We start from the raw sequence: 144,179 nt of genomic DNA, 5'->3' as shown, positions 1-144,179 counted from the left end.
GCCTCTCTTATATTCTAGCTATTCTTATAAACTGTGACTTTTGTGTGTGTGTGTGTGTGTGTGTGTGTGTGTGCCCAAGGACAGAGGAATCTGTTCACTACTTTCCTTCTCCACTGCCTTCACAGTTTGGGGAGTGGGGGTTCCCTTTGTTACCATGTCTCCATCTTTCTTGTTATTCTCTTCTTGTTCTATTTTTGGTTATTCAGAAGCTGTTCAGTCAGCCCTCTGTTCTTCTTTGGGAGGACTTGTTCTATAAATATGTGTAATTTACAGTGTTCCATCAAAAAGTTGAGTCTTCACATGGTCTTCCTATGTGACCATCTTGGATGAGAACCAAGATGTATCTAACCTTTTCATTCCTACCGCTGCCATATATCAGGCCTTTATTTTCTCACATTTAAATTGCTTAACTGGCCTATCAGCCAATATCCCAATACTTGTCCCCTTTCTTCCTAACATTCCTGTTACCATAGTTTATCTTCCTTATTCACTGCTTTTATCGAGTCAATTTTCCTCCATGAAAACCTCAAGGACTCCTTGTGGTCCACAACATAAAATGCTAAGACTTCAGAATCCTTTCACTTGCATGACCCCACTCATAAATTGCTTAAACACTATCCTGGAGTCCAGACAGCCTGAACTATTTATTCTCACTCAACATCCATCCATTTCTTCTTCTTTTTTTTAATGAGCCTTTAGTCGATGCCTGTCTTGTGCAAATTACCCAAGGAATGTTAAGACAAATAAAACCTGCAAATGTTCACAACAAAGTTGGAAAGTCTTAGAAGTAATCAGACAAGTCCCTCAGAATTCACTGAGAACTGTGATGAACCTAAGATGAGATAGTGGAGGAGGTTCCCACAGGTGGTAATGCTTGAGCTGAATTCTGAATGCTAAAGAGAACCAATCCCAAAATGGAGAAAATGTACGAAAAAACTGGGAGCTCTGAAAGGGTGATGGTGAGAGATGAGGCTGGAGTGAACACACGGACATATGTATAGATCCATGCCAAGAAACAAAGTGTGAAGTTTCCTTCAAACTAACTGACCTGGATGCATGGATGATATAATATGCAGGGTGGGAAGGTAGCAGGAATAAAATCATTTTGATTAGGATGACCCCTAGTTTCCTGACATAGATCATAGGGTGGATACTGGATTTGTAGTCAAGGAACTAGAGGAGAAACAGGTTTGAGGGGGGAGAGTAGATTCATTTGGTACATAGTGAGTTTGCACTGCCTGAGGGAAATACAAATTCAAAAGTTCAGTTGGCTTTTCTCTTCTCTGTCCTTACCCACATTAGTCCCTCCAACTATCGTGCCCACCTTCTCTCTCCAACTCATCAAATCCTACCCAATATACAACCTGCATCCCAGCCAATTGTCATAAAATCTTTGTCTCTCTGAAGTCACCTGAAACATTTACCTAAAAACTATTTAAATGCTGCTTGTCCAAATATGTGAGTCTTGTCTTTCAAAAAAGTTGTTCTGCCTCATTGTATGGTCTCACCTGAGAGGGGTCGGTACATTGTACAGGCAGTTCTTTTGTCCATTTTGATTTCAATTCCATAGCAACTAGTAGGACTTATTGGGGAGATAAAAGCAAGTTGGGTGCTGATTTGAGGAAAGAATTATGCTTTGGGGGAAATATACACTTGGTACTGTAAATTATTTAGCCCAGCGATAGTGACAAATGGCAGAGATGCAATACAGAAGTGGCTTCCCAGTAAAGGGTCACAGGTTGTGTTCCATTTTGTGCAGAGGGTATGCCAGAGCCGTATTGTATCTTAATAGACAGAGGCCTGGGCTGTGACCATTGTCATGTTTAAATTATTAGCTTTGTGTGTGTGTAAGAAAAGAGTGCCTATCTAGAGATTAATAGATATTGAAATCCATAGGTCTTGAGTTTGAATAATACTAACACTCCCTTCCTCCTCTGCCTTCCAACATACTGAAGCTTTAACATAAATTAATTAGGTTTTCAGAAAACTCAGCAAAAGAGAAAGATACATATGTAATGCTAAAATTCAGGGTGTACATTAATGGCCCAGGAGTGCACTGTGCTTGTAGCTGATGAATTGCAAGCATTGGATACTATTTTATTTTCTATGTATGACAAAAACATGTACCTAAAATTTTGATGACACTTATGTATCAACTGTCCTTGCCTAATAAAATGAAACAGATTTGAAACCCAGATAACAAAGATATATATCCTCTTCCTAAATCAAATGACACTTTTTCAGAGACAATTCTTAGCAATAAAAAATAAGTATGAATAAACAGATTTTCTATACACTTAGGACAGTGAGAGAAAAATTGTGTTGCCTGTCTAATTTTTATGATTCTTTGAATTAAAAATCACTGTGGGGTTCAGTTTAAAAGGAGCTCAGTTCACAGTAGTATGGGTTAGCAATTCAAAAATTACTATCCGAGGGTATTAGAAAGAAGTCTATGAGCAAATCTATCAGTAGTGATGAAACCATATTTCTACTGTTGGTCCAAGGAGTTAGAAATACGAAAACCAGAAGTTTTATGAAAAAAATATGAAAAAAGAAGACCAGAATAAACTCTGTTATAATCAATTAAAATTGGAGGTAGTAGTATGAATGTATAGTTTTTAATATAGAGATATAGAAAAGAAATTATAGCTAGAGATAGGAAGATACAGATATATGTATATTTTGTAGCTCTTCCAACTGAAAGGGCCTAGAAATACAGCTACCCCTATAGCAATGAGCAAGCCTAACTCTCAGATACTGGTTTCTGTATACTATACCTGACTAACAAAAGCTGGGGCTCCTTAGAAAAATGACTGAGTCCAGGGCTATGGCAGAGAAAGTAAAAGATGAGTTTGGGGCATCTTGTTGTAACATAAAGCAAGGACTGGCTGAATAAAATAATGGGAATATATCAGAAGGACAACGAAGCCAGCTTAAAATGGCTCTCACTGGACAGTTTAGGACAGTTTCATAAAAATGTATAGGAATAACAGAACATTCATGACATAAAATAAGAATTCGTATGAGCCCATACTAATACACATAAGTAAACAAATATATAAATGGAAAAGAATAATGAAGTTAGAAAGTCAAATAACCATCATTTGCAACTATCATAGAAATTACTCATTTAGCCACAAATATATAATGGGTAAAACTGGTGAGAAAAGTTTGGTGAGGATATTTATTATTGCAAAGTACTCTTCTATGAATTAGTTATTACTCAAAAAGGAAATATAGTAATTTTACAGTCGATGAATCTCACAAATATAGTCAAGTAATCAATCAACATCACCAATAATGGCACAAACCAATACTAGAAACCTCCTGACAGAATATACTAGAAAAGACACAGCATCGCTTCCATGGCCTTGACATCCAAAAATATATAATCTGAATTAAACCATAGTGAAACATCAGACAAACCCAAATTAAGGGACTTTCTAAATAGAGAGTATGATGATTATGTTTTTATTAAAAAAATTTTTAAAGTGTTTATTTATTTATTTTGAGAGAGAGAGAGAGAGAGAGAGCACGCAAAAAGGGAAGGGGCCAAGAGAGAAGGGAGAGAGAATCCCACACAGGCTCCATGCTGTCAGTGCAGAGCCTGATTTGGGGCTCAGTCCCCTGAACCATGAGATCATGACCTGAGCTGAAATCAAGAGTGGGGAATTTAACTGACTGAGCCACCCAGGCACCCCATGATTGTTTCTTAATGGTACCTAACATCCTACTCACATTCAATCAAATGGTCACGGAAATAAGTTCAGATAGCAGAAGTGATATGGAACAATGAATTCAGTATTAAAATATGAAATCATGGAACAGAAATGAAAATTCTGATCTTTCCCTTGTAAGTGGGTCACTCTTACCCAAAACGTCTCCAGTATTGACAAGATCAAGATGAACAAGATTGTACGTTTTGTTATTTGAATGAATGTTGGCCATGTTCTCCAAATGTCTAAAGGGGAAGATATATTAATTTATGATAACTTTATAGTACAACATAACTTTATAGTACAACATGATAATGCAGGGAAAGGAAAATCAATGGTAGAAGCAAAATACACGTAAATTTCAGGAAATCTATTCTTAAAAAATATACTTCAAACTGGCATTTTAAAATTGAATGAATCCTTACAAAGTCTCTAATAAATAATCTGAATTCATCATTTACAAATAAACTTAATCCAGATAGAATGACTTATCTAAGTTCTTCTGGCTAATTAGATAATAACTATGAGATCTCAGTCATGTAGTTTAATGAATTTGAAATTTTTGATTTGCCTTTTTTATTTGTTTAAAAATTAAAATAACTGTTTAACATTTGTAGCTTTCCAGTAAAGAAGCAAATAATTGTATCCAAACTCTGTGGTAGCTAAAACCAAGGTATGACTATGTACTCAATATTAGCAAATGTTCACAGAATGGTTTCTTAATTATGCTCTAAAACTGGTATTTCACTAGTTTCTAAGATAGGAAACAATCTCCTTTGTGATTTTTGACTAGCTGATTGACTTTCAGGTACAGAATGATTGTAAAACTTTTAATCATTGTTCAAATGTGTGACATGAGTATTTCACATATGCATGGGGAAAATTATACTAGCTTTTAATTCTTATCCAGTGTATCTAAGAATGATCCTTCTATCATAAAATGTATAAGAACATGTAAAATAGAGGGGAAACAATGGATAACCATACTCAAATTTATCATTCTTACTAACAGCTTCTGAATATTAGGTATTCCATTTAGGAAAGTACTACAGTGAGTGACAGCTGCAGGCATTTGAGGACTAATGGTCATGTCATTAACCAGAGAGACCTTTCTAATGTAAAATCATGGAAGGTTAAACAAAATCCTTAGCATCATGGTGAAAATGGCTTTCTTAAATCTTAGCAATTATTGTTACAAATGTGTTTGAAAGAAAGCAAAGATTTTCTCTTTTTTCAGCTTTGTTGAGGTATATTGACAAATAAAATTATATGACCTTAAAGTGCATATCATGGTGATTTGATATACATATACATTAGGATTCCACCATGTGGGTAATTAATATGTCCATCACATATTTTTTTTTATTTCCAAGATTTTATTTAAATTCAAGTTAGTTAACATATAGCGTAGTATTGGATTCAGGAGTAGAATTTAGTGATTCATCCCTTATCTACAACACTCAATGCTCCTCATAACAAATGCCCTCCTTAATGCCCATCACCCATTTAGTGCCCCCACTGCCTTCCCCTCCAGCAAACCTCAGTTTGTTCTCTACAGTTAAACGTCTCTTATGGTTTGCATACCTCTCTGTTTTCCTCTTATTTTGTTTTCCTTCCCTACCGTAAGTTCATCTGTTTTGTTTCCCAAATTCCACATATGAGTGAAATCATATGGTATTTATCATTCTCTGACTTACTTTGCTTACCATAGTACTCTCTAGTTCCATCCATGTCATTGCAAATGGGAAGATTTCATTCTTTTTGATGGCTGAGTAATATGCTATATTATAAATATATATTAGCACACACACATATCTATCTATCAATCTATCTATCATCTACTATGTCACATATTATATATTCATTCATCAGCCGATGGACATTTGGGCTCTTTCCATAATTGGGCTATTGGTGATACTGCTCCTATAAACATTGGACTGCATGTGTCCCTTCAAGTCAGTATTTTTGTATCCTGGGAGTAAGTACCTAGTAATGCATTTGCTGGGTCATGGGGTGGTTCTATCTTTAACTTTCTGAGGAACCTCCGCACTGTATTCCAGAGTGGCTGCACCAGTTTGCGTTCCCATCAACTTGTAAGAGGGTTCCCCTTTCTCTGAATCCTCACCAACATCTGTTGTTTCCTGAGTTGTTAATTTTAGTCATTCTGACATGTGTGAGGTGTTATCTCATTGTGGTTTTATTTATTTAACGTTTATTTATTTTTGAGACAGAGAGACAGAGCATGAACGGGGAAGGGGCAGAGAGAGAGGGAGACACAGAATCTGAAACAGGCTCCAGGCTCTGAGCAGTCAGCACAGAGCCCGACGTGGGGCTCGAACTCATGGACCGCGAGATCGTGACCTGAGCCGAAGTCGGACGCTTAACCAACTAAGCCACCCAGACACCCCTCATTGTGGTTGTAATTTGTATTTCCCTGATGATGAGTGATGCTGAGCATTTTTTTCATGTGTCTGGTAGCCATTTGTATGTCTTCTTTGGAGAGGTGTCTGTTCATGTCTTCTGCCCATTTCTTAGCAGGATTATTTGCTTTTTGGGTGCTGAGTTTGATAAGTTCTTTATAGATTTTGGATACTAGCCCCTTATCCAATATGTTATTTGCAAATATCTTCTCCCATTCCATAGTTTGCCTTTTACTTTTGTTGATTGTTTTCTTCACGATGCAGAAGATTTTATCCTTATGAAATCCCAATAGTTCATGTTTGCTTCTATTTATCTTGCCTCCGGAGACGTGTCTAGTAAGAAGTTACTATGGCCAAGGTCAAAGAAGTTGCTGCCTGTGTTCTTCTCTAGGATTTTGGTGTTTTCCTGTCTCATATTTAGGACTTTCATCCATCTTGAATTTATGTTTGTGTATGGTGTAAGAAAGTGGTCCAGTTTCATTCTGCATGTCATTGTCCAATTTTTGCAAGACCATTTGTTGAACAGACTGTCTTTTTCCATCACGTATTCTTTCCTGCTTTGTCAAAGGTTAGTTGACTATCTAGTTGTGGGTCCATTTTTGGGTTCTCTATGCTGTTCCGTTTATCTATGTGTCTGTTTTTGTGCTAGTACCATACTGTCTTGATGATTACAGCTTTGCAGTCATCATTGCAAATGACGATGATTGTGATGCCTTTACTTTGGTTTTCCTTTGCAACATTCCTTTGGCTATTTGGGGACTTTTCTGGTTCCATACATATTTTATAATAGTTTTTTCTAGCTCTGTGAAAAATGCTTGTGGTATTTTGATAGAGACTGCTTTGGGTAGATTGCTTTGGGTAGTATTGCTTTGGGTAGTATTGACATTTTAACAATATTTTTTCTTCCAATCCATGAGCATGGGATGTTTTCCCATTTCTTTGTGTCTTTTTCAATTACTTTCATAAGCTTTTTATAGTTTTCAGCATGCAGATGTTTTACATCTTTGGTTAGGTTTATTCCTAGCTATCTTATGGTATCTCATGATTTCTTTACGGCAATTGTAAATGGGATCAATTCCTTGATTTCTCTTTCTGATGCTTCATTATTGGTGTATAGAAATGCAACAGATTTCTGTATATTGATTTTATATCCCATGAGTTTGAGTGAAAGTTTGACTTCTTCCTTGCTGATTTGGATGCCTTTATTTTTGTTGTTGTTGTTGTTGTTGTCTGATTGATGAAGCTAGGACTTCCAGTACTATGCTGAATGACAGTGGTGAGGGTGGACAATCCCTGTTGTGCTCCTGAACTTGGGGGAAAAGCTCGCAGTTTTTCCCCATTGAGGATGAAATTAGCTATGAGCCTTTCATATATGGCCTTTATGATGTTGAACTTTCTTGAGGGTTTTTATTAACAAAGAATGCTATCTTTTGTCAAATGCTTTTTCTGCATCTATTGAGAGGACAATATGGTTCTTATCGTTTCTTTTATTAATGTGGTATATCATATTGACTGATTTGTAGATACTGAACCACATTTGCAGCCCAGGAATATTCCATTTGGTCATGTTGAATAATTCTTTTAATGTACTTTTGGATTTGATTTGCTAGTATCTTTTTGAGAATTTTTACATCCATGTTCACCAGGGATATTGGTCTATAATTCTCCTTTTTAGTGGGGTCTTTTTCTGGTTTTGGAATCAAGATAATGTTGATTTCATAGAATGAGTTTGGAACCTTTCCTTCCATTTCTATTTTTTTGAAATAGCTTGAGAAGAATGGGTATTAACTCTTCTTTAAATGTCTGGTAGATTTCTCCTGGAAAGCCATCTGGCCCAGGACTCTTTTTTATGGGAGACTTTTGATAACTGATTCAATTTCTTAGCTGGCTATAGGTCTGTTCAAATTTTCTATTTCTTCCTGGTTCAGTTTTGGTAGTTTGTATGTTTCTAGTAATTTGTTCATTTCTTCCAGATTTCCCAGTTTGTGGCATATAGTTTTTCATAGTATTCTGTTATAATTATTTGTCTTCCTGTGGTATTGGTTCTGATCTCTCCTCTTTCATTCATTATTCTATTTATTTGGGTCCTTTCTCTTTTCTAGGCTAGGCATTTATCAACTCTGTTTATTCCTTCACAGAACCAGCTCTTAGTTTCATTGATCTGTTGTACTGGACTTTTTTTGTCTCTAGCTACTTTCAGAATTATCTTTTTATCTTCATAGTTTACAAGTTTCACTATGATATCTTGGTGTTGACCTGTTCTTATTGATTTTGAGGGGAGTTTTCTGTGTGTCTTGCATTTGAATGCCTGTTCCCTTCCCAAGATTAGGGAAGTTCTCAGCTATAATTTGTTCCAATTTGTTCTGTCCCTTTTTCCTGTTCTTCTTCTTCTGGGACTCCTATGATACAGATATTATTGTTCTTTATAGAAACACTGATTTCTCTAAGTGTATATTTGTGATCTGCTAATTTTCTTTCCCTCTCCTTTTCAGTTTCATTATTTTCCATAATTTTGTCTTCTGTATCACCAATTCGATCCTCTGTTCCCACCATTTTCATTGTAATTACATCTGGTTGGTTTTGCAGCTCAGTTATAGCAGTTTTTATTTTGGCCTGAGCAGTTTTAACATCTTGTATCTCTGTAGCAAGGGTTTGTCTGTAGTCTTCTATGCTTTTTGCAAGCCCAGGTAGTATTCTTATTACTGTGCTAAATTCTTGCTCAAATATCTTACTTATATCTGTTTTGAGCAAATCTCTTGATGTGGTTTCTTCTTGAACTTTCTTTGGGGGACAACTCCTCTGTGTTGTCATTTTGTCTAGGTTGCTGTCTTTTTCGTGTTATGAAAGCTTGTTATGTTTCCTGCTCCTGAGTGTATTGCTGCATTAAGAAGGGGTTATATACTTTCCAGAGCCTGGTGCTTCTAGAAGTGTTTCTGGTGTATGCTCTGTGTGCCCTGCTGTTGTGATTTGGCCGCTCTCTCCCCCGTATCAGCCCTTTGCAGAGTTCCTCCTTGCTTGCAGTGGGGAATGTTCGGGCCTTTGATTAGGTGTGCTTTAATTTGTTTGTGAAAATAAGCATGACTTAAAAAACACAAAGGCCTTGTCCAAGAAAAGAAAAGGCAGAGGAACAACACCAACAACAAAAACCCAAACGCAGAGACAAACAAACTACTATAAACCTGATTCCAAGGAAAAAGGAAGCAAAAAAGAAGAAAGGAGAGAAAAAGAAGCCTGTACCAAAAAAAGAGAAAAGGAAATTAACAATCAAACAAACGAACAAAAACACTGTAAGCCTGATCAAAAAAAAAAAAAAAAAAAAAAAAAAAAAAAAAAGCAAGCCTGGTCCTGTTTCCACCAGAGCTGAAGCTGACACTTTGGAGCACTCTATGATCAGCAGACTTGGTGCATGAGGGGCCTGTGTTGGTCCTCTGGGGGGGAGGTCTGCTGTGCTGCTCACAATCAGACCTGCCCTAGTAAAGATGCACCTGCAGGGGGGAGGAGGACCTGGTTTGATGTAGGCAGCGCCAGCACCCACTGCGGACTGTGTTGCTGGCGACACAAGGTGAAATCCCACCTTGCTGGTGGGCAGGAGAAGATGGCATCAGCCTGCCCTCTTGTCCCTGGATGGGAGAGCTGGCACCCACTGCTATTCAGGTAGCCATCACAGACAAGTGAACAGCCCCCTCCCCCCGGGGGGGCTACCCACATGCTGGGCACCACAGCTCTCCTGTGTTTTATCTCTCACACGTCTGGGATTCAAAATTTCAAACCTTTTTTTTAAATTTTTTAAATATTTTATTTATTTTTGAGAGAGAGAGAGAGAGAGAGAGCATGAGTGGGGGAGTAGAGAGAGAGGGAGACACAGAATCCAAAGCAGGCTCCAGGCTCTAAGTTGTCAGCACAGAGCCCGACGCGGGGCTCGAACCCACGAACGGGGAGATCATGACCTGAGCTGAAGTTGGTCGCTTACCGACTGAGCCACCCAGTAGCCCCTCAAAATTGCAAATCTTAAAGGACCAGCAAGGCCTGGACCCACACCCCTCCCTTCCTGAGGAGAGCATCACAGTGTTGCACCTGGCGCCACTCTGCCTCAGAGCAAGCAATCCCATAGCCACGCAGGTGTCTAGAGTTTATGGTGAAGCACAGGGAAAATCTGTGACCACTTTATCCACCCTTTATAAGTGCCTCCAACCCCTGCTGTTGCATAGCCACTCAAAGGTACCGGCTGGGTCTTTTGACCTTGGAGAGGTAATATACCCATTTCCAAATGCTCTCTGGGAAGGGGAACTTTCCCAGTGTGACCCAGCAGATCCCCACATCTTGCTGTCTCCTCCAGGGCTTCCGCTCCTTCTCCCCGGGAGCACTGCTGCCTGCCTGGGGCTACTCCAGCAAATGGTATAGACTTCCAAACCTCAGCATTTCAGTTTGCAAAAATTTGTGATATTCAGTTCCTCACGATTCTCCAGTCAGTGGTTTTGGGGGAGTGCTTTTCTTGAGTGAGCCCAGTGCACTGCTCTCTCTCCCCTTCTCTTTCTCCTGCAAAAAGGCCTCCCACCCCTCTGTAGCACTTCAGCTTTTCTCCCTCCCAAATCCCCACTTCCTATCCTGTACCTACCATGTTCTCTTCCTCAAATTATGCAGATTGTTCTCTTAGTACTTGGACTGATTTCCTAGGTGTTCAAAATCATTTGATGTTGACGTGGCTGTGTCTGAGGGATGAGACTAGCCCAGTGGCCTCCCGCTATAATGCCATGTTAACTCCTCCACATATTTATCATTTGTTAAATTTTTTGGTAGTACTTAAGTTCCACTTTCTTAGCAAATTTCAATTGTATGTTACAATGTTATCAACTATAGTCCCTATGTTTCCCATTAGTTCCTCAGACCTGATTTACTATAATTAAAAAGGTGTACCCTTGACCAACCTCTCCAAATTTCCCCTAATCCCCAGACCTTTGCAGCTACTTTGCTTTCTGTTTCTAAGAATTGGACTCTTTTTTTTTTTCCTTTTAGGTTCCACATAAAAGTGATCTGGTCTTGTCTTTCTCTGTTAGACTCATTGTGCTTAGTATAATAGTGTCAAGGTCATCCAAGTGGTTGCAAATGGTAGGAATTCTTTCTCATGGCTGAATAATATTCTATTGTATATACAAACCACATCTTTATCTCATTTGTTGATAGGTTTTTCCATATTGTGACTATTGTGAATACTACTGCAAAAAAAAAAAAACAAACATAGAAATGCAGATAGCTCTTCGACACACCAGTTTCATTTTCTTTGAATATATATCACGAAGTGAGATTGCTGGGTAATATGGTAGTTCTATTTTAATTTCTAGAGGAAATTTCGTATTGTTTCCCATACTTGCTGGCTACATCAATTTACATTCATACAAATGGTACGTAAGAGTTTCCTTTTCTCCGCATCGTTATCAACACTTCTGTCTTTCTGATGATGGTCATTCTACCAGGTGTGAGGTGATATCTCATTGTAGTTTGGATTTGCCCTTTTTTTCTAATCACAGTGTTGTTTTTGTTTTGTTTTTACTATTGAGTTGCATGAACTCTTTATACATATTAAGTATTAACACCTTATCAGATACATGGTTTGCAAAATTTTCTCCCCTCCAATAGGTTGCCTTTACATCAACATTTTGTTAATTGTTTCCTTTGCTGTGCAAAAGCATTTTAGTTTGATGTAGTCCCATTTTCTGATTTTTTTGCTCTTATTGCCTTTCTTTTTGGTGTCAAATAAAAAAAATGCCAAGACTGATGTCAAAAAGGGTACTTATTATGTTCTTCTGGTTTCAGGGTCTCATGTTCCAGTCTTGATGTTTGCATGTGGTGTAAGACAGTAATCTAGTTCCATTTTTTTTCCTTAGAGTTTTTCTAGTCTCATTTGTTGGAAAGACTATCCTTTACTCATTGTATATGCTTGGCTTCTTTGTCATAAATTAAATGAATGTGTGTGTGTGTGTGTGTGTGTGTGTGTGTGTGTATTTCTGAACTCTCTACTCTGTTGCATTGACCTATGTGTCTTTTTATGCCAATAGTATATTGTTTTGATTGCTATAGCTTTGTAATATAGTTCGAAATCAGGAGGTGTAATGCCTCTAGTTTTGTTCTTCTTGCTCAAGGTTGCTTTGATGATTCAGGGTCTTTTTTGTAGTTCCACACAAATCTGAGGATTGCTTTTTGTATTTCTGTGAAAAATGCCATTGAAATTGTGATAGAAATTGTGTTGAATCTGTAGGTCACTTCAGGTAGTATGGACATTTTAAGAATATTAATTTTTCTCATCTATGAACATTGAATATTTGTCTGTTTGTGTTTTCTTCAGTTTCTTTCATCAATGTCTTATTTTTTTCAGTACAGGTCAGTTTTCAGTGTACCGGTCTTTCACCTCCTTGGTTAAAGTTACTCTTACACATTCTTTTTTGATGCAGCGTAACTGGGATTATTTTTCTAATATTAATGTAGATACATAACTGATTTTGAATATTGATTTTGTATCCTGAAACTTTACTGAATTCACTTATTCTAACAGCTTTTTTGGTGGAGTCTTTAAGGCTTTCTCTACATAATAATATGCCATCTGCAAATAGGGACAGTCTTATTTCTTCCTGTCTGATCTGGATGCTTTGTCTGTTTTTCTTACCTACTTGCTCTGGCTAAGACATCCAGTACCAAGTTGAAAAAAAGTGGTGAGAGTGGACATCTTGGCTTATTCCTGATCTTAGAGAAAAACTTTCAGGTTTTCATCTTTGAGTATGAAAATAGCTGTGGACTTGCTATATATATAATCTTTATTATTCCTTCTATGTCTAGCTTGTTCAGAGTTTTTATCTTGAATGAACTTGAATTTTCCCAAATGCTTTTTCTGTGTCTACTGAGATGGTCCTATGAGTTTTATCCTTCACTTTGTTAATGTGGTATATCATATTGATTGATATGCAGATGTTGAACCATCCTTGCATCTCTGGAATAAATCCCACTTGATCATGGTGTATGATCCTTTGGATATATTGTTGAATTTGGTGTGCTAATATTTTGTTGGGGATATTTGCATCTATGTTCATCGGGGATTTGGGCCTGTAATTTTCTTTTCATGGAGTGTCCTTGTCTGGTTTGAATATCTGGATAATGCTGGCCTTGTAAAATGAGTTTAGATCTCTTCCTCCCTCTTCTTTTCTGTTTTATTGGAAGAGTTGAAAAGCATTGGTATTAATTCTTCTTTAAATGTTTGGTATTATTTACCAGTGAAACCGTCTGTTCCCGGACTGTTCTTTGTTGAGAAGTTTGTTATTATTTTAATCTCTATACTAGTAATTGGCCTTTTAGATTTTCTGTTTCTTCATGATACAGTCTTGGTAGGTTGTATGTTTCTAGGAATTTATCTGTTTCTTTTTTTTTTTTTTAATGTTTATTTATTTTTGAGACAGAGAGAGACAGAGCATGAACAGGGGAGGGTCAGAGAGAGAGGGAGACACAGATTCCGAAACAGGCTCCAGGCTCTGAGCCGTCAGCACAGAGCCCGATGTGGGGCTTGAACTCACGAACCGTGAGATCATGACCTGAGCCGAAGTCGGACGCTTAACCGGCTGAGCCACCCAGGCGCCCTGGAATTTATCCGTTTCTTATAGGTTATCCAGTTTGGTGGCATTTAATTTTTCATTATCGTGTTATTTTCTGTGATATCAGTTGTAGTGCCTTCTCTCTGATTTCTGATTCTGATGCTGTTTATTTGAGTTGTGTCTCTTTTCTTCTTTATAAGTGTAGCTAAGGGCTTGTATTTTTTTTAAGTTTTTTTAATGTTTATTTATTTTTGAGAGAAAGACAGAGTGCAATTGGGGGAGGAGGAGAGAGAGAGAGAGACACACAGAATCTGAGGCAGGCTCCAGGCTCTGAGCGGTCAGCAAAGAGCCTGACGCCAGGCTTGAACCGACAAACCATGAGATCGTGACGTGAGCTGAAGTCCGATGCTTAATAAACTGAGCCACTCAGGTACCCCAAGGATTTGTATTTTATGTTTTCAAAAAAAACCCTTGTTCTTAATTCAATTAGTCTCTGTCTTTTTATTTTCCATTTTATTTATTTCTGCTCTGATTGTTATGTCCTTCCTTCCACTACATTCAGTTTTTTTCTTTTTCTGGTTCATTGAGGTAAAAATGTAGGTTGTTTAATAGGAAATCTTTCTTTTTTCTTAATTTAAGCATTTATTTGCTATAACTTGCTTCTTAGTGGCTATTTTCTACTTAGTCATTACAAAATAAGCATTACCTTATGTCCTATCATAAGAAAGTTCAAAATGTAGCCAGAATTCATTTGTACATTTATATTGTATTCTGTTCTTTTTTTTATTTTTTTGAACTTTATTCAGTTTTGAGAGACAGAGAGAAAGACAGAGCATGAGTGGGAAAGGGGCAGAGAGAGAGGGTGACACAGAATCTGAAGCAGGCTCCAGGCTCTGAGCTGTCAGCACAGAGCCCGATGCGGGGCTTGAACTCACAAACTGTGAGATCATGACCTGAGCCAAAGTCAAATGCTCAACCGACTGAGCCACCCAGGCGCCCCTGGTATTCTGTTTTTAATACTAAATTTCAAGAAGATTTTAAGATTTTATTAATACTTGTTATTCCTTGTGTATTTTTACAAATAAAAATTTAACTTCTAAAAACTCAACGAGGGCATAAGAATATTCACTTATCAAAGAATATATATAAATGGCAAATAAGCACATGAAAAGATGCTAAACATCATTAGTAATTAAGGAAATGCAAATCAAAAGCATCATGCGATATCATTACACATACAGTGAAATGGCTAAAATTAAAAAGATGAGCAAAAACAGGTTTTGACAAACGTATGGAGTAACTGAAATTCTCCATAGATGAGATTGAAAAACACTAAAGCCACTTTTAAAACAGCTTGGAAATTTCTAAAAAAGTAAACATATATCTGCCATGTGACCAAGCAATCACCATCTTAGATATTTGTTCAAGAGAGATAAAAACATTCATCACAAAGACTTATATTCAGATTTTCCCAGAAGCTTTGTTTATAATCTCAAAAGATTTTAACAATTCTGCCACTTGCAACAGCATGGATGAACCTTGAAAACAGTATGCCAAGTTAAATAAGTCAGTCACAAAAGGACAAATATGGCATGGTTCCACTTACGAAGAATCCAAAATAGTCAAATCTTAGAAACAGAGTAGAATGGTGGCTGCCAGGAGCTTGGGAGAGAGGGAAATAGGGAGTTGCTGTTCGATGGGTATAAAGTTTTAGTGTTATGCAAGATGAATAAGGTCTATAAACCTGCCATCTACAATATTGTAACAATACCCTATTGTATGTACATTTAAAAATGTTTTCAGGGGCTAGATTTCATGTTAAATGTTTTATCACAATAATAATAAATACTGGAACAACTTAAATCCCATCAACTGGTAAATAGATAAACTGTAGTACATGCATAACTATAGAATCTTACCCAGCCATAAAAAGGAACAAACTGGTGAGATACTGTAAATCATGGATATATCTCAAAAGCATCTTTCTAAATGAAATAAGCCAAATGTAAAACAAGATACCAAAAAATTTCATTTCTATAAAATTCCTTAAAAATGCCAAACTCTAGTGACAGAAACTATAGGACTGGTTTTCAGTGGCTGGGGGTCTAGGAAGGAGATGGGCTGCAAACTGACACATTGGAACTTTTTTAGATGACAGAAATGTACAATATTACCATCATGGTGGGAATTAGGTGACTGTGTACGTTTGTCAAAACTTGTCAGATTAAACCCCGTTTAACCTCACCTAAAAAGTAGCTAAAATATCATAGAAATAATTTAAGTATTTCTGCAATGATGCATGAAATTTCTTCATTTACTCAAAAAAGATAGATATATTTTGTATCTCGCCGGCTGTACGCCAAAATCCATTCTTTCCTCCTAACAGAGTAATAGAGTTCCAACTGGGACATGATTGCTCAGCCACGGACTGCTTTTCTTAACCTCATTCTGCCCACTGTGGCCTAGTGATGAAGTTCTATCAATAGCAAAGGAATGGAAAGAATATCAGCGATCAAGAGTTTTGACCCTTGGCTTTCAATCTTTGTCCTCTACTCTCTAAAATGGAAATGATGAGGACGGTCTTGGAGGTCATATATATAACATGGCACTGTTAGTTACTACCAGGCTCTGGGGCACAGAGCCATGAATTCACTAACATCACCTACTTTGGACTGTTCTTGAATGAGAAATTACATTTGTCGTTAAGTAGCCTATCCTACTCTAACTAAAACACTTCCCTTACTACAATTTCTCTTTCCTCTCAGAATATTCCCATTATATATTGTTACATGAATCAAGCAATTTACAGGACAATGTGTACTGTTGACTACCATCTGTTTCAAACTACTGCTAATATTTGGGGGACAATTAAATGACTAGGAGACAGGGACAGAGGGAAGAATTTCATTATATGCCATTGTGGAATGGCATTCACGGAAAACACTAGGATTTTTATTTTTGTACTGTGTGAATGTGCACTCCATAAATGATAGAGCTTAAATTAGGAAATAATAAAATGCAAAAAATAAATTATCTTGACATTGTTTCTAGCATATTTAATTGCAGAGACTCTGTGGATGCTCTGCACACACCAAGAGATATTATGAACTCAGAAGGACTGTAGAACCAATGTATATAAATGACTTTGCAGAATGCTTGACACATAATAGGATATTAAATGTTTCCTCCTCTTCATATTTGCATGGCACTTCACAATCGTGTCAGTAGCATCTTTCTAGACCACTCTTGAAGTGTGGGCATGCACATTTAAATGGAATGCAAGATGATTTGAGGTTGCGCAGGCAGTGTTTATATGTAGTACAAGGAAAAAAATTATAGAGCATTCACTCAGCAGGATTCTCTTTTCAGTCTTTCTGATATCAAATTTGACCATAACTTTTTAGGTTATTTGAAACACAATGTTCCATCAGTTTCAGATGTTCAACATAGTGATTCAACACGTTTATAGATTATGCTCTGCTCCCCACAAGGGTGGTTACCATCTGTCACCATACAGTGCTATTGTAACACCATTGACTAATTCCTTACACTATGCCTTCTATTCCTGTGACCATCATTCCATAAGTGGAAGCCTCTATCTCTCACTGCCCTTCACCCATGTTGCTGATCTTTCCATCATCCCTTGTCCTCTGCCAACCATAAGTTCTCTGTATTCATTGGTCTGTTTCTTCATTTTGTTTATTGATTCTTTTTTTTTTTTTAGTCCACATACAAGTGAAATCATATGGTATTTGATTTTCTCAGGCTGACTTATTTCATTTAGCATAGTACACTCTAGGTCCATACATGTCACAAATAGGAAGCGCTCATCCTCTTTTTATGGCTGCATAATATTCTATCTAGTATGCATATATTTATGTATGTATGTATACAGATATATGTGTGATTACACATATACATACATACACACATCACATCTTATTCATTTGTCTTTTGATGGACATTTTGGTTGCTTCCATATCTTGGCTATTGTAAATAACACTGCAATAGACAAAGGGGTACATGTTTCTTTTTGAATTAGTGTTTTTATTTTCCTTGGGTAAATACTTAGTGGAATTATTGGGTCATGTCATATTTATATTTTTAATTTTTTAAAAAAAATCTACAAACACTTCTACAGTGGTTGTATCAATGGACATTCCTACCAACAGTGCACAAGAGGTTGTTTTTTTCCACACACTTACCACCCCTTATTCCTTTTTTTTTTTAATCTAGTGATTTTTGTAGATGTCAGGTAATATCTTACTGATTAGTGATGTTAAACATCTTTTCATGTGTCTTTTGACCATCTGTATATCTTCTTTGAAAAAATATCTATTCTGTCTGCCCATTTTTTAATTGGACTTTTTGATGTTCAGTTGTATAAGTTCTTTATGTATTTTGGATATTAACCCTTATTGGATATTTCATTTGCAAACATCTCCTCTCAATCAGTAGGTGGCCTTGTCGTTTTGTTGATGATTTCTTTCACTGTGCAAAAGCTTTCTATTGTAATGTATTCCCAATTGTTTATTTTTTGCCTTTGTTTCCCTTACCTTAGGAGATATATGTAGAAAAATGTTGCTATGGCTAATGTCAGAGAATTTACTGCTTGTGTTCTCTTCTAGAATTTTTATGGTTTCAGGTCTCACATATAGGTCTGTAATCCATTTTGAGTTTATTTTTGTTTATAGTGTTAGAAAGTGGTCCAGTTTTTCTTTTACATATAGCTGTCCAGATTTCCCAGAACCATTTGTTGAAGAGATTCTCTCCCCATTGTATATTTTTGCCTTATTTGTCTTGGATTAATTGACCATATAAATGTAGGTTTATTTCTGGACTGTCTATTCTACTGATCTATATGTCTGTTTTTGTGCCAGTACCATACTGTTTCTATTACTACAGCTTTGTAATATATCTTGAAATCTGGAATATTGATACCAGCAGCTTTTTCTACTTTCTCAATTGCTTTGGCTATTTGGGGTCTTCTGTGGTTCCATTCAAATTTTAGGATTGTTTGTTCCACTTCTGTGAAAAATGCTGCTGGTATTTTGATATGGATTTGCATTAAATCTATAGATTTCTTTGAGTACTGTGAACATTTTAACATCTATCCAATACTTGCTAATCTACCACAAGGTTTGGACCTTTGAAGTAAAGAGTCTGGCTAGAACTTAATAGATACATACTGTTTACTATGTGTGTCTGTTTTATTCTTACCCCATATTAAAATAATTGTTACCAGTGCTCTAGTCCTAGAACTGATTTTTATATATGTGTAGTTAAGTAAAAATTCGGATCAATTAAATATAAAATTCTACGTACTTATTAGCACAAGTTATTCTGTGATGGGACAAAGAATAATCACAGAAGGGCACATGAAGTTTTATGTAAAATGCCATTCTTGAAAAATTTTACTTCTCCCATGAAAGCTTTCTAAACCACTCTTGCAGGAAATTATCTCTCCTTCTGAACTGTTAAATTGTCTGCCTATATTTCTCATTTATTTAATCAATTCTATCTTTTCTTTTTTCCCAAGTTTTATTGAGAAGTAATTGACTTATATCACTGTTTAAGTTTAAGGCAAATGTATGATGATTTTACTTACATATATTATGAAATGATAGCCCCAGTAGGTTCAGCTAACATCCATCTTCTCATATAGCTACAGTAAAAAGAAAAGAAATAAAAAATAAAATACTTTCTCCTTGTGATGAGACCTTGTAGAATTTACTGTGTTAACTGTTCTGTATATCATACTATAGTATTTGCTATAGTGATCATGTTGTACATTATATCCCTAGTACTTATTTATCTTTTAACTGGAAGTTTGAACCTTTTGATCACCTTCCTCCCAATATCCTCTCCCCACCCTCTCTCTCTAGTAACTGCAAGCCTTATCTCTATTTCTATGAGTTATTTACTTTATTTTATTTTTTGGATTCCACATATAAGTGGGATTATAAAGTGCCTTTCTCTGTTTGACTTAATTAAGCAGAATGTCTTCAGGGTCCATTTATGTTGTCACAAGTGGTAGAACTTCTCATTTTTTTTATTACTGATTAATATTCAGTTGTATATGCAAACATCTTTTTTGTTCCTTCATCTGTTGATGGACCCTTAGGTTGTTTCTATGCCTTAGCTATTGTAAATAATGCTCCTTTCAACAAGGGGTGCAGATATTTTGAATCCGTTTTTGATTCCCAGAAGTGAAATTGCTAGATTATGTAGTAGTTGCATTTTTTAACTCTTTGAAGGTCCTTCATCTTGCTTTCCATGGGGGCTATACCAATCTGCAATCTTACCAACAGTTCACAGCGGTTCCCTTTCCCCGCATTCACACCAGCATTTGTTATCCCTTGTCTTTTTGTTGATAGTCATTTTAATAGGCATGAGGCTCTATCTCAGTGTGGTTTTAATTTTCATATCCCAATGACTAATGGTACTGAGTATCTTTTCCCATTGGCCTTTGTATATCTTCTTTGAAGATATGTCTAATCAGGTCCTTTAACCATTTTTAAGTTGTGTTTCTTTTCTTTTTGCTATTGAGTTCTTTTGGATATTAACCCTTTGTCAGATAATTGGTTTGCAAATATTTTTTTTTGCACTCTGTAACTTGTCTTTTCACTTTGTCGATAATTTTTTTTGCTATGCAGATTTTTTTTCAAATTTTTATTTACTTTCTAGTTAGTTAACATATAGTGTAATATTGGTTTCAGGAGTAGAATGTTATGATTCATAACTTACATATAACACTCAGTTGCTGTGCAGATTTTAGTTTGATATAGTCCCACTTATTATTTTTTTTTAAATTTTGTTTCTTGTGTTTTGAGTAATATGTCCAAAAAGTCATTACCAATACCCATATCAATTCTTTCACATTCCATTCTTATTCGTACATATATTCTTCTTTATGTGAATATCTAATTAAGCACCATTTATTGAAATGGAGGTTTTTCTCCATTGGGTATATTGGCTACCTTGTCATATATTAGTTGAATATGCTTAGGTTTATTTCTGGGCTCTCAATTCTGTTCCATCAGTTTGTCTGTTTTTATGCCAGTACCATAAAGTTTTGATAATCCTAGCTTTATAGTATAGTTTGAAATCAAGATATGATCAAGATATGTGATGCTTCCTGCTTTGTTCTTTCTTGGCATTTCTTTGACTATTTAGGGTATTTTGTAGTTCCATGAAATTGTAGGAGTGTGGTTTTTTTTTTCTCCCTCTGTAAAAAATGACATTGGAGTCTTGTTAGGGATTGCACTGAGTACACAGATGGCATTTGGTAGTATTGACATTTTAACAATATTCCTCCAATCTATGAACACATGGTACCTTTCTATTTATTTGTGTTCTACCATATCTTTCATAGATGTTTTATAATTTTGAAGATAGAAATATTTCACTTCCTTAGTTAAATTTGTTTGAAGTATTTTATTGTTTTTGATGCTATTACAAATGGGATTAATTTCTTTTCCAGAAAATTTATTGTTAATGTATAGAAATACTATTAACTTTTGTATGTTAATTGTGTACCTTGCAACTTTACTGAACTTATTGATTAAATCTAATAGTGTTTTGGTTGAGTCTTTACGATTTTACACATATAAAGTTATGTTGTCTGCAAAATAGAGTGAATTTTACTTTTCTTTCCAATTTTGATACATTTTTTTCCTTGCCTGATGGCTCTAGCTAGGATTTTAATACTATGTTGAATAGGAGTAGTGAGTGTGGGTGCTCTGGTTTTGTTCCTGATCTGAGGGGAAAAGCTTTCAACTTTCACCATTGAGTATGATATTATCTGTGACTTATCATATATAGACCATTATTACGTTGAGATACATTCCTTCTGTGCCTAATTTGTTCAGCATTTTTGTCATGAATGAAAGGTGAATTTTGTCAAATGCCTTTTTCTGCATCTATTGAGATGATTATATGATTCTTTCATCCTATTAGTGTGATATATCATTGTTTGATTTGCAAATATTGAACTATCCTTGCATCCCTGGAATAACTCCCACTTGATCATGGTGAATGATTTTGTTTTTCAATGTACTGGTGAATTCTAACTGCTTGTATTTTATTGAAAATTTTTATTTTTTATTTATCTAAATTTTTTTAAATGTTTATTTATTTTTGAGAGAAAGAGTGCGAATGGGAGAGGGACAGAGAGGGAAACAGAATCTGAAACAGGCTCCCGGCTCTGAGCTGTCAGCACAGAGCCTGAAGCAGGGCTCAAACTCATGAACTGCAAGATCATGACCTGAGCCGAAGTCGGACACTTAAACAACTGAGCCATCCAGGTACCCCTTATTGAGAATTTTAAAATTTTTGTGCATCAGTGGTATTGGCCTGTAGATTTCTTTTTTAGTGGTGTCTTTTTCTGGTTTGGGTATCAAAATAATGCTGGCCTCATAAACTGAGTTTGGAAGTATTTCATCCTCTTTGATTTTTTGAGGGGGGTGTGATTTGAGACAGATTGGTGTTATTTCTTTAAATGTTTGGTAAAATTCATAAGTGAAGCCATGTGGTACTGTGCTTTTCTTCATTGGGAGATTTTTAAAATTTTTTTTAACGTTTATTTATTTTTGAGACATAGACAGAGCATGAGTGGGGGAGGGTCAGAGAGAGAGGGAGACACAGAATCTGAAGTAGGCTCCAGGATCTGAGCTATCAGCATACAGCCCGATGTGGGGCTCGAACTCACGGAGCGTAAGATCATGACCTGAGCTGAAGTTGGACACTTAGCCGTCTGAGCCACCCAGGCACCCCTTCATTGGGAGATTTTTGATTACTGACTCAATCTCCTTATTGGTAATTGGTCTACTTGAATTTCCTTTCTTCCTGTTCAGTCTTGGAAAGTCGTATATTCCTAGGAATTTATGTATTTCTTCCAGGTTATCCAATTCATTGACATGTAATGGTTCATTGTAGTCTCTTCTGATCTTCTGCATTTCTGTGATGTCAGTTGTGTGCTTCATTTCTAATTTAATTCTTTGGGTACTTTCTCTAGGTTTGTCTAAGCATTTGTCCATTTTATTTATCATTTCAAACATCAAACTCTTAGATTGACTAATCTTTTTCAATTGTTTTTTTGTTCTCAATTTCATTTCTTTCTGCTCTGTTCTTTATTATTTCCTTTCTTCTTCTAAGTTTGTGCTCAGTTTGTTCTTTTAGTTGCATAAGCCATAAAGTTAGGGTGTTTATTTGGGATCTTTCTTGTTTCTTAATGTAGGTATCCATTGCTATCAACTTTATTCTTAGTAACATTTTTTTGCTGCATCCCACAAATTCTGGCCTTTTGTGTTTACATTTTTATTTGTTTCAAGAAACTTTATTTCCATTTTATTTGATCCATTGGTTGTTCAGAAGAGCATCGTTTAATTTCCATGTGTTTGTGAATTTTCTATTTTTCCTCTTGTTATTTACTTTGAGATTTGTGTGATTGTATCAGAAAAGATATTTGCTATGATTTCAAACTTCTTGAATTTGCTAAGACTTGTTTCATGGCTTAATACTAGTCTATCATAGAAAATGTTCCATGTGCACTTAAGAAAAATGTATATTCTGTTGGGCAGAATGTTCTATATTTGTCATTATTAGGTCTATTTTATCTATTGTGTTGTTCAAATCCACTGTTTCCTTATTGATTCTTTCTGGATGATCTAACAATTAAGAGTGGATTATTAAACCCTCTAACTCCTGTTGTATTACTGTTTATCTTTTTGTCTCTGTTAGTTTTTGCTTTATATATTTAAGTGCTCCAATGTTGGGTGCATAAATATTTATAGTTGTTATATCTTCTTGATGTATTGACCTCTTCATCATTATATGATAGGTTTACTTGTCTCTTTTGTTCCCTTTTTAGTTTAAAGCCTATTTTGTCTAATAACTAGCCCTGCTTATGTTTTGTTTATTGCTATTTGATTGAAATGTCTTTTCCATCGCTTCACTCTCTATGTGGGTCTTTAAGACTAAAGTGTATATTTTATAGGCACAATATTATTGAATCTTGTTTTTTATCCATTCAGCCATTCTATGACTGTTAACTGGAAATTTTAAAGTAATTATTGATATATAAGAAATTCCTATTCGCATGTTGCTCATTGTTTTCTGTTTGTTTTATAGACCTCTTGTTGCTTATCTTTTATCCTGCTGTCTTTTTTTATGTGTTTTGATGTCTTTTGTAATCAATATTTTTGATTTCTTTATCATGTTCTTTTATGTAATTATCACACAATTTTCATGAGTGATTGCCATGAGGCTTATATACAATATCTTAAACTGATAATACTCTATCTTAAACTGAAAACTTCGGTAGAATTTATAAACTTTACACTTTTACTTCTTCTCACCATCATATTTTAAGCTATCACTATTAGAATTTATATGTTTTTATAATATTGTGTCACTATCAACAGATTATTTTATTTATGGTTATTTTTTCTACACTTATTTGTTTTAACTTTTAAACTATTTTTAAGTGAGTTATGCACCACTATTACCATAATTGCAGAATCTAACTGTGACTACGTGTGATTACCATCACCAGTGAGACCTATGCTACCTTATGTTTTTATGATGTTAATTAGCGTCTTTTATTTCCATTCAAATAATACTCTTGAATATTTCTTGAAAAGCAGGTCTGGTAGGAATGAACTCCCTCAGCTTTTGCTTCTTTGGGAAATCTTTATCCCTCCTTTGCTTCTGAAGGACAGCCTCACTGGATTGATATAGAATTCTTTGTTGACAGTTGTTTCCTTTCAATATTTTGATACTCCCTGGTGGTCTAGTGATTACTGGTTAGGATCCAGTAATCAATATTTGGATATATCATCCCATTCTCTCCTGGCCTGAAAAGTTTCCTTCCGTCCCTTCCGTCCCTTCCGTCCCTTCCGTCCCTTCCGTCCCTTCCCTCCCTTTCCCTCCCTTTCCCTCCCTTTCCCTCCCTTTCCCTCCCTTTCCCTCCCTTTCTCTCCCTTTCTCTCCCTTTCCTTCCTTTCCCTCCCTTTCCTTCCTTTCCTTCCTTTCCCTCCGTTTCCTTCCTTTCCCTCCGTTTCCTTCCTTTCCCTCCCTTTCCTTCATTTCCCTCCCTTTCCTTCATTTCCCTCCCTTCCTCTTTACTGAAGTATACTTGATTCACAATGTTACATTGATTTCATGTATACACCATAGTGACTCAACAAGTGTATGCATTATGCTATGTTCACCATAGGTATAGCTCCTGTCACCATACAATGCTATTACAATAACATTGACTATGTTTCCTATGCTGTAACTGTTAATTTAATGATGCATTGGTTCCATAGCTAGAAGCCTCTATCTCCTACTCACCCTCACCCATTTTGCCAGTTCTCCAAACCACACCCCCTCTCTGGTAACTGTCAGTTTGTTCTCCATATTTAAAAGTATATGTTTGTTTGTTTTGTTTTGTTTTTTTGATTCCACATACAAGTGAAATATGTTATTGGTTTGTCTTTATCTGACTTATTTCACTTAGCGTTATTACATCTATCTCCATCCATGTTGTTGCAAATGACAATATCTCATCCTTTTTTATAGTTGATTAGTATCCTATTGTGTGTATATACCACATCATCTTTATGGCTCATCAATCAATGGATTGCTTCCATATCTCAGCTATTGTAAATAATCCTGAAATAAACATAGAATGCATATATTGTTTTAAATTGAGTGTTTTTACATTCTTAGGGTAAATCCCCAGTAGTGGAATTTCTGGATCATAAGATATTTCTATTTTTAATTTTTTGAAGAACCTCATATTATATTCCACAGTGGCTGCACTAATTTACATTCCTACCAATAGTGTACAAGGGTTCCTTTTTCTCCACATCCTTGCCAACATTTGTTATTTCTTGTCTTTTTAATTCTAGATATTTTGACAGGTGTATGGTCATACATTGTGGTTTTATTTGAATTTCCATGATGGTGAGTGATGTTGAGCATCTTGTCATGTGTCTGTTGGCTCTCTATATGTCTTCTTTGGAAAAATGTGTATTCTGGTCCTCTGTTCAATTTTAATTGCATTGTTATTAATTTGGTGTGGAGTTGTATGATTTCTTTATATGTTTTGGATGTTAATACCTTATCCACTATATCATTTGCAAATATATTCGCCCAGTCAGTAGGTTGATTTGTTGTTTCACTGATGACTTTTTTCACTGTGCAAAAACTTTATTTTAATGTAGTCCCAATAGTTTATTTTTGCTTTTATTTCCCTAGCCTGACCAGACATATCTAGAAAAAATATTTCTATGGCCAGTGTCAAAGAAATTACTCTGTTTTCTTTCTGAATTTTATGATTTCACATCTAGCTTTTATGTCTTTAATCAATGAGTTTATTTTTGTGGGTGGTATAAGAAAGTGGTCCAGTTTCATTCTTTTATATGTAGCCGACCAGTTATCCCAGCACCATTTATTGAAGAGATTGTCATTTCCCCATTGTATATTCTTGCCTAATTTGTCATAGATTAGTTGAACACATAGATTAGTTGACCACATAACAGTATTTTCCCAATATGTGAGCTTAGATTATCTTTTTATTTGTTTCTATCATCTTCAATTTCTTTCATCAATGTTTTATAGTTTTCAGAGTATAGATCTTTTCACCTCCTTGGTTAAGTTTATTCCTAAATACTTTATTCTTCTTGGCACTATTGTAAATGCAATTGTTAATTTAGGTTTTCTTTCTGTCACTTTGTTATAGGTGTATAGAAATCTAACTGATTTCTGTATATTAATTTTGTATGTTACAACCATACTTAATCTACTTAGAACTTCTAAAAGGTTTTTTTTTGGGGGGAGCCTTTGGTGTGTTCTATGTATAGTATCATGTCTTCTGCAAATAGTTACAGTTAAATTTATTCTTTATTGATAAGAATGCATTTTATTTCTTATCTCTCCTATATCTAGGACTTCCAGTACTATGTTGAATAAAAGTGGTAAGAGTGGACATGCTTGTCTTGTTCTTGATCTTAGAAGAAAACCTCTCAGTTTTCACCATTGGGTATGATGTTAGTTATATAGGTTTTCCATATATGACCTTTATTATGTTGAGGAATGTCCTTTTCAACCTACTTTGTTTAGAGTTTATCATGAACTGATGTTTAATTTTGTCAAATGCTTTTTCTGCATCTATTGAGATGATCATATGATTTTTATCCTTCATTTTGTTAATGTCCTATATCATGTTAATTTATTTCCTAATATTGAACCATCCTTGCATCCCTGGATTAAATCCCTCTTGATTGTGTGAATGATCCTTTTAATGCAGTGTTGAATGCAGTTTGCTAACATTCTGTTGAGAATTTCTGTGTCTATGTTCATCAGGTTTATTTGCCTATAGTTTTCTTTTTTTGTAGTGGTGTTGTCTGATTTTGGTATCAGGGTAATGCTGACCTTGTAAAATCAGTTTGGAAGCTTTCCTTTCCTTCTATTTTTTTGGAATAGTTTGAGGAGAGTAGTCATTAGCTCTTCTTTAAATGTTTGGTAAAATTTATCCATGAAGAACTCATCTGTTCCTTGATTTTTGTTTTTTGGGAGTTTTGAAAAATTTTATTACTAATTCAGTTTCATTACTAGTAATTTGTCTCTTGAGTTTTTTTATTTGTTCCTGATCAGGTATAGAAGATTGTATGTTTCTAGAAATTTATCCATTTCTTCTAGGTTGTCCAATTTGTTGGCATATAATTTTTCATAATAGTTTCTTATAATTCTTTGTATTTCTTTGGTGGTGTTTGTTACTTTGTTTTGTTCCTCATTTCATTTATTTGGGTCCTCTTTTTTTTGATGACTCTGGATAAAAGTTTATCAACTTTATCTGTTCAAAGAATGAGCTGTTGATTTCATCATATTGTTTCTTAAAAACAAAACAAAACAAAAAAAACACCTCTCATTTATTTCTGCTCTGATCTTTGTTTTCTTTATTCCACTAACCATAAGCTTTATTTGTCTTTTTTTCTAGTTCCCTTAGGTATAAGGTCAAATTGTATTTGAGGTTTTCTTGTTTCTTGAGGTAGCTAGCCCTAGATAGCTATAAATTTCCCTCCTAGAAATGTTTTTGCTGCATCCCAAAGCTTTTACACACTTCTGTTTTATTTTCATTTCCTACATGTGCTTTTTATTTCCTCTTTGATTTCTTCATTGGCCTATTGGTTGCTTAGTAGCCTGTTGTTTAGTCTTCATGTATTTGTGGACTTTTTTTCTAGTTTTTTTTTATAATTGTTTTATAGTTTCATATGGTTGTAGTCAGAAAAGATGCATGGTATGATTCAGTCTTCTTAAATTTATTGAGACTGGTTTTGTGGCCTAACATATGATCTATCTTGGAGAATGTTCCATGTGCACTTGTAAAGAATGTGTATTCTATTGTTTTGTTTTGTTTTGTTTTTCGGCTAGAATGTTTATATGTATGTATAATCTGTTAAGTCCATCTAATCTAACGTATCATTCAAAGACACTGTTTCCTTACTGATTTTCTGTCTGGATGATCTATCCATTGATATAAATGGGGTGTTAATGTCCTCTACTATTATTGTATTATTGTCAATCGTTCCCTTTTTGTCTGTAAATATTTGCTTAATGTATTTAGGTGTTCAAATGTTGGCTGCATATATGTTTACAGTAGTGATACTTTCTTGTTGATTTGATCCTTTTATCATTATGTAATGCCTTTCTTTGTCTTTTATTAAGGTCTATTTTGTCATATATATGTATTTCTACCCTGGCTTTTTGTTTTCAAGTTTATTTGCATGGAATATCTTTTCCATCCTTTCACTTTTAGTATGTATGTGTATTTAGGTTTGACATGAACCTCTTATAGGCAGCATATGGATGGGTCTTGTTTTTTATCCATCCTACCACTGTATTACTTTTGATTGGAACATTTAGGACATTTGCATGTAGAGCAATTATTGATAGGTGTAGACTTACTGTCAGTTTGTTAGTTGTTTTCTGGTTGTTTTTTAAAAATTTCTTCTCTGCAGACACCTTGGGTGTATCAGTTAGTTAGGCAACTGACTCTTGAACTCAGCTCAGGTCATGATCTCATAGTTTATGAGATCAAGCCCTGAATCAGATTCTGTGCTGACAGCATGGAGGCTTCTTGGGCTTTTCTCTACCTCCCTCTCTCTCTGCCCCTCTCCTGCTTATTCTTTCTCTAAAAATAAACAAACATTAAGGAAATAAAAATAAATAAAAATTTCTTCTCCGTTACTTTCTTCTCTTGCTCTCTTTCCTTTTTATTGATGATTCTATTTGGCTTTCTTGCTCTTTATTTTTAATGTATCTATTATAGGTTTCATGTTCGTGGTTACCATGAGGTGCATATATAACATCCTAAATATATAACAGTCTATATTAAGTGGATGATCACTTACATTTAAACACATTCTAAAAGAGTTTCTTTTCACTTCCTCTCCATATTTTAGGTATATGTTTTCATATTCTACATCTTTTTATTTATAATATTCTTATTTCTATTTATGGCCTTTTCTGTTTTACCATAAGAAGTCCCTTTAACATTTATTATAAGACCAACTTAGGGATGATGAACTCCTTTAGCTCTTGTTTGTCTAGGAAACCTTTCTCTCCTTCAATTCTGAGTGATAGAATTTCTGGAAAGAATATTCTTGGTTGTTTTTTTTTGTTTTTCCTTTTCAGCACTTTGAATATATCATGCCACTCCCTTCTGCCCTGCAAAATTTCTGCTAAATGGTCTGATAGTCTGGGAGTTTCCCTTATATGTAACTTTTTGATTGTCTCTTGCTGCTTTAAAAATTATTTCTTTATCTTTAACCTTTGACAGTTTATGATTATTTGCAGGGATATGGACCTCACTGGCTCCAGCTTGTTGGGAGCTTTGTTTCCTGAATATGAGTGTCTATTTCCTTTCCCACAATATGAGGGTTTCAACTTTTATTTCTTCATATAATTTTTCTGCCTTTCTTTCTCTCTCTTCTTATTTTGAGGTTCCTATAGTGCAAATTTTTGTTCACTTGATCTTGTCCAAGATCCTCATTTTAAACTATCCTCATTTTTAATCCTTTTTCTCTTTGCTCTTGAGCTTGGGTGCTTTCCATTACCCGACATTTCAGATTGTTGATCCATTCTTCTGAATACACTTGATTCTCCAGTGTATTTTTCATTCCATTTACTGTATTCTTCAATTCTGACTAGTTATTTTTTTGTTTTCTATCTCTTTGTTGAAGTTCTCACTGAGTTTTTTCACTCTTCTGTCCAGTCTGGTGAACATCTTTATGATCATTAATTTATTTCTTAAATTTTTTTACTGTTTATTTATTTATTTATTTATTTACTTATTACTATTTTTTTTTTACATTTTTTAAAAATTTTTTTTAAATTTATTTTTGAGACAGAGAGAGACAGAGCATGAACGGGAGAGGGGCAGAGAGAGAGGGAGACACAGAATAGGAAGCAGGCTCCAGGCTCTGAGCCATCAGCCCAGAGCCCGAAGCGGGGCTCGAACTCATGGACTGCGAGATCGTGACCTGAGCTGAAGTCGGACACTCAACCGACTGCGCCACCCAGGCGCCCCTACTGTTTATTTATTTTTGAAGGAGAGAGAGACAGAGTATGGACAGGGGAGGGGCAGAGAGAGAGGGAGACCCAGAATCCGAAGCAGGCTCCAGGCTCTGAGCTGTCAGCACAGAGCCCAATGCAAGGCTCAAACTCACGAGCCGTTGGATCTTGACCTGAGCTGAAGTCGGATGCTTAACCAGCTGAGGCGCCCCTATGGTCAATACTTTAAACTCTTTATCAAGCATATTGCTTATCTCCATTTCCTCTAGTTCTTTTTCTGAGGTTTTGTCTTGTTCTTTCATTTGCAGCATATTCCTCCATCTCCTCATTTTGCTTGACTTTCTGTATTTGTTTCTATGAATTAGGTGGAACAGCTGCTACTCTTAAATTTGAAGGGTCTGTCTTCTGTATGTTTATCCCCTGTGTAGGCTGTGTGCCAGATGACTTTGACTTACTGCAACTGGAACTGGAATGGACTGTAGGTCCCAGAGAACTCTGTGCTGGTTTAGCCCTGGTGGCCTTACTAAAGGCGAAGTCCTTGTGGCCTATGGCAGTCCTGGAGCTCTCCATGCAAAGGGTGCCTTAGCAGGGGTAGCTGGAGCCAAGGTGGGGCGTGTGCCTGGGGGTCCCAGGGCACTCAGTATGGGGGGGTACCCTGGAAAGATAGCTAAAGCTGAAGTGGGTACTGGATGGGGCACTCCCAGGGACATATGCTCAGAGTATGCCCTGGGAGAATAGCTAAAAGCTGATAGGGGTACAAGCCACGGTATTTCAGCATAAGAGCCATTCTGGTGAGGTAGCTGGAGCCAAGGTGGGGTGCAAGCCAGGGGTTCCAGGTTACTCCACACATGAGGTGCCCTGGTAGGGTGGCTGGAACCTAAGCAGACGCATGCCAAGGATCCTCAGGGCACTCTGCACAGAGTATAACCTGGAAGGACAAGTGGATATGAGTGAGGAGGTCCCAGAGCACTGTGAGCTAGGGGTGCCCTAGCAAGCTGTCTAGAACCAAAGTGGGACAGACCTATGAATTCTGGGGTGGTTTGTGCCTGTGTCATCTTGGCAAAATGGCTGGAGCTATAGTAACCACTGATCACAGATGTGCTAGTTTGTGGTGTACTGGGGCCACCTTGGTGGGACCAGTGAGGCTGGTGTTGGCTTTGGGTCCCGAGCTTACAGAGTTAGTAGGATGGGCAGCTCTCCCAAGGCCTGCTCCCATCCATGCTATCAAGGTGGAGAGGAAATGTCAACCATGGTTCTCACCAGCCCCTACAAACCAGAAAGAATTATATCCAGTCTTCTGATATATTGCAGGGTTCTAGGGCTAGTTCCCTTATATTCTACTTGTTCTTTCAAACTGCAGTTTTTGTCTGTACCCTAGGGCATCTGGGGCTAGTGTGGACTAGGTGCCTGGGGCTCACTGAGGTCGTAGGTCCGCTATAGCACCCAGACCCTGTGGTCCATGCTATCAAAGTGGGCAGGGGGATGTGAACCATGGTACTCAATAGACTCTTCAAACTGGAGAGAGTTCTAGCAGTGCTCCTGCCATTTGGCAGGATGGATTTTTTATATTGTAGTTGCGCTTTAAACTGTAGCTTTTTTTCCCCCGTGCTCTAGGGTAGACAAACCTGCTCATAGCCCTTCAGTACTATCCCTCTCCACTGTGGTTTACAGTTTTAGGGGTGGGGGGGTTCCTTGGTTTCCATACCTCTGTCTCTGTTGCATTCTCTGTGTTCTGTCTTTTGTTATGCAGAAGCTGCTCAGTCAGTCCTCAGTACTTCTTCAAGGAAGGAATTGATCTTTAAATAGGTCCTGATTTGGTGTGTCTGTGGAGGACCATCTTGGATCCTGGTGGTGTAATATTTACCTGTATTTTTGTGATCTGACTTAGCTCTGGAGATGAGCAAACTGCTGATTGAGATTACTACTTGGGCACTGCAGGTGTAAACTTGCTCTGTCAAGACCCATGTGCTCATTGCTACACAGCATTGCCCCCCTTTTCTATCACAGATTCCCAGTGTTTGAGTCCCACAGATTTTCCTGCAATTTTGCGGTATGAGAGCAGAGTAAGGAACCCCAGAAAATTATCCACAGTGCTGGGGGAAAGACTGATTGTTTTCTGTGTTCTCTTTTTTCACACTGAAAAAAGAAAAACAACTGAGGGTTTAGGGGGATCCTCTCTTCATGTCGCTGTACTGTCTGGGGGGGAGAGACAATGTCATCAATGTGTAGCTATTTCACCTAGCTTTCTAATGCAGTCTGTCTTGGTATCTGGGTCTTGGGTAATGGATGCTTACCACAGGTGGTGCTGTGTCCTAGGATTCTCTTAGTGGTTTCTTGTTCTTGAATAGTTGTTAATCCATTTATGAGTAGGAAAGAAGTCAGGAAGAATGTATATTGCCATCATGGTGATGTTACTCCTCTTCTCAATCCTGTGTTTTCTGTGTTGCCTTTTGGCAGTCTTACTTTGGTATTTCATTTATTTACTATTCACTAAGTATTTATTGAAGAACTGTAGGCAACGTGTTGGGACATTACACAGTGGTGAACATAGGGTTCACATTGCTGAAATATAAAATTTTGGAGAAAGACTGTGTGATAGGCAGTACACCTGAGGGGAACTAAATCTCATAAAGAATAATGCTAAAATGGCATGGCATACCAGTCTCTTTACCATAATCTGATTCTGGTAACCATGCAGATTTTCAATCTGTCCACGTGAAACTCATCATTGCACAAATAAAACATCAAGGATATCCATTCTAGCTAAAAAGAAAGACAATAAAGCATAGGTAGAATAAATCATATATTTTTTACATTAAAAATACATAGCAAGATACTAGAAATGGGATGAGTTTTAAATAGAGTGATCTAATTTGCTTAATGCTTTCCATTATGTCGTCAGATTCTTGTCACTTTTATCATTTAAATGATGTGTATTCACCTTTGTTTTTCAGTTATGTATTTAACAATATAAAGGATAAAACATTTTGCTGAATTGGGAGAGAGATTTCAACATTTTCTAAAGGAAATTCACACCTAAAATGTAAGTACTGAATATTTTTTAAGTATAGGAGTGAGGTCATTACAAAGTCATTGGTCCTTGAAGCACTTACTAAAAGTTTGTCTCAAACGCATTACCATAAAACAGCTACTCTTTACCACCAATCCACTAGTATTCAAGAGTAAAGCCATCTTCCTTAAACTTTACCTACTTGTATGCAGTCCCTAGATGACCCAGCTTAAGCCCGCTGCCTCACACATGATACAGGACAATGATTGAGTGGTTTCCCATACATTAACATATTTTTTCTTAACAGGTATTGGTAAGTTTTAGGTTGATGGTATCATGAGATATTTAAAACATAGGTTTCCTATAGGCTTATTTAAGTAATTTTGAAATAAATAAATAATTGCAATTTCCTCTCTCTGTCCCTTCCATTTTTTTCCCTTGCCTTCCTTTTCTCTCTTTTCCCCCATCTTTTCCATCCTTTTCTGTTTTTTTTTTTTCTCCAAGTCAAAAAGTTGGTTCTTCCCCATGTGATCCATTCAGAAGTCTCACTGGTATAAAATATTATCTTTTAAGTTTCTCAAGGAGACCATAGGGGAAGGGAGGGAGAAAAAAGAGATACAAACAGAGAAGGAGGGAGGCAAACAACAAGAGACTCTTAAATACAGAGAGCAAACTGAAGGTGATTGGGGGCAAGTGTGGGGAGAGGGAAAATTGGTGATGGGCATTGAGGAGGGTACTTGTTGGGATGAGCACTGGTTGTTGTATGTAAGCCAATTTGGCAATAAATTATATTAAAAATACTATCTTCTAATTTGGAATCGAATCCAAAAGAATAAGAAATTTAAGAATCCCAGTCATCAAATCTATTTGTCCAGCAGTATCCCTTTAAAATATCTTAATAAAAAATATCCCTTTTTCTTGAGCTGTTCTGTCTAAATCCAGATACTTTTTTATAGCCTCGCTATTCTTTTGAAGTTAAGACTCTAATAACACGATGTCTACACATCCTGTAACAGCAGGCAAATGGACACTGTAGTCCTCCTTGCTAGCAGATAGTACTATGGCATTGACCCCTTTCTATTGTCTGTTGAATGACAGCTTTATGTTCTTCCATGGCTATTTGGGATAATCATGTGGAAAATCATTACAAATGATGCATGTTTAATCAAGGAACTATCAAAATTCCTGTGTCTTTTAGATTAGTTTGGAGGAAATTTAAACCCATTCTGAAAACCAACCAGCAGTCAATAAAATAGCATATAAGTCTCCTGTGTAAATATGTTTTCAACAACTATCATGAATACAAAGCTGTTTAATTTGAATTTCAACACAATCATTGTTTATAAATATATATTTTAAGAATACATTAATTTATATTAAAATTAATCATACATTAATAAGGAATAGTTTCTTTTAATATCAAAAAGAATATTCCATTTAATTTTGATTTTTCGGTGAAGTAAAAGAAATACAGCACAATTTTACAAATATGATCTTTAAGACATTAAATAGAATGGATTTCTATGAATACAATAATATAGAAGTCCATGGCAAAGTTCTCAAGTACAGTAAAGTCTTTTCAAATTTTTCTATAATAAAAATGAGTACCGTATCATTTAAAGTCATTGACCTTTGCTGTTCTTTCGTTTTTTAATTTTGTAAAAGTCCAATGAAAGCTTTTCTTCTCCTGTGACGTAGTTTTTTCCCTCAGCAGGTGAAACTTTGAGAAATCTGAGCATATGATTAGACACCATAAATTTTCTCACAATAGGTACAGATGATTAAATTATCTTTCATGAGTATGAGATCCTGCATGCAAAATAAATAAAGTTAAATATGTACACAATTGCCTATAATCTGGAAACGAAGTACATGTTGTTCATGAACTTATTTGCTCTCCCACATGAAGATTTTTCTGTGGGGTAACTTTGACTTCTATTAGAAACAGTTCATTGAATGCTGGTACTCATACTTACCCGTTTTTAAAGCAACATAGAAAAAAATCTTCTGTTCTTCTTTTAAAAAATGTTGGGGTTTTAAAATATGTTTGCTCTTACCATAACTTCTAAAGACTTGATTTTATGAGCAATTAAGAGAAATTTTACTCACTGATAGAAATTATATTAGCCTAGAAAGCATGATGTGTTTTTCATAATTCTCTGTCATTCTTGCCCCTGAAATAAGAAAGATTTCCAGCCAGCTAGTACTGGGTTTCTTTTAACACTAGTATTTCTACTTTTTGGCTGTTCTAAGTTTCTCTAGTGATAATATCATTGAAAATGTAATTGTTGCACTCAAATATTTATTTTATTTCCTTGAACTATTAAGTTTTCATGAGATGCTCATAGAATCTTTTGTTTCATGGACCATAAATAAACCCCCAAAGCACCACTTCAGCACATTTCTAATTGTAATGCACCGTGTAATGTTATAGGCCATTATACAGATGTTTTCTGTTATTGTTAGGTGGCAGACAATGACATTGAAATGTGTGCTTGCCTTAGAGAGATAGTGTGAACTCAATCACGAGTCTTAATGTAATAGTTTTTTTTTTTAACTCCAGAAACCCAAATTTATTTAGCTGTGTTTGCCCTTCAAGTATGCGGTTACATTTGGATTCTTAGGAATAACAACCCAAGCCCTGATTTCCCTGAATTAAATACAAATGAATAGGTAAGAATGGTTCTCTGATTTATACTTCACTGTGTATCTTTTCATAAGAGATGTGATAATGGATATCAAGCATACTGTTGATGTGGAAAGTTCTTCAGTTACATTACTTGGGTTTAAAATAAAATAGTGCTACCCTCCCTTTCTCTGTAATAAAACTGGAATCTGAGATAGGTTTTTTTTATTTCAGTATATAGTTCTAGTTATTTTTGTGTAGAATAAATACCCTGAGTACAGATGGAGGTACCCCACTCAAAATGAATAATGTACAATTTTGTTTCAGAACTAAACTTTTCTTGGAAAGGAAAAACCCAAGTGTTGGGTGTTAGTAATCCATTTTTGGTGGCTAAAGAATCAAACCAGGCTCACTTTAAGGTCATGATATACTGGCTATTAACTTTCAGTCGAAAGTAAAAGGTTTCAAAGGAAAAAATATAGAGAACACTAAGAGGTCTAAATACAATCCATGCCAAGTTTTTTGTTTTTGATTTTGTTGTATCTCTAACAATGATAAATTGATAATATTGTTATGAGGTTGCTAAGTACCAGGGATTATGCCGAGGAGTTTCTGGCTATTACTTCACTGAATTCTCAAAACAACACAATGAGGTAGCAACTGACACTCATTAAAACTCAAGTAAGTGCTTTATTGTAATTATTGTATTTAATCCTCAAGACAAATGCATACTAGTATTATTACTTTTATTCTACTAGTGAGAAAACAGAATGATTATGTAATTTATCAAAGGTCTTTGTAGTAGTTAAAAAAATTTTTTTTTTTTACATTTAGTTATTTTTGAGAGACAGAGAAGACAGAACACAAGTCGGGGAGGGGCAGAGGGAGAAGGAGACACAGAATCCAAAGCAAGCTGAGCTGTCAGCACAGAGCCCAATGCGGGGCTCGAACCCACAAACCATGAGATCATGACCTGAGCCAAAGTCGGATGCTTAACCGACTGAGCCACCCAAACGCCCCTATTGTGGTTTTCTATTGCCAAATAACAAACTACTACAGACTTACTAGCTTATATCAAACACCTGTTTATTAGCTCATAATTCCTTAGGTCAGAGGTCTGACACCATGTGGCTGGGTTCTCTGCTTAGGGTGTCAAACAAGGCTGAAATTAAGGGGTCATGCCCACTGAGGATATTTTTTCCTTCTTAAAGTCAATTGTGTCATGCAACATAACCTAATCGCAGGAGTGATATCACATCATATTCTTAGTTTTGGGGATTATCCAAACTGTACACAGTGGAGCAGTAACCTCGAGAGACATTTTAGAATTCTGCCTACAACAGTCCCCTGGTTAATGGGGAGCAGACATTTCAAACTAAAATCTCAATATGCAGCATCCTAGCTTAGTCATTTCTCAATTCTAGATGAAGACTAGGAACCTATAGGTTCTCTGGAGTTACTTCAAAGAGTGAGTGAGAAAGAGATTTATTTTACTTTTTTCATTGAGATAAAACTGAAATACAGCCTCTTCATTTCAGGGATACAACATAATGATTTCATAAATGTATATATTGTGAAATAATCAGCAAAATATGTCTAGTTAACACATATAGTTACAGATTTTCTTGTGATGATCTACTCTCTTAGAAACTTCCAAATATACAATATGATATTATTGACTGTAGTTACCATTCTATATATTACATCTTCATGATGTATTTATTTATAACTGTGAGTTTCTACTTTTTGACCATTATAACTCATTTCACCCACTTACACCTTCCACTTCTGGAAACCACAAATAGATTCCTTGTTTTTATGGCATTTGTCCTTTCTTTCTTTCTTTCTTTCTTTCTTTCTTTCTTTCTTTCTTTCTTTTTGGATTTTAGATATAAATGAAATCATATAGTACTTGCCCTTTTCTGTCTGACTTATTTCACTTTGCATAATGTCCTCAAGGTCCATCCATGTTGTTGCAAATGTCAAGATTTCCCTTTTATTTATGACTGAATAATATTCCTATATACATTTTCTTTATCCATTCATCCATCAGAGGACACCTTGACTATATAAATAATGATGAAAGGGACATGGGGGGTGAAAATGTCTTTTCAAGTAATGTTTTTATTTCCTTCAGATAAATACTCCAAAGTGGAATAGCTGGATCATAGGATAGTTGTATTTTAAAATTTTTGAGGAACCTCCGTATTTGTTTTCACAGTGGCTGCAACATTTTACAGTGGCTTCACATTTTCCCTTTGACAATGCACAAGAGTTTCCCTTTCTCCACATCCTTGCCAACATTTATTACTTGTCTTTTTGATAATAACCATTTGAACAGATGTGAGATGATTTGCATTTCCCTGGTGATTAGTGACGTCAAGCACTTTTTCATGAATATGTTGGCCATCTGTATGTCTTCTTTAGAATATTGTCTATTCAGATTCTCTGCCTACTTCTTAAATGGGTTGTTTTTGCCATCGAGGAGCAAATATTTTTGCCATATAGGAGCAAATATTTTCTTCTATTCTGTAGATTGCCTTTCCATTTTGTTGACGATTTCCCTTGCTTTGCAGAAGATTTTAAGTTTGATGTACTCATTTATTTATTTTACTTTTGTTGTCAAATCCAAAAATCAATGTCAGGGAGCTAACCACTAGATTTTCTTCTAGGAATTTTATGGTTTCAAGTCATTTTCAAGTCTTTAATCCATTTTGAGTTGATTTTGTGTCTGGTGTAAGATAGTGACCCAGTTTCTCCTTTGCATGTGGCTGTCTAGTTTTCCTAGTACCACTTATTGGAGAGACCCTTCATTCCCCATTGTATATTCTTGGCTCTTTTGCTTTAAATTAATTGGTCACATATATGTGAGTCATTTCTGGACTCTATTCTATTCACCTATTTTTCTGTTTTTATATTAATACTATACTGTTTTAATTACTATAGCCTCATAATATAGTTTGAAATCAGGAAGCATGCTGCCTTCTTGTTCTTCTTTCTCAAGATTGTTTGGCTATTCTGGGACTTTTGTGGTTCCACACTAATTTGAAGGTTTTGTTTATGTGAAAAATGCCACTGGAATTTTGATTGCGATTATATTGAATCTGAAGATTGTTTTGTGTAGTATGGATATTTGAACAATATTCATTATTCCAACCCATGAAAATAAAATATCTTTCCATTTATTTGTGTCATCTTCAATTGCTTCCAATTGAATGTCTTAGAGTTTTCAGTGCACAGGCTTTTTACCTCCTTGGTTAACTTTATTCCTAGGTATTTTACTGTTTTTGGTCCTGTTACAAATGAGATTTTTTAAATTATTTTCTTCTGAGAGTTCATTATTATTGCATATAAATGCAACTGATTTTTATTAATGTTTTTCATCCTAAAGCTTTATTGAATTTATTGTCTAGTTCTTTAAAAAAATTTTTTTTTACATTTATTTATTTTTGAGAGACAGAGAGAGACAGTGTGAGCAGGGGAGGGGCAGAGAGAGAGGGAGACACAGAATCAGAAGCAGGCTCCAGGCTCCAAGCTGTCAGCACAGAGCCCAACATGGGGCTCGAACCCACAAACCGTGAGATCATGACCTCAGTCGAAGTCAGACACCCAACTGACTAGGCCACCCAGGCGCCCCTTATTGTCTAGTTCTATCAGCATTTTGGTAGAGTAAGGTTTTCTGTATATGTTATCTGTAAATAGGGAGAGTTTTACATCTTTCTTTCTGATTTGGAGGTCTTTTATTTGTTTTGTTTTGTTGTTTGTTCAGCCCTATCGCTCTGGCTATAACTTCCAGTACTGTGCTGAAAATATGTAGTGAGAGTGGGCATCCTTGTCTTGTTCCTGATCTTGGAGAAAAAGTTTTCAGCTTTTCACCATTCACTGTGTATGATATCTGGGGTTTGTCATATATAGACCTTATTATGTTGAAGTATGTTTTCTTTATAGCCACTTTGTTGAGAGTTTTTCTCATAAATCAATGTTGAATTTTGTCAAATGTTTTTTCTATTAAGATGAGAGTATAATTTTTATCTTTGATTTCAAAAATGTGTTGTATCACACGGATATGCAGATGTGGAACCATCCTTACATCCCAGGAATAAATCCCACTTAATAACATATGAACCTTTGAATGTATTGTTGAATCTGCTTTACTAATATTTTGTTGAGGTTATTTGCATCCATGCTTATCAAGGATATTCACCTATAATTTTCTTGTTATGTCCTTTTCTGGCTTTGGTATCAGGGTAATACGAGGTATTACAAGGCCAGGTAATACCTTGTATCAGGTAATACAAGGCCAGGTTTACAAGGCTGGCCTTGTAAAATGAATTTGGATATGTTCTCACTTCTATTTTCTGGAAGAGTTGAGAAGAATTAGTATTCATTCATTTTAAAATGTTTGGTGGAATTCACTAGTGAAACAATCTGGTGATGGACTTTTCTTTATTTGGAAGGTTTTGATTACTGATTTAATCTCCTTACTACCAACTGATCTGCTTAGATTTCTCTTTGGTCCTGATTCAGTTTTGGAAGGTTGTATGTTCTTAGGAACTCATACATTTCTTCTAGGCTGTCCCATTTTTTTTTTTTTTTTTTTTGCATACAGTTGATTACATAGTCTCTTATCCTTTTGTATTTCTGTGGTATCAAATTTTAATGTCTTCTCTCATTTCTAATTTTAAAAAACATTAAGACCTCTTTTTTCTTGATGATTCTGGCTAAACATTTGTCTATTTTGTTGATGTTTTCAAAAAACAGCACTTACTTTCATTTATCTTTTCTATTGCCTTTTTAGTCCCTATTTCATTTATTTTTTCTCTGATCTTTACCCTCCTTATTTCTAGTAACCCTCCTTATTTCTAGTAACCTTAGGTTCCATTTGTTCTTCTTTTTCTAGTTCTTTGAGGTGTAAAGTTTTGTTCATTTGAAATCTTTCTTTTTTCTTTACGTAGGAATTTATCGCTATGAACTTCCCTTATGGAAGTGCTTTTGCAGCATCCCATAAGTTTCAGTATCATATGTTTCTATTTTCATTTTTCTCAAAGTATTTTTAAAAATTTTTTTAAGTTTATTTATTTATTTTGAAAGAGACAGAGACAGTGTGAGCGGGGGGGAGGGGCAGAAAAAGAGGGAGAGAGAGCGAATCCCATGCAGACTCCACACTCTCAGCTCAGAGCCTGATGCAGGGCTTGAACTCATGAAACTGAGAGATCATGACCAGAGCTGAAACCAAGAGTCGGACTCTTAACTGACTGAGCCACCCAGGAGCCCCTTTCTCAAGGTATTTTTAAATGTCTCCTATTTCCTTTCATCGGCATGTTGTTTAATCTCCACATAGTTGTGATTTTGCCAGTTTCTTGAAACTAATTTTCAGTTTCATACCATTGTGATTTGAAAAGGTAGTTGATAGGATTTCAGATCTTCTTAAATGTATTATCTTCTTTTGTGGCCTAACATGATCTATCCTGAGAATATTTCATGTGTGATTCAGAAGAATGTGTATTCCTTTGCTTCTTTGATGGAATATTCTGTTTATATCTGTTAAGTCTATGTGGTCAAATGTATAGTTTATGGTTGCTTACTGATTTTTTTCTGTCTGTATGACATTTAGACAGTGATGAAAGTGGGGTATTAAATTTTCCTACTACTATATTGTTATCTATTTTCCCCCTTAGATCTGTTAATATTTACCCTATATTTAAGTGCTTCTGAAAATTTTGCTTTATTTATTTTATTTAAATTCCAGTGTAGAAAACATAGTGTTATATTGTTTCCAGGCATACAATATAGTGATTCAACAATTCCATTTATTACTCATTGCTTATCAAGATAAATGTACTCTTAATCCCCTTCATCTATTTCACCCATCCCCCCCACCCATCTCTCTGGTAACCATCAGTTTGTTCTCTATAGTTAAGGGTCTGTTTCTCAGTTTATCTCTTTTTTTTCCTCCTTTGTTCATTTGTTTCGTTTTTTAAATTCCACATATGAGTGAAATCATAAGGTATTTGTCTTTCTCTGACTGGCTTATTTTGCTTAGCATTGTACTCTCTAGATCCATCCATATTGTTGCCAATGGCAAATTTTCATTCTTTTTATGGCTGAATAATATTCCATTATATATATACATACACACACACACACACACACATATATATATACATACATAGATATATGTATATATAGATAGATATATACATATATATACATGTGATATACATGTATATAGATATACATAGCTATAGATATATGTATAGATATCTATACATATCACCTATTGACGGACTCTTGGGCTGCTTCCATAATTTTCCTATTGTAAACAATGCTGCAGTAAACATAAGGGTGCATATATATCCTTTGAGATTAGTGCTTTCAGGGGTGCCTGGGTGGCTCAGTCAGTTAAGCTTCTGACTTCAGCTCAGGTTGTGATCTCATAGTTCATGGGTTCGAGTCCCCACGTCCGGCTCTGTGCTGACAGCTCAGAGACTAGAACTTGCTTAGGATTCTGTGTTTCCCTCTCTCTCTGCCCCTCCCCTGCTCATGCTCTGTCTCTCTCTGTGTCTCAAAAATACATAAACGTTAACAAATTTTCAAATTGGTGTTTTCACATTCTTTGGATTAATATCCAGTAGTTCAATTACTGGATTATATGGTAGTTCTATTTTTAATTTTTTGATGAGCCTTTATACTACTGTCTTCCACAGTGGCTGTACCGGTTTTCATTCTCACCAACAGTACACAAAGGTGCCTGTTTCTCCACATTCTGGTCAACACTTGTTTCTCGCATTTATTTATTTTAGCCATTCTGACATGTGTGCAGTGATACATCATTGTGTTTTTGTTTGTTTGTTTGTTTTTACCTTCATCAGCTTTGCCTTTAAGGTTACTTTTATATATTGTTTTTAATCAGTAAGATTTCATTTGAAGACTCAGCAGTTAATTTTGAAAAATATTTGGATATTAGTCTCTTATAGCACTAATTCTGTGTGAATTTTATTAATGAAACTGTATATGTATGCTCAAAAGTATAATTTTTTAGAAATAATTTACATACTGTTTAATATAAAGCTCTTACATGTAGTTTGATGAGTTTTAGCAAAGGCATATACCCACATAACCCAAACATTGTTAAAGAACATTTTCATTGCTCCAAAAATTCCCTCTAATCCTTCTCCAGTCAGTCTTTTACTTACATATAGAACTAGTCACTGTTCTAACTTCTATCATCATATTTTAGTTTTTCCTATTCTAGAACTTCATGGAAGTGGAATCATATAGTATGCACATTTTTGTGTCATCTTTGGTTCTGCCTGTTTTTGAGATTTATCCATATTTTGCAAGGCAGTGTTCATTTCTTTTTATTTCTAAATCATATTCCATTGTATATGACATGGTATGTTTATCCATTCTCCAACTGATGGATATTTAGATTATTTTTTTTTACCAGTTTGGGGCTATTATGAATTAAGTCGCTATCCATATTTTGTGTACAAGTTTTCTGAGTCTTTCTTTCTCTTGGATAAACACCTATGAGTAGAATTTTAAGATCTTCAGATACATAAATGCTCAAATTTCTTAAAAAAAAACTACCAGTTTTCTAAAAGAATTAATGTCATTTTATACTCCCACCAGCAGTATGAAATTTTCATCTCTTCTGTATCCTCCCCAAACTTGAAAAGTGCAATTGAAAAATACAATGTATTGATTTGTATTTCTCTTCCCCTGGTCTTCCACAATGTGGTAAGAAGGTATTTTCCAAACAATTGTGGTCAAGGTGCAAAAGAGGGCATGCCAACCATTTTACTAAAGGCCACCTCAGTCATCTTCTACAGAACAAATAAATAAATGCTGAAATAGATTTAGACTTATCCCAAAGCATAGGGTTTGTGTCTTTGAGAATTGTGTATTTAATTTATCTAATCTGCTTTATATCACAAATCGCTCCAAAGATTAAACCTTTAGAAAATAATTGTACGTGAATGCTTCCTCAATATTTAACTCTTCTCCCACCCCAATTAATTTTCCTATCATTAGTGTGATCTTCTGTTTCAGTCCTCCTCCCCCATCAGGATAACATATTTGCCCAAAGCAAATTGGAATACAGGTCTCCATCCTTTCTTGGTTCACCATGAACTTTTGCATCAGTTTCAAGTGGTTGGAAATGAAACCCTCACATGACTATTACTACTTCAGACAATAAATATGAGTTCTTTTTTTTCAAAGGTCATCTAAGTCACTCTATGTGAGACTGATGGGAAAAATAATGTTTTATCTCTTAACATGACTTTTACGGTATTATTTAGAAAATAATAATTCTGTTATGCTGCGATCTACCAGTCTTCTAGCCAAGCTTTCACCCAAATAAATGGAGTACCTCTCTCTGCTTGAGGTGAGAGGCACCACACTCATATCATTTTTTGCCGTGAGCCTCTCATTTCCCTTCGAATAGCAGGTACATGGGTTTCACTTTACCTGGCTTCACATCTCTCCTCTCCAACAACCATAGCCTTATAGGTCAACTTTTTTTCTTCAACCTTCTCTACTGGTTCCTTCCCATCAAGATTTAAACCTATTTAAGTCTGTCTGGAAAGACTTACCACTAAATGTTATTGATCCATATGGAATGCCTGCTATCTGTGTCTCTTTCTGCCTTTTGTAGCACAGTTTTTTGTTTTCTTTGCAGTCTTTAGTCATTCCACACACATTCATTAATTTATTACTCTCTGGTTATTGCTCCAAATTTATTTCCCACATTTGTCTCTTCCACTCATCCTTTAAGCATACACCATATTTTTTCAGTTCTCCAAGCCTGTACTATGTCTACTTATCTCTGATCTTCTTGTGTGTGGTTCCCTCTTTCTAGAACACTCTCTCCACTGTCCATCCCCATCCATTACATAATGGAAACTGTTTGTGCCAATACCATCATTGGTAAATCCAGTGTTCCTTTCTCAGTCTGTTCTGTAGCACTTGATGGTTTTGAAATACTCTTTTCCTCTGGGCCTGTGAGCCTGTGTCCTCTTAATTCTCATCCTACCTCTGGCCGTAATTGTGTTGCTTTCACAGCCCCTTCTACTTACTTAACTAAGTAGAATTCTCTCTCAGCTTCAATTGCCATCTCCGTAGTACTTCCAACTCCTTTCCTATTCTGTACATCTCTCCAGAGTTTCAGATTCATATACCCAAATGCCTACTAGACATTTGCATGTTTCCAGTGACCTCAGCTCACGAGATCCAAAACAAAACTCATCATTTGTCCATGGCTACAACTTCCCTTTTTTCCCCCCATCTATGTGAATGTCACAATTATCCTCCCAGGTACCTAAATTAGAATCCTGGGCATTATCCAGGACCCCGTCTTACCCTTCTCATAGCTAACCAGTGAATAAAACAGTCAATTCTTAATCCATTGTATCTTATAATTCTGTTCGTTTTTCTTCATCTCCATCATTATTTCTTTAATAATAAAAGTTCCTATCATCTCCTAACTACAGAACACTAGTATAAGTACCAACTGCTCTTCTCCCTCATTCAGCCCTTCCAATACGTAATGCTGCCTCAAAGCTTGCATAAGTACAAGTTTGCATCTATCATACCTCAGCATAAAAATTTTCTAAGATCCCTCCCTGTGCTAAGCACAAGTCCAAACTCCTTACGCTAACAAGGCTTGTATGGACTAATCCCTGATTATCGTTCCAGGTTTACTTCTCACATTTGTCTCTGCCACTAATCCTGTAAGTATCAGCCATACAGCATCTACTATGCCTGATTGCCTAGAGGCCTTCTCATATAATGTTCCCTCTTTTTAGAACACTCTCCCCACTATTCATCCCCATTCATTGGGCTAATTCTCAGGTAGATTTCAGATCTCTTTCTGTATGCTAATTTTCTATGGAAATTTTCTGTAATCCCCTAAGTGATCTGGGGGTTTCATCCCATGTTTCTAACATTTCCCTGTAAAGGAACACATATTATCTGCCTCTCCTATAAATAATAAACAATTAGAATATAGTTGCTCATACCTTTCTTGTCATTATGTCTCCAGTGTCAGGCACATTGCATGGCATATAAATATATGCTAAAATGTGAATGAATGAATATATGCGTGAAAAATTCCTCAGAAAACCATTTTTAAGTGCCTTCTTTACTTTGTCTCTCTTTCTGGCCTCCTCACCTCCACACAGCCCAAGATGGCATGTTAGCCATTCACTTTCAGTTTTCCAAATGGATTACATACTCTGCTGTGTGCCTTTGCATATCCCCATCCTTCACTCTAGAATGCCCACTCTAGAACATTTAGTAGAGGAACTGGCACATACTAAGAATCAATTACTGCTTACTGAATGAAAGAGGAAAAGAACAATCATAGTCACTCATATGCTGTCCCAGTGATCTAATGAGAGTAGATAAATATGGCCATGAACCTAAAATGCCTGAAAGTCAATTCTCTGGGGGTAACTAAATAAAATAAAAATTATATATTGATGTCTTTCACATCCGGTGTTCATTAAGAGCAAATTTTGTTGTACCATTTTTTTCCATAATGTTAGGGAAAACACAACCCCTGAATGGTAAAACACAACTGTCCCTGAGAAATCTTACCTGATTGAATAAACCAAATAGCCTGGGTACCTTCATTTCCTGAATAGAAATTCTGCCAACTATATTTTCATTAGATGAAACGGAAGGCTGAAGATTTCCTTCGTTCAACTACTCAACTGTTCCTCAGCATGAACTTGATGTTAGCCAATTAAATAAAATTTTGGCCAAATTTTTTAAATATTTCAATATTTCCACTCTTTAAAATATTTTGACAATATTTGGATGTCCTAAAAACAGAAGCCAAATCTGTACAACATATGCATGAAATGATTTTGACCCTTTTTTTATTTAAAAAAATTTTTTTAATGTTTATTTATTATTGAGAGACAGAGCATGAGCAGGGGAGGGGCAGAGAGAGGAGGAGACACAGAATCCAAAGCAGGCTCCAGGCTCCAAGCTGTCAGCACAGAGCCTGACGCGGGGCTGGAACTCACAACCCGCGAGATCATGACCTGAGCCGAAGTCAGACGCTCAACCAACAGAGCCACCTAGGAGCCCCAAGATTTTTACACTTTTAATAAAACTAAGGAGGTTTACCAATTCAGGTAATAATTATTACATGAGATCTTAGAGGAATAGAAGAGAACCAAGGTTGTGAGAACGTTAGATTTTTTTCAAAAGTAAAACCGCATTTATTGTGCACCTGAAGCACTCAACGTATCTTTGTTGTGATTAATTTTGAAGAGCTGTATCTAGTTTTAAAATTTTGACACAGTCCAGTTTTAAGCTGATAATGTTCCAAAATTGAAAAGAGAAAAATAACATATGAAATGCTCGTGATCGCTTTAATGTATAGGTTTGAGAATCATTAAGTAGCTGTCACTCTCTCTTCCCCGGCATCAATTACTCTGCTCTGGATTTACTTACTCCACTCCGTATAATGAGCCCCCAGAGCATGTTTCATTGCAGGGGAAAGCACACATTCTTTACTTGCGGTCAGTGGGATGTGGTTAATTTGAAATCACTTAAACTATTCTATCTGTCAAGTGCAGTTATTTTATTTTCAATTCACATCAGTGTTTTAGTATGCATGTCGGTTACTGGGTCAAACTGGCAGATTAATTGAGAAGCATTCTGTTGCAACGGTCTTCGCAACTGTCATTTTATGGAGGCCACTATTGAAAGTTAATACCTGCCCATTAAAATTGATTGCCAAAGATACCACGCATAATGTAAACAATAACGTATAGATCAGAAAATGGTGCTAAATTAGAGATCATGGTGCACAGCTCCTATAGTATGGGGGCACTCAGTTACGGAAAATATTTCAGGAAGATTGGACTTGGAAAGCAAAAAAAATGCTGAAAGAACCCTTCAGAATGCTTTAAGAGACCTGGCAATAGCCTGGTAGAGTTTTTTGTGTTCTTATATCCTGTTATTCTTCATGATAGCCAGGATTTCGAATAGTGTGTGTGTAGTGTGTGATTGTGTGTGTGTGTGTGTGTGTGTGTGTGTGTGTGTGTGTAGAGAAAGAATATCAAGGTATTTAAAGGCATAATTATTTAAAAGTGAATATTGCATTGGAATAGTGTAGGTTAGACTTGAAGAAGCGGAAGGATCTGAAACACTAGCATAGTCTATACCGTTAATAAACAGCCAAGCATTACTAAAAAGTAATAGAATTGAAATGAGCATTTGGATAATATACTACCACAGTATCACATATATTCCATTAGAAAAGTGTATTTTTACCATACATAGGCCTGCTTTCATCATTCTTTAATACTGCCAATAACATAGGACATTTGAAAGTCTATGACTTTCTTGGAAGTTTTGAAATAAGGTAAAGCCCTGATTAGTAATATCTGAGTTGCAAAGATTTAAAAAATTAAAAAAAAAAACCAACAATAAAAGCTGATCAGATTCAAAATTTTTTCATTTCCTCGAAAAGGTAGAACTATATACTCCAGAAACAGTGCTTTGAAGTTATACTTCTTTTATGGAAGTTGTAGGACAGCAGGAAATATAGCATCACCTTTGTTCACAGCACCCAGAAAACTATAACAAACATCTGTGCATAACTGGAACACACACACTCACACACACACACACACACACACAGCATAGCTAGCCCAAGAAGACCTGGAAATGTATAGAAGCAACCCACATGAAACCTTCTGACCATGGCAGAAACTTCAAAAGCTGTAGTTTTGAAACACTACATAATACTGCATCAAGGATGAGAGAGCAAGAAAGTACAGCTGGTGGGAAGCTGAGATTTTTGCTATCTGGGGAGTGTAAGTCCATTCCTAACCCATTTCCCTGTCACTTCCCTGACACTTCAGCAATATCCTGCTTCTTGTCCGTGAGTTTTGATCCATTACACGTATCTCTTAAAAAGTCATCTATTTCTAATTTAGGGTAAATAACAAGCTGCTGTACAATAAAAATTGCTGTTTTAAATTAAATGTATTAACGACAAAATACTTGACACACTTAATTATGTTCTTTTACACTTTATGTTCTACCTGTGTGTTCTTTGGGGAATATATTGTTTTTTGATACCTTGATTTATTCTGTTAGCTAAACTTGAGAGAAGCAATTGTCATTTTGCTTTTCTTGAATGCCTTTCTAGACATTTTGACCCTGAAGATTACGTTCTAATCCAAAAGTATATATTTCTATATATACTTCAATATGGACTTTTGCATTAGCCCCTACAATGTAATCTTCAGTCAAAATTTCTAGGAAGACATTCAAGAAAAGCAAAATTATAATTGCTTCTCTCAACGTTTAGCTAATAGCATAAGTTGGAGGGCACTTGTGTTGAGCACCGGATGTTATATGTAAGTGATGAATCACTAAATTCTACTCCTGAAGCCCATATTACTCTATATGTTAACTAACTAGAATTTAAATAAAATTTTGAAAAAGAAGAAAAAAGTATATACTTCTGGAAGAGAAAAGAGTTTTAAAATAAATATCTTTCAAACTGTGTTGACTCTAGTTAATGATCGAGTTGCTAGGTTAAAAGTGGTTAACTGAAAAATACCTTAATTTTTAAGTCTGCATGGTCCTATTTGAGAACCCCTAACATGAGTTTCTATTCACACTTGTTACTGTGGAAACTAACTCAGTAGGACGATAATTGGTATAACATTACTAATAGGTTTGTAGTCAAGTTTGAGAAAACTGTTACACTGCTTTTTGTGTTTGGTGTAGTTTTACTGTGCTAATATGCATATGATCATTAAACACTTTATTGAATGTGTCACACAAGCATACTTTGGGGCATTATACACATACATATAGTAGCATTGCTGGATATGAGGGTTAACCCAAGTGGTAAGTTACCTTTAGCTGAGTTGTTCTCAAACAATGCTATTCATCAGAATCCTCTGTGAGGCTTTCCATAACAATGCTGGGAACACATCCCAGATTGATTGAACAGGAGTAATGGGGGTAGGTTCTTTAATCGTGTCATTGTCACAAGTACCATGGATGATTCTAAAGTGAATCCCTTTTGAGGAAACATTATTGTTATTTTACTTTTGCATATTACTGTTACTTTTCTCTGCAGTTTCCTTCTTCACTTAAGTCTCTATATCCATCTAATGTTGTCTATGTTTTATAGCTCAAGATCTTCCCTTACAAGCCAAATTAGAATAGCAATATTCCAGGGGCGCCTGGGTGGCTCGTTCAGTTGAGATTTCAGCTCAGGTCATGATCCCAGGGTGGTGGGATCGAGCCCTGCCTCGAGCATGAAGCATGTTTGAGATTCTCTTTGTCCCTCTGCCCCTCTCCCCCACTTGAGCTCTCATGAAAAAAAAAAAAAAAAGCAGAATTCTAGATGAAAGTATATATTAACTATCTAAGAGAAATATTTGTAATATTAGATATTCTAACAGTATAGCAACCTATAAAGGGTGAAACTATAATAAGGGAATTAAATATAAAATAATAATGTCTTTAAGAACTGAACGCTCTTCTTCCTTCAAAATCCAACTGAATGCTTATCATCTTTTAAACTCTATTTCCACCAAACTCTGATCACTTGTCATACTTAAATTTACTTAAATATTTTAACATTATTGGATTTGTCTATAATTTTCAATTTTTTTTAAATCATAGAACCTCATAGTTAGGAGGGATCTTAGTGATAATTTGCTATAACTTCCCAGCACATGTTGAAATATTCCCTAAAGTATTTTGTACTTTTGGTTTTATGGATCTCATTGTGTATGTTTTTCTTCTATTTCCAAGCATTATAAAAAACACTCCTATTTCTTTTCTAGCTGCATTGGATGCAATTAATGAATGTTGGCAAATGAATTAGTCTTCCATAAAATTTACTGTTTGGTCCTCATTATTTTTTTTTCCTTTATCAAAATGAATAGACTTTAAGTGCTTAACTTAAAAGCAAGTAATAAAATGACCAGTAAATAAGTGGTGATTTTATCATCTACTTGTTAATAACCAGGGCTCTTGGTTGCCAATGACAGCACTCCAACTCAAATTACTTTAATCAAAAATGGAATGCATTGTTTTTAAATGAAAAAGCCAGGCTAAGGCAGCCATTGGCAGAGTTACACCCAAGTGCCCAAAGACATCAGCAATCTTTCTCCTCTCAGCCCTGCTTCTCTGGGATTGGCACTTTTCTCACTGACCTTCCTCAGTTAGCATCAAAAATGGCCAGCCAGCCACTTTAGGGTTCTATTTTAAATACAGTACTTGGCTAATCCAGATGCAAAATACCTCATGCCCAAAATGTCTGGCAGGAATTCTAGCATGGACCCTTACTGGCTCAGCTTCAGTTGCAGACCCATCCCTGAGCCAATTATTATAGCTTGTGTTGGTAGATGGCCAGATAATTACGTCCAGATTTGCCCCCAGTCCCTCTGACTGAAAGTGACCAGTGAGTGACAGATCTTTTTTTCAGAGGAAACAAGGGATAGTGTTACTAAAATAGAAGGAAGAGATGCTAAGTAGATGAAATGAACAGTGTTTTTGAGATCTCATCAGCTTATTACACTCTGCCAGCTTTGGCCTGTGTTCTCTATGAAATACCCTGTTTATTTAGTTGATGAGTTTAGATTTCATTGATGGCAGTTAATACTTTGAAAAAGGCAGTTATTTTCAATGCTAGTGAGAAGATATGACTTGACATATTCTTCATATCATATAATTATATTTTAAGAGTTAACTTTAATCCCAAAAGACATTGAGGCTAACCATTTGATTAATAGCTAAAGTTTCAATATAAAGTGAATCCACTTACCAACTGACTAATCATAAGCATTTGCTATGGTACATGGAGGATGCGCCATAGGCGTTGTGATTTCATAGTCATGAGAATAAAATATACAAAAATATGTGTCTTTTTACAACCAACTGTTCAAGTATTATGCATAAAATGCCATCTTTCTGTGGCTCCCTTTGTGAGCCTTAGCACGTGGACTTTTTCTTCTAAAATAATTACAGCAAAAAAAAATATTAGAACCAATCATATCAATTATTGTACCTATGGATAAGGAGTTAAAAACAGAACAAAATACACTTTCAGAAAGTTAATGTCAAAATAATGTCCTTCATAGTATATTCACCATAACAGATTTTACTTATTCTGTTAACTTTCCCATTATATTAACACATTTTGAAGCTCCCTTTTTGGGAAAAGCCTTCAAGACCAGTTTATCTTTTTTTAAAAAAAATTTTTAATGGTTATTTTTGACACAGAGAGAGAGAGAGAGAGAGGCAAGGAGAGAGGGAGACACAGAATCCAAAGCAGGCTCCAGGCTCTAGGCTCTGAGCTGTCAGCACAGAGCCTGACGCGGGGCTCAAACTCACAAACTGCCAGATCATGACCTGAGCCCAAGTGGGACACTCAATCGACTGAGCCACCCAGGTGCCCCAAGACCAGTTTATAAAGGGCACTTGGGTGGTTCAGTCAGTTAAGTGTCTGACTTCAGCTCAGGTCATGATCTCACAGTTCTTGGGTTCAAGCCCCGCACTGGGCTCTCTGCTGTCAGCACAGAGCCCACTTTGGGTCCTCTGTCCCCCCTCTGTCTCTGCCCCTCCCCTGCTTATGCTCTCTGTCTCAAAAATAAATAAACTTAAAAAGTTTATAAGCCACTTGAGAAAGCAGCGTTGTTATCACATTGTGTATGTGATAATAGTTAATTAAAACAACTTAAATCCACACCTTCCTCAACAGATTTGACTCAAAGTGACTCCCAGTTAATTCCTATAATCATACATATCTCAAAAAATGAAGACTTGTCACAGTAGAAGACATTAAAAGAATGGGCCACAGAAAGTCACTTCCAAATAAAAGTCTTTTCTTGTCTAAGATTATCAAAAATATTTTAAATATTGGGGAAAGCTATAGGAATAAGTAAATAATTACAACATCATCAAAATAGGTGGCCAACCTTCAAGAAGGACAAAGCTAAAGAGAAAAACTTCCATCTGAGAAATGTCATTACTTTATAGTCACCCTTAATATTTACATATTTACTGTGCATTACAGAAATTGGTAATAAAAAGGGGTGCCTGGATAGCTCAGTGGGTTAAGCGTCTTTTGATTTCAGTTCAGGTCCTATTCTTCTGGTCATGGGATCGAGCCCCATGGGCTCTGTGCTGAGTGTGGAACCTGCTTGGGATTTTCTCTCTCCCTCTCTCTCTGCCCCTCCCTTGCTCATACTGTCTCTCTCTCAAAAATAAACTTAAAAAAATTAGCAATAAATATAGCTATGTAGGTAAAATACACTTCACTTTTTAAAGCTGAAAGACCATATTAAAGGTGAGGCCTCAAATATGAACTCATTTTAGGCTAAATGCCCTTACTTGTATGAGATTATTTTTAATACATAAATATTCTTTTAGCTATTTTTTTATTGACTCTTAAGTTTTAGAATACACTTTTTAAACTTGAAACTTTTTCTTCAGCTGAAGAGCAGAACGAGTTCAGAATCCTAACTTGCAGGGAAATCAATCAGCGGATAAAATGGCAGGCTCATGCCTCTGCTAGGATTAGTGTGCTGATGAAGGCAAGTTCACAGGTTTGATCCCTAAGTGGGCCAATTTACTTTGCTACAGGCAGTCCCTTAAACCCTGGCCTGACATCCTGCAAATGGGAACCATCAGTCATAAGGAAAAGCTGGGAGAAAAGTAGGGGTGGAGTACGGCCAACTCCTTCCCACTGTGGGAAAACAAGTCCAGGCCTGCCGATAATGCTGTGGTAGCATTTCTCCTGTTAGTAAAAGAGGGAGCTGTCTTCCCAATGATAGTGAATTGGCATGGGTCAGAGTGTAAATCTGATCTCCAGAAATGTACTTTAAGATAATGTCAACAATTACTGAACTAGTCATTCATTCTTTCTTTGATGAGGGCTGAATCAAGTATGCTAGGTTTAGAGAGACCCCAGATGAATTTACTTATGTATTCATTACTAACTTCCAAAAAACATTGGCTGCTGCTCAAACAAAAGAGAAAATGTAGCTGCTAGCTGTGTAATTATGTTAATAGACTGGATAAAACAAAAACCATCAAAGCATTATGTGTCAAAAGTTTTATTTAATTCATTAATGAGGGAACTAGAAAGATGAAAAGGCAGTTCCAAATAAAATTTTAGAAACTGAAATTTTTTGAGTAGGAAAAATATAAAAGCTGAAGTACCAAATTAAGTACAAAACTGGTTAAAATCCCATAGGCAATAAAACCATCGCACCTTACGAGTTTACAGAACTGTAAAATGGCCCTGATCAGTTGGGCAAAAAAGCTATATTCCCTCAGAGCATATTAGAAACAGCTGGAGAGTTTTAAAAAACACTGATGAATAGGTCTTACATCCCCCCCCCCAATACTGTAACTTAATTGGAAACTGGGTGAGGCCTGAGCATCAAGATTTCTAAACCCCCTCCCCCAAGTGATTCTAACAGGCAACCATGTTTGAGAAGCACCGCCCTAGGATGTGACATCGCCTTGCTCAAGGGCTTTCAACAATGTGCTACCCATTTTGAGTAGCAGGGTGGAAGGTCATTGTCCCATAGAACTGCTCTCACCTGAGAGCTGTTTGAAATTCAGAATCTGGGTTCCCACCCCCCATGTGTGAAGTCAAAATCTATGTTTCAAAACTATCACCAGGTAGTTCAGGTGCACATTGAAGTTTGAGAAGCACTTTTTTTTTAACATGATATTGAAAGGACTTGGAATTACTCTTTCTTCTTATTTCCAAGCTTTAGGAAAATTTTCCCGACATGACAAATGTCTCTACAGCAGCCCAAAATAGCAGTTTAACAATAGTGATGTTTGTGGAGAGGGAAATCAACTCTAAGGTGAGAAATCTGAACTAGATCAATCAGTGACCCCACTTCCCAGGATCCTCAGCTACCAGGGGCACCTGGGGTAATGTATTACTTTTTTTTTTTTTTTAAGTTTATTTATTTAGAGAGAGACAGAAACAGCATGAGTCAGGGGTGGGCAAAGAGAGGGGGAGAGAGAAAGAATCCCAAGCAGGCCCTATGCTGTCAGCACAGAGCCCAGTGTGGGGCTTGAACTCATGAAACTGTGAGATCAAGACGTAGCCGGTGGGGAAACCAAGAGTCACTTAACCGACTGAGCCACCAGGCACCCCTGTATTACCTTTACTAAGAGCTGCTGGAAACTAGGAAGGTGAAGTTATCAGAAATGTGCCAATTATTTTTAACTACTAGCCAATCATGTTACAAGCGGAGTATACTAGTTATGGAGAAAAAATGTGTTTGAATGCCTAATTAAGACAGAAACAAACTTTTTGGTGAAAATGTTTTATACAACTTACTCAGCATCAAGTTCCTAAAATTTTGAGGGTTAATGTATCAACCCAGACTTAATGTTAGCTGCATTTTGTAAAAGGTTGACAAAGGAGTTCACTCCTTGAATATGAAAATTTAGGGCATAGTTATCAGTCAATAAGACCCTCTATATGGCTACTGACATCTCAGAAAACATGAATAATGTTCTAAGATGGAAATTTCCAGAAACGAGTTCTTTACTTTGAAAATCCAATGTAGTTATCATACTTAGCTGTCAAAGTCTTAAAGTAATTTCATGTATTTATTAAGTATTGGGTTTATAGCAGTAAATTAAATCCCTAGGTTTACAGCAGTGAACAAAAAACACTCCTGTCTTCATGAACCTTACAGTCGAGTATAGGAACAAGGATTGTAAACAAATAACAAATATTTTTGTTATAACAAAGTTTAGTAAGTATCATAAAGGAACAGGGTGACTTAAATGAAAATGATTTATTCAATGTGTAAATAAATTTATTATCTGTGACTTTGCAAGTGTTTACAAATCATAAAACAATTTTAATCATAAAATATGAGTTAGTAGCCATATATTTCACTAGGGCCTGCCAGATGTACTTGACTCTGCTTAACTCTTCTGATGATAAATATCCAAAAGCTTGGAAAATGCTTCTCTGACCTTCTTTTTCTTCACTATGGCAAATATTGATGGTTTTCTCTGAGAAGCTGAATGTGTGAAGTATGTTCCAAAGACCTAGAAAATCACAGAGACTTTCGTTAGAGCCAGAGATGAAATGTGAATATTGATTCAGGTACCTTAAATCCTCTCTGGAACAGAAATGGAAAGCATACGCGCACACACACACACACACACACACAAAAGGATGATGTCCAATTTCGAAGGTGCTAATTTGGTATCATATTTCATTAAACCCCGTAGAGAACTACAAATAATATCACAATTCAAAAGGTATGAAGCCCCTGTGTGATAAAAAGATTATCTGATATTTTTGTTTTGGCTTTCTTTTTTTGTTTTTCCATCACTATATAAGTGCGATTTTTCTCCCAAAAGAATATTCTTAGACTTTCCATGCTTAATTTGTCATGAGTATAACTACTTTCATTTGCATTATTTATCCAGAATGCATCCTTTCCCCTTAGCTCATTTATTACTACTGGTTCTTCCAACCCCATACTTCCAAGCTTCTTCTGAGGTCTGTTTCTTACCCTGTTTACTCTTGAGACACACTCTCAAGTTGAGAACATGTAGATCTAAACTCCTATTCTCTTTCTTTCAAAGAGCCCAGGAAGAGAAAAATATGCCAGATGACACAATAATGAACGTATCTACACATAATCAATAAGGAGCTTCTTCAAGTAGTCCTGCTACATTGTCAATTCATGATTTTTTTTCATTTTTTTCAGTTTTATTGAGATATACTTGACATATAACATTGCATGAGATTTAGTTGTACAACATGGTGTTTCATATACTTATATATTGTAAAATGATTACCATACTCAGTTTAATCATCACCACACATTGTTACATTTTCCTTGTGATGAGAACCTTAAGATTTACTAACAATTTTCACATACAAAATGCAGCATTGCTAACTTTAGTCACCATGCTCTACATCACCTTCCTATGACTTCTTTATAAGTGCCTTTCACCCATTTCTCCCACACCCCAAATCTGGCAATCACCAATCTGTTCTCTATATCTATGAAATGCTTTCTTTTTTAGATTCCACATATAAGTCAGATCACCAAGTATTTGTCTTTGACTCATTTCACTTAGCATAATTCCCTCAAGGTTCATCCATGCTGGATTTCCTTTTTTTTATGACTGAATAATATTTATGTGTATGTGTGTGTGCACAAAATGTAGGTATATACTTTCTTCATTCATCTGTCAATGGTTATATCCATGCCTTAGCTATTGTAAACAATGCTGCAATGAACATGAAGGGGCATAAATATTTTCAAGATAGTGACTTCATTCCCTTTGGATATATATCCAGAAGTAAATTTGCCAGATCAAATGGTAGTTCTATCTTGTATTGAGGATCCTCCATACTGTTTTCCATAATGACTGTAACAATTTACATTCCTAACAGTGCACAAAGTTCCCTCTTTTGTACAGCCTTGCCAACAGTCTTTTTTTCTTAGGTCATTCCAATTACAATGGTTATCCTAATATTTTATCATGGTTTCCATTTGCATTTTCCTGATGATTAGTGATGTTGAGCAACTTTTCAGGTATATGTTGGCCAGTTGTAGGTTTTCTTTGAAAAAATGTTTATTCAGGTCCTTTCCCCATCTTTAACAAGTTGTTTGTTTTGTTTTGCTATTGAGTTGTAGGTATTTTTAAATATATTTTTAGATATTAACCCTTATGAGATAAGATATACAAATATTTTCTCCCATTCTGTAGGTTGCCTTTTCAGTTTTTTATTTGCTTGCTGTGCAGAAGCTTTTGAGTTTGGTGTATTCCCATTTGTTGAAAGTTTTTCTTTTGTTGTGTGTGTTTTTGGCATTGTTTCCTCCCCAAATATTGCCAAGACATCTCACTGAGCTTCTTTCCTACGTTTTATTTCAGAAGTTTTAGGTTATCAGGTCTTATGTTTAAGTCTTTGATGCATTTCAAGTTCTGTATGTGTTTCTCCAGTTTCCCAGCACCACTTATTGAAGAGATATCTTTTCTACATTGGATATTCTAGGCTCCCTTGTCAAATATTAGTTAGCTGTATATGCCAGGGTTTGACTCCAGGCTGTTTTGTTCCATTGGTCAATGTGTCTATTTTTGTGCCAGTATCATACTGTTTTTATTATTATGGCTTTGTAGCGTAGTTTGACATCTAGAAGCATGATATCTCCAACTTTGTTTCTTTCTTTCAGGATTGCTTTGACTATTTGGGGTCTTTTATGGTCCACACAATTTTTAGGATTATTTCTGTGAAGAATGCCTATGTATTTTGATGGGGATTCCATTGAATCTGTAGATAGCTTTGGGTAGCATGGCCACTTAACAGTATTCTTCTAATCCATGAATATGGGATATCTTTCCACCTGTTTGTGTCTTTGATTTTTTACAGCTAGGTTTTGTAGTTTTCATTGTATAAATCTTTTACTTCCTTGGTTAAAGTTATTCCTAAGTATTTTATTGTTTTTAATACTATTGTGAATGAAATGATTTTTATTTTTTTCAGATGTGTCATTGTTAGTGAAAATTAATGCAATTAATTTCTGTATGCTGATTTTATATCCTGCCGCTTAACTACAACTGATTAATAGTTTTTTAATGGATTCTTTGTGATATTCTAGAAATAGGATCTCATCTTCATGAAAAAAAGGACAATTTTAATTCATCCTTTCCTAGTGAGATGCCTTTTTTTCCCCTTTGTCTTGCCTAATTGCTCTAGCTTGAACTTCCAGTAATATATTGAATAGAACTGATGAGACTGAGCATTTTTTCCTTATTCTTGATCTTAGGGGAAAACACTTTCAACTTATCTCCATTGAGCACTATGTTAACCATTAGTTTCTTCTATACCCAACCTGTTAAGGAGTTTTATCATGAAAGGATATTGTATCCTGTTAACTTTTTACGCATCTACTAAAACAATTGTGTGATTTTAATCTTTCATTTTATTGATATAATGTAGTACATTTATTGATTTTTATATGTTGAACCATTCTTGCATCCCAGGGATAAATCCCACTTGGTCATGGTGTATAATCCTTCTACTATGGTCTTGAATTTGTTAGTTTACTAATAATTTGTTGAGAATTTTTACATCTATATTCATCAGGAATATTGATCTGTGGTTTTCTTTTCTTGTGGTATCCTTATCTGGTTTTGGTATCTGGCCTCATAGAATGTGTGTGGAGATGCTCCCTCCACTTCAATATTTTGGAAGAGTTTGAGGAGGATTGGTGTTAATTATTCTTTGAATTGGTAGAATTCTCCAGTGAAGCCATCTGGTCCTGAAGTTTCCTGTTGAGAGTTTTTGACTACTAATTCAATCTCTTTATGCATTATTGCTCCGTTCAGATTTTCTTTTTCTGCCTGATTCAGTCTTGGTAAATGGTGTGTTTCTAAAAATGTATCCCTTTATTCTAGGTTATGTGATTTGTTGGCATTTAATTGTTCATAGTAGTCTCATATGATTTTATGCCTTACTGTACTATAAGCTATAATGTTTCCGCTTTCATTTCTAAGTTTATTAGACTCCTTTTTTTTCTTAGTCTAGCTAAAGGTTTGTCAATTTTGTTTTTCTTTTTTATTCTTTTTGTCTGGTCTCTAGTTCATTTATTTCTGCCCTGATCCTTATTATTCCCTTCCTCCTACTAACTTTGGAACTGAAGATTTTTTCTAGTTCCTTGAGTTGTAAAGTTAGATTGTTTACTTGATGTAATTTCCTAATATATGCATTTATTACTATACACTTTCAGAACTGCTTTTGCTGCGTCCCACAGTGTTTGTTTTTATGGTCATATGTTTCTGGATAAGTTACTTCCATTTTGATTTCTTCTTTCACCTACTGGTTGTTTAGAAGTGTGTTGTGTAGGAGGCACCTGGGTGGCTCAGTCTGTTAAGCATCCAATATTGGCTCAGGTCCTGGCCTCCAGGCTCATGAGTTCAAGCCCTGAATGGGGCTCCACACTGATGGTGAAGAGTATGCTTAGGATTCTTTCTCTGTCTCTGCCCCTCCCTCACTTGAAGTCTCTAATTAAATAAATAAACAAACTTAAAAAAAGTGTGTTGTTTAATTTCTGGGTCTCACTTTTCTCTTGTTGGTTCTAGTTTCATACCATGATGGTCAAAAAAGATGGTTGGTATGATTTCATTCTTCTTAAATGTGTTAAGATTTGTTTTGTGGCCTATCATATGATCCACCATGGAAAATGTTCCATGTGCACTTGAAGAATGTGTATTCTTCTGGTTTTGGATGGAATATCCTATAGATGTCTTTTAGGTCTATTTGGTCTAATGAGTAAAGTCCTATATTTCCTTACTGATGTTCTGTCTGGATGATCTATGCATTGTTGAAAGCAGGGTATTAAATTCACCCACTGTTACTATATTGCTGTCTATTTCAGCCTATAGGTCTATTAATATTTGCTTTATATATTTAGGTAATCCTGTGTTGGATACATAAATACTTACAAATGTTGCATCCTCTTGTTGGATTGATCCCTTTATCCTTATATAAGACTTATTATTGAATTCTTGAAGTCAATTTGGTCTGATATAAGTATAGCTACTTCTGCTTTCTTTTGGTTTCCTTTTGCATAGAATATATTTCTCCATCTCTTTATTTTCAATTTATGTGTATCCTTAAAGCTGAAGTGAATCTCTTTTAGGTGGCAATTGGTTCTTGTTTTTTAATCCATTCAGCCACTCTGTGTATTGTAGAATCTCATCCATTTACATTTAAAGCAATTATTGATAGGTATGATAGGTCCTTATTATTGTCATTTTCTTAATTGTTTTCTGGCTATTCTACAGTTCCTTTGCCCCTTTTTATCTTGCTCTCTTCGTGATTTGATGATATTCTGTTCTAATATGCTTAAAATTCTTTCCTTTGTAGTTAGCATGAAGCTTATATAAAACATATATTTAAGCAGCACTCTCAACAATAGCCAAATTATGGAAAGAGCCTAAATGTCCAGCAACTGATGAATGGATAAAGAAATTTTGGTTTATATACACAATGGAGTACTACATGGCAATGAGAAAGAATGAAATAGGGCCCTTTGTAGCAACATGGATGGAACTGGAGAATGTGATGCTAAGTGAAATAAGCCATACAGAGAAAGACAGATACCATATGGTTTCACTCTTATGTGGATCCTGAGAAACTTAACAGAAACCCATGGGGGAGGGGAAGGAAAAAAAAAAAAAAAGAGGTTAGAGTGGAAGAGAGCCAAAGCATAAGAGACTCTTGAAAACTGAGAACTGAGGGTTGATGAGGGGGTGGGAGGGAGAGGTGGGTGGGTGATGGGTATTGAGGAGGGCACCTTTTGGGATGAGCACTGGGTGTTGTATGGAAACCAATTTAACGATAAACTTCATATGTTGAAAAAAAAACAACATATATTTGTAACAGTCTATTTTAAATTGATAGCAACTTACATTTAAACACATATTAAAGCTCTACATTTTTACATCACAGTTTATCTTTTTACCTTTGTATTCACTAACAAATTATTGTAGGTATAGTTTTGTGACTTTTGTCTTTTCATTTTCATATTAGATTTATAAATACTCTTCCCACCACTATTACAACATTAGAATATCCTTAATTTAATATTTACCTTTACCAATGAGGTTTATACTTTTATATTTTCTTGTTGCCAATTAGTGTCCCTTTAATTCAGCTTGACTAATTCCCTTTATCATTTCTTACAAGTCCGGTCTATTGGTAATGAATTCCTTTATTTTTTACTTGTCTGCAAAACTTTTTATCTTTTCTTCAATTTTGAAAGACAACTTTACCAGGTAGAGTATTCTCAGTTGGAAAGTTTTTTCCTTTAGCACTTTAAATATATTGCACCACTCCTTCTGGTCTTCAAAGCTTCTGCTGAAAGATCTGCTGATAGTCTTATAGGGGTTCCCTTATAAACAGCTACTTTTGTTGCCTTTAAGATTATCTTCTTGTCTTTAACTTTTAACAGTTATAACGTGTCCAAGTGTGAGTCTTTGAATTTATCTTATTTGGAGCTCTCTGGAATTCCTGGATCTGGTTTTCTTCCCCCCATTCCCCCAGGTTAGGAAACTTTCAACCATTATTTCTTCAAATAAGCTTTTTGCCCTTTTCTATTCTCCTTCTGGGACTCCTATAATGTGAAAATTGATCTGTTTGATGATGTTGCATAAATCCCTTAAGCTATCTTCACTGCATTTTTTTTTCTTTTTTCTTCTCTGATCGAAGTCCATTGCTCTTTGAGTTCATTGATCTTTTCTTCCACTTCATCTAATCTGCTACTGAACCCTTCTACTGATTTTTTCAGTTCAGGTATTGTATTCCTCTATGATTTCTGCTTTAATGCTTTCTTATATTTTCAACTTCTTTGTTGAAATTTTCATTTTGTCCATGCATTGGTCTTTTGACCTTGGTGACCATCTTTATAAACTTTAAACTCTTTACCAGGTAAATCACTTATCTCCATTTCATTAAGTTCTGTTTCTGGGGTTTATTCTTGTTCTTTCTTTTGGAACATATGCTCTGTTTTTTCATCTGGTTGTGTGTGTGTGTGTGTGTGTGTGTGTGTGTGTGTGTGTGTGTGTGTGTTTAAAGATTAAACAGCTAGCTTTCCCAGTCTGGAAGATGTGTAGGAAATGAAACTTGTTCAGCCCAACCCTAGCTCTTTGTTGTCTCTCAAAACTTTGTGATTGTCCAAACAGCCCTGTTTGTTTTTAGTGGTTCCCAGTAATTGAGGGTGTGCCAAGACTTGTTAGCATTGCAAAGGGGGAAGACCTCACTCAGCACGTAGATGCAGGCTAAATGGAAGACAGATCCTCTGGAAGTGGCTTTTAAGTATGCAAATAGACCTCTTTTAGGAAAGGACTAGGAGATAGGTTCCTCTATCTACTCTCCCCACTCCCTCTATGCTGACTCTTGGAGGGATAGCCAGCCACTAACTGTCTCTTTGCTTGCCACAATCCCACTAAACCCAAGAACACAGCACTGCTGGTTAACAGAGCCAGGCTATCAAGGGATGTGTCTTCTGGTTTTCAGCCACAAAATGTGGGGCTCCAGATACATGCACAGACTTGTTTTCCAGACACTGGTGACCCATTTTGATGTGTGTGTGTGTGTGTTTTTTTCTCCTTCATTTGATGTGTAAGAGTCACTCAGCTAGTTTCTGGATTTCTTTCAGAATGAATTATTCCATAATAGTTGTAGATTTGGTGTGTCTGTGGGAAGAGGTAAGTTCAGGAGCCTCTTATGTTGCCATCTTAAACCAGAATCTGCTCTGAACTCCTTGAAAGTAGGAATCATTTCTTATTTGTTGGGAAATTAGAGGTACAATGAGTCATATCCCTCTTCTCTTACTGAACCTTTCTATATGAAGGTTCTATACCTCTTTCTATACCTCATCAGGTAGGTAAATTGCCCATACTTCTCTTCAAAGCTAACACCTTCCCACATTCACAAAGGCTCATTTTTGTTTTCTCTTGTACTCAAAAACAAAGACAGGAACAGTGTTTTTGAGCTGAATTTTTCTTATTTAGAAGAAGGAATGTATGAAATTTCTCAGGAAAAGTTGCTTTTAGATGGTATAAGTAATGAAGGTTCTGGGATGCTACATATAGATAGATTTTAGTGAGAATTAAAACTCTATTAAGTGTTTAATTTATTCATGAAACTCAAAAGTACCAATATTTACTGATGACTTTTATAATGGTAGGAGCTGGGCATGTAAAATATATATATATACATATATATATACACACATATATATACATATATACGTATATATACATATATGTACATATGTATATATACGTATATATATGTGTGTGTGTATATATATGTATATATATGTATATGTGTGTGTGTATATATATGTATATATATGTATATATGTGTGTGTATATATATGTATATATATGTATATATATATATTTATATATATATGTATATATATATTTTTTTATATATATATATCCTTTCATGGAACTAGTAGTCTGATGGGATGAACAGATAGTAAACAACAATAACAATTTTGAGTTTATCATAGTGTTAGAAGAGGGACGCCTGGGAAACTCATTTGGGTAAGCATCTAACTTTTGATTTTGTCTCAGATAATGATCTCAGCATTCGTGAGTTCGAACCCAGCATCAGGCTCTGTGCTCACAGTAGACAGCCTGCTTGGGATTCTTTCTCTCTGCCCCTCTCCCGGTCACACTTGCTCTCCCTCTCAAATGAATAAATAAACTTGAAGAAATAAAAGAGAAAAAAAGCATGTCATGATAGACAGTAATGAGACAGGAAATACTTCAATAGTGTGGTTCAGAGAACATGCTCTCACATTTTAGTAAGGTGCTGTGCCCTAAGATTAAGTTAAAATAGCAACTTGCCCTGCCCTTAGAGCTTGACTGACACCCCGATATTTCCTCTGGAATCTTCATTTCCAAATCCCTAAAACCAAAGCAAAACTCACCATACATTAAAAAAATTTTTTTTCTACTTCTATTGGTCCTACCCTCTAGGGTAATGTCCTATGCCAGGTCTTTTTTAGTTAATAGGTTTTACACCCCAATCTCCTAATATGCAAATAACATCAGGTCTGTAATTTTAAGTGTATTCTCCTCAGACCGACACAAATTTTTTAACACAAGGTTTCTCAGCAGTGGCGTGATTGACATTTTGAGCTAGATAACTCCTTACTGTTGGGGGGCTGTCTTGGGCATTGTGGGGTTTTTAGCAGTATCCCTGGCCTCTATGCATTAGATACCAAAAGCACCTGCCCCCAAGTTGTAGCAATGAAAAACATCTACGGACACGTGAAGTGTACCTGGGGGGCATGGGCGAAAGCCCCTCCCTTCCTACTGATTTAACACTTTGGCTACTCTGTTTCTAGGTAGAAATTCAAGTCTAACTAGTGATTTAAACTACACAGGACAGGCTCTCCCTGAGTTTTATGTAGAGTACAGACCTTAGGACCTCATGGTAATTAACATTCAACTTTTGGTATTTATCGAAACTGTAACCTCATTAAAATAGCCACATTTAAATACTGAAAAATTAAAATACACTGGAGCATTGGGGTAAGTGTTTAAATAAACACATCTGAAGGCACATTCTTATCCTGACATGTCATGATAAGACAGTAATGAGACCCAAGGTACTCTGCTTAATTTCCCTCAGCTGCTGCAGCCCCTCCTGTTTCAACAACAGAACCTTCTATCAGTGCTTCTTACCACTAGTCAGTGAGGAAGATCTTTCTCCTGGTTGTCTGTATTACTCAGTCTCTAGGTCTTAAATACTTTCATTCAAATGGGTCAAGCTGGAATAAAAAAAAAGGGGGGGAAGAAGTTGAAAGATGGGTACAGAGCACAGCCTAGGATCACTGAAGTTAGGAATGTAACTTCTCACCTAAGCCAGGGAACTGAGAAAGTTCCTTCTCATCTCTGCTTTAGCCAAGAGTTTATTAAATCGACTTGCGTATAATACTTAGTTAAGTAATGAACAATCGCTTCAGAGACTGTCCCAGCAGTACTTATCAATCTGCATCTTCTATACATTGCTAAGTTAAGACATTCAAAAACTACCACTTAGAGTGTTTTGACAAGATTTTAGAGCAGGGATATGTATTAAAAAGTATAATGAATATTAAAATTATGTAATTCTCAGTTTTAGTTGTTTTCTAAAATATTTGCCCTATTTCCTGTTTCAAATGTATTACATGCGGATTGTAAAATGGTATCATTGTTTTTCAAAACTTGTTGGCTATTTCTTATAAAGTTAGATTACATCAACCCTCTGTCCAACAATTCTACTCCTAGGTAACTATCCAAACAAAATGCAAACACACATCCACAAAAAAGTTTGTATAATCATGTCCAGAGCAGTCTTATTCAAAATAGCCTAAAGCTGGAAACAACCCAAATGCTCATCAGAAGAATGATAAACTAATCATGTTTTATTCATACAAAGAACACTACCCGGGAGTAAATAAGAACAATAACTGATACATACGACAAAGCATAATTATGTATATTGTAGACATTACGCTGAGGAAAAGCAAAACAATCTACAGTGATAGAAGTCAGAAAATTGTTACATTAGTTTGGGGGTGGGTATAGATCAGAAGGGCCCATAAGAGGATTTGGGGAAGTAATGGAAGTATTCTATATCTTATTTGGATGCTAGTATAAAAGCTTATATAAATTATAAAAACTCACTGAACTACAAACTGTTTTACTGAGTATAAATCAAATTATAAAAACACAAAAATGTATTGCCCACTAATTTTAGAAAGTAGAAAAAATAGAAAAAATATTCATAATCCTACCACTTGAGGATTGTTGTCAACCTGTCTGAAAATATCTTTATTTTGATTATTCTTTCATATCTCCTTAACCTGTAATCAGAGAAGTATTCCAGGGATCGATCCTTAAACACCTTTTCTTTCCTATTTTTACTCATTGTTTGTGATTTCATCTAGTGTCGTGACTCTTTATTTTTTTAATGTTTATTTATTTTTGAGAGAGAGACAGAAGAGAGCAGGGGAGAGGCAGAGAGAGAGCGGGAAATACAGAAACCGAAGCTGGCTCCAGGCTCTGAGCAGTCAGCATAGAGCCCAAAGTGGGGCTCGAACCCATGAACTGTGAGATCCTGACCTGAGCTGAAGTCAGATGCTTAACCCACTGAGACACTCAGACACCCCTAATGTCCTGGCTCTTAATATTATCTGTATAATTAATGATTCTCTAGTTTACCTTACCTACTTGACATCCACATAGATGTGAATGGACATCTCAAATTTAATATATCTAATACTGAGATTCTCAATTTGTCACCAAACCTACTCTAATCTCAAAGTTTTTCCATGTCAGTGAAAAAAGAACCCCATTCCTCTAGTGGCTCAAAGCCTAAACTCAAAAGCACATTTGACTCGTTCCTTTTACTTATATCCACATATTCAGGAATCCAACCATTTCTGATTCTTTTAACCACTACCATTCCATTTTGAGCCACCAACATTTCCATTCTGGATGCTTCTAAGTTTCCTTGCATTTACCCCTTCTCTACAGTCTTCTCCACACAGCACGCACAATGATCCTACTAAAATATAAATCAGAACGAGTAACTCCTGCAATGGCTTCCACCTCATCCAGGGTACAAGGATCCAAAAGGCTTTAGGTCTGCCCACCCTAACTTTCACTTACTTCTTACTTCCCATCCACATCTACTCTCATCCTTAATCCTCTCTTTCAGCGATGGTGCCTTTTGTCTTGTTCCTGAAACACACCAGGTATGCGTGCACCACAGGGCCTTTGTACCTGCTGTTCCTTCTGGCTGCAAACCATCCCCAAGATGTCTGCAGTCTTCCTCTCTTCTTCAGGTCTTAAATGTCATTTTTCTCTGTGAGGCCTTGCCTGGCTACTCGAGCTAAAATTGCAACTTCTCCCCATCTAACACCCCAGTGCCTAGTTTGACCATATAATTTATTTTCCAATTGGCACAATTGGAAAGTGAGAAGGATGCTATTGATAAATATGCTGACACAACAGTCATAAACCAGGACTGTTCCCCTTCCTGCCTTATCTTTTACTTTAGCCTTTATTCGGTTAATTATCTGCTTTTCCCCTTCTAGAATGCAGGCTCCTTCAGGCCAGCGATTTTGTGCTTTGGGACCTTACAGATGCTCAATACATATTTGTTAAATGTATTTTTAAATGAATGCGAATGATTTGGCAATGATGTCTTAGTTTATATTACCAAATCCCCTGCTTTCTCCTATTAGAGTAAATGTCATTCATACTCTGAAAATGCTCGCAAAACGTCTTAAATGGACAAGTTCATTTATGGAGTCAAATTCAAACTTAAATTGGGGGATACAAAACAATTAAAAAAAAAAAGAGCATGTACTCTTTGTAAATAAATCTCAGTGTGGGTTTTTTTTTTTCCGTTTAAGAAAAATCCCTGGAAAAAGAGGAAGTTTACTAAAAAACGACAACAAAAAAACTGGCAAAGCTTCACGTGCTCTGAAGAATCTAAAGCTTCTTTTCATCAATTGAAGAAAGCTTCCTATGGCCCATTTGTGAGGGAAATATGAAATAGTAAGGGAATAGTTACTGGGTATCTGTTAAGTGGAAATCAAAGTATTAGGTAGTAGGACAACAGAGACATGATGAGATGGTGAGGTAGTGGGGGAAAAACCCAAATCCGCATGCGCCCCTGCCTTAATTTCTTCTGAGTCCCCAAGCAGTGCGTTCCCCAGCTCATCCAGCTGGCTCCTACCATAGCCCTGCCCACTAGGGAACACTGCTATTCCAGCTGTAGGACTAGAGTACGAAGTTAGGAAACGCCTCACTTCCCCTTGGGCACTACTACAGCTAGTTAGGAGATCCAAAGTTAATTTGTATTAAAAAAGGAAAACTTAAATTGTAATAAGGCAAACTAAAGGCAAAACGAGAGAGAGAGAACCAATGATTAATTTGTCATATGGAAAATACAGTGTTGGCACATGAAAAAATTGAGGAGTGTTATTGAAATGGGTGAAGACATACCCTCCCCAATGTGTATCCCACGTGCCAACATTAGGGAATTGGGCCACTATCCTCCCCGATACTCAATGGAAATGGGAGGGAGCCTTGATTCTGTTGTCCCTTCACTTCCTCTTATTGAATTTCTGTCCCCTACATACTGCTCATTGGTTAGGAACTGTTTAAGTCTTTCCGAACCCATCCTTTTTTTTTTTTTTTTTTAAATTTTTTTTTTCAACGTTTTTTATTTATTTTTGGGACAGAGAGAGACAGAGCATGAACGGGGGAGGGTCAGAGAGAGAGGGAGACACAGAATCGGAAACAGGCTCCAGGCTCCGAGCCATCAGCCCAGAGCCTGACGCGGGGCTCGAACTCACGGACCTCGAGATCGTGACCTGGCTGAAGTCGGACGCTTAACCGACTGCGTCACCCAGGCGCCCCCCGAACCCATCCTTTTGTCTCTGTTTCCACCGTTAGTTGTGTGTGTGTGCATGTGAAGGCTTTAAGCTTCCATCGTGTCCCATCCAGCCTAATGCAACAGCCGGCTTCCGGTCTCATTTTCTCATCCCACCTGCTCCTCTTGCCAGTATATGGCCAGAGTGAACTTTCTGAAGGGCAAATCTGATCTTGTTACCCTCATACTGGAATTCTTCAAGAGTCCCTCCACAGTCTTTAAAAAAATTTTTTTAATGTTTTACTGATTTTTGAGAGAGAGAGAGAGAGAGAGAGAGACAGACAGAGTGCAAGCAGGGGAGGGGCAGAGAGAGAGGGAGACACAGAATGTGAAGCAGGCTCCAGGCTCTGAGCTGTCAGCACAGAGCCCGATGCGGGGCTTGAACCCATGAACTGTGAGATCATGACCTGAGCCGAAGTCAGACGGTCAACCGACTGAGCCACAGAGGTGACCCCTTTCACAGTCTTTAAAGTCAACAAGTCTTTAACCTGCCCTCAAGGCCCTTCCTAATGTTTCTCCTTGCCAGGTTTTCCAGTCTTCTCTACAAATTCTTAAATAGTATTTATGTTTGGGAGCTTTAATTTTTTTTTAATGTTTATTTTTTTTTGAGAGAGAGAGAGCATGAGCAGGGAAGGAGCAGAGAGAGAGGGAGACACAGAATCCAAAACAGGCTCCAGGCTCTGAGCTGTCAGCACAGAGACCGACGTGGGGCTCAAACTCACAAACTGAGATCATGACCTGAGCTGAGCTGGACGCTCAACCAACTGAGCCACCCAGGCGCCCCATGTTTGGGGACTTTTATAACAAGGCTGTGCAGGGCCGTTAGGGTGGCTCAGTCGGTTTAGTGTCTGACTTCGTCTCTGGTCATGATCTCACAGTTTGTGAGTTCAAGCCCCTTGTGGGGATCTGTGCTGACAGCTCTGAGCCTGGAGCCTGCTTTGGATTCTCTCTCTGCCCCTCCGCCATTCACACACTATCTCTTTCAAAAATAAAACTTAAAAAAAAAAAAAAGAAGCCTTGCAGAGTACAGGGAGAGCCCACATACAAGGTGGTCAGCAAGGCAGCATAGAGAAAGCTCTGTGGGGGTGGGGATAGATACTTTCCAAACAGTGTGGCGAGAAGATCATTCCTAGGGTAGGGAGCAGGATGTGCAGAGGGGACTAGCAAGGCCTGGTGAAGAAACAGGACATGGTTCCGTAGAGCTGAGGGTTACAGTGCAACATGCCGGTGATGGGAGGGGAACGTTCTGATGTGAGGAAAGAGGCTCAAGGGTAAAATTTCAGAAACCTCTGTATGCCCAAGTAAGAGATTGACATATGGAGAGGTAATCATCATTCTAAAAATACTGCAGGCGGATTAAAAGGCTAGATGGAAAAAACACGAGAGTTACCCAAAATCTTCTCTGAAATCATTTGATGGGTGGTCACCATGAAGGCTGTTAACTAGAAAACATAGGACACTCAGACAGTGGAATACTCTTCAGTGCTAAAAAGAAATGAGCTACCAAATTATGAAAAGGTATGAAGAAATCTGAAATGTGTATTACTAAGTGAAAGAAACCAGTCTGACAAGCTACATATCATGATACCAACTCAGTTGATCCTTGAACAGTAAGGGGGGTTTAGAAGCACCACCCCCCCTGCACAGTTTGAAATCCATGTATAACTTTTGACTCCCCTAAAAACTCCGCCTACTTCTGACCAGAGACTTATCAGGAACATAAACAGTCTAGTAACACACCTTCTTTGTTATATGTATTATATAATGCATTCTTACAATAAGAGAACATATTAAGAGAATCATAAGAGAAAATACATTTACTATACCATATTTAGAAAAAAAAAAATCCATGTATCGGTGGCCCTGCATAGTTCAAACCCATGTTTCTCAAGGGTCGACTGTATTCGATATTGCAGAAGAGGCAAAACTGTGGAGACAATAAAAAGTTCGGTGGTTTTCGGGGCAGAAGGGGAAAGGATTCCTGTGTGGAACACAGGAGATTTTTTAGGGCAGTGAAAATACTCTGTATGGTGCTCTGATGGATACAATGTCATTATAGATTTTCTAAAACAATAGGATGTACAATGCCAAGAGCGAGGCATAGGGAAAGTTATGGGCTTTGAGTGATTATGACGTGTCGATTTAGTTTCAAAAGTTATAACTAATATAACACATATAAGTGATACAGTAATGCAGGAGGCTACGCATGTGTGGGGGCAAGGTAGACATGGTAAGTCTCAGTACCTTTCTTCAATTTTGTTAATCTAAAACTGTTTTTATCTTTTAAATGAGGTCTTTAAAAATTATGAAATGTAAAGAATTAAAAAAAAAAAAGAGCCCACATCCTATGTCTGGCCTTTCCCTTATCTGTCGCTGCACTATAAGAAATTATCACAGCACCAAAGCGATGTTTCAGAAATGTAACTTGGATCATGTGACTTCCTGCTTTAAAGCTTCCATGGCTTCTCAGAGTATTTGGAATAAAAGTGAGAATTCTTACTCTGCCTTCAAAAGCTCTAAATGATCTTGCCCCAGACCTCTACTCGAGCACCGTCTTCCCTTCTCCACCATGTACATTATGACCCCTCAGTCACATGACCTCTCTTCTGTTTCTCACCCAAGCCATTGCAAATCATTCTGTAGGGACTTTGCACGTGTTTCTTCCCCTTGGAAATCTACTTACCCTTATTTGTGCATCCAGACTCCTGTTTATCATTGAGATTTTAGCTCAGTTGGTATCCTATCATATTTATCTTAATCTTTTATATACTTGCTTAGTATCTATCTGTCATACTACAATATAAATTCCTTAAAAAGAGAACCCTTTTTGGGGTGCCTGGGTGGCTCAGTCAGTTACATCCAACTTCAGCTCAGGTCATGTTCTGACAGTCCGTGGGTTTGAGCCCCATCTAGGGCTCCGCACTGAAAGCTTGGAGCCTGGGATCTGCTTCGGATTCTGTGTCTCCTTCTCTCTCTGCCCCTTTCCCACACACACTCTGTCTCTCAAAAATGAATAAATGTTAACAAAAGAATTAAAAAATAAAAGACCGTTTCTATTTTCTTTATTATCCTAATGCTGTTACCCAGAGGAATTTCTGGCACATAGTACATGCTCAATACGTGTTGGTAAGTGAAAGAAAAGCTAAAATCCCTTTTTTGCAAAAGAAGACAAAATTGATATTAAAGTAACTGTTACCCTGATGTTTTATATGTAATTATATGTGATAGGCTTCTATACATATATTTGCAGAGTTCTTCTTTGCAATGAACTCGTAAAAATGAAAAACCACATAGAAGCAACCACATAGAAGTATGGAAAAAAAAATCAAAAGTCAAAGAAACAAATCAGACAAACATAGGTGGCCATGCATGTAAAATATTTAACGTGTGAAGTTTGTCTCTTCCTGTTCTTGCAAACCAAACAGTTGTAAGGAGAATAAAACGAGGAGCAGGAAGAGCTCATCCTTGATCCCATCTGGAGAGCTAGTACAAAGAAAGACTTAGAAGAAAGGGGACGAAAACATGCTGGGGTCACAGAAGGAAACTGAGTTGAAAGGAGGGAAAAAATCTGCATTCCGAGTCATTTGGAACAGAGAAGGAAGGGAGACATTATCTGAAGACCGTGTTCACCAGAGGCAAACAGGCTGAAAAAGAAATCGACATCTGTGAAAGTCTCGTGTGCCCCAGATCTGAGGGGGCAGATGAAGATTGTTTATGTAGCACAAGAAGGTGTTGGGAGAAGGAAGGAACAGGCTCACATGGAAACATATGCTCGCCGAAGCTACTTGAAAAATAAAGCATGCAGTGGAGAGAGGGAAACATCTGTGTTGCACACGGGCAGACCACCAGTAGTGAAGCAGTCTTGAGATAGAAGGGAAAGGCGTCCACAAACAAGATCGGACATTATGTCTTGTCAAAATGACATGTAAAGGCACTGGGTCTGCATCTCATTCTCTGGTGAGTTAATGGGAACTCAGCCATCTGGGGAAATCAAGGATGAGTAAACTAGCTGCTTTGGTGTTTTCACAGTTTTGCAGAAAGGACAAAGCATTCGCAAGTTTTTCCAGAGCTACTTTTCTTCCTACTGGGGGGAAAAAAAAACACAACCCTTTAGAATACAGTTTATTTTTTTTTCTTCGGGAAACATATTTAGAGCTTTTATTCCAAATCTTCTGCAGCAAGAGAAGCTGCTGGATTTCTCATCCTTTGACCACAGTCTCAGCACAGAATAGCTTTAGATAGGAATTTTGTGTGACATTAAGCACATATAGTTGAGAATTAAATTTTGTTAGTATTTCAGACTTAAATTCTTAAGAATATATACTACATTTTTATAAACTACTCAGTTCCTGAAACTGGACTCAGTTCCTAAAACTAAATATTATAATATTTAATAATTCGCTAACGTATAGAAATAAATGTTGAAGTCTCTACTATCTTCTTTATAAACACCCTTTCACTGGTAATATGAAAAGTTAAAAATTGGAAATCAAGTCAAATGACAATGGGTGTAGAGTACACAGAGCTTAAACTGGAATTTTATCATGTTGTACTTTATGATTTATAGATACATATCTATATGTAACCTTATATACAACATACAGGTACATTCATCTGTATACAAATAGAGTGTAAGTCTATATACAGATAAAATTTTTCATTATGAATAAAAATTTATTTCTCAAAGGCATTGTGTCAGATGAACAATGATGCCAAAAGTAAAAGAGGCAAGGAAAAAAGCTCCAAGCATGTGGCATCTGATATCCACCATGGGATTCTTAGTGTATTTAGGAAAATTACATAAAATGTGCAGAAAACACAAATATCTACGGAAAGAAAACTAGTGAAATTATAGAAACATTTTGTAGTCTTTTGATAGTAGAATAATTAAAAGTAAAAGACCTAAGCACTTACAACAATGAAAAAGAAAGAAGTATAGGGTAAAACATAGAAGTATAGAGTAACTTTAGAGTAAATGTGAGGTAAGGATAGAGTGAGTATGATCGAAAAAATAAAACTGAAAAACAAAATCCGTTCATTTATAGTGTAGTGATAGTAAGCCAGGTCTGGGTAAAATCTCAAAACTAAAATCAGTGATGGCTTTTGCAACATCTTGAACACCTTGGTGCTCCTCTCTCTGAACAAGTGCCCACCACCAAGTCCCCCACGAGGCTGATCTGTGCGTAATTCACACAGCTTTCCCTTCTCTTCACTCACGCACCGGAACATTACCACTGAATGCCAGTTCAGCCTTCCTTGACTTCTGCTGTGGAAGGAAAGATGACCTAACATTTATTGATAATTTACTAAATGCCTACTTTCTAATGCATTATTTTATTTAATTCTTACAAAAACCCTATACAGTTTTCTCATTCCCACTTTTAAAAACATAGAAACTAAGACGCAAATACAAAATAAAAATACTGAATTAAGAATTAAGACACGGAGATGTTCTTACCCTAAATGTCATGCTGTTTCTCATAAGTTATATTTCCTCTCTTAGAAATTATTCCTGACTGGATTATTAATGTCTGATAATGGCATTATGCCATGACTCTAAATTATCATTAATCGTCAACAATTTTAAAAAGAGATTTTTCATCCCTCTGACTATTCAAATGATACATGCTTATCATAGGAATTTCTAAAATATATAATATAAAGACAAGCAATGATTCTCACTTTTACCAAGTTACCCAGAGGGAAAACTCCATTTTAAATAATTTAAAATATAATTTTAAAATAATACGTTTTAACTTTATGCACCACATGTGTTTTGTGTGTCCCTACTTCCTGTCTTGTCTACACAAAGAACTGGCACATTGGAAAAATTCCAAGCAGAATGATAGCCCTTTGAGAAAGAGCACTTTGATCAAGGGTTTTTCCTAAAGTCCCAATGGCTGATTCCATTTAACGTTAGGCCCTCCATAAGCAAATGCCCCAATTCTAATGTTCAAATCAAGGAAAATTGGAGATTAACTTTCAGAATGGCCAAGTAACAATCTCTCAACTACTCATTCTTTCACACACAAAGACAAAAATACTGACACAACAATTAAAAGTAGTCATTTATAGAACTCTCCAAATTAACCAAAGCCACTGAGCTGTATTGTAAGGCCTAAAATAGTGTAAGACACGTGGAATTTGAGCCATGAGTTCCTCTCCTCTTACCAGACATGCCTCTCACTCTGCCCAACCAGGAAGGTTTCCTGCCCAGGTAATTCCCCATCAACTGCACCAGCTGCACTCTACCTGGCCCTCAACCAGACTGGTTTCACCTTCCAGCCAGCCAGCCACCCACCCAAATTGTTCAAACAAACTAGTCATATCCTCCTGAGAGGAAACAAGGCCCCCCTCCCCCCATTATTACAAAGTCTATCTCCCACAGCTACTTCTGTTTGACTCTATTTCCAAGTACAGCCTCTGTGTGACCACGCATAGCACACAGTGTCCTCTTCCCATGGGCTGTGAGTTAACGTGACTAATAAACTGTGTATCCCCTCTGTCCAGTGTTGGCTATTGTGTTCAGCCAGCTTGTACTATTTATGCTAATGACGGCCTTCTTCAGCAACTGAGTGAGCAGGAATGATCAGAACGAGAACAAACAAAATCATCTATGCAAGAGAAATTATTGAACTTCTTTAGACAGGGGGTGTGTGTGACATTTTAAGCTGGGGTTCTTCCCATCCCCCTGCTCTCCATACCCTAGTGGTGCAATTGCCTCAAAAAGCCAAGTCTTGCAGCCAGTTTACCAGACTGAACTCTTGTAGCTCTGTAAGAAACACCATCTCCAAAACAGTCAATATAATGTTTGAACATCCAGCTCCATGGAAAATCTCTATTATTGTGCTATTACAGCTGTTTTATTTAACTCCTATTTCAGCCTAATCAGGGTGGGGAGGGGAGGAGTACTACCCCCAGGTCATTACTGAAGCAGTTTCAATCTGCTAGCAGCACTGCAACTACCTAAAACTATTATTTCAGTTGGAGCAAAAAAGCCTGACCAAGAATTTAAAAGGAAATCTTCAAGACCAAAATGGCTGTCAGGAAATTTGAAAAGCTCCAACCTATTTCTGAACATCTAAAAGACTGTGTGAGCATGTACACAGCTCTGGAAAGACCTGGTTAAGAAGAAAGCTCCATTAAATTCTGGCCAAACATAAGGCCCTAAACAAGTAGAAAGTGAAAGCTAAGGCTAAGGCTGTCTTATAAATGTCCTGAAGTTTGAAGGGATGCCTTTGTACAGATCCCCTTGGTAAAGGTAGAAGATATACAGGCAAGTTATTTGAGGACATCTTCTCATCAAACATTGCATTGGCTGACCACTAAATTACACTGAATCAGGGGTGACTCACAGGAAGCCCGGTTTAACAGTTTAAATAAGAATTATTTTAAATTAGGGGTGCCTGGGTGGCTCAGTTGGTTGGGCATCCAACTTCGGCTCATGTCATGATCTCATGGTTAGTGAGTTCGAGCCCCGCGTCGGGCTCTGTGCTGACAGCTCAGAGCCTGGAGCCTGCTTCGGATTCTGTGTCTCCCTCTCTCTCTGCCCCTAACCCACTCGCATTCTGTCTCTGGGTCTCTCAAAAATAAATAAACATTAAAAATTTTTTTAAAGAATTATTTTAAATTAAAAACCCTTAATATTTTTTTTTTATTTAAAAAAATCCAGCAGTGTTGGTTGCATATTGAAGGAAATACAAAATCTATTGAATTAGTCTAGGTAAATCTCTGAACAAATACACAGCAATGAGATAAACAACGACAACAAAATCACACTAACAACAAAATCTGGGTGGGGGGACTTGATGCCAAAGTTGTTACAATGTCCAGTTCTCAACCAAAAATTTTGAGACACAAGGTGCCTGGGTAGCTCAGTCAGTTAAGCATCCAACTTCGGCTCAGGTCATGATCTCACAGTTTGTGAGTTCGAGCCCAGCGTCGGGGTCTGTGTTGACAGCTCAGAGCCTGGAGCCTGCTTCGGATTCTGTGTCTCCCTCTCTCTCTGCCCCTCCCCTGTTCACACTCTCTTAATAATTTTTTTTAATGTTTATTTATTTTTGAGACAGAGACAGAGCACGAATGGGGGAGGGTCAGAGAGAGAGGGAGACACAGAATCTGAAACAGGCTCCAGGCTCTGAGCTGTCAGCACAGAGCCTGATATGGGGCTCTAACTCACGGACTGTGAGATCATGACCTGAGCCACCCAGGCGCCCCTCTGTCTCTTAATAATAAATAAACGTTAAAAAAATTAAAAAAAAAATTTGAGACATGCAAAAAAAAATTTTAAATAAAAAGAAAACAAAACAAGAAGTGTGCAACATAAAATGGCAAAAAGGATTCTGAAAATAATGTCCCTTAGCGACTCACATTTTAGTACAAGAAGATTTTAAATCTATTATAAATGTTTAAAGAATGAATATAACTAAAGAAATAATGAAAAACATGACAACAGCACCTTACCAAGAATAGTGAAAAGAGATCAACACAATTAAAAAAAATAACTAAATAGAACTAGTTCTGTAGATGAAAGGCACAATAACAGAAAAGAACAATTTAGTAGAGGGACTCAAAATCAAGAGTGTAGCAGGCAAGAGAAGGAATCATCAAACTTGATAGTTCAAGAGAAATTATCCAGTGTTAGGAGCAGAAAGAGAAGGAGTGAAAAAATTGAACAGGGCCCCACAGACTGGAGAGATACCAATAAGCCTTCCAACATACACATATTGGGAATGTCACGAGGTGAGTAAAAAGTAGAAAGGACAGAAAAGGTTTTTGAAGAAACATTGGTCAAAGCCTTCCCCAATTTGATGAAAAATATTAATCTCATCAGATGAGACTACCAATTGGATTACCAATGAACTCCAGGTAAAATACACTCAAAAAGTCACAGCTAGACATATCATAGTCTAATAGAGAACAAAGATGGAGACAAAATCTTGAAAGCAAGAAAAAGAACTTGTATAAAACCATTTCCCAATAAGAATAAAAGCTGACTTCTTATCAGAAACCATGGAGTCCAGAAAGCAATGGGATGCCATAGATTTAATATAGATTAAAAAATAATCTATAAACTAAGAATTCTATATCCAGCAAAACTATTCTTCAAAAAATGAAGAAGGAATTACAAGAAAAGAAAAAAAAAAAAAAAACAAAAAACCAAAGGAATCTGCCAGTAGTAATTGTGTCCTATCATAGTCACTAAAGAGAGTTTAAGCTGAAAGGACATTAGACAGTAACTTGAAACCACATAAAGAAATAAAAAGCATCCATAAATATAACTACATAGGTGAAAGTAAAAGAAAGAATAAATGTCTTTCTGTTTGTAACTATTTTCTACTATCTTATTTAAAAGCAAATACATAGGGGCGCCTGGGTGGCTCAGTCGATTAAGCGGCTGACTTCAGCTCAGGTCATGATCTCGTGGTCCGTGAGGGCTGTGAGTTCGAGCCCCGCGTCGGGCTCTGTGCTGACAGCTCAGAGCCTGGAGCCTGTTTCAGATTCTGTGTCTCCCTCTCTCTGACCCTCCCCTGTTCATGCTCTGTCTCTCTGTGTCTCAAAAATAAATAAATGTTAAAAAAAAATTTTTTTTAAAGCAAATACATAGAGCAATAATTATACAACTGTGTGGATGGGCTTATAGTGTACAAAATGTAATCTGTATGATAATTATAATACAAAGGAAGAGGAAGAATGGATCTCTATTGGAATACACTATTGTATGCTATTGAAATGAAATCTAATGAATATCAATGTAAACTAGATTAAGATACTAATTGTAATCTTCAGAACAACCACAAAACCAAACCCTCAAAAAATACGAATAAGAAAATTAAAATGGTATACTAAAAAGTATCTATTTAACACAACAGAAAGCAGTAATGAGGGAATAGAGGAACCACAAAAAGACATAAGACCTACAGAAAGTGAATAGTTGATGTAAATCCTACTTTATCCATAGTTACATTAAATGGAGTAACACTATAACCAAATGGCAGAGACTAGAAGCTGAATTTAAAAACCACCTAAGTATTTGCTGTTTACAAAAGACACTGAAATTTTAAAGGCACAAGTAGATTTAAAGTAAAGGGGTGGAAAGATTAATATAAGAGCATTCATCAAAAAATAGCTTAGGGGGCTATATTAATATCAGACAAAAAGAGACTTTACGACAAAAATTGTTTCTAGAGATAGATATTTTATAAGGACAAAATGATCAGTTTACCAGGAAGACAACAGTATGTGTATGTACCTAACAGCAGAGACTTAAAATACATGAAGCAAAACCTAACAAAATTAAAGCGAACAATAAACAATGAAACAGTAATAGTTGGTGGCATCACTACCCTACTTGTAATAATTGATAGGGGTTGCATGAAGGACAATTTAATTTCTTAATTAAAGGCACCTAGATCGACGCACTTTCCCTCAACAGAAGCCGAGCATTTTTGACACGTCCTTTATTTTACCTTCAACGTCTATCCTCACCAAATCTCAACATGTGTCTTAAATCCACCAGCTTTTTCTGTCACTAGCTGCCACCGCCTTGGTCTAAAAACAGCACCATCTCTCCTTAGACTAGTCTAATAGACATACATGTTAGCGTCTCTCATTTCTATCTTATCTTTCCTTTCAGTTCATTGTTTTAAATAATAGCAATTGCCATATATTTTTAATGTTTGTTAGATCCTGTCACTACCCTGCATGCAACCCCTATGAGCTTTCCATTCGATGTGTAATGAAATCCCAATTCTTGTCAGTGGCCCATAAAGCTCTCTTTATTATCTGGGCCTCCCTAAGTCTCTAAGTTAATTTTGCATTCCTACATCTCCATTCTCTTACCACATAGCCTCTTTCCGTTGATCAAACCCACCAGGCTCTTTTTCAGCTTTGCTATCAAGCCTTCTATTCCTTCCACCTTAAATTCTTCAGGTCTCAGCTTGAACCTTCCCCAGAAGGTAACTTGATGTTCCAATTCAAACCACACCTCTTTACCACTCTTTCTTTGGGCACTATATAGTTTGATTACATATTCATTCGTGGTGTTATTTAAAAGATTCTTTGAAAACTGAACGCAACCTTTATCAGCTGTTACTTCATTTTCTTCAACCATTTAAGCTAAGGAAAAATATGCACAGCAACTTTTAATTTGAAACTCAAAAATAATTACAAAAGGTGAAATGTTCCCTGTGACTTCTTCAGACTATACTTACCTTCTGTGAATGATTTCTCTTCTGAGGTAAACTTTGAGGAGAGAGGGAAAGATTTATAAATCTCTTTAGTTTTATGTAGCTGCAAAAAATATGTTTTATGGTTAAATTCTTCCTGGATGTCTTTTTGCCTAGGATCAAAAATCCTTTTTATCTCTGGTTATTCCATCTCACTGTCAACATGCATAATCCTCGGTATTCTAGAATTTTATAAAGGTCATTTGAATATGCTTTAATCAGGCTTTAAACACATACTCTTTTATGGTTGTCATTATTAATAGCCAATGGTGTCATGGTTTGTGGTTATTTTAGACTAACTCTGAGGCCTGTTCAGCAAGATGGGGTTAAAAAACATTGAGCGGGTACAACTTCTTAAATTTAAAGTGTATAAAATTGGTTAACATTTTTTGAGAATATATCTTCTTTGCTTAAAATATTGGTAATATTAAGAACATTGCTTTTTAGTTTTCACAAAGGGTGTTTCAAACTTTTTCAGATAATTTATTTCTCTAAAATGTTAACAGTCTCCTCAATTTCTGCTCTTTAGAGACTATGGTGACCTCATTGGAAAAGCTTTCCCTCTAAAAGTGATTGACTGGGGAGCCTGGGTGGCTCAGTTGGCTAAGCGTCTGACTTTGGTTCAGGTCATGATCTTCTGCTTTGTGGGTTCGAGCCCCGCATTGGGGCTCTGTGCTGACAGCCCAGAAGAGCCTGAATCCTGCTTCTGATAATGTGTCTCCCTCTCTCTCTCTCTGCCTTTCCCCCACTTGTGCTCTGTCTCTCTGCCTCTCAAAAATGAATAAATGTTCAAAAAATTTAAGAAAAGTGATTGATCAATTTGAGAACATTTGGCTAAGAAGTATGTTACATTTCACACTCCTTCAACATTTGGTGCCATTAGTGTAGCAAGTATTTCTGACTGACATAAACATAGGACACTGTGCCCAGAAGCTATTTATAAGAAATTGATCATTTGCCTCAACACTCTTTGGGGAGGGGAAAAGTTCGGATTAATTTTCACTATCAGCGTATAAAAGGAAATACTTTAACTTTTAAAGCTATACATCATAGGGGTGCCTGGGTGGCTCAGTCGGTTAAGCGTCCAACTTCGGCTCAGGTCACGATCTCACCTTCCATGATGAGTTCGAGGCCCGCGCCGAGCTCTGGGCTGATGGCTCGGAGCCTGGAGCCTGCTTCCGATTCTGTGTCTCCCTCTCTCTCTGCCCCTCCCCCGTTTATGCTCTGTCTCTCTCTGTCTCAAAAATAAATAAATGTTAAAAAAAGCTATACATCATATATATTCTATAAGAATTTAGTTTCTATAATTTGCCACCATAACACAAATCAGTAGTCTCTGCTTTGGAGGGAAAATAGTTTTCTATACAAACATATAAGCATACTTATATATACATATCCCGTGCATTAACAACGTATTTTGGTTAAAAAGGTTTATTAAAACGAGTAGGTAAATAGAGACTAAGTAGTAAGGAAGTTACCTTTTCATGACTTGGTTCCTCTGCTCTGTTATTCCTGAGCCATACGTTTCAAGTTCAACTTCCTTACTAATGAAAACCAGTTGCTGGGATAATGTTTAACTCTTAAGTACCATTTTTCCAAGGAAAACATTAAAATTGGTCTCAAATGTGTGCTCACTCATAATGTGAAGATTTCAAATAAATCTCTTCTAAGAAAATAAAGACCATCCCAACTCTTCCCAGACGTAGCAAAGACTCTTAAATTTTCAATTTCTAGTTGACTTGAGGGAAATGACTCATTCCATCGTCTAGTAGTAACTAGATACCAGAGCCTCTAGAGAGAACTCACGGATGCCTACCTCACGAGGCTAGCAAAGAAATTGTAAATAAAAAATATGTGGAGGGAGAAAAATACCTCAAAATTTTAAAGGGCCTTTCAAAGGGAGTAATCTATTTCAGTTCTATTCCTCACTCTGAAGGTGTTTGAATTAGAGTTACTTTGTGTCACTGTAAAGCCTCCAGGAAGGCAGATCCTGAACCACTGCCTCCCCAAAAGCTTTCTAGCTGGTATTTTTACATCACTTTCATGAAGAGTTTGCAGCATTGTTTGTGCCTTTTTGAACCTTCCTTTGCTCAATAAACAGAAGGCATATTTATTTGGCACGTATTTATAATACTGAGTCAAGGTGATGCAAGGAATTGGCAATTAACCTATCAGGAATTTAGAGTAGGGAATCCTACTAAAGTGCCAGATTCTTTTTGCCAGTGCCAGTGCCAGAATTTTATATGGAAGAATCTAAGGGGCAATGGTCTAAATATGAGAATAGAGGGATTGTCTAGGAGTGAAAAAAAAAAGCACGATGTTTAACGGGATTACATATTTATTTGGGACAGCTTGAATCTAATTTGCTTAGCAAGCACTGTTTTTAACTTGGATTTTGTCTTTATTTGGTGACTTGAGGGAGAAAAGGTTTACAGTGAAGGACTCTGATGTATAAAGAATTAAGAAGATCAGAGAGGTTCCTGGGAAATTAAGGTAAGCGAAAGATTATGTGCCTGAACTTGTTGAATCAGAATATCTACACAGAAATACTATTATAAGAACTTGTATGTGACTGAGAATTGGAATCTTTAAGGATATTATTATTTTTTTTTTTAATTTTTAACCTTTATTTATTTTGAGAGAGAGAGAGACAGTGTAAACAGGGAAGGGGCAGAGAGAGAGGGAGGCACAGAATCAGAAGCAGGCTCCAGGCTCTGAGCTGTCAGCACAGAGTCCGACGCGGGGCTCAAACCCACCAACTGTGAGATCATGACCTGAGCTGAAGTCGGACACTTAACTGACTGAGCCACCCAGGCGCCCCAAGAATATTAAGAAGTTTAGCTACTGCCATCCATATGCCATATTTACTACATAAAAGTCCCTTACACATTATCAATCGTGTTTATAACTATAGTCACTTTGCCAATCCTCGTACATTGGTATCTTTGTGGTCAACAATTTATCCATCTGATTTGTAGTTATTTAGGATCTGCTGGTGGCTCATTACTTCATTCTTGTATCTTACACCTTATATGTTTGCTTAACTGGATAGAGAAACTTAAAAAAAAAAAAAAAAAAGCTCTATTGCTTCAAGGGAGCGACCTGGTCTAGATTAGTCTAAAAATATATAAATATAAAATATTCTGAAAATATTTAAGCTATGCGTTAAGCAGAGTATCATACTGATCTTTCTCATGTGCAATATAGTCCCAGTTCCCATCTGGTGACCTTTAAAATAGTCTTCTGTCTCTTTGACTTCTGAGTTTGCTTCCTATGCTCTTCTATAGCCCACTCACCTAACAGCACAGCCAAACAGGATGACTTTTCTTTTTTAATTTATTTTTTTTTAATTTACCTCCAAGTTAGTTAGCATATAGTGCAACAATGATTTCAGGAGTAGATTCCTTAATGCCCCTTACCCATTTAGCCCATTCCCCCTCCCCAAACCCCTCCAGTAACCCTTTGTTTGTTCTCCATATTTAAGAGTCTCTTATCAAACAGGACTTCTTGATGATTCCTACCAATGCCTTACAGTGTTCTACCCCTGTGCCCATGTTCCAGTAATTTCCTCAATCTAGAATACTCTTTTTATTATTCATACTGTTTCCTGTCATACTGTCCATATTGTTCCTTTTGAAATTCTATTTGCAAAGAGCTTTAAATGCCACGTCCCTCCTGAAGCTTTTTTTTTCTTTCTCTCCTCAGATATAATTGGCACATAGTTTTCCCAATACAAAGTGGAAAAGTGATCTACTCTGTGCCTTTCTATTGGTTGATATATACCACTTTCTATCCTGTATTAGAGCAGTTTTTATCCTGGGCTTGTCTATTTTATCAAATTGTAATCTCTTTGAGGACAAAGGGCAGGTACTGTTCAACTCTGTGCCCCTTGTAGCCACTGATGTTCCATAGATATTTTTGGAATTGAAAGCTCATTTGGCATAGTAGTAGTTCCCTGGGTTCCATATACACAGATAATCTTTGACAGTAATACTCAAGCAACTGATAGTGTCAAGATGATCACCAGCTGGAAATCTGTTAGAAATTAGAATCTCAGGACCCACCCCAAACCCACTGAATCAGAATATGCATTTTACAAAGATCCTAGGAGATTAGTAGACCCTTAAAGTTTGAGATACACTGTATAAAGTTCATATATTTTACAGTAAAAAAGTCTGTAAGTGACTGTAGTATTTAGCATTCATTAAGTCACGTACATTAGACAACAAGGCTCACTGTTCTCAGTCCTGGGTGACTGATGGAAATAGAGGAATCCAGGAGGCACACAGTAATCAAGAAAGGGACATTCGTTTTTATACAAAGATATTAGCATTACTATGAGGCAAAAATGAAGAAGCATTCAATATCAGACGCTATATTCTAATTCATGTTTGTAATCACTATGTTCTCTATATGCAATGTGTAAAAGACCTGTCAGAGTGTTCTCAAAATTATGCAAAGAAATTATGAAAGTCTCTGTAAGAAGAGATCTATAGATGAAAGCTCTTCATAAAAAAGACTGGGGGACACCTGGGTGGCTCAGTCGGTTAAGCATCTGACTCTTGATATTGGCGCAGGTCATGATCTCACACTTTGTGAAATCGAGCCCCACATCAGGCTCTGCGCTGACACTGCTGAGCCTGCTTGGGTTTCTCTGTCTCCCTCTCTCTGCCCCTCCCCCACTTGGGCACGCACAATCTCTCTCTCAAAGTAAATTTTTAAAAAATTTAAAAATCTTTAGAAAAAAAAGAAGAAGAATGGATTGTAGGGACTGCAAAACAGAAGAAGAATTCCAAGATTACTGAAATAGACTGAGAATCTATATGGGTCTGAACAAAGGAAGTATCACTAGAAGTGAAATGAGGAAATGGAATTTGAAAAATTTTGGAGAATGAGCATCAATAGATTCTGGAGAGGCTGTGGGGAATTTGAAAATGACTGCAGTAATGATTCTTGGAGAGAATTAACTGAGAGAACAAATACAAAAGGGGGAAAAAAAAGAGGTAGAAAAAAACACCAGAGAAATGATGCAAAGCATAGATTTCAGCTACCAAACCCCCACTGCCCACCAAAGCCCACTGCCTTCATGCATAATATTGCCATGATCCTGAAAAAAATAAGATGCTGAGGGTTACTTTAAGTTTCTGGACAATTTCCATTTGATGACCAGAGAAAGTAGAAAACAAGGTTAGGTATTTGAAAGTCATGTGCATGAAATGTTAATAGAAAAGACAACATAGTTACTATTTCTTCAACCTCTCCCTAAAAATATTATCATTAACTATTCATGCCTGTGCATGCAGAAGTGTTAAGATTGTCCAAATTTCGTACCCTTGCTACTTGTTATCGTTAAATCCACTTTAACAAAATAAAGCTGAAGTATGTAGTATGATAACTTTCTCTTTATTCTTTCTGCTTATCTATTTGGAACACATGTAGTTGGCAAAAATTTGCAATGAAAAAGTCCATGCTTAGGGTCTAATGGAACCCAATAAATATATACATGAATATATAAATGAATTTCATGCATGGGAAGTATTTTTATTGGGGATAGTATTATTTTAGACACTCATATACATATAAAGTTGAGAACAATCAAAAGAATAGCATATTATAAATTAGTATTTTTCAAACTGTTTCCTCAACATATTTAAAACTTTTGCAGATAGTTTAATATATAATTTGGTTTCATTAAAGGTTTTAAGCTTCAGCCATAAAAATTGTATACATACATTTAAAAAAATCAAATATGAATTTATTATTCTAGGTAGCCCATTTACCTATAAAACGCAATATTTTCTGAGGTGTCATTTGTAAAATGAACTTTGTGGTCCATTTAAATTTGGTAGGGATAGAGGGTTTGGGTTAATTTGATGGTGAAATAACAATATTCAAAAAACTTTATTGTGAAATACAGAGACAATTTCACACCTGCTCTTGATTCTATCTCATAGAAAAAATTTAAACAGGGCTTGGGGAAAAATGTAGTTTAGGAACTGCTATCGTTTATCACTGTAAAATTCATTTCTATAATTGTGCAGTCTTGCGAGCATTACTTGTTAATTAGCTTTAATTATACTTTCAGTCGATTACTCAAAATCTGACCTTTTCTCACAAAAGTCAGGCAAGAAGAATATAGGTGAGGCACAGGAACTAAACTATACACAATAAACAGGTTGGCAATAGTAATTTATTTTTTGCTTACCTACTCAATACTTGGGCAACCATTACTAAGTTACATTTTCTCTTTTCCATTTTTATGAAATCCATTACCTTTACCACAGAATTCTCTCACAAAGTAGCGTATAAAAATGTTATTTAACCTTTACAAAGTAAGCAACTTAAATGAACTTTTGATTATCTGGGATGAATGTTGATAACTATCATGTAATCAAGTCTTCATTTACTACCACATATGTGAAAAATAGATCCTATGGACAAAACTTTGAGTTATGTTATCTGTAGGGAAATAGATCTTTCATTTAATTTTAATATGCTAATACCATTCCTTGCAGCAAAAAAAATTTTACTAGTTTATATTGCTTTCTAAGGTATATAAATTTAGCACAGGCCATTTTATGGGACATGGACAGGTGACAACGTTAATGCCTTGTTCTTGTCCTCTGCTATGAGTGAACTATGCATATTCCATAGCTACTTGTGCCTAAAATTTATCCTAAGATTAAAGAACCATAAAAATTATGTAAATTTGTAAATTATTGGGGAGATATAAAAATATATCTGTTAAATGGTACATTAGGGAAAACTGAAGTACATAGAATTCTTATATAAAATAATCTTTAACTGGTGACAAGTCGTAAAGAAAAGTTAAAATCACCAGTCAGCTCTACAGTGTATGTCCTTTCAGGGTTTGACATTACTCTGTTTACAGAGCTGTGGTTAGACTACATTACCAGTTTTATATCATGGTTTTACACTAAGAATTATACCCAGAAGTTTTCAGTGTTATGTTTTAAAACCTTCATATAATTGTTTTAATGGTTTCCTCACAAGCTCTGTGTATATTCATTAATTTTAAGTATGAACGTAATAACTTAATCATAAGTGATTTTGATGCTCTTAAGAGATACGTTCATGTATTTAGAGTCCACAAGTTCTGCCTCCCTACAATATTTCCTGGTCAAGTCCGATTGCTTCTTTGCAGGACACCTAAAGGAAGATTCTCAAGGTCTAAGTGGCATATGGTCTAATATTTATAAATAGGATCTTGATAGCATTGGAAGCAAATTAAATAAAATTCCGTCTGCATTTTATTTATTTTTTAAATTTTATTTAGTTTGAGAGAGAGAAGGAGAGTACAAGTGGGGACGGAACAGAAAGGGAGGGAGAAAGAATCACAAGCAGGCTACACACCATCAGGGCAGAGCCCAATACAGGACTTGAACTCACGAACCACAAGATCATGACCTGAGCCGAAACCAAGAGTCAGACGCTTAATTGACAACCACCCAAGCTCAGGTGGCCCTGTTGCATTTTACATAATTTTAATAATTTTTTAGTACCTCTATAGGTCTGGTCGTTTTGTTGATGCGGGAGTCAAGAGCACTGTGTAGAATTTGGTAGTTTTACTAAAATAAGTACATTGTGCTTTTCTTAAAAGGTCTGAAAGAATATCAAAAAGAATGCAGAAAACTTTACCTAATCACCCCAAATTCTCCTTGATTTTACCCCAGGCTTTCAGAGCTCTACTTTTGGTGTTCTTTCCTCCACTGAATTAGAGAACATATATCAAATTTCGGGGATTCCATAATTTCTAGCACAATGTTCTCTATATTACAACTTCAAATTATTAATGGTGAGGATGATAGTGAAAACAAAGAGAAAGGAATGGTAAACTTTAAAATATGAACAATCAACAAGTATTAGTTTTGACTAGACATGTAATAGCACTGAAGCTCTCTTCAAAGCTCTCCATGCTGTTGGTACAATGTACGTATTGATGCATGCAGCATCCAGAGCACTGGGCTCATAAATGACTCTTTAGCACTCCCTCCCCTATCTGCTCATTGGTTGAATTGTATGTTTAATAAAAGTCACTTATGTGTGGACCCAAGCTGTTTATTTCATTGAGCTTATTACTGAATTTCATGGTTTAATTAAATATTTTAGAATATAAGTGCAGAGAGAGAGGCAATTCTTATTTCCATGAAAGTTAAATACTTTGGAAAGTCCAATGGCAAACAAAAAAAAAAAAAGAAAAAGAAAAAAAATGTTGATTTAGATGTATTCAAGATAACCATAAAAGGCTAGAGAAAAAAATTAACCCGGTAAGAACCCTGATTTTGATTACTTCAAATGTGTTCAGTTCTTGCTCTAGTTCAAAGACAATGACACCAGAAATTATAGATAATTCAAATGTGTTAAGATTTATTCAAGAAAGGTGTTGGGAACCTTCAATCAGCCCATCCACGACGTAAACAAAAACAGCTTTTCCACACATTTTTAAATAAATCTTAAAGTGTTTAAAATATGAATATATCTTTTTATAATTTTATATTTTTAAACTTAAAAAATAAACTAAAAGGAATAAAAGGGCTTAAATTTTAAAGCAGAGTTTAAATTGATGTCTTAGTTTTTTGTTTTTTTTTTTTAACGTTTATTTATTTTTGGGACAGAGAGAGACAGAGCATGAACGGGGGAGGGGCAGAGAGAGAGGGAGACACAGAATCGGAAGCAGGCTCCAGGCTCTGAGCCATCAGCCCAGAGCCCGACGCGGGACTCGAACTCACGGACCGCGAGATCGTGACCTGAGCTGAAGTCGGACGCTTAACCGACCGAGCCACCCAGGCGCCCCTGATGTCTTAGTTTTAACACTAACTAGCAGAAGAAATTTGGGGTATATACTACTCGAAGCCAAATTCCTCTCATCAATAAGACATAAGAATTGGAGTAGATAACCTGTATGGTCACTTCCAGTTTTGTTTGTTTGCTTTTGGGTTTTTTCTTTTTTTTTGGAGGGGAGGAAGTAAAGGGAAACTATTATTACATAGGCAGTAAGTTCCAACATACTATGAGAGAGGAAAAAAACTGGATAAACCAAAATTGTTTAAGTATTAAAATCTTTGGGGAAATGAGGAATCAGTAGGTTTAGTTGAGTATAAAATAGCCCCCTCCACTATCCATTCTTTTCTTCATTCTTTTCATAATTGGACACCAAGTTTTAACAGGAAACATGACTGCCCAGGCTGATACTATGTTTCCCAGGCTCCCTTGCAACTGGGTATGGCTAAAGATTTTATTAATGGGATATGAATAGAAGTGATATATATACAATTTATGGGGCAAAGAAAGCATACTCCTAAAACAGATGTGGCTCTTTTCTTGAGCTAACATTGACTATACAAATCATAGAGATGTCCTAGAAGGTGGTGAAACACCACTATGGAAGAAACTTGGTTCTTTGGATGACTTTGTGGCCTAGATAGTTCTTTCTAAAACTACCCAACTACCTCAGGAGTTTTATACAAATATTAAGTAAACGTAGAACTTTTCTGAGCCATGGTTTTTATACAGTAGCTAAGCCCACAACATGTATTTAATCCAAAGTTTTTTTTTTATTTCATCAAAATAAGCAATTACTATTTATTATTATGGTAGGACTAATTTCTATTTATAATCTTCATTTTAAGCTTTGCTCGATATAACAAAATTAGTGCAATTTAAAATTTTCCGTATATCTCTGCTCAAATATATTTTAAGCTTCTTGAGGTCAGACTCTTACTTCCTGGAAGCTCCACTTCCAAGCATATATCTCAATAATGACAACACTATAGGGGTGCCTGGGTGGCTCGGTCAGTTAAGCATCCAACATCGGCTCAGGTCATGATCTCGTGGTTTTTGAGTTGAGCCCCGCACCGGGCTCTGTGCTGATAGCTCAGAGCCTGGAGCCTGCTTCAGATTCCCCTTCTCCTCCTCTCTGTGCCCCTCCCATTCTCATGCCCAGTCTCTCTTTGTCTTTCAATAATAAATAAACGTGAAAAAAAAATAATGACACCACTATGCATACTCATGGTATGTAAGAAGTATTTTCATATGAGGATAGAAGATAGACTTACAGTAGTTCAAATCTCAGCTCATATTCTTATTGATCAAATGACTTTTGCCCAATCTTTACACATAAAGTGCTTATGCATACCAGCTACTTCATAAATGCTACTTCTAAGAGTATACTATAAAATTTATAGATAATTACGAAGCAAGATAAAAAATGTTTTTTTGTAATTCATCACAAATTAGTTTTACCTGTGTGTTTCTTATTTCTTTGTTGAGATGCATCATCAGAGGCTATTTTGAAAGAATGTAATGGTGTAATGATATTATATATCCTTTCTTGTTTTCTATATACTTTTTGCCTTAATTAGATAAAAATCCACTGAAAAAAGACAGATTGGGTAATAATCACAGGTATACCAAATCTATTTCTTACTATCTTTGTTTTCTTAATAATCTTCAAAATCAGTTTCAAAAATGTTCCATAATTTCACGTTATTACATTTCACTTTTAAAAACTCAAGATCAAAAGGTTTAAGATGGTGATGCAGGAAGACCCTGAACTCACCTCCATGGACATTCCTAATCTGTACCTATAGATAGAACAATTCCTCTTGAAGAACTGAGGGCTGACTGAACAGATTTGCACAACAAAGAGTAGAGCGATTGCATAGACTATGGCAGGAGAGATGGAGACAGGTAATGAAAGGAACCCCATACCAACAATATGAAAACTGCAGTGGGAGGAGTAATACTGAAGAACCAGGAGCAGCTTTATCTGCCCTCGGGCAAAAAAAAAAAAAAAAAAGCGCCATGGTTTAAAAGGACACCTAGAATATAAAGGAATAGCCCTCTACCAAATGGAGGAAATTGTCTCTGGGGTTGGAGGGGCAGGCAAGTGCTATTGATTATGATCCTCCTCCATCTTGATAATGCAGAGAGGAGCAGAGTAGCCAGCCTGCCACCCAAGTGAGGCTGAGCCCCTGGCCCACACCAGCCCTGGACACAGAAAACCCTGGGGCATAGGAAAAGGGCTGCAGTTTTTAAAAAGCAACCAGAATATATAGGAACCATCCCTAGAACTCTAGCAAATGACAGGAGAGTTGCTGGCACTCTCTCCAGGTTTGGAGGGACAGATGAATGCCTTTGTTTACATTCTTGCTCTAACTCGAAGGGACAGAAGAGAGCAGGGTCTGAGTGCTCTGGCAGGCCAGCTATCTTAGTGAGTCCCAGGCCCCTGGCATACAACAGCCCCAGCTTTCCCATGAAGGCAGCCCTAGTACAGTGTGTACTGGGATATCCCTGGACAGTGTCAACTACAGCTCCAGTCATCTGGCCAAGGTAACACAGATGCAAAGCACCCAAAACACCCCAGGCTTATACCCACTTCAGTCCCAGATGACTCACAAGGGTACCCTCTGGCAGAGAACCCCAGGACCTCCAGCCTGTGCCTGCTTCAGCTCTAGCTGTTTTACCAGAGATCGCCCTGCACAGAGTACCATAAGACCACCTGGCCCACCTAAATTCCAGACTTTTTTCCAGGGTATTCCCTACATAGAATGCCCTGGGACACCCCAGCTTGCACTCACTTCAGTTGTCCTGCCAGTGTAGAGAGCCCTGGGAACCACCTGAAGTTCATTCTCACTTCAGTTTCAGCCATCCGATTAAGGCAGCCCCACCTTGGAGTGCTCTGAGACCCCTAGCCTATGCCCGCCTATAGCTCCAGCCAACCAGCCATAACTACCAGGCATACAGTCTGCACAAGAACTTAACTACACAAGGCCATTCCTTTGAGGTTAGGAGAAGTAGCTATTCTATCTAATTCATAAACATAAACACAGAAAGTCAAACGAAATGAGAAGACAGAGAAATGTGCTCCAAATGAAAGAATAAGAAAAAAACTTGGAAACAAAGTCTCAACAGAACAGATAAGCAATCTACCTGATTAAGTGTTCAGAGTAATAGTCATAAAGATGCTCACCAGACTGAAGAGTAAATAAACTCAGTGAAAACTTCAACAAAGAGATAAAAAAAAAATAATAAAAAAAAGAACCAGTTAAAGACACAATAACTGAGATGAAAAATATACTAGAGGGAATCAACAGCAAATCATAAAGATTATAATAAGAGACAAAAAAGAGCATTACATAATGATAAAGGGATCGGTCCAGTAGGAGGATATAACAATTGTAAATATCTATGCACCCAAAAATGAAGCACCTAAATACATAAAGCAACTGTTAACAGACATAAAGGGGGAAATTGATAGTAGCACAATCATAGTAGGGGACTTTAACACCCCACTTACATCAATGGAGAGATAATCCAAGAGGAAATCAATAAGGAAACCGTGACACACTAGACCAGATAGACTTCATCTGTATATACAGGACATGCCATCCCAAAACAGCAGAATACACATTCTTTTAAAGTACATATAGAACATTCTCCAGGATAGATCAAATGTTAGGGCACAAAAAAATCTCTCAATAAATTTAAGATGATTGAAATTATCAAGAATCTTTTCTGACCAAAATGGTATGAAACTAGAAATAACTTACAAGAAAAAAACTATATAAAAAAAAGGGGGGGAGATGGGCACAAAATATAGAGGCCAAACAACAGACTACTAAACAAATGGGTCAATGAAGGAATCAAAAAGGAAATCAAAAATGCATGGAGAGAAATTAAAATAATAACAATCCAAAATGTTTGAGATGCAATGAAAGAAGTTCTAAGAGGGAAGTTCATAGAGATACAGGCCTACCTCAAGAAACAAGAAGAAGCTCAGATGAATAACCTAACCTTTCACCTACAGGTAACAGAAAAAGAATAAAGTCTAAGGTTCATAGAAAAAAGGAAATAATAAAGATCAGAACAGAAATAAATGAAATAGGACTTAAAAATGATAGAAAAATCAATGAAACAAAAAGCTTGTTCTTTGAAAAGATAAACAAAATTGATAAACCTTTAGCCAGACTCAGCAAGAAAAAAAGAAACCTCAAATAAGATCAGAAATGAAAGAAGAGAACAATGGACATCACAAAATACAAAGGATTATATAAACTACAACAAGAAATTATATGCCAACAAATCGGATGACCTAGAATACATGGATAAATTTCTAGAAACATACAGTCTTTAAACACTGAATCAGGAAGAAATAGAAAATCTGAACAGATGAACTACTAGTAACATAATTGAATTGGTAATCAGTAAACTCCCAACAAACAAATGCCCAGTGCAAGATGGATTCATGGGTAAATTCTACCAAGCATTTAAAGAATTAACATCTAGTCTCCTCAAGCTACTCTAAAAAATAGAAGAGGAAGTATGTCTTCCAAATTCATTCTATGAGGCCAGCATTACTCTGATACCAAAGCCAGGCAAAGACACTACACAAAAAGAGAAAACTACAGACTAATATCCTTCATGAACATAGATGCAAAAATTCTCAACAAAATATTAGCAAACCAAATTCAATAATACAGTAAAAGTATCATTCATCACTATCAAGTGGGATTTATGCCAGGTATGCAGGATGGTTACCCATCTGCAAATCAACCAATGTGATAGATCATATTTATCAAAATAAGGGATAAAAATCATAAAATTATGTCAGTACATGCAGAAAAAGCATTTGACAAAATTCAATGTGTTCATGATAAAAACTCTTAACAAAGTGAGTTTGGAGAGAATATACTTTAACATAATAAAAGCCATATATAACAAACCCATAGCTAACATCATACTCAATGGTGGAAAACCTGAGAACTTTTCTTTCAAAATCAGAAAAAAGATAACGATGTCTACTCTCACCACTTTTATCTAACATAGGACAGGAAGTTCTAGCCACAGAATTCAGACAAGAAAAAAAAATTAAAAGCACCCAAATTGGCAAGGAAGAAGTAAAACTGTCACTATTTGCAGATGACATGATGCTACATATAGAAAACTCTAAAGATTCCACCAAAAAAATGTTAGAACTAGGCACTCAGTAAAATTGCAGGATGCAAAATCAATAAAAATAAGTTGTATTTCCATACAGTAAATCAAAGTAGCAAGAAATTATGAAAACAATTCCATTTACAGTTGCACTAGAAAGAATAACTAGAAATAAATTTAACCAAAGAGGTGAAAGACATGTACTCCAAAAGTTATAAAACATTGATGAAAGAAATTGAAAATGACACAAATAAATGGAAGGATACACCAGGCTCAGAGATGGGAATTGATATTGTCAAAATGTCCATACAACTCAGAGCAATCTGCAAATTCAATGCAATTGCTATCAAATTACCAATAATATTTTTACAGAAATAGCATAATACTAAAATTTGTTTGGAACCACAAAAAACCCAGAGAAGCCAGAGAAATCTTGAAAAAGAACAAAGATGGAGGTACCATAATTCCAGACTTGAAGATACACTACAAAACTGTAGTAATCAAAACAATGTGGTACTGGCACAAAAATACACACATAGGCCAATGAAAGAGAATAGTCCAGAAAACAAAAAACAAACAAACAAAAAAACAAAACACACTTTTAAATGGTTAATTAATCTATGGCAAAGAAGACAAGAATATACAATGGGGCAAAAACAGTCTTTTCAACAAATGGTGCTGGGAAAACTCAACAGCAACATGCAAAAGAATGAAAGTGGACCACTTTCTTTACAACATACACAAAAATAAACTCAAAAGGGATTAAAGACCTAAATGTGAGGTCTAAAATCATAAAACACCTACAAGAAAACATAGATAATCTCTTGGACATTGGCCTAACTTTTTTTTTTTTTTTTTTTTTTTTTGGCTTGTCTCTTCAGGCAAGGGAGACAAAAGCAAAATAAATAAATAAATAAATAAATAAATAAATAAATAAATAAATAAATAAATAAATAAATATTGGGACTATACTAAATAAAAACCTTTTGCATAGCAAAGGAAACCATCAATAAAGTAAAAAGTAACCTAGTGAATGGGAGAATATATTTGCAAGTGATATATTTGATAAGGGGTTAACATCCAAAACAGATTTAACAACTTACACAACTCAACATCAAAAAGCAAAACAATCTGTTAAAAAATAGGCAGATGACTGGAACTGACATTTTTCTACAGACATATAGGTGGCCAATATACACAGGAAGAGATGCTCATCATTACTAATTATCAGGGAAATGCAAATCAAATCCACAATGAGATATCACCTTATGTCTGTCAGAATGGCTAGAATCAAAGACACAAAATAGTGAGTGTTGATGAGCATGTGGAGAAAAGGGAACCTTCATATCTTTTTAGTGATCATGTAAATCGGTTCAACTGCTGTGGAAAAGAGAATGGAGGTTCCTCAAAAAATTAAAGAAATACCACATGATCCAGTAATTCTGTTACTGGATTTTTACTAAAAAAAAAAAAAATGAAAACACTAGGTTGAAAATATATATGCACCCCTATGTTTATCACAGAATTTTTTACAATAGCCAAGATATGGAAGCAGCCAAAGGGTCTATTGATAGATGAGTGGATAAAGATGTGGTCAATGTATACAACAGATTTACTTAGCTATAAAAAAGAATGAAATTTTGCTATTTGCAACAACATGGTGGGAACTACAGGGTATTATGCTAAGTGAAAAAGTCAGAGAAAAATAAATGCCATATGATTTCACTTATATGTGTGATCTAAAACACAAAACAAATGAACAAACACAAATAGACTCATAAATACAGAGAACAAACTTGGTTTGCAGTGGGGAGGTGGTTTGGAGGAAGGAAAAAATAGGTGGAGGTGATTAAGAGGTATAAACTTTCAGTTATAAAATAAGTCACAAAGATTAAAAGTACAGCATGGGGAATTCAGTCAATAATATTGTAATAACATTGTATGATGACAGATGGTAACTATACTTTACCTGGTGAGCGTAACTTAATGTATAGAATTGTTGAATCACTGTGTTATACACCTGAAACTAATGTAACTTGTGTGTCAAGTATTATTTAATTAAAAAAATATATGTCATAGGGTAAAAAAGATCAATTTCAAATTACATTATAAAACTATAGTAATCAAAACAATATTGTACTAGCATAAATGCAGATACTTAGGTCAATGGAAGAGAGAGTCCAGAAATGTACCCATGCATGTATAACCAACTAATCTTTGACAAAGATGGAAATGGAAAACAATGGAAAAGGATAGCCTCATCAATAAATGGTCAAGATACCAGATATCTATATGCAAAAGAACAAATTGGACCCTTATCTTATACATACAAAGAATCAACTCAAAGTAGATTAAAGACTTAAATGTAAGACCTGAAACTGTATAACTCCTAAAAGAAAACATAAGGGGCAAAGCTCCTTGACATTGGCTTTAGTATTGATTTTTTTGTATTTGACACCAAAACACAGGCAACAAAAACAAAAATAAACAAGTGAAACTAAAGTTAAAAAACTTTCTATTTTGGAATGTAATGGAATGGAATTGGTTTCATTAACATACTTCAAAAAATGATCAGCATCTATACTGTAAAATCATTAAGAAGCTAGCAGCAAAGGGAACAATGAAATGAAAAGGTGACCTATGCAATGGGAGAAAATATTAGCAGACTTTATATCAGATAAGGGTTAATACCTAGAATATATGAGGAACTCCTCTAACTCAATAGTAAAAAAACAAAAATAACTATTGAAAAATGGGCAAAGTACTTGAGTAGACATTTTTCCAAAGAAGACATACAACCAACATGTATATAAAAATATACTCAACATAATTTATCATTTCAAAACCACAATGAGATATCATCTTTCACCTGTTAGCGTGGCTCATAATAAAAAAGATAAAAGATAACAAGTGTTGTCAAGGATATGGAGAAAAAGGAACCCTTGTATGCTATCAAGGCATATAAATTGGTACGGCCATTATGGAAAACAGAATGGAGGTTTCTCCAAAATTAAGAATAGAACTACCAGATGATCCACTTATGGGTATGTTTTCAAAGTAAGTGAAATATTATGGATATTATGCTAACTAAAACCAGCCAGACAAAGAAAGACAAATAGTGCATGATCTCAGTCATTTGTAGAGTCAAAAACAAACAAAGCAACAACAACAGCAGCAAACAAACCTTGAACTCAGTAACAGAAGATTGGTAGTTACTACAGGGTTAGGGGAGGTAAGGAGGGTTAAAAATGGACATGTTGGTCAGAGTGGAAAATCTTTCAGTTATAAGATGGATAATTTTTTGATCATAATGCATAACATGGTAACGCTAGTAAATAGTAATAATGTATTATATACTTGAAGTTTGCTAAGGAAGTAGATCTCCAATGTTTTCATCACACATGCATAAAAACTGTCAGTTGATGTATATGTTAATTAGCTTGATTGTGGTAATTATTTCACTATCTGTACATATAGATAGATCTATATAACAAATCTAAATTTATACAACTTTTGTCAATTATACCTCAATAAGCTGCAGGAGAAAAATTAATGCTACACCATAATGCTATTGTTTACTTGATATGTATCCCATACTTTTAAGAGATTTGGATTAATAAATAGGAAAGGAAATTATTTCCATTTCTGTTTATTAGTTGGTAATATTTTATCCTTTAAAAAATAAAACTTAATATGTGATACTTTATCATGTCAAAATACATTTGATAGCATCTCCTTTGGAATTTATTGTAATGAATGAATATAAGTTTATATGGAATAATTTCCAACTTTATAAATAGTACTCCATTACTTGTCATTCTAATAATTGTATGTCAGGAAAAAGATATTTATAGTCACTAGTGGGAATGTACATTGCCACATTTTTGTAAAGAAATTTATCAATAAGAAGCAGAGACTTACAAATTTGCACTGTATAATCTAGTCATTCTTTTTTGGAAACCTACTCTGAGGAAATAATGACAGACGTGGACAAAGATTCAAGCAAATAAACTGGTTATAGCATCATGTTTAAACAACAAAATGCAAAATAACCCAAGTATTCCAAAGTGATAGATTAGTTAATTAAATTCTGTATGTAAGTAAAATAATTAAAATTACATTTTATGAAGAACTCTTAATGTTTTGATAGCTGCTTATGATGGAAAGTTAAATGAGAATTTCTTTAGAACAAAGCATTCTTGTAAAAATATATCTGAATTATGCACTATAATAACTAAGTGAAAATATAATGAATGGCTTTTACTTCCTTTTTGTTGCTTTCCTGTATTCTCTAATTTTTTTATTGGGAAATATTATATTTATGATTTAAAGAAAAGTGTTCTTTTAAAAAATATTACTCTGCTCTCTACTTTGATCTTAAATTTCACTGTCTGTACAACATTCAGCACAGTTGTCTTTAGAAAAAGATCTCTAGCATGCTACAAATGATTACACATAATAATCTAAAAGATGGTTGCTATATTTATGCCAATGTTTTATTTTTTTCCACTTAAAGCAGTATTTTCATAGTGGGATTTATCTTCTCTCTTATCCTCTACGGATTAAGGTTCCTCCTCCTTTCACCTTTCATTTTAAGTGGCTGGTAGCCTCCAGGTTTTTCCCATACTTCCTATTTGCACCGGGCTCTGTGCCCTATTGCTCGTGTTAAAGTAGGAAAAAAGAAACATCTGGGTTTTGAAAAAAGCAAATATTGTAAGAACAAAGGCATGAAAGATGGATTTTATTTTAGTACAGACTATTGTTCAGTCATATGACTTTCTTTTGTCACATAAACACACATGGCAAACAAAACACGCTGAGAGAGTTTTTTCTCTCTCTCTCTCAAAATTGTCTGTATAAGGACAAAATTAAAAAAGAAAGTTGAGATCATCATCTAGAATTTTGCTTCTTTCAACATGCTACACAGGATAAAATTAGGCGTACAGCACTAATTATTCAGAATAGGGTCTATATTGGCATTTCCAATAGAACTCTTTGTGATGATGGAAATATTCTATATCTGCATCGCCCAATACCATAGTCGCTAGCCACATGGGGTTATTTAACACTTGGAATGAAGCTGATGTGACCGAAGAACTGAATTTTTAATTTTTGTACTTTCAATGAATTGAAATTTAGTCAAAATCTGCCTTGTGTTTATGAGCAACCCTATTAAACAATGCAGGTCTATTCAAATCTGACCTGAATTCAAGATAACCATGGGTGACTTCCATATTAAATGCTTAGCTATAAGTTCTTATTATTATTAAAATAATTTTATAATAAAAAACTAATAATTTATAAGATTTTTCAAGGGATAATAGTTATTATTATTGCCAAATTTGTACTTAGAAAGTCCAACACAATTTTTAAAATAAAATAAAGTCATATTACAGTGCAAGATAGTACCAAAATACTTGCCTAATCAAAAATATGAAGGCTAAAATTCTGTTTGGAAAATGCCCAAAAATAGTAGAAGAAAAGAACATTTCATGTCCCTGCCAAATCTAAGGAATTAAATGGGATTTTTCATTTTTTAAGTTACAAAACACAGTAAATAAATTCCATTTTTACAAATGCATTACATCGTATATAATAAGACATTTGCAGATATTTTAAATAACTTTACATTACACTTGATAAAGTTATGTCACTGTAGTATATAAAAATGTTTTGAATATACAGGAAAGTAGAAAAACTCCATAGCCCAATTAACTGAACACAGCCACTATCATCATGGTAAGTTTCCTTTATGATTTCACCTACATTTGCTATGTTTTCCTGTGTAATTGGGCAATATTACTAAAAATTCTTCATAGACATGCTAAATGACTGTATAATATTCCATTTAGTGATTGTGCAACATTTAATTTCTCATTGTTTCTAATATTTCTAATATTATTTCTAATATTTCATGTTAAAATAAGGCTATCATTCGCCAATTTTTTAATGTTTATTTTTAGTTTTGAGAGACAGAGAGAGTATGAGTGGAGGAGGGGCAAAGAGAGAGGGAGACACAGAATCCGAAGCAGGCTCCAGGCTCTGAGCTGTCAGCACAGAGTCCGACGCAGGGCTCAAACCCACCAACTGTGAGATCATGACCTGAGCCGAAGTCAGGCGCTTAACCGATTGAGCCACCCAGATGCCCCTCATTCACTAACTTTTAAAAGTGGTTTGTTACTATCAACAATAAATATGGTTTTTGTTCTTAGACAAAGCTTATGTTGGCCCTTTTCTGAAAGAACTTTCTGTAGAATGTATTATAATAACAATTTCTAGACAGAAGGAAGAAAGGAGGGATGTTCACAGAATTTGTTTAGGTAACTACAATTTTGACTTTTGTTATTGCCAAATACCACAATAAAGTCACCTTCAGTTTTTCTCTGTAAATGCACATGCAGTTATAGCACACAGAGAAACACTGTATTTCCTCTTTTTGCTCACAGACAGTAGCAATTTACCTTTTCCCAACCTATTAGAAAAACCAGCCTCTGTATACATAGGCAGGTGCTGTTCTAAAACCCCTCAATGATACATGTTTCTTGTCAACAGAGAAAGTGTAGAAAGGAGTTCTCCATATGCCTTTTTGGTCTTGAGTCAGCCGAGGAAACCTACCCGTATGGCCTTGTAGGTTCACTAGCATTTAACTCCCAAATGTCCACCTCTTCTGGGCTTTAAACCTATTCTTCCTATTAAGTAACAGACAATCTGGAGATGTTGAAGTTATTTCCTATTTAGGAGGCCAGTAGATTTACAGTTTCTCAGACGTAGGGTTTTCAATTAGAGAAATTAAAGATAAGCAGGTCCATGATTGGTCTTGTCCCTAGAGGATTTAGTAAGCTCTCTGCTAAGGTTCAACAATAATAAAACAACAATAATTAATACAAAGTGCTTTAAAGAGGAGTCAGACAAACATTTGGAAGGAAAACCTCTGTGCCACCCTTGATCAGATACAGAGGGAAGAAGATGAAGATGTTTCTTTATTTATATTTCACACACTTTATCATCAGCGTTTAGCAGATATTGAGCAATTCGGGTATTAAATTAATACCAATGGAGCTACATATTCTTTATTCATACCTTTCTTTCAATTAATAGCATGCAAAATTCCACGTATTTTTGCTCAGACACAATTTTTTGATCATTTAGGAGGCGCTGAAATTCAATTTAAAGGCTAAAACAAAAGCTTAAATGGTGCGCTTTCTATTTTGTGAATCGCAGACACTGCTTTACTGATACAACACCCAAGATTCTAAGCTGACATCAAAGCAAAAAAAAAAAAAATCATCTGAAATGACAGCAGCAGCTGCAGCATCCGCCTCTAAATTAGGCTGTGTTTCAAAGTCTGGACTCAACTGCTAAGCAGTATAAAGACCCAGGAGGAAGGCTGCCCAGAAAAGAGTGAGCCTTCCGACCTAACACATCAAAGTAACACATGCTAGGAAGAGCAATAAACGCATGTGGCCCACATTCACGTGCTGCCTAATTGCACTGGGCTCAGGAAACCAAGACAAACCTTCAGCTGATTCCCGGTTTAAGAGAGGATTTGAGATCTTTTCTATGCAGAAAGCTGACACAAATTGGTTGCAGATTACAGTCTGACTCTGCAATGAAGCATCCCATAATTTCAAAAGATGGCCATTTCAGTGTCATATGGCATCTTCAAAACACTGACTTCTTAATGTAGTAACATATAAACTAGCCATTAGGTATAAATAAAAGTTAAAAAATAAGCTTCATAAACGGAGAAAGCCTTAATTTGTACATTCAGGGATGGATGCTTTGAAGAAAGCCTTTTTCATTTGTTTTGCATATAAATTACCAATTTTGAGGGCATTTATCTTCTAAATCATAAGCTATTTAACAAGAACTTAGAATACTAATATCTATTAAGAGGAGGGAAATAGTTATACGTTTTAGAAGTAATTTTTAGTAGAAATCCTACTGTCATAAGGTTTGCAATAAGGCATCATTGCTATATATAGACAATATATTTAGTAGCACAATTTGCAATTAGATACAATGCAACACACATAAGAAAGCTTAATATATTAGAACTCTGCATTCTTTTATTTTGTGTTCATACCCTTTATGCTCTTTACAGTATTTCGGCGCACAATGCCCTATTATTATTCTACAAAATACTCTTCTGTATGTGTGAATTACTGAAGTTAACTTACACAATTACCTGAGGAGACTTTAATTATAATTAGTGGAAGGCTGATAATTAATCCTATTAAGTGAAATATGCATGAATTTTCACTGAACATATGCACTGAAGAAAAACCTCGGTGGTTATAAATAGATGAGAATGGAAAGAGAAAAATGTAATACTGAAATTCTAAAAATTTTGGCCCTAAGTTTAACTAAATACACGATTGCAAAGCTTTAAGAGTCATTTTTTAAATTTACATGAAAAAAATTAGTAGGAGTTAGCCAGGTGAAAAGTTGGAGAATAATATTGTATAGCGAAGAATCCGAATCAATTTGTATGAATTCCTGTTCAAAGAGAAGCTTTATATATCCAAGATTCAAAAAACAGTAATTGTCTATTATAGGCCAACTTCCATTCTTGGTACCGATATTTAAAAATAAGGTGGGGGGGGCGGCGCCTGGGTGGCTCAGTCAGTTGGTTCAGCGCCCAACTTTGGCTCAGGTCATAATCTCACAGTCAGTGAGTTTGAGCCCCTTGTTGGGCTCTGTGCTGACAGCTCGGAGCCTGGAACCTGCTTCGGAGTCTGTGTCTCCCTCTCTCTGCCCATCCCCCATTCGCACTCTGTTTCTGTCTCCGTGTCTCTCTCTCTCTCTCTCAAAAAAATAAACACTAAAAAAAAAAAAAAGAAAGAAAAGAAAAAAAAAAAGGTTTTTTCCTGAAGCTCACACTCCAGTAGGGGAAACAATAAACATAAAAGAAGAAGGGGGGTAAGACAGGGGAAGAGTGGGAGATTACAATTTTAGGATAAGGAAAAACATGCTTTTTAGTACTGGAATATGTCATAGAAAGTAACTGAGGTTAGGAAAGATGACTTTAGGTTTTCTGTCAGCAAATGCTCCTCTGAGGAGGTGATATTTTTAAGTTTTTATTTTAAAAAAATACAGTGTAGTATTAGTTTCAGGCGTACAATTTAGTGATTCCATACTTACATACTGAGGAGGTGATATTTTAACTGTATTTTGACTAATGAAAATGGGCCGGCCAAGTAAAGATCTGAGGGAAGAAGATTCCAGGGGGAGGAAAGAGCAATTTGATGGAAATGGGTTTGGTGCATTTAGGCAACAAATAATCAAAAGCCAGAACCCTCATAGCAAGAGTGAGAGAACCTGGAGAGGTGGACGAAATCATGAGGGTCTTTTTAGACTAATGAATTTACGGTTTAGTGCCATGAGAAATCATTGCAGGCTTTCAAGAAAATGAGTGACATACTCAATTCAATGATTCAGCGGGTGAAGGGCTTGTGTGGGAAGCAAGTATGGAAGGAGAGTGAGCAGTCGGAAGGCCCCAGCAGGAGCTCCAGAGGAAGCAGTAACGCTGTAAGCAAAATTATAATGGTGATGATGGAGAAAACTAACAGATTAACGATCTTATGGTAGTTTGAAAAAAGCCAGTGGTGTCTGACCTAAAGATTCAAATATGTATTATTTCAAAGAATATTATGTTAAGTGTACTACATGTAGAAAAAGCAATTTCAAATAGGGCACTAAAAATAAATTTCCTATATCCTTCCTTTCTCTTTAATATTTTCTCCCAGGAATATGCTAAATTGGTTTGTGGCTTTATTAAAACTTTCTGCTTAAGAAGACTTTACCCTCATCTTACAGACCCCTGAAAGTAGACGTTTACATTGAAAACTCATATATATCTCTAAGTACATCAACTTTAACATCACCTTAATTAAGTTGAGATTTCTTTATTTTTCTCCTGCTGTTTTAATGAGAATATATTCTGCTTTCTGATATACAATAAAATTATATGAATACAAATCCATTATGAACCCTCTGTTTTTGAAAGGCGAGATACACTTTGATATTACCAATTGTTTTAGAAAATAAAGCTTTTGTGAAGGAACATGAAACATGGCTGTTTACATTCGTATCATATGAGGTTCAAATCAAAATGCTGTTTTCATTACTTCAACAAAAATAGCAATTGATTCTGTCAGGATCTAACCGAAGTACCTACTGCATGTCACAATATTCCTTTTCCCCTTCTACCAATTGGTGAAAGTAAAAAATAAAATTAAATTAAAAAAGGCAAAGTTCCAGTTTTCTTATAGAACTCTTACAGCTTAACCCTTCAGTATTGATTATCATGAACATTTCTTCTGTTTTGCCCTTTCTTACCATGAATATATGATGACAGAAGTATTCCCTCAGTGGAGGCCTGAATGATATCTCATGATGTTTTCATGACAGTAGCGAATACAATGACCCATATGCTAAACACAGAAGAGTCAACATGTTTAAAAGCCATTTGGGAGTAGTGATAGAAGCCAGAGAGCAAGTCTAGAATCAGTCACACCGTGGTATTTTTGTGTCAGGTTTGAAGTGTCAAAGCCAGGGTTGACTTAGGGAACTTCAGGAACTCCCCAGAGGTTTAGGTCACAAGGAAATAAATTTAGGAATGTGAGTCATTTTCTTCACGGAACCACCATTTCGTGCTCGTCTATCTAGTATATACTTTGCTTCCTGATGAACCTTTTTTACGTAAAAAGGACGTAGTCCCTACCGCTTGAAAACATTACACACTGTTGAAAGATTTGGAAAAAGGATAATTGAAATTCCAAGGAATGAGTATAATGATATGAGGTAGCACACATATTAAGAGTCCACTGGAGGGGCGCCTGGGTGGCTCAGTCGGTTAAGGGTCCGACTTCAGCTCAGGTCATGATCTCATGGTCCGCAAGTTCGAGCCCCGCGTCGGGCTCTGTGCTGACAGCTCAGAGCCTGGAGCCTGTTTCAGATTCTGTGTCTCCCTCTCTCTCTGACCCTCCCCCGTTCATGCTCTGTCTCTCTCTGTCTCAAAAATAAATAAACGTTAGAAAAAATCATTAAAAAAAAAAAAAGTCCACTGGAAATATGTAACCCAGCCAGGATAAACTATTTGGGAAGAGGAGACTATATTCAGAAGAGATGTTCCAAAGAAAGTACTGTCTGCAGTGTAGATATGAGTTGGACAACTGATGAAGAACAAAAAGAATCCAGGCAGGGTATAGTAGACTCTGTTGGTTACAAATCCAACATCCTTTCCCATTCATATTCCTTCTTAACAGAACTCTAGTTTTGCTGAGACATCCAACATTCCCATACACAACCATATGCCTCAGAAGAAGCAAACCCTATCCCCAGATCCATGCATGGTTCTAATTGGTCTAAGGTAGAGTTTCTCAACCATGGAACTATTGATACTTGGTGCTGGATAATGCCTTGTTTTGAGTTTTGTAGGGTGAAGGAGGGAGACTGTTCTCTACATTGTAAAATATTTAGCAACATACTTGACCTCCACCCACTAGATGGCATTAGTACGCCCTCCTCTCCTCACTGTGACAACCAAAATTATCTCCAGACATTACTAAAACTCAGCTGGAGGACAAAATCACCCCCCACCCCATGTTGAGAACCACAGATCTAAGGATAAGTCCAATGGTTCTGGAATGCATATGTGATCAAATTCTGACTCTGCTGATATTCACATTTTTGTGCTGGAACTTTGTCCTGGAAATGCTTCAGCCATCTTGTTTCCAGCCTGAAGAAAAATGTAATAACCAAAGATAATAGACAGAAGGTAGAAAAAAAAAAAAACTGTCTTTGATGACATTTGTCGAATGAATTCTTTGTTATGGGGAGCTGTCCCGAGTGTCTCAATATGTGAAATAATATGTTTATTGTCGAAGCCAGTTTGGATTGAGGTTTCTACAAATTGTAGCCTAGAAATCTTTAACTGGTACCAAGAGGAAGTAGCATGTGCACCGTGTTGAGTAGAGTGCTTCCTGGGCTCTGCAACTAATCCAGTGTGGCTGGAGTTCAACAATTGAAGTGGTGAAAGAAGAAAGATGGAGTATATAAGTTATTATAGTTGACACTTACTCAGTGGTGAGTAGTTATGGGGAAATACGTAGGGTTTAAGCAGAGTCAGAATTGGGTTTGTGAATGCCGGTTGGAGAATGAATGAAGAGAATAAAACTGAAGCCAGAGGCTAGAGTCAGGAGGAAGTCATAGTATCGCAGGTGGGAATGGAAGGTAGCATCTTTACTTCCATTTCCCTAAATAATCTGCTCATTGGTTTGTCTTTGCAGTATTCAAAGCCAGAAGACCAAGTTTCTACGTTCTAGTCATCCTGTGACCCTACTCCTGTCTGGCTTCTCATTTGAGGGACCTATCACAGCTATCTGACACAACCATGGTGATAAACATAATCAGCACAGGCACTCCCATTTTTAGACTTTCAAGGAAAATAGACTTTGACATACATAAATCTGACTTGATCTTTAAAACCCTACCAATAAAATAGCCCTCTAATCACACCATAAGTTTTAAAACCCTACCAATAAAATAGCCCTCTAATCACACCCTAAGTTTACCGTCAAGATTTTCACCAAGTGAAAGATTTTCACAAAGCTAAAGTGACACACGTATGGAACTATCACGAAGAGAGAGTAAATATAGTGAGTGACCTCTGAGAAACAACAGGTACAAACACTAGGTTTTGTTCCAGATGCTCAAGCAAGCTGAGGTCTACCCACTATTTAAGTGGGATAGGTATTTCCCTCAATTTAGTTATGGAGTCCTACACAACATCTCTAAATGGTTCAGAACTCAACTTCTTGCCAGAAAGTTAAAGTAGAACTGTACAGAGTTTCTACTTTAAAGATGTGGGTATGCAACTTTTGAAAGCAAATTGCAAGGTAAAAGAACCCACACTAGATTAGGTCATTTGAAAAACACTGTTTTATGGTATCTTCAAATGGCCTATCTGTGCGGTCATGTTCCCTGCTGAAATATGCTCTCTTATTTTCTCTCTCTCTGAAACATTGATAATACTGGAATTCTACTAAAGTAAGTAGTTTAGTGGTTTGGGAACTAATATCACTGAAGTAAAAAAAAAAATATATTTGGAAATATTGAATAACCTTTTTATCTCTCTTTAATAAAGAATGAAACAGACCAATTTACCATGTTAAAGGGAAGTCTATGATCTATGATCGATATCTCTTTGATATTTAAGTAGATTTTTTATTGGTTCTTGTTTATAAAACAGTATCCACTGTTTGCAGGCCTTTCCTAACAGCCTATTTGTCTTGTCAGTTTGATTTTATATTTTTTAAAAATTAAAGCTGCTGTATTAACTTTCTTTACTCAGTTTTGGTTGTCTGCTGAAAGAGGTAACTGATACGTTCATGCCCATATCCCATGCGAATAACTAGAAAGAATGTCCATAAAGCTTTGGAGGTGGTTTTATCAGAGGAAGATGCTTGCATCAGAAGCAGTTATATGGAATGTATGATGCTTACATACATGTGCGTATTATTTACAAGGATTTTAATCTTTCACCAATGAGCAGGTGATGGGTATGAGTAATGTTTCTAAATCCCTATGTACCACAATGAGAACATGAATTATCTTTTTATTATAGTGTCCCAGAAAGCAAAGGACTTCTTAGATCATCTGTTACATCCCTCACAAAATTAGGATTCATTCCAAGAGGATGTCTTCCAGGCCTTCTTTAAAGTTCAGGTTTCTTTGGTAATGAGCATTTCTCCATTTTCCATAATGTCACTGACTCTGCTTAAGTAGCATTTCTAAAAATCATGTCTATTTTTATTTGATCATTTCCATCTTATTAGTTCTAGGTATCCACAAGTGGAACCCATACCCATTAATTCCTTTAAGAACTAAAACTACATTTTTAATTAGAAGACTGTAAACACAATTAAGATAATATAACTAATTCAAACCAATTATTTACCAAAGGCCCATAGTTATAAAATGTCTCTATATCTCCATCTTAAATGACGCTAGCCAAACAATAGTAAAGTTTTGTCATTATTTGTAAGCAAATAATTTTGATGTCAAAACATTAAAATGTTTTACTGTAAATCAAGAGCCCACTTATCCCCACCCCCTCACCCCCAGATGCTCTTTGGAAGCAATTCTATTTCTAAGGAGACAACAGAAAGGAAAGAAATATATGTGTGTGTGTGTGTGTGTGTGTGTGTGTGTGTGTGTGTGTATTCATATATATATCAAAGAGTTTCCCGTAGGGGGAAATTTTAAACAACCTAAATGCCTAGCAATGTGGGAATAATTAAGCTCGTTTTCCACTTAAAATCTTCTGCAAGTCATGGCTTTTTTTTTTTCAGTACCAATAGCAAACTCTGGTATATAGTAAACACTCAAAATGTATCAGTTGAATGAATGAATGGTGCAGCCATGAGCATTATGATTTGAAACCCTGTGGAATGAAATGACAAAAATATTTTTGTTCCAAAGTACAAAGTTTAGCAGCAAAGTAAATACAGAAATCTGTCTATAGCTGCTATGGAAAAATACATTAGAAGATGGAAAATAATTAATGAATACAAACATAGTGAAGATTACTTCTGTTTACAAGTCGTCTGTCATGTTCTATAAAGAGAACCAAAACCAGTTGTGTGCATGAGGGACTATGCCTTGTGCATCTGACTCTGCATTGTCAGTCTGAGGCTCATCTCCTCATCTTTACCTCAAGTACTAAGCTTTGATTGCCTAAGGCTCCACTCACCTGCCACTTCCTCTATTCTTTCCCTTCCCCCCTTTCCCTTCTCATGTCCACCTGTTCTGCGTCTCCCAGCATTTTCAATAACAAGAATGAATCATTTTGATTTTACCAGGCAGAGCAGCTCTACCTGTAACTGGCATACATCTCGTACCACGGCTATGGTTCCCAAGGAAAAGTGTGATTTTTACCTCTGACCTCATCTTGTAACACATCTCATTTCTGAATACAAGTCCACAGTGCCAAACCCTGTTGCCAAAGTCATAATTTTTAAAAATCGGAAAGACATTATAGAGTGGTAACTACTTACAGATTGAGATAATGAAAAACATAAATTGTGAACTATTTTAAAAAGTCAACTGAGGATTAAATTGGTCCATAAAAATGGACACCAGGGGCGCCTGGGTGGCTCAGTCAGTTAAGCATCTGACTCTTGATTTCAGCTCAGGTCATGATCTCCTGGTTCGCAGGATTGATTGAGCCTCGCATTGGGCTCTGTGCTGACGGCACTGAGCCTGCTTGGGATTCTCTCTCTCCTCTCTCTGCCCTTCCCCCACCCCTCCCTGTCAACATAAATAAATAAACTTAAAAAAAAAAAAACCAAACACTAAATTTGGGGTGGAAGCTGGAAAATAAGTATGCAATTATTGACAGATATTATTATAAAGAAATCATTCACATTTTCCCCCCATCCAGGTCAGATGGGTATCTCACTGGTACAGAAAATTAATCCAGAAATAATATGTTAAAATTATTCTGTATTCTTGAAGCACACACAGTTTAGCATAGAGATTGTTTATGATGTGGATAGAACAGCCTATAGCAGAGAAGTAGAAAGAGCAGAGGGTGGAAATAAGGCTGGTACTGGACGAGGACAGTTGTGCTGATATAATCTCACAACATGTGTAACACCCTTGCAGCTTAAACACTTCTTTCTGTGGCTATACGTTTAGAATGAAAGCTTTCTAAGTGGAGAGACCAGGCATCCTCAGCACATAGCACATTGCCTGGCATATTTTGAATTTCACCAACCCTAAGACTCCATAAAGAATAAATTGAGCCCTTATTTAGGTACCCATAAGGGGGGAAATGCTGTTAACGATATAATTATTGCATGCCATCACATGTAAAACTAATCTCAAATTCATACGTGTTAAAATGTGGGGAAAAGTTTTCCCTTAAAATTGCACTGTGGCAGTAGGAATCCCATAAATATGTGTTAAATGAGCCACACACCATAAACGTCCTCAGAGAAATTCTAGACTTCTGTTTTGCTTTGTTTTCTTTGGTTAGTAACAGCAGAGATATACAGAGTGCTCTGTATCTTCAAAGACCATTGGAGTTGTTCAAGTTTAGAGGTGAGAAAAAAGTTAGAGATAAACTCCTTCATACTCGTATTCAATAAAAGTAAAACGGAGGCACAGGGAGGTGAGGGGATTTGTTCAAAGATCCAACTCTGTGACATCATGTGGCAACTATAAAAGTTTAAGATGGTAAAGCTTGTTTTAAATAATTAATCTATTAATTCCAGCGATTGAAAAACCCTATGTCAAAATGATACTTTACATTAGGGATTAATAATTAAAACAAATCTCTAGTACTCTATTAAACATTAGTAATACCAATTCTTAAATACACTGGCTTAGCTGTATTTCTATTTAACTACCACTTGTGTATTACCTTTCTCCATAAACAAGCCCTTCATAAAATCTTTTTATGGACATGAGACAGGATAAGGTGATATTTCTACTATTCCGGCAGTGGCCATAACTAAAAGAATCATTTTATAAAGAATGAATTTCCTTGGTATTCTTTCCTGTAAGTATTCATTATACTTAGCATCATCACACTGATTTACAGTCTATGTTTTAAAACTCAGCTTTTAAAATGACTATTTTGATTTATTCTACAGCTATAGTCTAATAGGTTTATCTCCATTCTTCCCTCTGCTGACAGAACTGACCATAGCAATAAATTAAGCAGATGTGTTCCCTAAGCTTCAGTCTTCAGTGATGTAAAGGCTCTTGCCATGGGAAGATTCAGGCGCAGCTGTGGGAAACCCAAGTTTCACCTAAATAAGTTTCACAAGTCTAAAACCACAGATTCCATTGAGATGAGACTTTGGCCTTGGGGTTTCATTTGGTGTATCATGTTCACATAGTTTTAAAAGAAGCAGCAAACTCTGGGGCGCTCACTCGTGTAGTAAGATCTCTAGGACCTAATGTTGCGTGCTCCATTCTTGCTTCTTAGAGCAAGGATTTACCAATAGAGCCATCTCCAAAGTGACGTGGGCCTGGGGACATCTCATTCCGTGCTACCACAAAGTTGACACCCAAGTGAAGAGTGTTTGAAATGAATATCAAGAGCTGTATGAGAGGAAGCATGCCAAATATTGAGTGGCTAAGAGATTGGGTCACTTGGATGACAGTGGAAGTGAAGAGAGGGATATTAAAGGGTGATACGTTGCTTCCATATTTTTCTCTCTCCTCTACACCCTCTTGAGATGCATGCATCCCTGCAATAAAATATGGGGCTGCAGACTGTCACCTCATATTCATTCGTGTTCCCAATAAATGAAACTCAAACTCAGCAGCTGCCTTAGTGACATTCCTTATGCACCTTCCAAAAGATACTCCTCCACTACTGAGATCTCAGAGCTTGCCACTTTTCTTTTTTTCCCCACTACCTTGCCTTCCCCCTGTCCTATCCCACCTTCCCTTCCTTCTTCTTTCCTCTTCTCCTGTACAAGAGTTCCCTTAGGTGCACCCGTTCGCGTGCATGCTCTCAATCTCAAGTTTATTGTGCACAGAGACAAATTTTTATTTTGAGGGACAGAGTGCAAGTAGGGGAGGGGCAGAGAGAGGGAGAGAGAGAATCCCAAGCAGACTCCACGTAATGAGCTCTATCCCACATACTGTGAGTTCATGACCTGAGCCAAAATCAAGGGTTGGAGGCTTAACCAACTGAGCCACCCAGGTGCCCTGGCACATTGACTGTTTCAAACAAGAAATATGCAACTTCTATAAAAGAGAAAGGGGTGACAAATTAAATTTGGCTGGCAATTATGGGTTCTCTTTGATAATCTGGAAAAGGTATGATGCCTAAATTAAACATATTCCCAAATTAGTCACTTTTTAAAAAAAAATGTTTTTAATGTTTATTTCTTTGTGAGAGAGAGACAGAGAAACACAGAGTGCAAGCAGTGGAGGGGCAGAGAGAGAGGGACACACAGAATCCAAAGCAGGCTTCAGGCTCTGAGCTGTCAGAACAACACCTGACATGGGGCTGGAACCCACGAACTGTGGACATCATGACCTGAGCCGAAGTTGGGTCACTCAGGTGCCCCCAAATTAGTCACTTTTGTCCTGTTCCATAATCAAATCTCCTCGTCTTTTATAATGTGATTTTCTGTAGAGATGGCCTGCATATAAATGCTTTCCCAACTACAGGATTATTTAACTATTCACTGGTTCATGTATTTTAATTTCCAAAATACGATAATCTGCATTTTTTTTTATAGTGGTAGGTAGGGATCTAATTTTTGTCCTATACGATTCTTCACATGTCCCAAAACTGTTTTCGGAATCATCTAGACTTTCTATACTGATTTGAAATAGTATCTGTGACATGAACACACACACTCACACACACATTTTAGGAGTCTCTTTTCTGTTCCATCTTTATCTATTATAGTGTCAGAACCACACTGTTTTAATATTATATTACTTATTGATATCTGATAATATAATTATCCATCTTTATTTTCATAAGCAAAATTGGTTCTCGTAGCTTTATTCTCACATAAATTTTTTAATCATTTTGTCAAATTACAAAAATAACCCCATTGAAAAGTTGCTGGAAACGCCTTAAATTTGGGTATTCATTTAGTCAGGACTAGGATCTTCAATTGTATTGAAACTTCTGAACTAGAAATTTCTTCATCTTTTATAGTCTATTAGTTATTAGATACACGGTTTATTTCCAGATGTTTTTGCTAAATAAATGGGATTATTTTGTCACTGTATTTTATAACTTGTTGTTGGCAATCTATAGGAAAGCAGAATAAAGAATCTACTATGGGGCTACCTGGGCGGTTCATTCAGTTAAGCATCCGACTTAGGCTCAGGTCACGATGTCCACAGTTCGTGGGTTCGAGCCCCGCATCGGCTGCTGTGCTGACAGCTCAGAGCCTGAAGCCTGCTTTGGATTCTGTGTGTCCCTCTCTCTCTGCCCCCACCCCTGCTGGCACTCTGTCTCTCTCTCTCTAAAATATAAAGACTAAACATTAAAAAATAAAAAAACAATCTACTAGGAACTTGTAATTTTATTAGGCACTAGAGATGGAAGATGGAGAAGAATGTGGAGGAGGAGGTGGAAGAGAAAGTGCTAATCGAAGTTGCCCATTATTTAGATCGGTGACGCTGTTGTGTAAATCAATGATAACATCAGAATGTGGTAAGGTATGAGACAGAGGGCATGATGGTGAACTCATCAGTCATGGCTATCTATCCACTCTCTTTGCTGTCTTTACAGTTTTTATTCCCTGAAATAATTAGTCTCAATCATTCATATGATAGAGGGGCTTATTCTAGCTGGTAAATACCATTTGTCTTGTCAGAGAGAGGCTCCTTACCCAATATACCTCATTGAAGTATTATGAATATACTATGTGCCTGACATTTCAACAGACAATGGGTATACAATGGAGAATAAAATAAATACAATTCATTCATACAGTACAGGTATTAATATATAGTGTATTTGGTTAGATGTAAAATACTTTTTTTGAAAACATTGCCTGTATATATGCATATGAGTGGTTACACACACACATGAAAATATTATATACCAGAAACAAAATCACCTAAACTTCCTTTTCAAAACCTAGAACTACATATTAACTATACCGATGCAATAGACTGAAGAGTGCCCTCCCCAAAAGATGTCCACATCCTATTCCCTGGAACCTGCAAATACGTTACTTTGAATGGCAAAAGGGACTATGCAATGTGATTAAGTTATGAATTTGGGGATTGGGAGATTGCCCTGGATTAGATGTGTGGGCCTAAGTTAATAACACAGGAGGGTCACAGCCCGACAGAAGGCAATACGATGATCGAAGAAGGGGGGGTCAGAGTGATTCACAGAAGAGATCATGAATCAAGGAATCCAAGTGGCACCTAGAAATTTTAAAAGGAAGTGGAACCTCCCCCTAAAACCTCCAAAAGGGACACAGTCTTCTCAACCCATTTGATAAGACTTCCAACCTCCAAAACTCTAAGATAATTTGAGTTGTTTTCAGCCACCAAATGTGTTACAGCCGCAATAGGAAATTAATACAGCTGGCAAATCCAAACTCTTCAGGGTAGCATTCACAGCTTTCTTCCAAAAGATCACAGTGCAGCTCTCCCATGGCAGCCTAACTTGGCCCATCTAAATGAGCAGTATAGGGGCTCCTGGTGGCTCGGTCGGTTAAGCATCCAGCTCTTGGTTTCGGCTCAGGTCATGATCTCACAGTTCGTGGGGTCACACTGACAGCATGCACCCTGCTTGGGAATCTCTCTCTCTCCTTCCCTCTCTGCCCCTCCCCTGCTCGTTCTTTCTCTTCCTCTCCCTCCCTCCCTCCCTCTCTCCCTCTCTCAAAAGAAAAAAGTAAATAAAAATAAACTTTTTTTAAAACAAAACAGCAATATAATCAGTACAACCTTCTTGCCTTTTACATTTTTTCTTACCTATCTCCAATTCTAGTGATAAACCGTCTCTTTCTCTATGCAATTCATCACCAATGCCTACTGAAAGCTTAATTTCTAAATTCATTTTACCAGTTCAAATCTTACTCATTACAATTGTATCCAAACAGTACTTTAGCTTTTCAAATTCAGTACTGTGCTTTGTAATTGTTCTTAAATCATCTGAAGTATCTGGTATGCTGCCCCATCAGATTACCAACTTCAAAGAAACAGGAGACGTATGTGCTTTTAGTTCTTCATCATCCTGGCAGGACTTCCCAACCTTCTCACATCATGGCACACACAGAAAATAATATAATTTATACAGTACTTGATTAAGTATATGTGACTGCTCCTGGTCACATTTCTGGCTACTCCAGGACCTGCCCTTCTGAAGGCCAAGTCAAAACATGGAACCTGGGAAACTTTCCTAGGTATCTAGCACCATGCTGGTCTTTAATCGGAATTCAGTGCATGTTTATAAACTCTTCTTGTTAACTGGGAATAATAAAGCCATTGAAGTTTCTAAAACCAGGTATGTGTGGCTGTCATAAAAAAATAGAAACACTTTATGCTTTTATAGAACTGTGATTTATAAAGGGTTTTTACAGACTACTTCATTTAACCATTACAACAACCCTGTGAGATCGAAAGATAGGCTACTTTATAAATGAAGATGCTAAGACTTAGTGGGGCAGATTACTTCCTGAAGCTATGAAATGGCAGGACCAGGACCAGAAACTGGTATTTTTTTTTTTAACTCCATGTGCATGATTTTTCCCCCATGATTGCTGAAAGGCCCCCAAAGCTAATAATGATGTTTCTAAAACCCAGATTAAAATGTAAGTGAACTCATTCTTTAAGGTTCAGATGAAAACTTAAAATCTTATATTCTAAGATCTGGACTTTATTGTTAAGACTTATTTCCTGTTCTAATCAAATAGACAGTAAATAGTACCAGAAATTAACAAAATGCCACGTTTTATCATACTCATCACTTAGGAGAAAGACCCAAGTGGCCTCACACTATTAAACATAAAAAGTTTTTAGTTTTACAGTTAACTTGCTGAGGCAGCAAACTGCAGCCCCATTGGGGAAGTGTTACAAGGTATTTGAAGATAAGAGAATGACTCAAATAGAAAAACCAGATGCATTATGAAAAATGCTTAGGGGTCTGCATGGCTGGAGGATAAAGAAGACATATACTTCTCTGCCCTTGAGGAATAGGAACAGCTAAATTCTTTTATTCTTATATCACCTATTGAAGTCAGCAAATTCCTCCAGGAGGAATCAATAAGACAGCTGCATACTTAGAATGGATAGCAGTAAGCTTTTCAGACATAAAATGAAAAAAAGTAATTTATTCAAATGAAGGGGGTGCATGATAATATGGTTACCTACCATAAGCCACATGCAAGCCTACTTAAAATTATAGCATTATCATTCTGGGTGCCCCCCAGGATACAGCAAAAGGAGAAAATAATTTACCATGCAGTTTTTAAGTTCTCTGTCACTTAATGATTTTTAATTTAATATGACAATTCCTTTAAAGGAATGATTCTTCAAGAAGCATGTGTGCTGGAAGGTTAGCAGTACCAAATCCTAGAAAGCTTCATTTTTACTGTCCTTTCTTTGTTCATTCCAACAAACCTAGTTGAAGCAGTGTCTGTATCCCTTTTATTTCATGCTTGTTTCTGTAAGTGGTTATTTTAAATGGAAATGGCTTGACCAATTAGAGGAATGTAGCAATGTTATTACTATCAACTCTGGAGGTAAACATCTAGCTGTGTCTCTTATTAGCTGTGTGACATTAGGCAAGTTATTTAGCTACTCTTAAATCTCAGATTCTTGGGGTGCCTGGGTGGCTCAGTTGCTTAAGCGTCTGACTTGGCTCAGGTCATGATCTCATGGTACGTGAGTTAGAGCCCTGCATCAGGCACTGTGCTGACAGCTCAGAGCCTGGAGCCTGCTTTGGATTCTGTCTCCCTCTCTCTCTGCCCCTGCCCGACTCATGCTATGTCTCTCTCTCAAAAATAAAAATAAACATTTAAAAAGAATTTTAAAAAGTCTCAGATTTTCATCTGCAAACTGGGTGATTAAAAAAGAAAAACATATCCAACAGGGATTGTGAGTTTCTAATTCGATGATACATTTAAAATGCCCAGCACAGTATCCCTCAATTTCAGGAAACATTTCCATTTCTTCACTTGTTCCAAACCAGTATAAAACCAGAGTTCCAGATGTAAAAGCTACACTTTTGGCCCAAAGATTCAGTTGCGTTAAAAAATTGTTAGATGAGCAGTTTGTTGGAATTTTACATTTTTTACGTAATAGTAATTATTTCACTTATTATTTATTTGTGTTACTTATTATTGTTATTATTTAAAAACCCTTTTCACTTATTAACATAGAGTAAAATATATTTTGGTGCTTTCACTTATTCAGTGAAGTAGAATAAAATGTGTATGGCAATACCTACAGTTATAAAGAAGTATCTAGAAAATATTCAGATACAGCATGTATTTTTTTATTCCCTCCTTTTAAAACTGAATCATTAATCCTTAAAATAAGACACCAGAATTCAAAAATATCAACAAGATAACCTTTGTTTACAAAGGATTTTTTGTGAGTTAGGCAGTGTATATTATTTAATCCTCACAAAACTCCTATGAAATGGCTACTATTATCTTTTTCTATCGATGGAAAGAGATAACATACTGGATGTCTCACACTTGGGAAGTGGCCCAGCCTAAATTTGAACCCTGGTCTAGCTGCAAAGCACTAATTCATCAAGCTCTATTGCGACACTTGTGTCTTATCTCAAATGAAATTTTAAAGATGAAGATCATCCAAACATCTTGAAGAACAGTAGGGAGAAAATGAAAAGTCACACTCAGCTCTCTATTCTCCTCCTACAACCTTCTCACGAAGGTCATAGGGGAGTCAGAAGCCCAGTTCTGCCTCCTGATGTCACTGTGACCCTCGGCAAATTATTCCCGCTCTTTGAGCCTCAGTTTCTGGTGAGTCAAATGAGAACAGAGACTTCTTTGTGTAGAGCTGAGGCGAAGACTAGGTAAACTGTGGTAGGTGTTCAAAAAACAGGAGTTATTATAATTAGGATTATAGTCCCTGGCTCAAAAAGCTTTTGTGTGTTCATCCTATTTTATATCTGTATGTAATTCTGGAGAATAGTTCAATATTGGTAGAATATCATATCATAGAAGTTTTAAATTTTTATAAGGAGACAACAATTTTATGAACATATCTTTTTTAGGATATGTATATAATGCTATTTAGCTCTAGTGATGTTTTTAAGTATTATTCTAGGTAAACACTATAGGCAAGAAAATTTTCTAACAGCATTTTGCAAAAACAATGTAGTTCTTATGGGGCAATGAACAAAGGTGCACTGACATGTGGAGAAAAAGTTCTTCTCCAATCAGCTGGCAGATGCCTCCATTCTGTTTCCTCCATCATCAAGAACAAAAGCTCCATTTCGAGACTGGTATTGAAGCAGAAAAACTGCAGCTGGGTATAAGGCAACAGTCTTGAGCCAAGAAGAAAGCAAGAAAAAGAGAATAGCAAAAACGGAGGCTAAAAGGTGGAATCAAGAAAACAAATCACCCTTCCTTATAATACAAAGCTGGGGGCATCTGGGTGGCTCAGTCGATTAAGCATCTGACTTGGGCTCAGGTTATGATCTCATGGTTCTTGAGTTCAAACCCTGCATCAGGCTGTGTACTGACAACTCAGAGCCTGGAGCCTGCTTTGGATTCTGTGTCTCCCTCTCTCTCTGCATCCCCCTCTCTCTCAAAAATAAAAATAAAAATAAAAATAAAAAGATTTTATAATATAAAGCTGGAACCAGCTAACATAAGCACATTTTTAAGATGTGGTGAAAGTCTATCTTCAAGGTTTCAACCTTGAAAGTGAATCTCCTATGAGGGTCCATGATGTTTGAGATTCAGGCCACCTTCACTAGCACATATAGTGCTAAAACAGTAAAAGCTTATGATCTTCCTATTCCTCACCCTACTTGGATCTTCCTCCTTCTATTCATATCTAACAACAAATACAAAGTTGATTTGTAAAGTATATCTATCTATACATGAATATACAAGCCTATTTACTAATTCCAAAGCAAATAAACACTTAGGAAAAATATCTATCACTCTAATACACTTATATAAACATTCTAATAACTAGAAGTAGATTTTTTTAAATAATCACCCAAATAAATATTTTTAAAACTATGAAAAATCAACCAGAAAATCTACTTTCTAAGGTTTAGCAAATGAACATATGATCTTTTTCCTACAGTGAAAATATCTGGTGTGTGAAAGTTATTTGTATTAAAATCTTCAAGTGATTGCTTGTTTATTGTTTTTAAGTTTATTTTCTTGAAATTGGATCCAATAGGAGTTTCCTCGGGCTGCCATTAGAGGGCATAAAAGAATAATTGTGGAGACCAAAATCATATAGCCCCCAAAATTAACCCTGGAAAAAAGAAAGAGCTACCGTTTAATTTTGATTTCAAAAGAGGAATTTACAAAAAAAAAAAAAAGTGAATTGTAGAAATAATTTGTATCTTTGATGAAAGCAGCCATCTATAAAGAAGTTAAGGTGCTGGTAGTTATGTATAAAAGAAGAAAATAACTAAAGTTTTACCATGTTTAGTTTGAAAATCTCAAAATTAGTCCTTATCCGTTAGCAGTCATTAGGGTACCTAATGAGAGAGAAAAATGAGAGAGAAAGAAAGAAGCGGTGGTCAGGAAAGGAGAAAAGCACAGAGAAAATAAGAAGGAAAATCTCATCTGAAATTTTGATTTATGATATATTCAAAAAAAGATGACAGAAAAAGAATCAGGGTTATATTACTCTTTGAAAAGCATAGGATCAATTTTATGGCTTCAAAGTCTACCCTTACCTACCTGGCCTCTTTCTGGTTTACCTACACAACTTGCTTCTTACCTAAGGCCATGACAACAAAAAATCAGAAGAAAAATGGATCTCAGACACAGAGAAAAATATACCAAATCCTCCTGTTCTTTACATCACTTGATGTTTTAAAGGATTTTAAATGTATGCTCCATCTATGAAGTCCATTTACTCCATTTCTGCCATCTTCAAAACTGGCAAAACAAATAGACCCATATCCAATTAAGAACCTAACTCCCCAGCCCCCAAATAAATGGTAATGAAGCTGGTACCGACCTAGCCAATGTACTTTTAACACAAGGGGAAAAAATCTACAGCTTCTATTTCAGATCAATATAAAGGCCTCTTTTATATGGGATACCTCCTCTGTAGCAAGCACTTTTACCTTTACTGAATTCCAGGATAAATTTATGACATCAATCCCTTTCTTTAATTTACAAAATAGGAAAATCCCAAGATCACCTTCAAACAGAAGGAACACAGCCTCAATATGTTTCTATCACACTATGAAGATTGTTAAGACTCCCAATAGGGCACTTTGACTTAAATCCTATAAATTTCCTGCTTAAATTTTCAAACAGGGGAAACCAGGGATACATATGAGAACATAAACCCACCTTTTGGTGATGGTTCTGTGCTAGTCTGTATTGCTAAAGGGTATAAAAAGGGCCATAAAGGAATTGGAATTATACTGAACAGGATCTCACACTCCACATTCTATTTGTAAACACACACCTCTGTAAAGTGCACAGAAACAGATGAGGAAAAATATTTTTCAACTCTATGGAATGGAAGAGAAGCAACTTCTACCCCATAAAAACCATTCTAACAAATCAATATTACAGTTCCACAGATATAAATGAAATAGGCAACAAACTGTCTACATATACTAGACACACATTTCATTACTTATTTTAATTACTTCACTTTAATTTCCTACTTCATTTAGTATGTGGACAAAACTCATACAAAAACAACCCCCTTAAGTTTTGTAACTTATCGTTCATCTCCACAAATTCCATCCCAACACGTTTTTGTTGATATTTCATGTTTTTAAGAAGTTCAGAAAACAGGAATATGTAGCTAAGAAAAGTTGGGGGTTTCCTTTGTCTGCATTGAAAAAAATCAGGGATCCTTTTCTGATTATTCAAGTACCACCTCACCTTAAAGCCACCAAATGCCTGTGCTCTTTTTTCTCACAGTTATTGTCACCAAGTACTGCGATTGTATTTTTACTAATTTGTCTCCTCCTTGGGTCTGTAAGTTATTTGATGGTAGAAACTGTATTCTAAGAATAGAAGCTGGTCCAAGTAAGGTCCTTGATATATGTTTGGTGTGATTGAGGGAAGCCTCAACATCAAATAAAAAATACCTGTAAGTCTCTAATTTATAACTATATTTATTTGTTTTATTTGACAAAATTTATTTATTTATCTTTTCTGTGCCAGAGACTGTTGTAGACATTGGGAACACAGCAATGACTAAGATAATTTAAAAGTTTCCCTGCCTTTATGGAGCTTACCTTATTTGGGGGTAGTCTTGAAGGAAAAAAGCATCTTAAACATAAACAAGAAAATAGTAAGAGGAGAATGCCAAGTACCAGAAATACAAAAGGAAACGAGCATACTTACAAATAGTCAGAAGCTCCTACATTCACACACATACACACACACACACACACCCTGAAAACAACTTTCTGAGGAACATAAAGCGAGAAAGATAAACCCAGCCTACAGTTTTATAAGTGTGGTGAAAGACCTAAATTAATATTATGTGCTGTCTTGCCATCTGAAACGAGAGGAGTCTTGATTTCCCTCAAGTGCTTCTCCCCACTCTTCTCCTATGCATAATGTCTCCTTGTCAATTGGACCAAAAATGCACCTCCTGCTTATCCTTGAGTAGCAAGTTTCAGTACCCTGCAGCCCTCAGAATTACTCTATGTAGCCAGTCGTAGCTTCTCAAAGGAACCAGAGGTCACTTCAGCCTCTTAATACTACAAAGCCTGCCTTCCACAGCTTCTGCTGGTTCACTCCACTTCTGAGTACAACCAATGTGTAGCTATGTACAGTATGCAATGTCCTCCACCCCCAGACTGTGTGTTTATGTGACTAATAAATTGCTATCAATTTCATCTGTCTTGTGTTGAGTGTAGTGTGTTTGGCCATCCCCATAACCCTAGGGTGGGAGTCTTTCCTCACCAATACGATGAATAGGAGACAATCAAAACAAAATTTTCTACATTTCCAGCTCAAAGTCAGACAAAGAAACACCGATGTATTCCCATGCAAAGAATATTAGCCATGGACCGAGAAACCCCAAGACAATCTTTTTACTTTCTTTAAGCCTCACTCAGTTTTCTGAATCAATAAAATTAGGATGGTCTTAATACTTATGTATAAATTTATTTGAAGTAAAATAGTGTTTGAAAAGTTTTGGGGCATATTATACATACACAAAACATGTTGGCCTTTCTTACACAATGCCATTAGTGGTTTAGTACACTCTGGATAAAGACAGGTTCTCCCATATCCTTGAGAGCTCAGATGGATTCCCATGATTATGCCTTTGTAGATACTTTTTCCCCTTTCACCCTAAATTTCTTCCTCCTATCTAAAACCATCTTAGCTTTTACCAGGATGAGGTATGCTTTCAAATGTATTAATAGCCATGACACCACAGTAGACATTTGATATTTCTAGTTCACTAGCATCTATTGCTGTTTTTTTTTTTTCTGTGAACTCATGTTGTCTCCCCAACCAACAGTAGACTCCTTAACTTCTTTAACATACTGCTTTGCATCTATGAGGTCTTGTATATAAGTAAATAGTACATGTTTCTAAATAAAAATCACTAAATATTTGTCCTACCTCTCTCCCCCTTTATGCTTGTTCTAGAATAAAAGCCCTGGTGAGAAACTGGTTTGATTTTTGCATCAACACAAAGGTTAAATATATAATTAGGACATATTTCATAGTGGAAATAGATTCTAGTGTTTGAGATGAAGATTAAATATATTGAGGGTTATTTTTATTGTGCTTTAGGACTTTTAATGTTTTTGTGTTTGAACAGAAAATTCAAGTTATGTAGGTGGCTAGCAGAACACTTTGAGAACCAGGTTTTCAACCATCAAATCTTTTTTTTTTTTTTTTAGCATCTAAAAACATAAGGTTTTACAGCTCTGTCAGGCACCACACAGCCCTATGAAAAGTGATCAAATCATGAGACTGGCGATTGATTGGATTTAAACAAACTTCCTGAAATTCTTCCAAAGCCATCAATAAAATGGATGAATGAATGAATGAATGAATGAACGAATGAATCCTATCAATGATGGGCACACTGGCAACTACTCAGTGCTGTTTATAAAACCTTTTATTTATAATCCATTCCACAAAACAAAATGTCTAACCTATAATTGAAATTGTATTCCTATTTATAAACATACCTATGTGAACCCATTTTAGATACTGAATATATCTAAGCAGCTAAAAAAAAATGCCTTCAGAGCATCAAAAGGGCAACTGGCTAGCCTGTACGCATATTCTAGTTGGATGTCACAATGTTTTAAATATTCAAATCTTCATACTTCCAAGGAGACAAAATATCCTCACATTTCCTAAGAAGTTGCTATTCCCTCCTGTCTTATACCTGGCTTGTTTCCAATCTCTGTGTACATCAACCTATCTCACCCATAGGGTTTTCAGTATGTAGAAACATTAGGAGGCATACAGGTGCTAGAAAAATAACACTAAAAAAGGAAGTCAGATATCATGGTTGCTAATCATGCTTCTAACTACCTGTGTAACCTTGGAGAAGTCACCTTATTTCCCGGACCTCAGTAATGTCAACTTGAAAAAAAAAAAAGGCTTAACCAATTGCTGGCATCACATTCAACATAAGTCCCTACCATATTCCCTATACTTTATTTGTGGTAACTACAACTTGTCTGTCACAAAAACCAAAAAGATGAAAGAAATTAGTCATTTCAAGTCTAATTAATCATCATTTACACTGCATTTTTATGTGTCTTTGATAATGTCTACTCACCATAAAACAGTTGTTGGCTTATCTCCCCAAACTTTTTTTTTAATATATTTTAACTATCCAAAATCCAGCACCAAAACTTTTGAAGTTGCTGTGGTATTTAAATTTTCCTTTAATCACTCATTCATTTATCAGTTACCAGTATTTCCTTTTAAAAATAATGAAACTACTAGGGTTTTCTGTTCAAAAGAGACTAACAACGTGTCATGTTTTGGAGTGCCTGTGTGGCTCTCAGTTAAGCATCGGACCCTTGATTTCGGCTCAGGTCATGATCTCACCGTTCATGGGATCAAGTGCCCTTTGGGCTCTGTGCTGACAGCAGAGAACCTGCTTAGGATTCTCTGTCTGTCTGTCTCTCAAATAAATAAATTTTAAAAAAATGTATCATGTTTTCATATTATGGGAGAGTATCTTTATTGAAATTGTAATGTGACTTTGACCTCGGCGGCATACATTTGAATTTTTTTTTTTTAGCACTAAAAGCCTTTGAATGAGAAGAATATTAGGCTTGCTGTCAAGTTTTTAAAACTTTTTTCAAAGTTATTTAACTTGCTTTAAAATTTTTGCTATTTCAAGGAGTTTACAGAGTCCTGATGGCATCCTTAACATCAGTTTGTAGAAGGAGGACTCTTGTGGGAGTGTTCAGTGAACACCAAGTCACGATAATAGAATACAGTGTTGGGACGTAGCAGATGAATCACTGGGATGGACAGGCTTGGAACACCTCAGAAGCTCCTTGATACACTTTTCTATATTATTTCTTAGGTACTTTTTTTTTTTTTTTACTATTCAAAACCAATTTCTGCAGTAATAGCAAATATAGTATAATTCCAGTCACTCTCTACTTGATGTAATAAATAGGTTTAAAATTTTAGGAGTAAAAGTCATTTCGTATCCCTAATTTAAGGACTTAGCCAATACTCTAAAAAGAATTTCAAGATATATTTATATTAAAATGTATAATATTCTGACAACTCCAAAAAATTTTATTTTAAACTCAGAACATAAAATTCAATATGAAAACACTGAAGATCTAAATTGTATATAGCAATAAGTCATTCCAGACATAATTGTCGACGTGGTCTTAATTGGATTTTATGATGAAAAACAATCTTTATATTATAAAATGGAAATAAACTCTTCGCCTCTATAGAAAAGAGTTGGTCACAACTGTTATGCAGAACTGTTATGATGGGAAAGCGTCTGGATAATTGTAATGACACATATAAATATCGTGTTACTTCCCTTCCTTTTTATTTTGTGAATGATACAACGAAGTTGTGCCAGTTAAAGTATTAAAATATGTTGAAATGCAAGTATTTAGGAAAGCCCACCATTGCAGGGGAATAAAGGTATTTTTTATCAACTAATAGGAATCTTTCTTTCATAAATTAAACAAGAGCCACTAATTGTGCTATGCAAAGAATTTTATTTCGCAATTATCTGATTCCTCTTCTTGTTTAACACCTGCTGATCACAGTGACAGAACTCACTTCTAATTAATTATTTGACCATCCAGAGCTCAGTAAAGTGTACAACAGGTGCCAATCCAATATTTATCTGAGTAACAGACCCTAAGCTGATGACATTCTAAAGGAAATGCTTATGTAGGATTGTAGAAAGATCTCCTGGGGCTAACATGTTGAAGAAACAGAAGAATGAGAAGACCAAAGATCTGGGAAGATGGCAAAACTTACCTTGAACTAAAATATAAAATAACTCTAAAAGAACAAAAATTGTAGGAATCTGACAAAGAAATTCAGGACAAATTTGATGCAGTTATTTCCTGGAACATTTATAAATGGTACTATACCTAGAAGGAGATTATTAAGCCAAAAATTCCTCCAGAAATAATGTATGTCAAAGGCAAAAGTAATTATGGGTTACTCCAATTCTGTCATATGTTGTATACTTGACAAAGAATATTCTCAGCTTGGAGTAAAATATAAAGTAAGTTATATTTTAAAAAATCTGTAGTCCTGAATTTGAATAGGAAATGCCCATATGAGTTCATCATATGTAGTACTGTATGCTGTGTGTATGTGTGTGTGTGTGTGTGTGAGAGAGAGAGAGAGAGAGAGAGAGAGAGAGAGAGAGAGAGAGAAATATCCTAGCTCTCTCCATGAAGATGCTTAGAAACAATGACTAACCAAGTTTCCCCAGTGCCCAGATAATAGCACTTCTTAGACAAAGAGGCTGTGTGTGTGTGTGTGTGTGTGTGTGTGTGTGAGAGAGAGAGAGAGAGAGAGAGAGAGAGAGAGAGAGAGAGAGAAATATCCTAGCTCGCTTCATGAAGATGCTTAGAAACAATGATTAACCAAGTTTCCCCATTGCCCAGAAACTAGCACTTCTTAGACAAAGAGGTCATTCCAGGTCTGGGGAAAAAGATGAACCTGGAAGGAACATAGTTATATTGGATAAAGAAGAAACAGTGAAGGAGCGCCTGGGTGGCTCAGTCAGTGGAGTATCCGACTTCAGCTCAGGCCATGATCTCACCACTCGTGAGTTCGAGCCCCGTGTCGGGCTCTGTGCTGACAGCTCAGAGCCTGGAGCCTGCTTCCGATTCTGTGTCCTGCTCTCTGCCCCTGCCTCATTCATGCTCTGTCTCTCTTTCTCTCAAGAATAAATTAAACATTAAAAAATTTAAAAAAAAACTTAAATTTTAATTGGGCAAAATTAATCATTGGGTCAGGGATGAACACTTCAGTGATAAGGATGTGATAACTATAACAAGTCAAATTAGTGGTTGCTTTTCAGAGAGAAAGAGGATTAAGTTGTGAGTCCCAGTGGAGGAGCTCTTGAGGTGGGGAGGAAAGCTCTATTTCTTGACTAGGTTGGTAGTTAAGGTGATGTTCTCCTTAACAGAATGTATGAAGCCAAACATTTGTGTGTTTTTCTGTATCTATGTTTTACTTATAACAAAGGGTTGTGAGAAAAATTTTGTGGAATAATACAAAGTTAATAGTTTGACTTGGTACTAAAATAACAAGAATTTAATTTCTCTTAGAGGAAACAAATAATTCATCATGATTTAATAGATAAAATGAAGTGCAAAATTCTTATCTGCCTTTGAAATGGTTATTTCAAAGAGATGGTTATTTATAAAATAAAATGGTATGGGTGCCTGGGTGGTTCAGTTGGTTAGGCATCCAACTCTTGATTTCAGCTCAGGTCATGCATGATCTCATGGTCCTGAGATCAAGCTCCATGCTGGGTGGGGATGCTGCTTAAGAATGTCTTTGCCCCTTCTCTCTCTCTCTCTCTCTCTCTTTCTCTCACTGAAGAAATAAAGAAATAAAGAATGAGGGAGAGAGAGAGAGGGAGAGGGGAAGGAAGGAAGGAAGGAAGGAAGGAAGGAGGGAGGGAGGGAGGGAGGGAGGAAGGAAGGAAGGAAGGAAGGTAGAAAGAGTATCTACAAAATCTAATGTTTCTCTAGAGACTGGTTAGTCATAATCATTTAACAAGAATGGTGTGCTTTTTGCCTACTTGGGAACTTTTTGAATTATATAAGGCTGCTAATGCTTTTTAGTAACTACTGAACTAAATGATCAGCCTGCAAATAGAATATGGGCCATTTAAAAAATCTTAGTAACTTTATAAATGAATTAAGGAGGGAAACCACTTGAACTGTTGAAAAGAAAATCCATAGATTGATATATAAAAACCTTCTTTTGCTTGAGTTAAACGTTTTTTAAACATTTTTTAAGTTACATACTGGAACAGCTCTAACTGAAATAAAGACAAAAATTAGCTTCTAAACTAACCAGTGAGAATCAGAATAGGCAATACCCATTGCTCTCTATTGGTGCAAATACTGGTAAAATTTTAAGTGATACTTGTTTAACTTAAAACAGTTAAATCATAGTTTTTGAAATATTTTAACTTGTTTGAAACATAATAGACCTTGAAAATAAATATCAGATTGTTCAAATTTAACAAATGTTAGCACTTGCAACAAAATGACATATCATATCTTTAGGCCTCTTAAAGAGAATAAATACCAGTCTTCTGAACTTGACTTCATTTGAAGTCTAATTATTTTAAGCTTTCTGTTGATATAAACTAAATGAACAAAGTGGTTCATTTTAAAAGCACAATCATGGCAGCATTTGGCAAGCACATATGAAGAAAATAGAACTTACACCACAGATAAAACAGACAACTTTAAGCCCTTCAGGCTCTTCTACCTCGAGGACCCAATGGAGAAAAATTAAAACATAAAAGACAGAAGTTTGTTTAAAACAAATTATAATCACATAAGTTTCATACAGTTTAAAGCATTACTAGTTTGCTTTCTACTCTGTTTATTACATATATGGTAATATATGTAATTCATGATATACAATTTATATATCACATATATATAAATAAATTTGGGATACTGCTTTGAGAATTGAAAGGTGATTCTATAATATTTTCTGGGGCCAATAAAATAATGCATTCTAGGACTTTAATAATTTAAGTTTAAAAGAAATTATTAGTTATTTCACTTACTACCCAACCTACCATTTCAAGTCTTTTTGACATCACGCATGTTACAAAACCCTTGTGGTGTTCAGTTTTCTCACCATCTCTATATACTTCCAGATATCCTTACCTTATCTATTTATCTAATGTTCTTCAATTATGTTTTTGTCATTTTCTTGCTCAAGAACCTAAATTCTTTAATTTAGGTTTCAAAACTTTTTACTTATTCTTTCACACATGCATTCAACAAACCCAAATCCCAGTATTTCAGGGACTGAGTCCAGGCACTAAAATAGAAACATAAAAATTAGACATCGACCTTATTTAAATGGCAACCTTATTTAAATGGCAACAAAATAATAATAATCGCAGTGGCAATATTATATGATGAGGGCTCTGATAGTGCAGAGTGATACTATAGAATTGTAAAAATAAGCACCTGTTCCATATTAGAGGTGAGGGTTAGTACTGATGAAGGCAAATTAAAGGAGGCTTCCTAAATAAACTGATAGGAATCAAATCAGGGAATGCCTTGTATATCACACTAAGAAATTATAATTTTACTCTGAATTTTTGGAAAGGTCACTGAAAGATTTTAAAAGTTTTACACAAGGGAGTGACATGATCTATTTTATGACAGAAAACTTACTAAGGCTGTAATGCTGTAAACGGATTGAAACGGATTGTAAATGGAGATCAAGACTGTAAATAGAAAATCAGTAAGAAAACTAGTGTTGTAATTTAATGTTTTGTTTTCTTTTGTTTGAGAGAGAGAGAGAGAGAGAGAGAGAGAGAGAGAGAGAACACGAGCGGGGGAGGGGCAGAAAGAGAGGGAGACACAGAATCCCAAGCAGGCTCCAGGCTCTGAGCTGTCAACACAGAGCCCGATGCAGGGCTTGAACCCACAAACTATGAGATCATGACCTGAACCAAAGTCAGACACTTAACTGGCTGAGCCACGAGGTGCCCCTAGGGCTGTACTTTAAAGAAGAAATTGTAGGGGTGCCTGGGTGGCTCAGTCGGTAAGGCGTCCGATTTCGGCTCAGGTCATGATCTTGCTGTCCCATTTGTGGGTTCGAGCCCCGCATCAGGTTCTGTGCTGACAGCTCAAAGCCTGGAGTCTGCTTCTGAGTCTGTGTCTCCCTCTCTCTGCTCTTCCCCTGCTCACCTTCTGTGTCTTTCTCTCTCTCTCAAAAATAAACATTTAAGAAATTTTAAAGAAGAAATTGTAGAAGCCTAATAAAGCAAATAACAGTGGGATTAAGAAAAGAGAGTCAAAAGATAGTTAAAAATAGAATTGTTAGGATTTGGTTGCAGATTAACCATGGAGGTATGAGATAACACAGGTTTTGAATAATAAGGGTTCACTGAAATAGTGAAAGCAGGAAGAAAAGCATATCAGAATGAGCATGAGCTCAATTTTGAACACAGTGAATTTGAAGTCCCTTTGGAATAGCCAAGGAGTAATGTCCAGGAGAAGACTCGATAATAATCATGTGAAAAAGTGTAGTGTTATTTAATCATGGCCATTCTATTAAACATACCAATTTAAATATGATAATTTCTTGAAAAGAATCAAGTTGCTAAGTCAGTATAGGAAATAACAATAGACACAAGGCAAGACTAAAGAAATCCTCTGAGTAGGACTGTAAAAGGTGAAAGAAATTAATCTGTAACCACGAGTTAGCAAAGGGCTTTGATACTTAGTCAAGGTGGCTAGGGAGCCACTATAAGCTCTGGAATGGGAGAGAAACATGAAAATATGCAAAAATACATGGCAAGGCATGGAGTGCATGTCAATATCTAACCCTCTTCATACACTGGGTAAATTCTGGTGCTTGAAGAGTGAGGCTGCATGATTTTTTTAGGAATTATTACAAGCATAATCTCAAAGTTATAGCATTAGACATATATTTTCTATGCCAGAGTCAGAGTAGCACTCTGATTATTTGTAGCAAGACTTGTGCTTGGGTCTGTCAATTGCCTTATCTTCACATACTCTGATTCGCCACACCGTAGGCCATCTGGAGATTTCCACCAATACGAGACAAAAGATGGCAGTTAAAAAAGGAATGGCTACATTTAATCTTCCTCCTTGAAGTGTATCCTGCAGGACTTGACTTCTTTCCCTCCAACATACAAAACCCAAAGCACTTACAACAGTCTAAAATTGGTTGACTAAATAGGTTGCACTTAATTTTAAAATGGCCACAATGCATCTCTATTTGGAAGATGTTTTTCTTCTCCTTTCAGTGGTTAAATAGGACGGAGACTTTCAATTCTAGTTACAATGGAGTAAGCACACTCCATCTTGTCTCTCCTTCTGAATGCATCTATAAAATCTAAATAGGATACATAGAACATCCATTTTAGGACTCTGAAAAATAAATAGTGCCAGACACAATGCAGAAGAAGACCAAAATTAGAAGTACTTTCAAACTAGACGTGAATTTACTTTACTTTATTATTTCTTACTGGTGTCTATCAGTCTAAACTCAACACAATTTGAAACATGAAGACAATAGTGGCACGGACAGGGAAGAAGTTGCAAAAGGCTAATTCTGGCACAAGGACCAAGAAAGGTGTCTCTTAATGCTCAGAGAGTGAGGAAGATTTCCCATATTTTACCTTTTCCTCTTTTCCTCATTCTCTAGCATCTAAGAAATGGTGGCAATGACAATGGTGTAAATAGAGGTCCACAATAGCCTAAAACTCTGATGGAAAGAAAACTTCCTTTACTACTTGAGGAATGTAAGGTGTACTTCCTTCTTTTTCTTTGTCATCCCAAGAAATGGGCACAGTCATGGAAAGTGTACAGCAGAACAGGATAAATAAAGTACCAGCTTTCCAGTGACAGAACCAAAAAAAAAAGTCCCAAAGAAACAGAAGATACCAGGGGACTGTGGAGAGGGTGGAACTTGGTAAAGGGGATCCCCAAGGGAAGGGACTCCAGAAAACTTCTTATGGACTTGGCTTACCCCTGAGCTTTTTATGTCTGGATCTGATGCTATTCAGGGCACCTATTACTTTAAACAATGAACATACAGACCACTGCCCTGGTTCCAGATTGGCCAATGGATGACACACATGAAACACAAATCTAAACAACACTGAAAAGTACTTAAAAATAGAACTTAAAATGAAGTCATTATCTATAGAGATGGGTGGCACTTGTAGCTTAAACTCAACCAGGTCAACAGCCTATAAAAAATGTCAATATTTTATGTAGGATGAAAATAAGACTTAAAATACTATAACAATATTCAAGATATCCAGGATACAATAGAAAATTACTCCGCCTATAAGGAGCAGAAAAGTCATAACTTGCTTGAGAAAATTCAATCAATAAACACTACCCCAGAGATGAAACAGCTTTTGAAATAATGTAACATTTTAAATTAGTTGTTATACTCCGAGAATACTCTTTAAACAGATGGAAAAATGAAGTCTCAAGTAGTCAAAGATACAAAAAAATAATTTAGAATTGAAAAATACAATGACATATAAAATGCTCACTTAATGAGTTCAAAAGAGATGAATATGACCAAAGAAACAATCAGTGAACTTTGAAAATATGTCAGTAGAAACTATTAAATCTGAACAATGAAGATAAAAAGATTAGAAGAAAGGAACAGAATTTCAGTGACTGTGGAAACTTAACAAAAAGTAAAATATCTTTGTCACTGAAATCTCTCAAGGAGACAAGATAGAGTCAGTTAATGCAGAACTTTGAAGAAATAGTGACTGAAAACTTAAATTTTAGAAAAGACAAAGATATGAAAAAAAGAAGAAAAAGACAAACCTGCTATAGATTCATGAATCTTAGTATATCTCAACAAGAGAAACACAAATAAATTTGTGCCCATATATATCATAATTAAACAGCTGAAAACAAAAGGCAAAGAAAGATCTTGAATGCAATTAAAGAAAACAACAGCATAATGATAGGGCAATAAGGATTTAAGTGACTTCAGAGTTCACATCAGAAATGGTGGTGACCAGAAGGAAGTAAAATAATGTTTATAAAGTGTTGAAAGAAAAGAATTGTCAGCCCAGAATTCTATACCTAGCAAAAGTATCCTTCAGCAATAAATGAAAAAGGAAAATAGAGACTTTGCTGACATATACCTGCTCAAAAAAATGCTAAAAATATTTTTCAGGCATAAGGGAAATGATTCCAGAAGGGAATTTGTAAAATCAAAATGAAGTATAAACAAATGGCTTTTATCAGGGTAAATAGACCATTCTTATATTGAGTTCTTTAAAATATGAGTGAACATAGGGGCTCCTGGTTGGCTCAGTCGGTTTAGTGTCCAACTTTGGCTCAGGTCATGATCTCATGGTTTGTGAGTTTGAGCCCTGCCTGGGCTCTGTGCTGACAGCTCAGAGCCTGGAGCCTGCTTTGGATTCTGTGTCTCCCTGACTCTCTGCACCTCTCCCACTCACAATATCTCTCTCTCTCTCAAAAATAAACATTAAAAATTTTAAAAATAAAATAGAAAAAAAATAATAAATTTTAGGGATACCTGGGTGGTTCAGTCTGTTAAGCATCCGACTCTTGATTTTGGCTCAGGTCATGATCTCACAGTTCATGAGATGAAACCCTGTGTTCAGCTCTGTGATGAGCATGGAGTCTGCTTGGAATTCTCTCTCTCCTCCTCTCTCTCTGCCCCTCTCCTCATCATGCACACTCCCATTGTCTCAAAATAAATAATTTTTTTAATTAAAAAAATGAGTTGTTTCGCCAACATGATATAACAATCCTGAAAGTGAATATACAACAAAACAGAACTTCAAAATAATGAAGCAAAAACTGCTAGAACTAAAAGGAGAGATAAATATACAACTACAATTTGAGACTTCATGACTCCTCTGTCAGCAGTTGATTACCAAGGACATAGAAGAACTAAACAACACCATCCACCAACTGGGTCTAAATTATGTTCATAGAACACTCTACCCAACAACAGTAGGATGAACATTTGTTTCAACTGCATATGGAATATTTACCAAGATAAACCATATCCTAGGTCAATAAAACAAATCTTAATAGATTTAGATGAATTTAAATCAAAATATGTTCACTGAACATAATGAACATAGACTAGAAATCAGTAACAGAAAGATAAAGAAACATCCCCAAATACTTGGAAATTAAACATCACACTACTAAGTGATTCATAGATCAAAGGGGAGGTCTATAGAGGAATTAGGATACACTGTGAACTGAACAAAGAGGAAAATGCAGCACACACAAAAAATTTGTGAGATGCAAGTAAAGCAGGCCTAAGAGGGAAATTTATAGCATCAAATGCTTACATTAGAAAAAAGGTTTCAAGCCAATAATCTAAGCTTTCATGTTAAGAGAAAAGAGCAAAATAAATTCAAAGCGAGGATAAAGAGATAATAAATATAAGGACAGTTATCAATGAAACCAAAATCTGGTTCTTGGAAAGAGGCAAAAAGTTGATAAACCCTAGAAAGACTGACAAAGATAAAAAGAGAAGATACAAATTAGTATTTAAATATGGTACCCATTAAGGAGAGAATGAAAATACTAGCTTCTCAGAGGCTTAGAGCCAAAAAGCACAGATCACCTTGTTTTTAATTTTTTTATGTGTATTATTTTTGAGAGACAGAGACAGAGAGCAAGCAGGGAAGGGGCAGAGAGAGAGGGAGACACAGAATCGGAAGCAGGCCCCAGGCTCTGAGCTGTCAGCACAGAGTCCAACACAAGGCTCAAACTCACAGACTGTGAGATCATGATTTGAGCTGAAGTCAGCCGCTTAACCGACTGAGCCACCCAGGCATCCCAGATCACCTTGTTTTTTCAAAAAATATTATTTGAAAGTCTTTTATGGGTTCTTAATGGTAGCCTAAGGATACAACCATTTGTCCTGTGATTCAAGTAGAATAGACCCTTTCCATTTCTAAATTTGATGCTCCCTGAGGCCACTGGAAACATAGCCAGGCAAGGATTAGATTTATTTATATAAGGAGTCCCAGGACCTGAGGGAAAAAGTCTAGGCTAACACCATCATTTCAGCTTAGGTGGATTGTGACCTGCACAAAGCACCAGCTGGAGAAGTGGTGGTTTGAAGCTAAAATCCAGCAGATGTTCATTCAGCCTTCCAGGAGCTGTATGTATCTAGAGAAAAGAGAGATTTCATCCTAATTCTCACAAGGGTGTCACTTAATCACGAAATCATGAGGAAATGCCTTTGTAAAGGCACACCAAGGCACTGCATGGACTAGAGGAGGCTTGTCTGACCACACAGGCCCAAGTCAAGGGTCTAACAATCAAAGGGAGGTCCAGATTAGGTGCAGCCTGAGACTTTTGTTAGAAGTTACCCCACCAGACCCAACCACGATGGCATAGGAGATAGGATTCAATAAACTACGGCTGAGCATACAACTGTGGTCTAAGAACATGGTATCTTCTGAGTCCAAGCATGAGCCCTGCTATAGGTAGGCAGTGACTTAGACCTGAAATAGGTGCAGAGTATCCCTCAGAACTTAGAAGACTGCATTAGAAGAGTAGGACAGTGGGGAAGCAGGAAGAAACACATCAGTGAACTCAAGAACCCAGGTCCCTCTGGCATAGAAGAAAACTGGCAACCACACTCCTTGGAGCTGGGTTTACCCTTTGGGATTTTTAAACCATTTAAAAGTGGAGTAGAAGTTTGAAAAATCAAGTACTGATAATAAAATGATTAACTGAAACAAAGTAAAGAGAAATGACATGTTTATATCCAAGACCTACACGATCTGGCCTCCATTTCCCCCCTCAGTGTATAATCTCCTAACAACTGCTCACTGTGTTTCAGCCACACTGGCCTCCTTCCTGTTCCTCAAACATAAGGCACACAAATGAACCTCAGGGCCTTTGAACCTGTTGTCCCTTCCACCATGAACATTCCTTCCCCAAGATCTCCATGTCACCCTCTTCTCTCCCTGAGATCTTATTTTCATCTTTTCAGTAAAAACTTGCTTGACAATCCAATAAAAAATTGGATTGAAACCTTCCTTCCATTGCAAATGCTACCCCGACCTCATTCTAGACACTTCCTATCTCCCATCACTGCTTTATTTTTCTGATTACATTTACCCCGATAATAAAAAGATATATTTACATTTTGTTCATTGCATGTCTCCCACTATCCCCAACATGAGGTTTACAAAGTACTCCCTACCAAACACTAAAATTTAACTAATATTTTATGTACTGAAAATGTCTTTTTCTTTCTACAAACAATGATAGCTGTGAAGTGTTGTGGTCCCTGGGGATTTTGGCTTTCTATATCTCAAGTATTATAAACTTAAGACTGATTATGGTTAAGCCACTGAATTTTCAATACCACTAGTTGTTCAAAGACCAGAGACATGCAGGAGAATAGTCCATTGTTCCTGTGCACATGGGAGGGCTGTGGTAGAAGTTTAAAGACAACTGAACCATGCAAGGCCTTAAGGCCCAGAGCACAAATGCCACTGGGAACAAGGATCAGGGGGAGTGATGACCACCTCAGTGATTTCCAACCAGGATTATAACGTTACAGCTAATAGCTAACATCTGCTGAGTATCTGCTATTTGCCAGGCATGGTTCAAAGCCCTTAAACTATATTAGCTCATTTAAGATACAGAATAGTCCTTTGAGGTAGGCACAATTATTAGTCCCATTTTACAGATGAAGCCATGACACACAAAGAGGTTAAACAATTTGCCCCAAAGTCAGACATCTAGTGAGCCAAAGAACCAGGTCTGAAAACCACCCAAAGCCTGTGCTCTTAATCAATATGCTGTACTTTACAAACAGATGAAGATAATCCAAAACAAATTCCTGTGAACATTTTTATCTTCCTATAAGAAATCTCTGATCAACTCAAGCTATGAAGCAGAATTCTATCATTAATAAAAGTTTGTGATATTATATTTAGAAATAGGGAAGTCACTCAGTTTACTAGGTAGAAAAATGAGTACATACTCAACATAATATTTCAAAGGGACAATTTTTTTTTTTTAACATTCATTTACTTTTGAGACAGAGAGAGACACAGCATGAACGGGGGAGGGTCAGAGAGAGAGGGAGACACAGAATCCGAAGCAGGCTCCAGGCTCTGAGCCATCAGCCCAGAGCCCGACGCGGGGCTCGAACTCACGGACCGCGAGATCGTGACCCGAGCTGAAGTCGGACGCTTAACCGACTGAGCCACCCAGGAGCCCCTCAAAGGGACAATTTATTGGACTATGTGTTTGGTACCCTGGGGAAGTGGCTATTGTGTGTGTGTGTGTGTTTTCTGTTCCTACAAGACAAATGAAAGGCAATATCCATCAGCTCAGAAAAATCAAAATTTTATTTGTTCCTGTGACCTCATTGTGCCATACTGATTTGAGATTGCTTATAATGTTTAAGGAATCTTAAAAACTATCTTTTAATGATTCATTGAAAAATTCTACAAATTCTGTAGGAAATGTGTTGATTTAAACAAATCTACTTTACATTTTTCCAATTACTTTTTTCCAACTACATATTATAATTTCCTATGAAAGCATAAAATATTTTTACTCAATGTTTTGTCTACTTTGTTCTTTATGTTTTCCTTTCAAGTAAAAATAGTGCTATCTTTCTACTAGCTTCCTATCAAATAGGGCTTAAAAAGAACATCACATAGGGATTTGTTTTTACATTTTTCCCCACATTGCATGTGCATTTTTCTGTTTAATCGTTTGATCCTAACAGCTCTGTTTCTCATTTCATCTTACAATTATATCTCTGTAGATTGAGATTTTCTTATAGTAAATATAAAAAAGAATGACTATTATACATTTATGTGAAACCACCTCATAGTCCAAAAACCAATTTGTGCCATATCGATCCATAAATCTTAAACATTAGAAATTTTAGAAAAAAATAATTTTGATATTTTCTAAAGGTCACAGAAATGGCTGATCAAGTATATTGCTTTTGAATATTTGAAAATTCGACACTAAATGGGTTGTTATAAAATAATAGATGGGACTATGATGCCAATAATTTGCAATAAATTATATGACTGGGAAACTTAACCTTCCTGTCACTTAGGAGTTTTTGAGATTACCTTTATAAACAAATTAAGTAGCTTACTGATTTTGATATGAATAACGAAAGAAAAATATTCTGAAAGTACTGCAGATCCATCATTAGGAAAAACCTTTACCATTTGGACATTTTACCTTTAGCAGTGAAGATAAAATTATGCTAGCCTAATGTTCATCCTCGACTTTGCTCCCCTTTTTGTGTCCAAACACATTTTCTGTAAATGTTGATTTAGGGTAAAGTACATACTAGGATTATCAAATAAACCAAAGCTAACTGATCCACACAGGGCTTGTTCTTATGACCCTGGCTTCATTAACACCCTGTACTCAAGAACGAAGTTAATCAGGCAGAGACAAGTGATTCATCAAGCAAACAGCATATTATTGAAACCAACACATTATAAAGCACTCAGCCAGAATTTGCAGTGAAAACAAACAGGAAGAATAAAACACAGTCTCTGCCCTACAGATGCTTACAATCAATCTGGGGATATTAATTAAAGGTACGGAGTAATAGAAACTTAAAAATAACAGCAATAATAACAAGTAAAAGAGTAAATCAACATTCACAGAAAATATGTTTGGACACAAAAAGGGGAGCAAACTAGAGAATGAACATTAAGCTAGAATAATTTTATCTCTACTAATAAAGGTAAAATGTGTATAAAGAGGTTAAAGTTGTCCAAGGTAAACATCTGAAAAAAATGACAGATGTGAGCCATTAGTTGAAGTACCAATAGCAGCTATAGAATGGGAACTCTCAACTGAGATAGTAAAGGAAATCCCAAGGAATCCAACCAATAGTACCTCTTATATCATATGAAATGGCTCTTAATTTTTTGTTTTCATTTGTATCTCTTCTTCTGAGCTCCAAATGTATATCCAACATCATACCCAACAGATCCAATGGATTTCTAATAAGTATCACAAATTGAATTGGCCAAAACAGTACACCATATCTCTCCTTCATGTCTTCTATGTTTTCTATTTTACAATTCAGTGTTTCTCATTTCAGCCAGTGGCAGCAGCATCTATTTAGTAGTTCAGGTCAAAATATTTGGTGTACTCCTATCTGTTAAACTCCACACATCCAATCAACTAGTAAGCCTTGTTAGCTATAAAACACATATATACATAACACTCTATGAATGTGAACACTTTGCACTATTTTTGTGACTGCAATTTAAGTTCTTTAAACTCTTGCCTAAAGCACTGCAATGGCCTCCTGAGACGTCTTTCTTTACATTTGCCTTTCCTCTAAGGGCAAGCACTAGTCAGAGTGATTTTTCTAAAACATAAATCAGTGTAAGCACTTATCAGATTTACCTGATTATATGTTTGATGCTCACTGTTGCTACCTCTACTCGCTGGGGTAAGAGCACAAAACATTTAATAAAGTTAATTTTTATAAGCAATGACAAAGGGCCAAAAATGGCCCCCACAATTTGTGAAGACAGTATTTTTCATTTCCAAGATACAGATAAGGAGACCCAGAAAGTGTTTAATTATCATGTCCCAGGTAACAGCTGGTTAAGTCATTTTTTGAAAATAGGCAGACTGGCTGAAGCTAGCTTTTTTATGAACAAACACTATTTCATCTTTTGTATAAGTGTTAGGACCATCTTGGTATGTCAAAATCCATATTGACTGAAATTGTATTTATAATTTAATTTGGGGAAGGGCATTTATATCTTTATAATATTATATACTTATAATATTAATTATAATGTCTTATTAAGTGCCATGTATTTCTCTTCTTTGGCTTTGTGTCCTTCAATTAGTTTTCTTTGTACAAATAACTTTTTAATATTAATGACTGAATACTTCGTATGTATTTTTTGCTGTGGTTAATTACATTTTTTCATGGTTGTTGTTGTCATGTAAAAATCCTTTTGATCTTTGTATACTTATTTTCAGCCTGACAAACTCGCTGAGCTCTGCGTTAGCTGTAATAATTGATTGCACATTTCATCCATTAATCCAACATATATTTAGTGGGTACTTAATGTATTTTCGATGTTATTATGATGACAGAGTAAGTAAATATATGAATCATATATATGGGTGTAAATTGTGCTATTTCATATAATCAATTCCTGTGTATTTAAGGCAATTTAGTTTTTATGCTAATTCTTATATCTCGTTTATTTTCCTTGCCTTATTGCACTGGATAGAATTTCTAATCTAATATCAAATGCAAGTGGAAATAGTAGGCAACCTTGGTTTTTTCTATTTGTGAAAGATTCAATCTAAAATTTTACTATTAGATATAGTATTTGCTATGGAATTTTGGTAGATATTGTTTATTAGGTGAAATAGATTTCCCCTATTTTAGTTATGAATATGTGTTGAATGATAAAGAATACTTTTCGGTATCTATTCAGATAGGCATGTGGATAGATAGATGTGTGTACAAACACACACACACACACACACACACACACACAACCATATCACAATGCTGTACATGTTTTAAATAGGTGCAAAATTTATTAATATTTAAGAATTTTGCATTTATAATAAGTGATTTTCCTTTCTTTTACTGCCATTTTCCATAGTTGTTATTAAGGTTGTACTAGATTCCTAAACGAGTTACAGGGTTTTTGCTCTTTTTATACTCCCTACAAATATTTGTTACTTGAATATTTAGTAAAACTTGCCTTAATATCCACAATGTAACATCAATAATGTTTAATTCAATGGACTGATGGCAACCTAGTATACATGTACATCTCTGCCTTCCCTACTAGGTTCTGTTTTCATGTGTGCAGCAGCCTACTAAGGGTAAATGTTCCATTTGTACTCTTAACATACTCTCATATGTTGAGGTGTATATTAAGCCACCTGATCTAAGGCAGATGTTATTAAGTCATGGGACTAGAGATCACCTAGAAGAATCATCAAGACAAAAAGAGAAGAACAAAGATGGAATCTTGCCACATCAACATTTTAGAAGTTCAGTAGATATGCAAAGCTATCAAAGGAGATGAGATGAAAAAGGAACAGTGAGATAGGGGAAAAACCACATACAGTTATTTGAAAGCCTGAAAAATAAAATGTCCCAAGAAGGAGGCTATGGTCAACCATATTAAATGTTACTGAGAGGTTAAGATAATAAAAGAAAAGTAATCATTGTCTTTGTCAAAAGTTCATCATGACCTTAAAAAGAGCTCTTTCAACATAATGGTGGTAGATTAAGAGACTAGATAGAGTGAGAAAATGGGAGTTGAAGAAGCAAAAATAGTGAGTGGAAAAGTATTTTGAAGTATTTTTCTGTAAATGTGGAAAATGAGATGGGGCACTTAGAGGAACACTTTGGGACCAAAAGGAGGTTTTATTTAATAGCTCCTAAAGCATGTATGTATGCCTGTAGGAATGATATAATAGATAAAATCCAGTAGTTATGCAGATTCTTTCACTTAGCAAAATGTTTTCAAGGTTCCTCCATATTGTAATATGTATCTGGACATAATTCTTTTTATAGGCGAACAATATTCCATGGCACAAATAGTTCACATTTTGTTCATTGATTCATCAACTGATGAACATTTATTTCCACTTTTTGGCTATTATGCATAATGTTCCTATAAACATTCATACATAAGTATTTGTATGAATATGTTTCATTTTTGTTGTGTATACACCTGGAAATGTACACTAACCATGTGAGGAACTGTCAAAATGTTTTTCAGAGTGCCTGCCATATTTTACACATCCAACAGCAGTACATGTGTTCCAGTTCCTCCACATTCTTGTCAACACCATTACCAATTTTTTTTTTAATTTTAGCCATCCTGTGAGTATCAAATGATAGTTCATTGTGATTTTGACTTGCATTTCCCTAATGCTTAATGATGCTAAGACATCTATTTGAGCATTTGTGTATCTTCTTTGAATAAATGTCTATTCAAACCCATTTCCCATGTTTTAATTACTTATTTGACTTATTGTTGAATTATAAGCATTCTCTATATATTCTAGATTCAAATCACTTACCAATAACATGATTTGTATTTTTTCCATTCTATAGGTTGTCTTGACTTTTTTGATGGTGTCCTTTGAAGAACAGTTTTTTCATTTTGATGTCCAATTTAGGTATGTTTCCCCTTTTGTTGTATCTGTTTGTTTAGTGTCATTTAGGAAATCATTGCCTAATCAAAGGTCTCAGAGACATACTATTGTAATTTGTTGTAAGTGCTTTACAGTTTTAATTTTTTAGATTTGTGCCAGTAAACCATTTTGATTTCACTTTGTATATGGTGTGAGATAGGATTCCCGCTTCATCTTTTTTGCATGTGAATATCCAGTTTTCCCAAAGTCATTGGTTGAAAACACTATTCTTTCCACATTAAGAGGTCTAGGCACCCTTGTCAAAAATCAATTGCTCATCTATGTAAGAGTTTATTTCTGTACTTTCAATTCTATGTCATTGGTCTATATATCTATTTATATGCTAATACACACTGTCTTGATTTCTTTAATTTCGTGTTAAGTTTGAAAGTAAGAAGTGTGAGTTCTCCATTTCTTCTTTCTCAAGTTCCTATTGGCTACTCTGGGATCACACAGACCGCATACAATCCACATGATCATCTCAATGGATGCAGTAAAAAAACATTTGAAAACATCCAATACTATTTCATAATAAAAACATCCAATGAACTAGGAATAGAACTTTCTCAACCTGACAAAGTCCATCTATGAAAAACCAATAGCTAACATCATACTTAATGGTGAAAGACTAAATGCTTTTCCCCTAAGATGAGGAAAAAGATGTCTACTTGTACCACTTCTATTCAACATTGTACTGGAGTTCCTACCAAGGACAAGTAGTCAAGAAAAAGAAATGGAAGACTTCCAGATGGGAAAGGAAGAACTAGAACTATCTCTATTTGCAATGACTTGATCTACACAGAAAATCCTAATCCAGTTTTTTAAAGAAAGAACAAATGAACTCAGCAATTTTATAGGATATGAGATCAATATAGAAAAACCAATTGTGTTTATATACACTAGTAATGAACAATCCAAAGACAAAATTAAGAAAATAATTCCATTTATAAAAACATCAAAAAGAATAAAATACTGAGGGATAGGTTTATCATTAAAAGCACATGATCTGTACACTAAAATCTAGAAAACATTGTTAACAGATTAAAGATGATCTGAATAAAAAGACATACCATGAGTATGGATGTGAAGACTTAATATTGTTAATATGGTAATATTCCTAAAAATACAGGAGAATCTAAATCAACCTCTGATTATTTTTTCCTGTGAGAACAGTACCTGATGGCTCTCACACTTTCATTTGATTTGTTAGAATAGAAACATTGTGGCATATAATAGTTTGACAGATTTTTACTGAAAAGGAAATATGGGAGTTAAAAAATTAAATCTTTTCTTCCTAAGGGCCATGACAATTTGATCCAGAGAAAATACTAGATTTTATTACATCTACCTTTGACTATAAGTTAATTCATAATTTCAGGGACATTAAACTATGATTTTAAAGCGTATGTGCATCTTAGAATCAAAGATTCCATGATTCCACATAAATGCTATCACAATACATAGTGCAAGCTTTAGGAGAAAAAGATAGCATCTGATTGAAAAAATTAAGGATGGATGAAGTATTAACTGAATTTTGAAAACACAATATTTTTATATGCATTTATAAAATGAGAAGGCATGGTGGTGATGGGAACTTGAAGAAAGCAAAGCATACAGGAGGGAAAATCTAGTTCATGTTAAGAGAAGAGCAAGAATGCATTCAAAAACCACTCGTGTTTCAGAAATGGGAAGTTACAGTGCAAAGATTAACATGGCAACAATAAATAAGAATGAGTTATAAAAATTAGATACTAGGAAATAACCATTTAACAATATTCTTGTTTCAGATGGTAGCAAAATAACAATGGAGAAATAGGTCACAAGATATTGGAAATATACTTAGAAGAGCATTCAAGAATTATAATATCAATTTTGGAAAACACTAAGCAAAGGCAAATGGAAGCGGTGAAAGTAGAGTGCCAAGTGGAATAATGTTGAGGAAAACAATAAAGGCAAGAATAAAATCCTGAGAAATGTCTACACTGTGGTAGAAAACAGAAGAGAACCAAAAAGATAAAAGAGAAGGAATAAGGAAAAAAACAGGAAACCAAAGTTAAAGAGACTTTCAATATGAGCAACAATGTCAAATGATAAAGTGAGTCAGGTTAATAACCAGGAAAGAAGGCATTCATTTTGTACATAAAGGGCATCAGGAACTTCTGCTAGAGCCATCTCATTAAAAGTCACTTTCAAATAAGAGAAAATGTAAGTTTAAAGAATCTCTTTTATTTAATAGTGGTACTAGATCCTAAAACAGCGTGTTTGACCCCTAGTGGCTTTCTGGCTTCTGGATCATCATTTTCTCAAGATGTGTACTAAAAATTTTTAACTGAAAAGAATACACAGGACAGCACAGTTTTCTAATAAGCTGTTCATTTATCTACCTCCACAAAGACTCAAAATTAAGACCGTAAACACAAGAAAAGAAAGTGGTCTCATCTCTAAACAGAGTTAACCTCTTGAATATATTTTATGGGGAGAAAAACTCATTTTGTTTATTTTTTATGGAAGTATAATTAACACACGGTGTTATAGGAGTTTCAGGTGTACAATATAATGATTCGTCATTTGTATACATTACTCAGTGCTCATCATGATATGTATACTCTTAACACTCTATTTCACTCATTCCTCTACTCACCATTGCTCTGGCAATCACCAGTTTGTTCTCTGTATTTAAGAGTCTGGTTTTTTGTGGCAAGTTCTGGTTCATGATGGTGATGTAGGAAACCTCAACTCATCTCCAGAACACACCAATTTGCGCTTATTAATAAAACAATTAATAAAAGACAAGGAGCTGTGGAAATGTTCTCTCCCCCTCCACCTTATAAGAACACACTAGAGAAGGGTCCATTTCATGGTGAGCTTGAGATCTCAGTGCGCCTCCTTCTTCCTCCTGAAGAACTGAGCACTGACTTAATGGCTACTAAACAACCAAATACAGAGAAAAT

The sequence above is a fragment of the Panthera tigris genome, chromosome C2 (assembly GCF_018350195.1).
Source record: "Panthera tigris isolate Pti1 chromosome C2, P.tigris_Pti1_mat1.1, whole genome shotgun sequence".
Taxonomy (NCBI): domain Eukaryota; kingdom Metazoa; phylum Chordata; class Mammalia; order Carnivora; family Felidae; genus Panthera; species Panthera tigris.
The sequence above is the reverse complement of the archived record's forward strand: the minus strand, read 5'-3'. Positions refer to the sequence as shown.